Source organism: Ceratotherium simum, chromosome X (assembly GCF_057802395.1).
Source record: "Ceratotherium simum simum isolate JZ-2026a chromosome X, ASM5780239v1, whole genome shotgun sequence".
Lineage (NCBI taxonomy): Eukaryota > Metazoa > Chordata > Mammalia > Perissodactyla > Rhinocerotidae > Ceratotherium > Ceratotherium simum.
Genome location: NC_141940.1, coordinates 37361447 through 37505625, shown reverse-complemented (window position 1 = coordinate 37505625; position 144179 = coordinate 37361447). Strand labels below are relative to the sequence as shown.

General features: G+C 41.0%; 1 protein-coding gene across 10 annotated transcripts; it reads right to left on the bottom strand.

The window, feature by feature from the left end:
• Positions 1–26308: 26308 nt before the first annotated feature.
• Positions 26309–139710, bottom strand: CHRDL1 (chordin like 1). Of its 10 annotated transcripts, XM_087427111.1 has the most exons (13): positions 139614–139710; positions 139073–139168; positions 135354–135502; positions 111490–111602; positions 108781–108874; positions 70345–70490; positions 68781–68874; positions 51349–51416; positions 44445–44613; positions 40790–40999; positions 33653–33820; positions 30093–30182; positions 26309–26861 (listed from the first exon to the last, which is right to left on the bottom strand). In XM_087427111.1, the coding sequence occupies exons 3-13, from the start codon at positions 135448–135450 to the stop codon at positions 26731–26733; spliced, it is 1380 nt and encodes a 459-aa protein (XP_087283237.1). In that variant the 5' UTR covers positions 135451–135502; positions 139073–139168; positions 139614–139710; the 3' UTR covers positions 26309–26730. The 10 variants fall into 10 exon arrangements, with proteins under 10 accessions (XP_087283237.1, XP_087283230.1, XP_087283234.1 ...); XM_087427104.1 differs by lacking the exon at positions 139614–139710 and having other exon boundaries at positions 33653–33817; positions 139073–139470; XM_087427108.1 differs by lacking the exon at positions 139614–139710 and having other exon boundaries at positions 33653–33817; positions 40805–40999; positions 139073–139470.
• Positions 139711–144179: the final 4469 nt, after the last annotated feature.

The window sequence follows — 144179 nt, the reverse complement described above, 5'->3', positions numbered from 1 at the left end:
ATCACTGATACCTTCCTCTCCCTGACCCACCTCGGTCAATCTGTTACCAAGTCTGTAGATTCTATCTCCTAAATAATCTTTAAAAATATATTCACTCTGGGGCCGGCCCCATGGCTTAGCGGTTAAGTGCGTGAGCTCCGCTGCTGGCGGCCCGGGTTCGGATCCCGGGCGTGCACCGACGCACCGCTTCTCCGGCCATGCTGAGGCCGCCTCCCACATACAGCAACTAGAAGGATGTGCAGCTATGACACACAACTATCTACTGGGGCTTTGGGGGGAAAATAAATAAATAAATAAAAATTATAAAAAAATATACATATATATTCACTCTCTCCACCTCCACTGCCACCTCCCTAGTCCAATTCACAATCTTCTCTCATCTGGACTCCTGCAGTAGCTTCCTAAGTGATCTCCTTGCCTCCAGTCTTGCCTCTTTACAATCCATTCTCCTAAGAAGATCTAGAGCAATCTTTCTAAAATCAAGTTTGATCAGGATTCATCTGGGGTTTTTGTTCATTTTTGTTACTGTCGGCAGTAAAGCCTTTTTTTAAAAAATAAATATTTAAATAAATCTTAATATATATAACAGATAAAAGCATAAGTATCCTATTGAAGTGAAGGTCAGAGGCCTGGATTCCTGAATATATTGTGTCTCCTACCTTCCCTGAAGCACCAAAGGTTCTGTAGAGCAGGGGTGAACAACTACTAATCCTACACACTAAAGCTTCTCAGCATGGCCTAAGAAGTTCGTCATGATTACGCCTTCATTCACCTCTCTAGCTCCATCCCTGACTCCTGCTACTCTTCCCTTTTGTATTAGTTAGGTTAGGATAGGTTATGCTACAGTAACAAACGTACAAACAAACCCCAAATCTTAGTGGTATAAAATAACAAAAGTTTATTTCTCACTCAGGCCATTTGTCTATTGCAAGTCAGCAGGGACTCTGTTCCGCTTCATCTTTATTCTGGGACAAAGGCTGATGGAGTCTCCACCACCTGAAGCACTGCCTGTCACCATGGCAGAGGGAAGATAGACTGGTGGCTCGTACTCTGGAAATTAAATGCTCAGCCTGTAAATGACAGGCATCACTTCTGCTCACAGTTCATTGGGCATCCCTGGACACAGGGGGGGCCAGGAGGTGCTATCTTACCATGTACTCAGAACAATAGGATGGGAGGGAACTGGAATATTTGGCAATAAGCAGCAATGTTTGCCACACCTTCCTACCCTCATTTTAAGCCACAGTGAGCCATCTATAAGCTTTTATAATGTGCACAAGCTATTCTTTTTGACCCCCTCCCCCAATCTTTCTGGTAAGCTTCTACTTCATCTTCCAGTTTCATTTCAAGCAACATGCTTCTGAGGAACCTTCCTTCTGTCTCATCTGCTCCTGTTTCTCCCTTCCCAGACCAGGATAAGTGCCCCTCCATAGTGCTCTCCAACACTCTGTGCTTCCTTCCAGCATAAACCTTATCACGGTTGCTGAATACAATTTCTTATACAATGTGCCTCTTTACCCACAAGACTGTACATTGCCTGATGTCAGGGACTGTATCCCAAGTGCCTAGAGTGCTTTCTGGCACATTGTAGTTCTCAATAAAGGTGGAATGAATGAACGTTTAGCGCTTCATCTCCTTGGTCCTAAGCCTTTGCCCATTTGGCACACCAAGCTGCCTGGACCAGAGAAGGAGATTAAGCTGAAACCTGATCTCCACTGTGGGCTGAGAGGATCTGGAACAGGCACAGAAAGGGAGGGTATGGCATTTGAAACTTGAGCTTCATTTATGAGTTAATCTTGGGACACATACTTCCTTGGGTGTGTTAACTGGAGTTAATGAGGAAAAAATGGCTATTCAGACAGTTTCATGTTCACTAAGTGAAGAGTGCCATGGAATTCAGACTTCTTCCACGGGCTCTGTTAAGGAGTTTCTAACAGCCAAAAGATACATGATTTGGGAGGTATAGTTGACACTGATGTTCTGAACTCTTGTTGTTTTGTGTTTTAGAGTTTTCTTTGCAAATTGGACATTAGACATCCTGACAGTGCTTGCTATTAACTAGGAATATGGATGTGCAGCTCAGGGCATTTGTTTGGGAGTCTTTACTAGAACTTGATTTGTCTCTTTAGTAACAAAGAGCTCACCTCTAATGGCAGCACTTAAACAAAATGAAATCTACGAAGAAGTGCTCAAACTCATTAGTAATTAGAGAAATACAAGTTTAAGCAGCTCTCAGACTGGCAAAAATTAAAAAGCTGATAATGTGTTGATGAGAATATGGGATATAAGAACTCTTTATGTTCTACATAATGTAGACTGGTTCAGATATTCTGGAGAACAATTTGATACTACTCTATTAACTCAATGAATATTTATTGAGCATCATCCATGTATCAAGTGCCGTTCTAGGTCCTTGTGATATAAACAATAAACAAAGACAAAAATATGTTAAAATCTTATTATAATAATTATTTATTATAAGATAATAAAGATAAATTATTTAATTTATTAGATAGTTATCAGTGCTAAGCAGAGAAATTAAATCAGGAAAGGGGGATATGAAATGTTACATGGGTTGAAATTGAAGAAAGAATAGCCAAGGAAGGTCTTACTGGCTTGAGGGTCATATAACTAACTTAGACACATTAAATATACACGTATGCCATGACCTAACAATTCTGTTCCTGAGTATATATATATCTAGGAAAATCCCCACACAAGCCCATAGGGGGACATATATGAAGATGTTTGCATAAGTGTTATTTGTAGTGGTGGAAAGTTAGCAGAATCCTAGTGGCAAACCTTGACTAAAGAGTGGATAGGTAAAATATGGTGAATGCATTCCATGGAGTATTATGCAACAGTTGGAAGTAATAGATTAAATATACACACAGCAACATGGATTGATCTAAAAACATATAAAAGTAAGAAACAAAATTAGATATATAACATACTACCTTTTATGTAGATTAAGAATGTATGTACACAAAACTATATACAATTTGAAAGAACACAGTCAAACAAAAAAGCTACATGTTAAACATATTAGAATGGCCTTGGGGATGGGGAGAAAAAGTGGAATGAGAATGGGTTATAGGGTTAAAAAAATAAGATAAAATGAACCCAACCCAATATATGTGTTTAAAGAATCCAGATTTCTACAGCCAGAGAGTCAATTATCTCCAACACTCTGCAACTGTGCAGCCTTATCCAATTCACTTGATCATTTGAGCTTCAGTTTCCTCAGCTATATGGGGACAATATTTCCAGTCTTAGCTACCTTCCAAGGTTGCTGCAAGGCTCTAGTGTGCTAATGGACAGGAAAGGACTTGGACAAGTTTAAAGTGAAAACCCTTATCTAGTATAAGCAACAATTATTGTTGCACAGAGTGGGCCTTTGCTGTTTGCCTTCCAATCATGCAATTCCACTTTGTCTTTTCCCACCAATCCTGATTCCCATTTTGGGATACCTGTAGTTTTGAGGCAACTGACCCTATTCCAGGTGGAACACATGGCCTAGGATAAGCCAGTCACTCATTTCATCCCCTGGCCATAGTGACTGGTTTGGGGTGGGCATAACAACCCACGCTACTGAAACCAGACTGAATCTCAAGACTTTGGCTGGGCATACTGGAGAAAAGAGGCTTCCTCCTGTTTGACATGAATGGAGTAGTATGTGGCCCTGGAGGTAGCAGCCAAGTCCCTCTTTGGACAAAGAAGGAAGAATCCACCTGAGAATGGAGCCCTCATCAAGGAAGTGGGGCTCAGAAATGGCAGAGAGAAAGAGAATGAGAGACTGGGTGAGAAGAATAAAGCTCACCTGAAGCTAGGTTTGCCCTTGAACTATACAGTTACATTGGCCAATAAGTTCCCTTTTTGGAGGTTAAGACAATTTGGATTGTGTTTTCAGTGTTTTGCAATCAAAGATTCCTATCCTAAGTGATATATTGTGGCTGGTTTCTTACAAATGGACATGAAATCTCTTAAAATCCTGCAAAGCACTAAGCAAAATGAGTGGGTCCTAAGGTTGGATTGGTACTCATCTCTACACCAGATGGGAATGTTCCTCAGAAAGTGCCCTGAAATGGAATGTTAAGGTTTTCAGCAGTTCCATACTGCAAATGATGTCAACTGCTCCTACTTTGAATGAGAAAAAAAGATATCTGCTTTCATACATTTGTTTCCTGATCTATAATTGATAAGAGAAAGAATCCTGGAAATAAAAGTATTGCAGGTGTCTGATGAGTCCAATCCTTTAGCCACATGTGATGAAATGGAGACCTTGGTTTGTAAAGAATGCCCCTCCAGAAGATCATGGGCTTCAGAATTGAATGCCACAAGAAAGCACGAAGAGCCTCAGCCCACAATGTCCTCTGCTCAGGACAACTTCTTAGATTCCCAAGGCTGAGTCTGTGGAGCAATTGCTTTTGAAATGATACAGCAGCCAAAATGCTAACAAAGAGAGTTATATTCATCATCCAAACTGCTGCTTCCCTTCAGGGGCCTTGCCTTCTAGAGAGAATGCTTTAACACCCCAAGCCACTGGAAAGTGGGGGAAATTCCAGAAAGTACAAAGCCAGAGATGAGGAGCATCAAATTCTGCCCAAGTCTCTCTCTGACTTGTCCCTGTGCCATGCATGTGTGGGACAGATGCAAAACAGAGCTGGCAGTTTGAGTTAATTTACTGCCAACACAAAAATATCAATACTCTTCAGGGGAATATATCAGAATCTCAGAGCCTCTACAACCTAGCATTCAGAATGTTGAGGTTACAATACAAAACTGCTTGACATATGAAGAAACAGGAAAATGTGACCCAGTCTCAAGAAAAAAAGACAACAATGAAAACAAGCCAAGAGATGACCATGATGTTGGAAATAGTGGACAAGGATTATAAAACAGCTATTACAACTATGCTCAATTAAATGAGAAGAAGATGTGATTGCAATCCATGAAATGATACAAAATATCAGCAGAAAATAGATATTATAATTTTTAAAGAACAAAATGGAAATTCTAGAATCAAAAAATAAAACAAAATAAAAATTCACTGGATAGGCTTAATAGCAGAATGGAGATGACAGGGGAAAGAATCTGTGAAGTTGAAGATAGAGTAATAAGAATTATCTAATCTGAAGCAAAGAGAGAACTAAGATTTAAAAAACTCTACAGAGTTTTAGAGACTTGTAGAGCAATACCTAAAGGTCTAACATAAATGTAATTGGAGTCCTAGAAAAAGATAAGAGAATGGGGTAGAAAAAATAGTTGAAGATATAATGGCCAAAAATGTCCCAAATTTGGTGAAAAATTCAAGAAGTTCAGTGAACCCTAAGTAGGTAAATACAAAGGAAACCATGCATAGACACATCATAGTCATATTTCTGAAAATGAAAGATAAAATTTTGAGGTGGATAGGAAATGATGCCAAAGGGAAACAGTGATCTTCGAGGATGAAGGAAGAGCAACAGAAATGGTAAATATCTGGGTAAATATAATAGACTATCCTTCTCTTAAGTTTTTAAAATCTGTTATAATGGTTGAAAGCAAAAATCATAACACTGTCTGATGGAGATCCCAATGTATGTAAATGTAATATATATAATAATGGCTACAACATACAGGAGAGAGTGCATAGGGACCCATATGGTAAGGATTCTACATTCACTTGAAACGATAAACTATTAATTATAAAACTAAAGTTGGGAAAAGTCAAGGATGTATATGTTAATCCCTAGAGCAACCACTACGAATATAAAGAAATTTCTCTAAAATTCAATAGATAAATTAAAGTGGAATACTAAAAATATTTAAATGATACAAAAGAATGCAGCAGAGGATAAACAGAAGAATAAACATAAAAAAATAAAATTGTAGACCTAAATCCACACATATCAAGAATTATATTAAATGTAAATGGTCCAAAACATACTAAGCAAAAGACAGAAATTGTCAGAATACATAAAAACACAAGACTCAACTGTGATGGTTAATTTTATGTATCAACTTGACTGGCCTCAGGGTGCCCAGATGAAACATTATTTCTGGATGTGTCTGTGAGGGTGTTTCCACATGTAATTAGCATTCGAACAAGTGGACTCAGTAAAGTGCCCTTCCCAATGTGGGTGGGCATCATCCAATCTAGAGAAGGCCCAAATAAAACAAAAAGTGGAGGAAGGAAGAATTTGCCCCTTTTTTCCTGCCTCACTGCTTGAGCTGAAGCACCTTATCTCATTTTCTCTGGTCCTCAGACTGGGTTGTACATCACTGGCTGCTTTGATTCTCAGGCCTTTGAACACAGACTGAATTACACTACCAACTTTCCTGCATCTGCAAACAGCAGGTTTTGGGACTTCTCAGCCTCCATAATTACATGAGTCAACTCCTCATAATAAATAAATAAAAATAAATAAATAAATAAATAAATAAATAAAATATATCCTACAAGAAAGGTATATATCATAATGGTTCTGTTTCTCTGGAGAACCCTGGCTAATACAGATTTTGATACCAAGAGTGGTTCTAGAGAAACAGAATCTTAAAAATGAGTTTTCTGAATTTGTTCTGGAGTTCCTAGAATTGATCTCTAATATGATTAGATTTAAATATGCTAATGACTTTATTTCCAATAGTAAAGAGAGCACTGATACTCCATATCTGCATGGGATACCCCTAATCAATCACTTATAAGATGCAAGGAGCCAAGTGACTCTGAATATGGTATTATCAAATATTTTTGGAAAACTAACAAATATGTTGGTTGGTTGCTCCTAATATTGCTGGACAAAGTGGTGAGAGAAAAAGATAATTTCAGGGATTTGAATTCCCAGCTCAAGCACCACATAAATGACCTAACAGCTTCTATGTATGGCCTGAAGGATACCATTATCTCCTGTAGCCACAGGGCTGAAATTGCTGAAAATCACACACAGAACCTTATCCTGCAACTGGCTGAATTACAATTCAAGTTGAACTTCCAGCATCACAGGGTGTCTACTGTTAAAGTGAGGGCATTAATTAGGAAAGAATTAGATCCTATAAGTTGGGTTGGGGACATATGGCAAGACCCTGATGAAGCTGGAGATATTAAGCCCCTAAGTTACGATGATTCTTAAGAGGTCTCCCTATCCCAGTGGAAGTGGCCTCCCCATCCCCAACAGAAGTGGCATCCTCATCTCCACTGGTAGTGGCCTCTCTACCCACAGAATTATTGGCCTTTCCACCTCCATCTGAGGGGATTAACCCTGAATTGCATGAGGAAAGTGTAATGGCCTCCCTTGAGGCAGTTGCCATGTAAGACAATGCTGATTCTCCTTAGAGCCCACCTCCACCACCCCTTCTAGACCTATAATTAGACTCAAGTCATAGCAGGCTCCTAAAGGTGAGGTACAATGTGTGACCTATAATGAGATGCATTACACTCCAAAAGAACTACTTGAGCTTTCTAATTAATATACATAGAGACATATCTGAGGACCATGTGTGGGAATGGATTCTAAGAATGTGGGATAACGGTGGAAGAAACATAAGGTTAGGTCAGGCTGATTCTATTGATATGGGCTCACTAAGCAGAGATTTTGCATCTAATGTTGCAGCTTGGGGAGTTAGAAAGTGTTCTAACAGCTTGTTTGATTGGTCGGCTGAAACATGGACCAAAAGTTGGCCCACCATATGCAAATTGGAAATGCTGGACATGTCTTGGTTTAATGTAGAGAAACGGATTCAAAGACTTAGGGAGATTAGAATGTTAGAGTGGATTTGTCATTTAAGAACTACTCAATACCCTAGGAGAGTGCAGAAGACATACCTTTTACCAATACCGTGAGAAACAAATTTGTGGGGGAGCCCTGGTATTCCTGAAGAGCTCTGTGATCGTTATTCTCTGTAGACTAGATCTTACAGTGGGAATCACAGCCACTCAATTGGAAAGCCTAAATGCAATGGGAACAATTGGATCCCGGCGTGGCAGGGATCAAGTTGTAGCCCCCAAGCAACAAAGGCAAGGTGGGCATGTTTATGGACAACAGAGACAAAGCAGCAATCAGCATCGTCTGACTCATACAGACCTATGGTGTTGGCTGATGGATCACGGTGTTCCTAGAAGTGAAATAGATAGGAAGCCTACTAAATTCTTCTTTGATCTGTATAAGCAGAAATATAGGTCAAGTGAGCAAAAATCTAACCTGAATCATAAAAACAGAGTCACACCCTCTCAACCAATTCCCAGACTTGTGCCAGTTTATAGACCCAGAACCCTTTGAATGCACGGGTGGCTGGGTCCCCTTGAGTAAGGACCCCAGTACACTACTGAAAATTTATACTGCTAATCTTTCTCCCAGCCTTCCCCAATGGGGCCTATGGCCTTTTGGCAGGGTAACTGTACATTGGAGAAAAGGAAATAATCAGATGTTTCAGGGACTACTGTCTACTGGCTCTGAACTGACACTAATTCCAAGAGACCCAAAACATCACTGTGGCTCATCAGTGAGAGTAGGGTCTTATGAAGGTCAAATGATCAACGGAGTTTTAGCTGTGGTCCGACTCACAATGGTTCCAGTGGGTCCCTGAACCCATCTTTTGGTTATTTCCATAGTTCAGGATTGCATAATTGGAATGGATGTACTAAGCATCTGGAAGAATCTCTACATTGGTTCCCTGACTGGTGGAGTGAGGGCTATTATGGTGGGAAAGTTCAAGTGGAAGCCACTAGAACTGCCTATAGACAGTTTTAGAAAAATAGTAAATCAAAAGCAATCCCACATTCCTGGAGGAATTGCAGAGATCAGTGCCACCATCAAGGACTTGAAAGATGCAGGTGTTGATTCTCACCACATGCCCATTCAACTCTCCTATTTAGCTTATGCAGAGGACAGATGGATCTTGGAGAATGACAGTGGATTATCGTAAACTTAACCAGGTAGTGACTCCAAATGCACCTGCTGTACCAGATGTGGTTTCATTCCTTGAGTAAATCAACACATCCTCTGGTGCCTGGTATGCGGCTATTGACTAGCAAATGCCTTTTTCTCCATCCCTGTCAATAAAGCCCACCAAAGACTGTTTGCTCTCAGCTGGCAAATCCAGCAATACATCTTCATTGTCCTACCTCAGGGGTATATCCACTCTCCAGCCCTATGTCATAATGTAGTTTGCAGGGATCTTGATCAACTTTTCCTTCCATAAGATATCACATTGGTCTATTAAATTGACAACATTATGCTGATTGTACCTAATGAGCAAGAAGTAGTAACTACTCTAGCCTCATTGGTAAGACTTTTGCATGTCAGAGGGTGGGAAATAAGTTGACTAAAATTCAGGGCCTTCTACCGCAGTAAAATTTCTAGGGATTCAGAGGTGTGGGACATTTTGAGATATCCTTTCTAAGGTGAAGGATAAATTGTTGCACCTGGCCCCTCCTACAACCAAGAAAGAGACACAACGCCTAATGGGCCTCTTCAGATTTTCGAGGCAACATATTCTTCAGGTGGGTGTGTTACTCTGGCTCATTTACTGAGCGACCCAAAAAGCTGCTGGTTTTGAGTGGGGCCCTGGACAAGAGAAGGCTCTGCAACAGGTCCAGGCTGCTGTGAAAGCTGGCTGCCACTTGGGCCATATGATTCAGCAGATCCAATAGTGCTTGAAGTGTTGGTGGCAGATAGGGATGCTGCTTGCAACCTTCGGCAGGCCCCTATATGTGAATCACAATACAGCTCCTTAGGATTTTGAAGCAAAGCCCTACTATCCTGCAGATAACTATCCCTCTTTTGAGAAACAGCTCTTGGCCTGCCACTGGGCCTTAGCAGAGACTGAAAGCTTAACCATGGGCCATCAAGTTAACATGTGACCTGAGTTGCCCATCATGAACTGGGTGTTGTCTGACCCACCAAGCCATAAAGTTGGGTGTGCCCAGCAGCATTTCAAATGGAAGTGGTATAGATGTGATTGAGCCCAAACAGGCTCTGAAGACACAAGTTAAGTTACATGAAGAAGTGGCCCAAATGTCCATGGCCCTCACTGCTGTTACTCTGCCTTTTCTCTCCCAACCTGCACCTATGACCTATGATCAGGTGACAAAGGAAGAGAAACTTGAGCTTGGTTTATAGATGGCTCTGTATGATATGCAGACACCACCTGAAAGTGGACAGTTGTAGCACTACAGCCCCTCTCTGGGACATCCCTGAAGGACAATGATGAAAGAAAATCCTCTAAGTGGGTGGAACTTCTAGAAGTGTACCTGGTTGTTCACTTTTATTGGAAGGAGAAATGGCCAGATATGTGATTATATATCAATTCATGGACCGTGGCTGATGGTTTAGCTGGTTCGTCAGGAACTTGGAAGTGCCACAATCAGAAAATTGATGACAAAGAAATTTGGGGAAGAAGTATACGGATATATCACCCTAAATGGGTGAAAAACATGAAGATATTTGCGTCCCATGTGAATGCTCACCAATGAGTGACCTCAGCAGAGGAGGATTTTAATAATCAAGTGAATAGAATGACCCATTTTGTTGACACCAGTCAGCCTCTTTCTTCACCCACTTCTGTCATTGCCCATTCAGCTCACAAACAAAGTGGCCAAGGTAGCAGGGATGGAGGTTATGCATGGGCTCAGCAAGATAGACTTCTATTCACCAAGGCCAATTTGGCTATGTCCATCACTGAGTCCCCAAACTGCCAGCAGCAGAGAGGAACACTGAGCGCTTGATATGGCACCCCTCTCAGGGGTAATCAGCCAGCTACCTAGTGGCAGGTTGATTACATTGGACTGCTTCTATCATGGAAGGGGCAGCGTTTTGTTCCTACTGGAATAGACACTTACTCGGGATACAGATTTGCCTTCCCTGCATGCAACACTTCCACCAAAACTACCATTCCTGAACTTACAGAATACCTTATGCACCATCATGGTATTCCACACAGCATTGCTTGTGATCAAGGAACTCACTTCACAGCAAAAGAAGTGCAGTAATGGGTCCATGATCATGAAATTCACTGATCTTACCATGTTCTCCCCCATCCTGAAGCAGCTGGCTTGATAGAACAGTGGAATAGCCTTTTGTAGACTCAGTTACAGCACCAGCTAGGTAGTAATATCTTGCAGGTTTGTGGCAGGGTTCTCGAGAAGGCTGTACATGCTCTGAATCAGCATCCAACATACGGTGCTGTTTCTCCGATAGCCAGGAGTCACAGGTCTAGGAATCAAGGGGTAGAAATGGGAGTGGCACCACTCACTATTAATCCTAGTGACCCACTAGCAAAATTTTTGCTTCCTGTTCCCACAACTTTATGCTCTGCTGGCCTAGAGGACTTAGTTCCAGAGGGAGGAATGCTTCCACCAGGAGACACAACAACGATTCCATTGAACTGAAAGTTAAGACTGCTACCCCACCGCTTTGAGCTCCTCATGCCTCTGAATCAATAGGTGAAGAACAGAGTTATGGCGTTGACTGAGGTGATTGATCCTGACTACCAAGGGGAAATTGGACCACTATTCCACAGCGGAAGTAAGGAAGTATATGTCTGGAATATAGGAGATCCCTTAGGGAGTCTCTTAGTATCACCATGCCCTGTGATTAAGATCAATGGAAAACTACAACAATCCAACCCAGACAGGACTACTAATGGCCTAGACCCTTCAGGAATGAAGGTTTGGGTCACTCCATCATGTAACGAACCATGACCAGCTGAGGTGCTTGCTAAAGGCAAAGGGAATACAGAATGGGTAGTGGGAGAAGGTGGTTGTAAATACCAGCTAGGACCATGTGACCAGTTACAGAAATGAGGACTATAATTGTCATGAGTATTTCCTCTTTATATCAAGGAGAAGAGTTAACATTGCTCAAGGACTTTACCTCCTCTTCTGAGGAAGGAATTAGTGCATTTTTGGTTGTGTGTGAGATAGCTGTATTATGTATATCTAGCATCTAATTATCTATCTATCTATCTATCTATCTATCTATCATCTATCTAATCTATCCATATCCATATCCTACCGGTTCTGTTTCTCTGGAGAAGCCTGACTAATACATCAACTATGTACTATTTATATGAGACCCACTTTAAGAGGAAAGACACACATAAGTTAAAAATTCAAAGGATGTAAAGTGATACTCCATGAAAACACTAAACAAAAGAAAGTTGGAATAGCTATATTAATATCAGATAAAGTAGACTTCATAACGAGGAATATTATCAGAGATACTGAAAGACACTCCACAATTATAAAGGAGTCAATTCTCCCTGAACATATAACATTTTTAAGTGTGTACATATCTAACAACAGAGCTTCAAATATTTGAGCAAAAATTGATAGAAATAAGGAGAAAGAGATGAATCCATGATTATTGTTGGAGACTTCAACACTCCTCTCTCAGCAACTGATAGAACAAGTATATAGAAAATCAGTAAGGACACAGAATACCAGAATAACACTATCAACAACTTGACCTAATTCCCACTTAGAAAACACTTCACCCAATAACAGAAGAATACACATTCTTTTCAAGTGCATATGAAACATACACCAAGAGAAAGTACATTCTGGGCCACAAAAAAACCTTAAGAAATTTAAAAGAATAGAAATAATACAATGATCCTAACAGAATTAAACTAAAATTCAATATCAAATAACAAAGACACCTAGAAAATCTCCAAATATTTGGAAATGAAAGAATATACTTCTACATAACCCATGGGTCAAAGAGCAAGTCTCAAGGGAAATTTTAAAAAATATTCTGAACTGAAAAAACAAAAATAAAAATACAACATGACATAGTTGTGAGATGCCATTAAAGCAGTGTTCAGAGGGAAATTTATAGCAATTAATGCTTATATTAGAAATAGGTAAGATCTAAAATGAGTAACCTAACCTTCTACTTTAAGAAACTAGAAAAAGAAGAGCTTGCTTCCTTCAAAGCAAGCCGAAGAAGGGCATGATTAAAATAAGAGCAGAAATCAATGAAACTAAAAACAGAAAAGCAAGAGAAAATCAATGAATCCAAAAGCTGGTTTCTTGAAAAGTTCAATAAAATTGACAAACCTCTGGTCAGATTGACCAATACAGAAAGAGGTAAGATACAAATTATCAATATCAGTAATGAAAGAGGGGATATCACCACAAAACCCATAGGCATGAAAAAGAAAATAAAGGAATACCACAAAGAACTCTATGCTCATAATTCTGCAACTTAGACAAGAGGGACCTTGAAGAGTCCTATATGCATTAAGGAATTGACTATACAGTTAAGAGGGCATAGTCCAGGGTGGACAGAATTTATTAGAAAGGATAACTCTACTGAGGTGGCAACTATAAGTCCTTCTGCTATTGATATCTCACTGAAGGACTGACATTTTGCTAACCAGCAGATTGCATGTCAAATCTTTTTTATTGGTGAAACTAATGTCATATTATTACGATGAATGTTAGAAAAGGGCTCTTATTTATAAAATTAAAGGTATTCAATATATGTGGATTAGCTAAAATAAATTGAAGACACTCCCTATCTTTGCATGAACAGGGTATAAGAATCTGCCAAGGCTTTTACCCTATAGTCCATAGAATAACAGGAGTGACTTGATCCCAAATGGGTCCTGCGCTCAGCAATTAGTTTAGGAGGATTTCTGACTGCATGATGCCCACTACAGGTTATGTGCTCTATCTTTCATAAAGATGTGCTCAGCACACTTAAAAGGACAGAGATCTGGGACTTCATCAAGCTTATAGAACAAGTGTATGATGTGTTGTGCCTACTTTGCTAATGAATAATATCTGTATGAGGCAGAATTTTATCTAAGCCCTCGTTTTGATTACAATCTGTAGGGAGAGCGTAGGGGAGTAGCTAGTAGCTAGACCTCACTGTCTCAAACTTCTTTGCCTGCTATCATTATTTACCAAATAATAGCTGTGCATTACCAAGTGGACTTAAGTCAGTTTGCATCAGGTAGGTATTATGCTAAGCATTTTGTGCTCATTAACATTTATTTCTCAAAGCAGTGTCAGGAGACAGGAGCAAGTAATATGATCAAACAGTAAGATGAGGCTCAGAGAGATGAAATGACTTAGCCAAGGTCATATAGCAAGGACAAGGCCACAGGCTGTCTGATTTCAGTGCTGGTGTTTTAACCACTCTACTCCATGTCATTACCTGATGTTTTTCAACATCATCTGCTCAGAATATACAAAGTCAGACAGATATCAAAGAAGTCAGCCTTCTGTGGAGCTGAGGACAGCCTAAATTCACAGACCCTGCATATTGGAGGGATAAGGGGCTCAGCCATGGGGAGCTTAATATGGCAGCTGTGTTGACCTTGATACTCCTGGTGACACTTGTCATTGAGTCGTTTTTTTTTTTCAAGTAACACCTTGAGATATAATTCACATACCATAAAATTCATGCTTTTAAAGTGTACAATTAAGTGCTTTTTAGTATATTCACAGAGTTGTGCAGCTCTTCTCCATTAGCCCCATTCGGGGAAATGGACACTTTTGTATTTGTGACAGTAATCAAACTTTGATTAATGGCTTATTGTTTGGCTATCTCCACTCCCAATAGTCAAACCCTCAATGTTCCACCAGCTTCCTCCAGCTTTGATCTTCATGGAAGTCATTCAAATGAGCATTTAGGGTGGATCCCTGAAACCTGAGTATTTTTTCATTTTTCTTTTGTCAGCTATTAACTAGCCTTGCCCAGACCTCCTACGGAAAATACATCTGTGAGGTACATGGGAAAGGCTCCACCCTACCCTGCTGGCACAGAAGTGTCTTCAGTAGAAACTTTCAAAGAGATTAAACTTCCCGTTTCAATCATTTATTCTGGTTAAGATAGTTGTTCTTAATCTGAGGCCACAACCCTCAGGTTAACGAGGGAATTATCGTGAGGGATCTTCAAACCTGCCTGTGACCAAGGCGTTCCCTTTATTTTGAATAAATATACCTTACACATATATTTACTACTATTTCTCAAACATACATGGCTGCCATTGTGATTAATAAAGCACAAAACCTTTTAAATATGTGGCTGAATTCCTAGTAACTTTTTTCATTATATGTTTTCTCAATCAGCAGATACTACAAATACAACAATTATCATGCGATAAGCAGAGAAAGTTTTGATTGACAAAAGAAGTCATGTGGACTCAAAAAAGTTTAGAAACCATTGAGTTAAATAAAGACCCTTCTACATAGGATGCAAAATTTCACTCGGTAGGGCATCAACATAGCAGCAGTCATTAACACAATAATCTGAATTAATTGGATTGCTTCAGGGTAGGCCATTGAACAATTCCATACTAAAAGCAGAGTAGGGATCAGAAATGGCCCCAAGCACGTCTAGTGGGCTAGAAACATCAGCCTTTTGGGTGCCATGTCTGCTTGGGGAAACTGATTCTTTTTGTATTTGTGACAGTAGTCAAACATTGATGGATTATTGCTTGGCTGGTACCACTCCAAAGAGCCAAATCCCAACTGTTCCAGTGTTGGAAGAAGACACTCAAGGGTAAATAAGAGAGTGCTGAGCACCAGGGGTGGTGACTAAAAGGGAGAAAGGCGCTGCCAAAAACATGACCAGGACGAAATCTGCCCACTTCTTAGTTTGCTTGGAGGACCAGGAGATAGTAATGTCTACCCCAAAACTGTAGCAGACTACTTTCAACTTCCCTTCCTTTGGAGCTTCTCCCTTCCCTTTGTTCTTACCCACAATCTCCTTCCCCTATACTTGCTTGGAAACCTTCCCCGTCCCATCCAACCCAGAGTCCCACTTTCTATCCAAAGTCATTCAATCAGCTCGAATTGTCTTGTGTTTTTCTGGAGGGGTTCCCTCTCCAAAGCTGCCAGAATGTCTCAATATTCTTGGAGCTTGTCCTCAGTTTCCAAAACTCCAGGGCGTCCCATAGGCCGCAGCTTTGACTTCAAATGCACACTGACCTTTTCCTTTCAACCAAACACCCTCCTCCTTTCCCGTTGCATTGCATCAGAGCCTTCTCAAGCCTCTTGTCTTGCTCCAGGCATCCCCCTGCCTGCGGCTTGGGGTTAATATCTGGTCCTTTCCAATCCACCCCATGTGATTGTGTCTTTGTTTCAGATCCAGGACAGTAATTATACTCAGACTGGGTCTCCACTAGCCAAAGCAAAAGAGACATTTGAGGAAACAATTGGCCAGTCCCTGTAGAAGGGGGTTTTGAGTTGCCTGACAACCAGCTGATTGCCTCAATTCTCCTCTCTGCCTGACATGACCTCAGGGCCCATAAGTGACTACTTTCCTTGGCACTAACAAGGCAAGTGTACAATGACTTCAGTTGCTTGAGAAGAGGTGATATCCCAAGAGGTACTCCAGAGAGCTGATTTTCTTAGAATTGCAGAGGAAATGACTCCTGAGAACTGGGCTGAAAACTTGTGTCTGCTTCTCCAACTTCTGTCCGACTGCCACCTAGTGGCATGGCGGGGAGGGGGTGGAGGGTGGGAGTGGTCCACAGGGAGCAGTCAATAAGTAGGTGCATTCTCAGTAAAGAGTTTAAAAACAATAGAACTGACTAACAATTGGTCAGACTTATCACCATGCTCTGGCAATTCTAAACAATGTCAGTGATAAAATACTTCTCATTTTGGTCCACCACTGCCCCCACTGCAGCACCTAAGTGGTTCCCTCATCCCCTCTGGAGAGTCATACTTAAAGGTTGACTTTTCAGGTTCATATCCCTTCCTTCCATCAAAATTTCCTGGTTTTGTGTTCTATCCCCTTAGGGCTCTGCTCTCTACTTTCCTTGGTGGATTTTTTTTATAGGGGAGGACTTATCATGAGTACCCAGCTCTCCCTACCAGGAGCACCTACAGTGTAACAGGAGCCACTTGAAAAATCAATGCTTTAGTCCAATGCTTGTTCCAACTATTAAAGCAGTGAAACCCTGTTTTCAAACTAACTATGGTATGGAACACCAACTCCTAAGTCTTCTTTAATCCTCATCTTCAATGTCACTTCCTGAGGGAAATTTTCCTTGCCCCTTCATGATGAGGACAAGCCCCTATGACCTACACTCTCGTAGCACCTTGGACTTGCCCTTTCATACCACCCACCACACTTGGAATTACTTGTTCAGTGTCGGTATTCCCTGGTAGACTACAACCTCCGTGCAGGCAAATACCAGGCCTATTTTGTTTACCGTTGGGACCCCAGAACCAAGCACAGTACCTGGCTCTCTGTAGGTGTTCCATAAATGAATGAATGAATGGAAGTCGTTCAGTTACTACAGCCTACAATTAAATGAACATTGGAAATAGCCATGTCATATGTCACACAGTGAGCTTTTATTGAAATTATGGTCAACAAAAACCCCCAGATTGTTTTTCAGAACCAAAACAGTGGTCAACTAGGTTTTCCTACCTTGTAGTCATGTGATTGCGTTTTAAAACTAAATGCAGCGGCCACAATTCCCGGTTTCTAGTGGGTAAATTTATTCTTCCTCTCCTTGGCACTAAAATCAGGTTCTTGCTCTTACTAAGTACTGGCTGAAGTCCTGTGGGGACACCCTCTCTCCCTTTTTATACTAGGACCCCCAAAAGGCTCTGCTTTTTAGTTATCCCAGGTTGGCATTTCCTTCAAACCAGGCTCAGGTTCCACTTTCTGCCTGAAATAATCCAAGCCCAGACTGCTTTCCCCTTTCTTTGAACTGCTAAAGTTCAAGAATAAATGGTTCACCTAATTTAAAAGAAAATGGAGGGGCCAGCCCTGTGGCCTAGTGGTTAAGTTTGGTGGGCTCCACTTTGGTGGCCCAGATTCAGTTCCCAGGTGCAGACCTACACCACTCATCGGCAGCCATGCTGTGGCGGTGACCCACATAAAAATAGAGGAGCATTGGCATGGCTGTTAGCTCAGGGCCAATCTTCCTCAAGCAAAAGGAGGAAGATTGGCAACAGATGCTAGCTTAGGGCAAACCTGCCTCAGCACAAAAGAAGGGGGCTGGTCCTGTGGCTTAGCAGTTAAGTGCGCACACTCCACTACTGGCGGCCCAGGTTTGGATCCCGGGCGTGCACCAACACACGGCTTCTCCGGCCATGCTGAGGCCGCATCCCACATACAGCAACTAGAAGGAGGTGCAACTATGATGTACAACTATCTACTGGGGCTTTGGGGGATAAAAATAAATAAATAAATAATTTTTTTTAAAAAAAAGGAATTGACTGTGCACTTGTTATGTGTCAGTCACTATCATGAGCCTTTACATTATCTAAGTCTCACAACAACCCTATGAGGAAGGGATTATTCTTATCCAATTTTACAGATAAGGAAACTGAGATTAAGAGATGTAGGAAACAGGGAGAAGGGGAAAGAAATGTGAGTTGTTTGCATGTATTAACTCCCTGTTTTCTCCTGGTTTCCTGATGGGAGTGGACTCCTCACTAGGTTTGACCCCAAACTCATTTTATTATTAATTTTGGTGATTCTTTGAACAGAGGCAAACCTCTTGATCACAGGGCTGAAAATGGCTAAAGCCCTTCTGCAGTGTTCTCTTTTCCCCTGATTACCTCTTGATGAAGCTATCTGCCTACACAGATACATCCCTGAGTTTCAGAATTCCTCTCTGAGCCCCACTCCTAGGGCTAGCACAAGGCCACGGCCAGGTGAGTGCCAATGCACAGCCACACAGAGAGTTCTCAACACTGGTAGACAAGCAGCCCCTCCCTCCTCACCAGGGCCTTTGCTGCCACAGAAGCTGCTACTTCCCACTATAAACAAACCCAAACCTGGGCATTTTAGAGAAGTAGCAGGCTCAGAAGTGAAAGAAGGAGAAAGCTGGAAAAGCAGGAATGGCATTAATGCTGTTTACAAGGGGTGAAGGTAGGGACTGCAGATACTCAGGCAGGGAAAGTAGGTATGGCTTGCTTACTTGGGGCCGCCTACTTCCCCCACCCCCCACAATGTCAAACCACACCCCCCACACCCAACACACCCACACAACTCCCTCCTACTGTCTCCGTTGCCAAAAAGTTTTCCCTCACTCCAGCCCTCTGCCTGTAATTTCGTAATTGGGGAATTCATCTTGAGGGTAATAAAGAGTAATAAGGTCTTTACAAGTGAAAAGTATCTAAGAGTTAAGCAACTCTCATATACTTTACTAAATTTGCTTCCTTCCTAAGGTCCAGACAGCTGCTCCGAAGGGATTCGGGTTCTTTTTTTTTTTTTTTTTTTTTTTATTGCAGTAACATTGGTTTATAACATTGCAAAAATTTCAGGTGTACATCATTGTACTTCTATTTCTGCATGGACTACATCATGTTCACCACCAAAATACTAATTACAACCCATCACCACACACATGTACCGAATTATCCCTTTCACCCTCCACCCTCCCCCCTCCCCCCTTCCCCTCTGGTAACCACCAATCCAATCTCTGTCCCTATGTGTTTGTTTATTGTTGTTATTATCTACTACTTAATGAAGGAAATCATACGGTATTTGGCCTTCTCCCTCTGACTTATTTCACTTTGCATTATACCCTCAATGTCCATCCATGTTGTCACAAATGGCTGGATTTCGTCGTTTCTTATGGCTGAGTAGTATTCCATTGTGTATATATACCACAGCTTCTTTATCCATTCGTCCCTTGATGGGCACTTAGGTTGCTTCCAAGTCTTGGCTATTGTGAATAAGGCTGCAATGAACACAGGGGTGCATGTACCTTTGCAAATTGGTGTTTTCAAGTTCTTTGGATAAATACCCAACAGTGGAATAGCTGGATCATATGGTAGTTCTATCGTTGATTTTTGAGGAATCTCCATACTGTTTTCCATAGTGGCTGCACCAGTTTGCACTCCCACCAGCAGTGTATGAGAGTTCCCTTCTCTCCACATCCTCTCCAACACATGTTGTTTCCTGTCTTGTTAATTATAGCCATTCTGACAGGCGTGAGGTGATATCTCATTGTAGTTTTGATTTGCATTTCCCTGATAGTTAGTGATTTTGAACCCTTTTTCATGTGTCTGTTGGCCATCTGTATATCTTCTTTGGAGAAATGTCTGTTCAGGTCTTTTGCCCATTTTTTAATTGGGTTGGTAGTTTTTTTGTTGTTGAGATGCATGAGTTCTTTATATATTTTGGAGATTAAGCCCTTATCAGATGTATGGTTTGCAAATATCTTCTCCCAATTGTTAGGTTGTCTTTTCGTTTTGTTGATGGTTTCCTTTGCTGTGCAGAAGCTTTGTAGTTTGATGTAGTCCCATTTGTTTATTTTTTCTATTCTTTCTCTTGCCCGGTCAGATGTGGTGTTTGAAAAGATGTTGCTAAGACCGATGTCGAAGAGCGTACTGCCTATGTTTTCTTCTAGAACTTTCACAGTTTCAGGTCTTACATTCAAGTCTTTAATCCATTTGGAGTTAATTTTTGTGTATGGTGTAAGGTAAGGATCTACTTTCATTTTTTTGCATATGGCTATCCAGTTTTCCCAACACCATTTGTTGAAGAGACTTTCTTTTCCCCATTGTATGTTCTTGGCTCCTTTGTCAAAGATTAGCTGTCCATAGATGTGTGGGTTTATTTCTGGGCTTTCGATTCTATTCCATTGATCTGTGTGTCTGTTTTTGTGCCAGTACCATGCTGTTTTGGTTACGGGATTCGGGTTCTGATTGTTGAGTGAGGTGCAGAGACTGAGGTTTTTGGTGGAGCAAGGCAGGCCTGGGTCTGGGATAGCTGGATGCGAAGGGTGGAATGACAGCACTGGGGACCCATAGAGTGCGTGATAAAATGGAGAGAGGAGGCTGTTAAGTACAAACTTTGTCTCCTTTGAGATTTTGCCTAGAGCCTACTCCTCACCCCTCTCCCACCCATCCGACCCAGAAAAGTGAAAGGAAACTCCCTGCTCACTCCTCTCTCCTCACCACCTGCCCTTGCCTCTACCACCAAGCTTAAGCCCGTACTAATTAGTACTATATATAACTTGGCTCCATTCAGGGTTCAAGAGGCTTGTGTGGACTGGCCTGGGAATCTGAGCATCAAATGGAATGATGTTTCTATAAGAAAATGCATGCTGAATTCTAAATTTGTGGCCAATACTTCATTCCTAGATTGGGGACTACTTATACATGGAGACAACTCAGAACTCCTCTTGTCTACATTTACTTGAAGCCAGGCCTTGGGTCTCCTGTATGGTCCATTTTGTGAAGGTTCCACACACACCATGTTGAAGCCTAATGATTCACACACACACACACACACACACACACACACACACACACACACACACACATACGGATAGACAGAGATATAAGTATTGTAATATGTACTATAGCTATTCTAAATATTACATTATAATATAGATAGTATATGTAGAAATATAAATACTACTTATCCACAATATTGAAGTCTTAGCAAGAATTCTTCACAGTTGAGTGTTGCTCAATGACACAAATTCAGAGACATCTTGCTTTAAGCACACACACAAAAATCTATGTGTAAATCCAATATTGATCAGTTATTTTAAAAGACATCTTATGGCAAATCATTTTGCAAAGCAAACAAGCACTTTTTCATTTGTATTTGTTAACCCAGATTTTATTAGTTTTCCTTGGAGTGGGGTACAGAAAAAATATCCTGAAGGACTGCCTAGCCCCTGCATATTTAAGTAATCCCTGAACTACTGTCTTTCCCTACTGGAGAAAGACTCTCATCAGACTGACTACTCACTTGGCGAATATTTATTGACTGTCTGGAAGTGCTGGGCACTGGGTCCCTGCCCTTTTAGAGCTCTCCAGTCTAATCAGGGAGACTGAGGGTGAGCAAATACTTCACACTTTTACATATAATGGCATGTAAAAGGTGAATGCTCTCAAGGTCCTCATCTCTAAAACACGGTCAGTAATGGGACCTACCACATAAGGCTGTGGTGAGGATTAACTGAGAAAACACGCATGTCAATTGATTACTACAGTGACTGGCACAGGGTAAGTGCTTTGATTGTTATTTCCTAGGAACATGGGGGAGGGAACAACTAACTGTGAAAGAAGTGGACGAGGTCTGAGATGAGCAATGTGAGTTTTAAAAGATGTGTAGGTGTTCATTAAGGAGAGACATAAGAGGATGAACATTCCAGGCAAAGGAAGCTGTGTGCAAAAGCACAGAAGTACTAAGGACATGGTAAGGTCCAGGAGCATGGAGTTGGCGTGGTTGGGGGATACAGTACATAGAGAGAAAGGGAAAATGGTGGCAGACTAAGAGGGGAGGCAGGCAAGGCTCCACAGAGGAGGTGACATTTGAACTGGGTCTTAAAGGATGAGTAGGAGTTTGCCAGTCTAAGAAGAGGGAAGAATATTCTAGTGGTGGGAGGAGCATATACAAAAGCACAACGTTGTAAATACGTATGAGATATTTGGGAAACTCTGTGCTGTGGCTGGAGCTCTGCATTCAAGGACTCTTCTTGTCTCCTTGGAGGTTTCACAAGTGTCTGAGATTGTTTGGCAGACTGGTGGGGTGAGCCCCCTGAACTCAATTTCCACAAGGGATTTGGTGGGGAACGGAAGCAGTACATGTGCACCAAAGGGGAGAGGGATGAGGAGGACAGTCTCATGTCTGTCTTGGAGGCTTATAATCAGCACAGCCTCTGCATACTAGCGACTGAGCCCTAAGAAAAGCTGAAAGTGGAACCTGAAAGACTGGTTTCCACGAAAAACTCCAGGAGACTCTGGGGCGCAGGAAGACCATGCTTTGGTGCATATAATATGCACTCAAGAACTGTGTGTTAACTGGTTTAATGTAAGGTGGCACAACGGAACATTACAGGTGGGGAGGGAGGAGGGTATTCTCTCCACTTGTGCACAGATACAGTGCCACTGGGGAACATTGAGGATTCCGGAGCACCACCACTGTGGTAGCACTTCTAGGCCAGCAGAAGGAGCACCCCCCAGCAATACCACAGCTGGCAGAGGTGGCGACTGTCAGATTTGTGGTGATGGAGGCAGTGGATGGCCGTTTTTTCTACCAGTGTCTATCATAGAGGAGGGCCAAAGCAAGAAAAGAATAAAAGGGTGGGTAACATGTGGTAGCAGGCAGGACTTGTCCTTGTGCCCAAATGAGACGACCTTTGGGGCTTCCTGGGAATCACTGGGGGGTGGAGACTACAAAGAGGAAAAGATCCTGTAAGAGGCGATAACAGCAAAAGCCAATAAACACAGACTACATTTAGGAGACCAAAGCGATACTATTTGGTGAAATCTGCATGTGGGTGATCAGGGAAAGGTAAGAGTGCCGGATGGAGTCAAAGTGTCTGGTTTGAGTTATGTGTGGTTCTCCCAATGGAGGTGGAGTAATATTGGGATTTATAGCCCACCATTCGAGAAGAAAGTATGTTGGGTGTAAAGGGGGACCAAACTAACAGACATGAGGGGAAGTAGGTACAGCTAATTCACAGTAAGGGGTTGGCAATGAAAGGCCAAAATTCCGTCCCAGTGGTGGGTCAAGAATTGTGAGTTTCAAGGGCTCAGCATTGGGGCATGGCTTCTCATGAATCTCACTCAACAGGCTAACCCTCTTTTCCCCATTACCTTCAATCTTTTCCTTTCTATAGGATCCCTCTCTTCAGTATTCAGACATGGCCAAATATCTCTCATATTTAAGACAAAAACTTTCCTTTGACCTCATATCCTTCTCCAGCTACTTCCTTCACCTTTTCTCTCCACTCTCTCTAATTAAGCTTCTCCAAAGAGATGTCTCTAATTGCTGTCTCCAATTCCTCATCTCCCCACTCACTTCTGGCCTCTGCTTCTATCACTCCCCAACTTTTCACCACCAATGACTTCTGTGTTGCTAACACCAATGCATACTTTACTGTCCTTATATCATTCGACATTTCTGTTCTCTTGTATCAAGGCTTCTGTGATAGCACAAATCTAGCTGGTATTAGGGGTTTGAGGGAATTCAGTTTGGATCAACATATGTGACCAACTCTTACCCTGCTCCCTATACAAATCTGCCACTGAGCAGCATACGAAAATCGAGGCCCTCTTGAAACCCAAGTCATGGCCTTCTGTCCCCAATCTCTTAAATGTTTTGGCCTAAAGGGAAGCCAGAAGTCAATGGCCATTTTCAGTGCCATGCCATCCTTGAACATCCATGGTCATAATCGACCACATACTACGCACCAGACACTATTCTAATCACTTTACATGCATTGACTAAGTTAAACCTCACTGCAAGATTGCAAGCAAAAGGCAATAGTACCAGTATTATCCCCATTTTATAGTTGGGGAGACTGACAAACACAGCTGGTAAGTGCAGAGCTGGGATTAAAAACCCAGGTGGTCTGACTGCAAAGTTCCCATTCTTAACCACGATGGTCTAGTGCAAGAGGGGTGTCGAGCTGAGTGTGAAACAGCGAGGCCCACCCATCACCTGTCACCCAGTCCAAGGTCCGCATCGACCAGAGAGTCAATCACTCACGCAACATTACCACAGATGAGTTTTCAAAATTAACTTTTTTATTAATTTAAAAATCCAGAAATACGGTGACTACATAAATAAGTACCATATTTAGGCACACGTCCTATAAGGAGAGTGAAAGGGTAATACTGTTATGTTACTCTTACTTGTTTACTTGAGTTAACTATAAAATGGCTACAGCTGCTAAATGGTGCTTATGGTCTTTGTTGTTCCAAGTGTTTACGACACAAATAAATACACAAGAAGAACCACATCATCTATTCCTTGCTACTAACTCCAGGCAGCTTGGCCTCTTCTCCCTATGTCCTATTCCCTACATAACACCAAATGCTGGAGGGTTTCTCCGGCTCCTGTTTCACACAGCACCTTGTAAAGGTGTGTCCTAGTACCTGGGGGCAGGAGTCTATCTAGGGAAACTCTCTGGGTGTTCCCTTAAGGTTGAGCTTTCAGAGAACACCTGGGTGGGAAGGCTTTGGGGTGAGTCATCCAGAAGGGGAAATCACCTTTTGCTTCAGGATCCGGTTACTTATTTCCACACTATGGAAATACTGCCACCTCTGGGAGGGAGACAGCAGCTACTTAACACCCTTCCCCCCAATAATGCTCTGTAGCCTTTCAACCCTGGATGTGCTACCTCCCTTTCCCAAGGAAAATGTGTGTGAGGGGATGAGAGGCTTGTCCCATGAAGGGCCTGGCCACAGGGCTCCAGCGTTTCTTCTATGAGAACAGACTCCTTTATGCCAGGTTGCCATAAAGACTGGACCTTTTACATTTTTCCCTATTAGTGTCAAATACTCTAAGGAAAAAAATGTTCCTCTCACCTATGGTCATGGAGTGGGAAATATAGGAATTCTGGGTCCTTAATATTTCTAAATATTCACTAGAGTTCATTCATGTTCCTCAGAGGAGATAAATCTCGAAGGCAGGCTTGAGATCCTTGCTGTGGAAAATTTACAGCTTTCCCACAAAGATGATTTCTAAAGCCAGGCCTCAGAACGAATAATTTATGCTCTGGTATTGGGCTGCAAATAGACATTTTCAGAGAAGCCTTCTCTAGGATCCATGATTCAAATCCACGCTTGGTGGATGAGATGAGAATGGTAGGAAGGCTTAGGATAAATTTCTCTATCAGAATTCTCAGCTCCCCAATGAGCAATACTTCTCCTAACTGAAGAGCCAACATTCAGAAGCTTGTGAGGACTGAGCCCCTTTGCAAAGTAAAAATCAACTCCTGTGATTGGGGAAGAAGGGAAACTGCCCTTTTAAGGAGCTTCTTAGAATAACAGAATATAATTAATAAAATAATAATAGAATTTAATCATTTAACCTAAATTTTTGGACTAGAGAACTATGGCCTCAAGAAAATTAGTGAATATTGAGCTATTATTGGTGAGTTTTATTGACTTGAAAACACAAAGATGGCCTTGTTGACTTCTATCAACTCCTTCCTTCAACAATTATTTTGTCTTATATGGAGTCAGTTTCTGAAAATTTCACCCACTTCTAACTTCTTTATGGAGGCCCCATAGGTTCAGGAAGAAAAGAGAAGTGGTATCATTAGGGAAAAGTTATTTACCACTTCAAAGTGAATGCAGCCATGAAATGGTATTCTTATTCTTCACCCTGCCACTACAGTTAGTGACTTCAACAACCACACCAAGACTCCAGGGCAGAGCATTCTGCTCACAATTCCTTATTTATCCTCGTGGGTGCCAACAACCTCCAAGCTACCTGGAAGCCAGGCAAGGGAAAGAAGGGGAGAGTCGACACTAGCCTTGCCTCAGAATGAAGGCTATAGTTTAGTGCGTGTGTATGTGTGCGTGTGTGTGTGTGTGCGTGCGTGTGTGTGTGTGAGGATGGGGAGTTAATTTAAAAAAAAACACAACACATTCTAAAATTCAAAGAGTATAATTTCATACAAATATTTTCTCTGTACTACAGAACTCCTACTAAGCAATTCCCTTCTCTTTCTTTCATTGGAATAACTTTCTAGATAGAAACCCTGGGGTTTTGTTTACTCTTTAACCTGCAAAGAAATGTGCTTCTCCCAGAAACTAGAGCAGCGTTGTGGTGTTCTATCCCTCTTCCTCCCACAAATAATTCAAGACTCTTCTAGTCTCCTTGGAGGAGCTGTTTAAGGGCTGACACACCACTCCACATAAAGGAGCAAGTTATGCTGTGCATGGCGTGAATAATTAACTGCATTTGAGGTTGGGGTTTTAGGGCACTGTTGACTTAAGCAAAATAAGCCTGCAGTCCAGCTGCAGCTAGAGTTTTCTTGCTTTACCCTATACAATACTGTCTGTCTCGCCTAACAGTGGCCCTTTTCAGACCTTTCCAGGTACAAAACCTTGACCAAATCTTCGAGCTCTGTTCTGCACACACGACTTGAACACATCTGGCTGATCTGAGCTTCTCCTTCGGTGAAGATCTTCCACTGGCCTAAAAGGCAAACACACGGTGGCCCAGAGATGTTAGAGGAGAGCAGAGCAAATTAGGAGTATTACCAATATACCCCATCCTTACCCACTGACTCACGAACCCACCAGGAGAGCTGGAATACAAACGTCAGGTGGTTTCAGCAAAACAGCCCCCAAAACACTTTTCTGGGGACAGATATGGAAAATGGGCTGTGCAGCTTTCATTTCAATACACAGCAATTTGTAAGAATCCCAATAATAATACATAACTGCCTCCTCATGAGTAAAACCTAAATATTATTCTTGAAATTTTTAAGTATAGTTAGTACTTACAAAATGCTCCATTATCAGGTTGTTAGCTATTTAGGTGGCTAACTTGGTACCAGTTCAAATAAGGCACTTTGGAAAATAGTAGCTGGTGCATTACTGGGGCTTCGCTTATTTTGGGGGGCCCAAATGTTGGTCTGGGTTATTTGATTATTTACTGCTCTTTTCTCTATTCCTGCCACCCTTTGTTAAAAACTGCTCACCTCTGCTTTCTCCTATGCCCACGTGCTGCCCTCGCACCTTCTGTAGCCTCCCTCGATTCCTTCCTATGCTCCTTACAGAATTCCATTCTCACATTCCCCATGTGATCCCTTTCTACTCTGGGTAAACACGGCTGTATCTCTTCCATTCCCTGTCATCTCTGCTCGTGTCCCCTTCCATTCCCTGTTTCTCCTTTCCCTCCATGGAACTCTCCACACCTCCAACGTGTCCTTTCCCCACCCTGTCACGCTAATTGAGCAAACATTTTTGAGTGCACGCTCTGGGCAGAGCACTGGAAACCACCCTATGTCTCTGGACCATCCCTTTTCTAACTTTCCTGGTCCTTGAGTGGCAAGACCTTCCTTCTCCTACTATCATTTGGCCCTGTCAAATAAGTTCCACAACAAACTGCCCACCCTAGATACCCTCTTGAGCCTTTTTATTCCTGCTCTCCTGGTCTGGCAACCTGGAGAACTCCTAGTCCAAGGTCAGCAAGCTCCTCTTAATCCAGAACCTATTCTGAACTTCTTTTCTTTCCCTAGGTACATGAGAGAACATGACCCCCTTCCTTATGGACTCAATTTCTCTGCTCCTCTCTCCCTTGGATTCTTCACTTTTTCCTATTCTCTCTGCCTCGATGGGAAAGGAGAGAAGGGTTGGACAAGGAACCGACTTTTACCGAAGTCTTCCCGCGTGCCAGGATCTGACAGACACATTATAAAAAGGGGTCAGGCTTGTTCTTCTTTGACCTCAGGTGACCCTGAAAGATCATGTCATTACCCACTTCCTTCAGTTGCACACAGTTAGAGGCACACACCATCTACTTCCGTTACACACCCCAAATCCTAACTGTTATGGGCAGAGAGTTTGTTTAAATCATCTTTCACGTCCCTGGTGCCTAGCACAGTGCCTTGCTCACAGTACAAACAAAAACATGTTCTTTGAAATTAATTCTTAGTTTCAAAAGTTACATCATTGATCCTGAGATCCTAGACACTGCCTCTTTTATTCCTTATTCACATGTAAGGACTCCCAACTCCTCCATTTGAGTTCTCCTACTGTCCAGTTTATTGTCTATCAGTCTCCCGCAGAACAACTGACCTCATCAACCCTATTTCCAGCTGCTTGCTGGATAACTCTGCTCAGATGGCCCTTAAGCATCTTAATCTAAACATGTCCCAAGTGAAACTCATTTTTCTCACCAATACCCATTTATTCTCCAGAGTTTCCCATTGGTGAATGGTATTACTATTCACCCAGTCTATTAAGTTGTTAATATTGGAGTCATTCCAAACTCATTTCTCTCTTTGATATTCATCTTGATTCAACCTCAGAGATGTCCCTCATATCCCTCACAATGACCTCTCCTCCCCCGTTCTAACCAACTTAATAGAGTATAATAGCTTCCTAATTCAGCCTATCACCAGCTCCCTCACTAATAATCCACCTTTCACTCCACACAGCAAATACCTCTTTCTAAAAAATAGATCTTAATGCATCATTCAATTGATTAAAAATGTCCACTGGGGTCCTCTGATCTGGAGATCAAGTCCAACTTCTTAGCATGGTATATTGGGCTCTTCAGAATATGGCTTCATCAAAGTAGGTGCTTAATAAATCCATCTGACAGCTGAGAGACATGTTTCCAAAGCACCACTTGGATATCACTTCGCTGTTTGTAAGTTTGCAGCAACTACCAAGGCTACTTGCCTTATATCTGAACTTCTCTCTGGCTTCTTCCAGGCCCTCTGACTACTTCCTACCTCTAACTCTTCTCATCTTTCAGTGCACCCTATGTGGCCTTTGTAATTGTTCCTCACCCACACCCACCCACCCACTCACACCTACATTTCTTGTTTGCTCCTGTCTGAGTGTTCTCTTAGGCTGCACCCTCTCCCTGGACTGATTTCCTGACCTGTTGCCCAGGCACACCCTTCTCTTTCAAAACACACCTCCTCCCCGAAGCCTTCCCCGACTAAGCCCACCTGGCTCTCATCTCATCGTTCTTTGCAGATTACCCTGAGCACTTAGGTATTTAACTCCTCAGAACTATACTAATACATAGTGAAGGCATTTTCATGTTCTGTCTCGCCCATTAGAATTCCCTGTGGATAGAAATTCTGCGCCTTTTATTCCTTCAGAAGTGCTCCCACCCCCCAGTGCCTAGCAGTATCTTGTCCCTAGGCTCCATCTAGCGTAGAAAGTGGGAGAGCTGCAAGTATGCTTGAGTGCCTGAATGTTTTTAAAGTAACATGACCACCCAGGGGCAGTTCCAAAGAGTCAAACAGAACTTTGATACAACATGGGAATTGATATGCATTCATGTTCTCTCTGTCTCTCATCCCCACTACCAAAGGATATATCTTTCCAGATGCGAAGTCTCCACAAATGTACCAGACCTAGAATCTTGTAAGCTTTCTCCAACCCTCTTGAGACTCTGGGTTTAGCAGTTTCATTAAAGATATTCAGGAAACCTTGACCTGAGGTAGCTTATGCTCAGACTACATCTGGATTTGTATTTACCAGGTCCAAGCTTTTAAGTTCACATTCAGACACCCCATTCACTGCTAAGTCACCTGGACAAGAGATAGAACATCCTCTAATGTTGATATTGAGCATTGATAATGTTCACTGAGAACACAGAGGGACTTTATTTGGGGCTATGCTACATTGAAAACTAGATGCGTTTTCCAGGGAGGAGTAAAGAAAGAGAGGTACCACTTACTCAGGGTTGTCCTGGTTACCAGCTTGAAGTGATGGAGCTCCTCAAACATCCTCTTGGAGATCTTCTCAATATGAAAATGCTGGAGGATGCCTAGGGCCAAGCAAAAAGTGGGGCAGGTGGTCAGGTGCTCTCTATCTGAACCACCAACCCTTTTTTTCTGCTTGGGCTGAGCATATCATCTCATTACTGGGGCTTAGGAGTATTGAGCTGGACTGTATAATGTGCTTAACCAGGAACTTGGATGGCTCAAGGGTCATAATTGACTCCATTTGTCTCCTTGGCCCACCGGCCTCCCCCTGGTTCTCCAGAGGATGGAGATAAGGAGATAGTGCTGCTGACCACGGAACCCCCTCCTAAGGAAAGGCACATAGAATCAAGCATGGGTGCTGGTTGGAGCTTCTGCAGCCAAAGGCGGTATTAGAAATTCTGCCCTTGCCCCAAGTCTGGGTAGACTATGTCCCTGCCAAACCACTGGGCTGCCCTCCTGGCTAAGTAGTGAGAGCCAGCAATGGGATTGCAGGCAGGTTGTTTGTGTAAATGGAGAAGCCATCCCTGTTCTTGAACTCACCAAAAAGTATATTTTCCTTTGAGAAATGTTCACAGCTCCTTTAGCTTTCCCTTATAAAAAATGAGGAGACTTAAAATAACAGGGCTCCCATAGTCTCAACTTTGCCTGAATAGCTTTTATCAGAATAACACAAATAACTGAAAACTGCCTTGCAGTCAAGGAGCAACATGTTACCAGCCCACTTAATCCTCAAGAGGTCTACAGAGAGCAACATAAATGAAGTCTGGGTTTTTCTCTGCCCACCATGCACAGACCTTGATTACCCAGCACTGTGAACAAGAGGCTATTTAGACGCTACGCTAGTAAGTTGAAAAACACCCCCACACCTCTGTGGGGTGACAGATATGGGGCAATGAATAGTGGGCCCACTCCAAGGGAAGCTAACAGAAGAGCACTTAGTCCTAGGTGACCAGTTACAGAGGAGCTAGGGAGTTAGAGATGGAAAATCAATACTCCTAGGTATAGAGCAAAAATAAACATGGTAAGAAACATTTGTGTGTTCTAGCATATTTTTAAGGGGTGAGGAAGAGCTCATTCTTTCAAGAAAGAAAAATTGTTGTGAAAAGAGGGAGAAAAGGGCCGGCCCCGTGGCTTAGCGGTTAAGTGCTCGTGCTCCGCTGCTGGCGGCCCGGGTTCGGATCCCGGGCGCGCACTGACGCACTGCTTCTCCGGCCATGCTGAGGCCGCGTCCCACATACAGCAACTAGAAGGTTGTGCAACTATGACATACAACTATCTACTGGGGCTTTGGGGGAAAATAAATAAAGAAAGAAAAGAGGGAGAAAATAGTTCAAAAATATATGTTTCTCGAAGTACGGTCCAAGGGCCACCTGCATTAGAATCACCCGGCTATCTATTAAAAATGCAAATATTCAGAACCCGCCCAAGGCCTACTGAATTGGTATCTCTTGGATAAGGCCAGGTAGCTGCATTTCAAACCAGCTCCTTGCGTGGTGCTGAAACTCAAGTTTGAGCTCTCTTGAGCTTTTTGTGGGAGCCAGTAGAAAAGGAAGTGCCTTAGCATGCTCTTTGACATGGGTCTTAGCAGCATATTTTCAAATACCATGTCTGACCAGGCAAGGGAAACAATAGAAAAAATTAACAAATGGGACTACATCAAACTAAAAATGTAGTTTGATGTACAAACTACCAAAGAGCTTCTGCACTGCAAAGGAAACCATCAACAAAATGAAAAAGACAACCTAACAATTGGGAGAAGATATTTGCAAGCCATACATCTGATAAGGGGTTAATATCCAAAATATATAAAGAACTCATACATCTCAATAACAAAAAAACAAACCCAATTAAAAAATAGGCAAAAGATCTGAAAAGACATTTTTCCAAAGAAGATATACAGATGGCCATCAGGCACATGAAAAGATGTTCAACATCACTGATTATTAGGGAAATGCAAATCAAAACTACAATGAGATATCACCTCATGCCCATCAGAATGGCTATAATTAACAAGACAAGAAATAACAAGTGTTGGAGAGGATGTGGAGAGAAGGGAACTCTCATACACTGCTGGTGGGAGTGCAAACTGGTGCAGCCACTATGGAAAAAGAGTATGGAGATTCCTCAAAAATTAAGAATAGAACTACCATATGATCTAGCTATTCCACTGCTGGGTATTTATCCAAAGAACATGAATACACAAATGTGTCAAGATATATGCACCCCTATATTCACTGCGGCATTATTCACAATAGCCAAGACTTGGAAACAACCTAAGTGCCCATCAACAGATGAGTGGATAAAGAAGATGTGGTATATATACACAATGGAATACTACTCAGCTATAAAAGCAAGATGAAATCTTGTCATTTGCAACAACATGGACGGACCATGAGGGTATTATGCTAAGCGAAATAAGTCAGAGGGAGAAAGTCAAATACCATATGATCTCATTCATAAATAGAAGATAAAAGCAACAACAACAACAACTAAACACATAGATACAGAGATTAGATTGGTGGTTAGTTACCAGAGGGGAAGCAGGGAACGGGGAGGGCAAAAGGGGTGACTGGGCACGGGTGTATGGTGATGGATGGTAATTAGTCTTTGGGTGATGAACATGATGTAATCTACACAGAAATTGAAATATAATGATGTACACCTTAAATTTATGTAATGTTATAAACCGATGTTACCTCAATAAAAAAAAGAAACCTATTAATGACTAGACAAAAAAAAAAAAAGGATGTGCCTTATTTTCCAATTGAAATCTCACCTCTACACTTGGATTCCTAGAAAACTTGACCAGACTAGATCAACACTAGTCTGGTATCTATGGGATGGTTTGAAGAGCTGTAGGATCACAACGAACACAGTGTGCTTGCTATGGTAGTTAACGTGAGTAATCAGAAAACGAATTGGACCTTATGACTGGGATTATTCCTCCAGCAAGACCATAATCTTCTTGAGGACAGGGACAATGTTTTAAATTTGTCTCAACCCAGAGTACACAGCATGATTCGAGAGACTCAGCTTCCCATTGAATTAATGGATTTTCATGTTTGTTGAGCTTTGTACTGGAAAGAATGGTAGACTACAATTTGGTAGCTTGCAACCCTGTGCTCTAGAATCACCTGTGGAGCTTTAAGAAAAAACACTTATGCCCAGGCCCTGCTTCCGATGAATTCATTTGAATCACTAGGTGGGTAGGCCCGGGCATTTGGTATGTAAAAAAAACCTCTCCCAGATGATTCTGATATGCAGCCAGGGTTGAGAACCACTCCTCCAGCCTTTGGTGGTGTGAGAAACACAACAAACCACAAGGGTCAATACTTACTTTTTAGCCCAGGCCATAGTTCAGGTTAAAAGCCATAATAACAACTGTGTTCCTCATGTGTTAGCTTCTAAGCAATCAAGAAAACTTCTGACCCAAACAGAGGAACAGGTTGAAGCAAAATTAGGTGAGTCTTCCCCTCCTTCCCTGTGCCCTCCTTACAAAAAAAAAACAAGAAATTAATGTTGTCTTGCTCACCCTTTCGAATGGTCCAAACGTGGACCTCTACCTGAGGTGGTCTCTCAGTCTCCAGTGCTATTTTTCTGGTGGTCTCCCCATCCTCCATGAACACAGACTCATATACGGGCATTGTTTCTTCTCCACAAAAATAGCTTTTGTTGTCAACGCTTTGGCCTGGAAGTTCTTCTGGAATCAATAAGCAAGCAGAGTTTTGTCATGGTTTTCCAAAACTAGAAGCAAACTTCTGCATTTATGTATCTTATTGTTCATAACACCTCACTCTCATCAAAAGTGCACAATCGACAAGAACATGCTTACAGAGATAGAAATTCCACCCATTTCGTTGGCTCAACTTAGGCTGCTCCTATAACAGCCATCAAATCACAAAGGAGCACATGACCTTTCATTTAAGTCCATGTGATGAGAATTCATAGTTCTGCAGAACACTGGACCACAAACTAAACTGGATCCACCCACCACCACATAAGTGGACCTTCATGAGGAGGAAGAATGTGGCCAGGTACAAATCTCTTAGGCCCTTAAGGGAACATAGGGTTTTCTATGTTGGGTTAGGATCATGGTCTATCTAGCTCAGTGTTGCCAACAGAGACCCGGAGAATGGGCTGACGGAGGGTCTCTGTTAACTTCCCTGACATCACTTAGATATACTTAGAAAACATTTATAACTCATTTATGTGCATATACTTGCCTAAAGGATCCATCCAAATTGGCTTGACATTTCTGAATGCTCTTTGATTTGTTTGTAAGGGGAACGATAATATCAGATCAACACCAGTGCCAAAACCTAGACGTCAGATTAGTCATATGTATGCTATGCCAAATGAACGGTTGGGAGACACAAATAAATTGGTCAAATCCCTCAACTATGGATCATTTAAAATATAAACTGTTTGATTTTGCTGCCAGGCATAAAGGTACCAGACCCCCGATACTCTCCATTCCATTCCACCCTGCTCTTCCCTCAGCTCCCTACCAAAAAGAAGTTTCTCCTGGTTGGTTATTCATGAGTTAAATTTCTTCGCTGGCCTTGCAATCAGCACCCTCTTTAGCAGTGTATTTAAAGTGTACACTTGAATCAGGAACAACAAAGAGAAGCCGTGGACACCCAGAAAACTTTGAATATGTGCAGAAGCCATCTGTAAGAATACCTGATGAAACCACCGAGTGTTGAGTGTCTTGGATCTGTGACTCTAATTAGGGAGACTCACCGTTAGCCAATCAGATGCACTGGACCAGAGGTTGTAATCAAATTGCTACTGCATGTCTCTTGCTGACCTCACTGTAAGGACAAAACTGAAGTCTTCTCTTGATGATTCCCGGTTAGATTACTCAATTTGTAGATTATCCTAGAATCAAGCTTCCTTTCTCCTTTTGTCCTTCTTTTTAGTGATTTAATTACTCAGCAGGCCGGCCTTTTTTGGTGATATGTTAGGTAACTAAGGGATGTGTACTAGCACTTTTCAAAGGGGTGGGTGGGGAGGAGGTCACTGAGTGTACCTCTACGTATTTAATCATCACCTTTAGGATGAGAGCTGAGTTCATTTGTCAAATTTTCCTCACCAGCTTAACACTGGCTATGGCTGTAACAACCATATGAAATCCACGATGGCAGTGGAAGTACCTGTAACATCCTAAAAGTTCTCCCAGTGTCCTGAAGAGTCACCCTGCACCACCACCCTCTCCCTCGAAGAGCTTAATTTACTCACCAGAAGGGATCTACAAACGACAGAATCCATTAGTGACTCGACCCTGGCTGGCACTTGAAAATATTAAGAGTAAACAAAGTGTCTTTTGAACTACCTACTTGGCAACATCCTCCTCATCCCACACCCTCCACCTCAGGGTGCTCTCTGCTCACTCCATGTTCACTTACTTTCATTTCTTTCAGAGGAAGAATGCCATGCTTGAAGTCGTTTCTGGCCATTCCCACTTCCCACGAGAATGCTCCTGTCCTGAGCCCTCTAGAACTAAGAAACTGAGAAACCATTTCCTTACAGAAGTGGTGATGACTGATGAAGGAGATGTATTACCCCAGCTCAGGAAACTTTTAAGTCTTAACAGGGGATTTTTATGCTATAATCCAAAAGGAGTGTGTAATTATGGGAATTCCAGGTATTGCGGTGGTATGGTGGGGGTGAGAGGTGAGTTGGGGAACCTTCCAGAAGTGGAAGTCCTACACAACCCTGTAAGTGGCTACTGATATGCAAGGCAAAGCCAGCATCTACCAGAGCAAAGGCAAGAGAGAGAGGTGAGACTCATATCCTTTATTTTGGCCCTAGTTTGTTCCTGGAGGAGCCTGCAATCATTTGTTATAATGAAACTTTTGGCTGGATTATCAGTGAATTTTATTTATTTCTTTTCCCTTCTCAACATGAGTAACTAAATTTACTGTAACTGAATTTACTGTTCTTCTTTTCCCCATCAATCTTCTTCGCTCCTCATTCCTTTGTTCCTTTTCCTCTGTGTCATGTGTTATTTTCTAAGAGGCTGATGATGTCATGATCTTCCCATTTCTCACCCCTTCACATCGTTCAGGACTCTACCAACATATCACTTCTTCAGAGAAGCCTTCCCTGACCACTTTTTTTGTGTGTGTGTGAGGAAGATCAGCCCTGTGCTAACATCTGCCAATCCTCCTCTTTTTTTGCTGAGGAAGACTGGCCCTGGGCTAACATCCGTGCCCATCTTCCTCCACTTTATATGGGACGCCGCCACAGCATGGCTTGCCAAGCGGTGCTTCGGTGTGCGCCTGGGATCTGAACCGGCGAACCCCGGGCCGCCGCAGCGGAGCGCGCGCACTTAACCGCTTGCGCCACTGGGCCGGCCCCTCTGACCACTCTTTTGAAAGTGCCCTCCCCACCCTACCCCAATTCACTATCACCTGATCCTGCTTGTTTGATCTTCACAGTACTCATCACAGCCTAAAATTACCTTTTTGGTTTGTGTTGTCTTTCTTCTCCCACTAGAATGTAAGGACTATGCTTGGAAAGTAGCCTTTGTCTGTTTTGCTCATCTCTCTATTCTCAGTGCCTGTAACTGTGTCTTGCACACAGTAGGCACATAGTACATATTTCCAGATTGAATGCATGAATGAGTGCATGCCCCTTGATGCTCTGGAGTATCTGACTACGTAGAGCAGGTGCCCTGGCCTCTGTGGATAGTGACTCTTGTTAGGCAATGTGACCATCAAGAGTCATTCATTTTGCAGACACCCCTGTCTGGCTCACTGAGAGACAGGTACACAGAATGGAACAGAAACTCTTCTCCTTCCATGTTGCCCAATAAGTCCTCTATCTCCACAGACCTGAGCAGGGTGAGAAAGCAGCTCTTCCAGAGAAACAGATTTGGTCAATCAGACTCTTCGATATATTGCCCAAAATTGGGGTTCTGGAGGGCAGTTTTTTAAATAATAACTTTTATTATTTTTTCTAATTATAAAAGTAATATAAATTGTTGAAAATTTAGAAAATACAGGTAAACAAAAAGAAGAAAACAAGAATTACCCATAATTCAGTCACCCAAAGATAGCCACTGTTAACATTCTGCCATATGCCCTTCCAGTCTTTTTTTTTGTCTAAGTCTAAACACTTTCTTTTTTAACACAAGGAGTGGGATCATAATATACATATTGTTTTGTAGCTTGCTCTTTGTACTTAACACATATATTGGAAACATCTTTACGTGCAATTAAATCTTGGTCTACAATGGCTTTTACTGGATATATAACACGCCACAGTACAAATAGACCATAATGTATTTAACCAGTCCATATTGGTGGACTTTCAGATTTTTTTCAATTTTTCACTATTGTAAACAGCACGACAGCAAAAATCCTTGTTCGTATATTTTTGTATGTCTCTGATTACTTTCTTAAGATTCCTAGAAGTGGAACTGCTTACCCAAAAAGTATGAATGTAAAGGTTTTAATAAATATAGTCATGTGCCCCATAATGATGTTTCAGTCAATGACAGTGGTCCCAAAAGATTAGTACCTTCTAGCCTAGGTGTGTAGTAGGCTATACCACCTAGGTTTGTGTAACCACACTCTATGATGTTGGCACAATGACGAAACTGCCTAACAACGCATTTCTCAGACTCTGTCCCTGTCGTTAAGTGACACATGACCGTATTACCGACCTGAGAGGCCAATTATTTAAAAGGCAATGGCTGTTCTGTGTCCTGTTCTCACACCTTTTTGATTCGTTCACTTCTCATATGAATCACCTGCATCAATAAAATCCTAAGCACACAATGAAATGGGATTTTGTCTGAAGGTCTGAGATTCAAATTGGAATAATATATAGTGGGAGGATTTATCTTACCTGGAGTAGTTTAGGTAACTATTAGTTTTTGTCTGAAATTATCATGCTGTATTACTTATATGACTATAGGCTTTAGACTCTTGACCAAAGAGAAAATTGTGTTGGTGGAATTACTCCTAAGTGTCACTAAAAGTTTTGAGGATCCAGTGAGATCACAGACTTGGAAGTCACAAGAGGTCATTGTGGGTGGGTGGCCCCCCTGTCTATATCATCTTCAGAATGTGCTCTCTCCCCACCCCTAATGAGTACATTTCTTCATCAGTGTTAATGCCCCAATTCTCTACTCCAGATCAGAGAGCTCCCGTCCTGCCTATCCACACCCTGCCCCCTGTTTACTCTGGAAGATGAGGGTCTTAACATTAAGAAAGATTTTGTTCATTGATCATTTGGAAACAACTGCCCCCAAATAATTGATAGCATTTGTTTCCAAATGTCATTCCTCCCTCGACAGAGGAAAAGCAATTTAGCCCATTCCTGTTTGTATGCCCAACAAAAATAGGAATTACTTTTCAAGAAGGAGAGGGGAAAAAAGGCATTTTTAGACAACCCAAACTAAAAGAGTTTGCCACCAAGCTGACCTCCACTCACTTCAGAAAGAAGTAAAATGATCCCAGAAGAGGAAGATCTGAATACAAGAATGAATGATGAATAGACATAATGGTAAACATGTGGGTAAATCTAAAGAAAAATTGATGGTACAAAACAATAAAAAAAGAAAGATTTTGTTTGTGCCACAAATAAATGCTTCTCAAACTTTAATGTGCATTGGAATCAACTGGGGGATCTTGTTAAAACACATATTCTGATGCAGTAGGTCTGGGGTGGGACATGAGAGTCTGCATTTCTAGCTAGTTTTCAGGTGCTGCTGGTCCACAAACCACACTTTGAGTAGCAAGACCATAAATCACCCTGGGTCTACAGAAGTGGTTCCCAAACTTGTCTGCACATGAATATCACCTGGGGGTCTTTGAAAACTTCCACAGCCCAGGCCCACACCTCAAATCAATTAAATTATAATCTCTGGGGATAGGACACAAGTATTTTTTAGAAGCTCTCTGGGGGATTCCAATGTGCAGACAAGTTTGGGAACCATTGTCCTACATGAAGTTGCTCAAAAAATATACATTGATTAAGTTCATGTTTGCCTGCTACTCATGAGGAATTGCCTAAGTTGAAGGAATAAATGATTTATCTCTCTGCCTACATTTAAAAATGTTTGGTTTTTCATCTGTGTTTACAAAAATGCTTGCAGGTAGGCATATGATAAATTCATGTGCCTGGAAGTATTTAATTCATTCACTCCTAGAATGTTAGAACTGGAAAGGCCATAAGAAATCATCTCTTCTAACCCTCTCATTTTGCAGAGAAGGAAACTGAGACTCAGAGAGGTGAAGTGACACGTTCTAGGTCACACAGGAAAGCACTGGCAGAGCCAGAGCAAGAATGCTTGATTACCAGTCCCATACTCTGTCAACTCCAGTACTACAGACTATATTTTTATCTAGCTCATGTATTAAAACCACCATTTAAATAATTAGTGTCCCTTTTTTATCAGTTAATATTTTTTACTGGCCTGGAATGACAATGGGCTGGAAGTGACCTAGGTTCCAGGCCTTGATTTTATTATCCATTTGTGTGACTCTGGGCAAGTCATTCCACTTTATACACCTCTATTTTCTTATCTTTAATAGAGAACTAATAATATCATTATAGGATTTGAGTGTTGGAAGAGAGTTTGGAGGTCACTTGTTCCAAACTTTTCATCTTATAGATGAGGCTGATCAGGCCCCGAGTGGATTGCCACATTTCCAAGCTCACACAGCAACTTAGATTTGGACCAGAACCCATTCTCCTTCCACTCTACCTCACCTGTCTCTCGTCCTGTCTCAAAACACCAATTTGTAAAGGTACATGCACCCCTGTGTTCATTGCAGCGTTATTCACAATAGCCAAGACTTGGAAGCAACCTAAGTGCCCATCAAGGGACGAATGGATAAAGAAGATGTGGTATATATACACAGTGGAATACTACTCAGCCATAAGAAACGATGAAATCCAGCCATTTGTGACAACATGGATGGACATTGAGGGTATAATGCAAAGTGAAATAAGTCAGAGGGAGAAGGTCAAATACCATATGACCTCACTTATTAAGTAGTAGACAATAACAATGACAAACAAACACATAGGGACAGAGATTGGATTGGTGGTTACCAGAGGGGAAGGGGGGAGGGAGGAGGGTGAAAGGGGGTAATTCGGTACATGTGTGTGGTGATGGGTTGTAATTAGTATTTTGGTGGTGAACATGATGTAATCTATGCAGAAATAGAAGTATAATGATGTACACCTGAAATTTTTACAATGTTATAAACCAATGTTACTGCAATAAACAAAAAATTTAAAAAAAAAAAAAATCACTAAAGGTATAAAAAAGGGTAATAAATGTGATTGTACTTTGATGAGTTAAATAGTGATATAAATGAAAGGTGCTACTGTTCTTCCTACTAATCATTATAATCTAATTTATCTACTATTCAGAAAAGCAAAGTTTAAGTTTGGCACTTGGGGCCACATGGGGCCAAAGGTGTGGTAGATGCAAGCAAATCCCCGGTCTATTTCTGAGTAGTAAATTTCTTCCAAGCAACCATCTTATCAGCCCTTCAAGAGAGGAGAGAATGAAGTTCATTATTAGCAGAACTAGTATCAGTACAATGATATAGAAGGTTCATTATGTTTCTGATGTTCAAAGAACATTGAGAATGACTATGTGGGGATCTCACTCAACCAAAGGCAGGTCTTCCAACCAACGCACCTTTTGCCTTTTTACCTGGGCACACCTTGCAGCACTTTCCATCTATTTTTTGAGGATACTTGCAGGGGTATCGATTGGGGCAGTGGATTTTCTTACACTCTTGCTTGGTGACATTACAAGTGCACAGCACACACTCCACAATGCCAAATGCCCGGAGGTTCGGGTGCCAGGACTCGCCATGGGAATAGGTCTTTCCATTGGAAACACACACTGGAAGAGAACACAGGATGGGAAATTAAAGGCTTGGGAGCTGAAATGGGCCTCTGTGCTCAGAACCTAAGCCCTGAACCCCTTAAGACATCTAGGATCCTTTGTTCTTTTCATGGCCATAGAGATACGTTTACAGAGCAGTCTCTGTAACCAAAAAAAAAAACAGCTTGGGCCTTGTTATACCATCAGCAACTATTCAGGTTCTTCAGCAGCAGCCTCTGGATGCTTACATGTGCATGGCACATAGTAGGCAGTCAATAAATAGTTTTTAAAATAGACGAATGAATGAATGCATGGAAGCATACCTGTTCTGGGTATCTGATAAAGAATTTCTAGTAGAATGTAGTGTTAATACCTGCCATCCCATAGAGGACTTATATGTCCCAAGTGGATGTGCTTCTTGGCATAAAAATTTTCCAGAGAGATTTGCTGCTCAGGGAGGCTAGATACAAAAACTACTGCTCATTCCAAAGGGCCAATTTTTTTCCAGATCCTGAAGCAAATCCATTCAGAATATCAAATGCTATGAGAGTCTGATCCACCAACACAGATGGGTATAGAGCTTAATGGTGCTGGCCTACCCTTTGGCATGGGAAGGAAGGTGCTAAGACAAGATTGAGAGGGAAAGGTAAGTGGTGAAAGGTAGATTATGCCTCTAATCTTCAGGCAATGTCCTCTGTGCCCCACCTCACTGTGGCTGTAAAGATTGGGCTACAGTGAATCACTGCCTGCCCTACAGATATCCTTTGGTGGTCTCACATTTGTTGAGTGGGAAGTGAAGTCACTGGCTCCATGTTTTCTGAGGGGCCTTGCAAGGGCAAGCATCTGGGCTGTAGGCTGAGGGGCCTATGAAGGGAAGTGACCACAGGAACATCCTTCAATGCAAACCAACCAACACATATCTGGCTCCTACCGTAAGGCATGGAGCCAGGCTCCAGAATAAGAACTGCACAGGGCTGCGAATGGGGAGGTCTGAGAATGAGTTCTCCCTTTTTGAAAGTGCTGAGACATTCTGGAGATTTCAAGCCATGACTGGGACTGGGTGTGTTTCTCATTATTCCCATCACCTCATCATACCCGGGGAGACCTGTCAGCATCCCAATCAACAACATCTCTAGGGTGGGTTGTATCACTTAAGGCAGGGCTAGGGTGGGAGAAATAGGCCCACTTGGGGCGTTTCTAGGAATTGACTGATTTGGCTGCAAGACAATGGCTGCAGAAGGATGAATCATCAAATCCACTGGGTAACATTAGGAAATATGGATGATGTCAACTGCCTTTTCTTGTCCTTTGCAAGAGCTGCTAGAGTACTAGGCACTCTAACAGGTCAATCCATGTAAAGATTTCCAAGAACCTAAGAACCTAAACCAGAGAAGCTCCCAACTTGACAGTGAGATAGTATAGGGACTTGATATCTGAACTGTGAGGCTCAGGCCTATGGGTAGAATGAGATGACAAGACAGGCCAGATGTGTTGTTCTCTCTCCTGCCCTACCTCTTCTCTCTCCTCCCTAGATAGTGACACTCCCTTCTGGACAATGTGATCAAGTGGGTACATAGTCTGCCTCAAGAAAATTTAGGCTCAACTCAAGTTCAAAATAGTGGAGTCCCATTGCTTCTCCTCTTTGATTCTAACAAGGGGCCAAGTAGATGTATCTCAGAGAAGCACATCCTTAGCAGGAGAGTAAGGAGAAGGGGGAGACATGCTGAGGAGCAGGGCAGGCAGGACTCCTAGCATTATACAGCTAGGTTCCTTCTCCCTAAACATTTGGAATAAGGGAACAATCCAGACTGGGTGAGAGCCTACACTCTGAAGTGCAACAGGGTAAGGTCCATTTTCTAGAGGGAAATGCAGCCTTCTCCCCACCAACAACTTCTCAAGATGATTTTGAATCATCCAGCTGGGGCGTTGGGAGTTGGGGGTGGGGACAAGTGATTCTCCAGTGAACGATAATAGAAAGGTCAGGAGAGAACTGCTGTATCCAAACCAATGGGGGCAAATGAATAAACGTAAACCAGCTGGGCTTTTGTAGGACACGGAGAAAATCAAGAGATGAGCCACTGTCCTGGAAATAAAGAGGCCTATGGACATTATGGGATTTAGGATTTTCCAAGTCCATTTCCACACACGTTTTTTAAGGCTTTGAAATACTTTCAGAGCAAATGGAATCTATTGGAGGCAATTTAGGATTGAAAATCAAACTGCATCTTTACCTCACTCCTCCTCCTCGTTTCATAAATTCATATCAGAATGCTTTGGAATTCAAAAATAATAAATTTCAAATCAAACCCAGATCGATAGTAAATATTTCCAAGTCTTCTAATACATAACCATTTTTTATTAAGAGTTTTATTTTGAATGTTCTTCTTTTAAGCCTGTTAGTTTCAAAAGCAATTTAATTTTTTATCTGTAATCTGAAATTTACATCTAACTAGTAACAGATGTGATCAACTAGCTTTGGCTTGACTCGCTTTGTTGAGATTTATAGTAGGAGGCCTTTGTAACGGATTGTTTTTCACCCGTGTTATTCAATCATTTGGTTTAATAATTTATTACTTTTAACCCATTCATAGAACTGCCTTTGATTTGTTTTTCCTTTAAAGGAAACAAAACATGTTTGTGGTTTCATAAAAAGGAACCAGCTGAGCTCTTGCTCCAACGATCTGGTTGACACGATGCCTAAAAAAGTAAGAAGCAGTCAATTGTTTGAATTTCTCCTCCCCCCACCCCCACTACTGGAGGCTGGAGGCCAGAGAACTCTGCAGGAAGGACAGGGCCATGGACCTGTGTGGGTGCCTGCTGCAGCCAGCTGGTCGGCTGAGTGGGCTGCATGTTGGTGTTAACCTGATCAGTCCTCCTGGCACTCAGCCAGGACGTTTCTGGATTTCTAACTGGATTGCTCATTTCTAAGGACAATCTCACAGGAATTAGAATCTCTGAGAGTGGTCGGAATATGTATCTTTAAGAAGATCCCCAAGAGAATCTGGGGATCACTGAAGTGTGAGTATTGCTATTTCTAACATACATATAAGAGCTTCAGAAGCATAGCACTGAGTACCTTTGAATATTGGGTGCCCTATTGGAAAACAAACAACCTCTCATTCTGTTAAAGACCCAAGGAATTTTCCCAACGACTTTCTACCCCCAGAGGCAACTGAGAAAATGCTGGAAGCTGCATTAGGTTTACTGCTTTCTTGCCTTTTGTCCTAAATAAGGACAGATACACCTGAAATATAAGCTATGCTCTTTAGGCTGTATTTAGGGAAGTCCTAAGAGGCCCCTAGAGTCACTTGTCCATACCTATTTTGTAGACTTGATGGTGAGTGATCCACATGTGAATGTATGATATGCATGGTAGAAAGGGTCCTTTCCCAGCTCCAGCCCTCAGAAGACCAGGGCTGCTGAAGCCTTGCTGTGGAATCAGCAAAAGCGGCATGCCCCTTACCTTGTCCATGCTTGTGTTTGTTATTGATGACAATCTGCACGATGGTTCCCGATGCTTGCTGGGAATCCATAAGAGCTCCCCGGTGACTTCTGGCCCCAGGAAAGCGGGGCAGACCTCCAGCCTGTCGGCTCGGTGGAGAATCATAGTGAGAGCGGTGGTAAGAATGTCTCTGTAAAATGACAAGGACAAATTCAGCCCCCAAAATCCACCAATGAGAACGCAGAGATAGGCTCACATACATTAGAAGCCATTTGATGAATTTTAGTGATGAGCCCTTCCTAAGTGCATGTCCACCCACACCAAAAGAGAAATGGGGATGTGAGGTAAGAGCAGCACTGGCAACACGCTCAGATTTTTCTCTCTTCCTGTAGAAGATTGGACAGGATTCACAAACAAACTCCTGAGGGAGCAAAACAGCCAAAAAGGGTAGTAAAGTGTCTTTCCTGTTCCCAAGAATCTCACGTTCGGGTTTAAGAATTAAGGTACTAGCCTGTAACACAAGGCAGAATATGACACAGGCCACAGGAGAAGTATAAAGTGCTGTGCAAACTAGGATGAGAAAGAGAGCTTCTAGTTGGGGAGAGTTTGTGACCTGGGCTATGAAGGGTGAGTAGACTTTTTACAGGCAGAGTTTGTGAGGAATAGTCCAGGCAGAGATTTCCAAGTTAAGAAGGTGTAGCAGAGAACAGAGTCCATAAAAGGGAACAGTTGAAGGATAACATTCCAAAAGTGGGTTGGAGCCAGATCATGGAGGACTTAAAATGACAGGCTAAGGGGTGAGGACTTTATTTGGTAGGCAATAGAGGTAGGGTGTAGAAGCCTTTGAAGTATTTTTTTTTAAGGAGGGAAAAAGTCAGAACTGTGTTTCAAAGCAATGAACTCGGACAATGTGTAGGCTGAACTGGATAGGAAGAAGACACGAGAGTCAAGTATAGTCTAGATAAGATGTACTGAGACTGTAAACGCAGGCGATGGCATGAGATCACAGAGAAGGGCACAGATACCCTCGACATTTTACAGAGAGAACTGACTGTGTATGATAGTACTGGAATGTCAGCTCCACAGAGGTGAGGCCTTTGTCTTGTTCACTGCTATATCTCCAGCGCCTAGACCAGTGTCTAGCATTTAGAAGGTGCTTATCAAATCCTTGTTGAATGAATGAATGAAAGCTGTGATCCCTAATGAAAGCTTGGAGTCTTGTAATACAAATAATCGAATCATTGCTCTTTCAGCAAGGGTTCAAGACACATGATGAGCCCACTATTCTGCTACCCGCTGCTATCCCAGGAGCTAAGGTAGAGTGGGGGTAGAGGAGGATGGAATGAATGAAGAACAGAACCTCAAAGCTTAAAGCCAAGTAACATTATGTTTTAGGGGCAACTGTTAGGGGTAAAGGAGGGGGGGACCCATTAAAAAAACCTTTTGCAAGCAATTAAAAAGGAAGATCCTTATATTCAGTGATAGAAATAGCATGGAACAATGAGAAGGTAGTTATTGAGTCCCCTGACCCCACCATCCTATAAAACATTTATTATAGTTATTTTCCATAGACGCACATGTTGCCAACTTAGCTTTGGGCATTATTATTACTCTTTTGGTGGGGGAGAGGCATTGGTGGGGGAAGAGGAGAGCGAAGAGGAGCTGAGGTAAGAGAAAGAGAACATTATTCCCTATATCTAAGAAGAGCCCATGCTGGTGCACCACTATAAAAACTCACACAAATAAGAGTTTGAATCAATTTATCATGCACACAGACGGGATTCTCAGTGCAAATATTTTTCATTCCCACAGTGGCTCATATGTCTTTTTCTGCCATAATCACTCACATTCCACAAAGGCCATTACAGATTGTTCTGTCCTTTCTGGAGTTTGGCAAAGTTTTTGCCAAAGGAACACAGAGAGGACCGTTTGGCTGGTGGGTGTCCTACTGATGCTAAAAGGAAGGAGTTCAACAGGGCTAGAATTTGAGAGGGAAGGTTGCTGACCCAGGATAAGCTGCAAGTACAATAAGTTCTCTGATTCAAGAGGGTGAACAAAAATAAAAGGCTGTTCTTTGGTACAAGGGACTCAGACTCTGGACATAGGATAAGGGAAGAAAAATAATTCAGAAGCTCTGTGACAGACAGTAAGCCCCTAAGAACCTCATTTTATTTAGATGTTTTGTTTTACAGACAGAGCAACTGAGGCCAGGGAGGAGAGTGGTTTTATTCAGGGTGACAGTGAAGGTTGAGTTTTTGGAGATGGCATGAGGATGGGAATGGGGGGAAGGAGAAAGGAAGATGAACAGGAGGAGGAGGAGGAAGAAGAAGAGGAAGAGAAAGTAGGAGAGAACATGTCTGGTCCACAAACATTTGGCTAAAAGCTGCTCCGAAGGAAAGTTCTTTCAGATATAGAAGTCTGCTACAGTGTTGACAACCACACATGGCCACTTGTCTCTACCTCAGCTGCACACAGGATCACCTGAGGAGCTGTAAAAAGACTGATTCCTGAGTCCCACCCCAGGGATTCTGATGGAATTGGTCTGGGGTAAGGCCTGGACATCAGGATTTCTATACACTCCTCCAATGACTCTAATTTGAAGCCAAGGTTGAGAATCACTGACATAAAGGATCTTTTGTTTGGGCCTGGAGGTGGGGGTGGTGATGTGTGATTTTGGTTTAAGAGTAATGGCTCTTTTGGTATAATACCCTCAGGGTCCATCCATGTTGTTGCAAATGGCAAGATTTCATCTTTTTTATGGTTGAGTAGTATTCCATTATATATATATATATATATATATATACACACACACACACACATCTTCTTTATCAATAGGAAGTCAGACAAAGACAAATACTGTATGATTTCACTCGTGTGGAAGATAAACAAACACATAGATACAGAGAACAAATTACTGGTTACCAAAGGGGACGGGGTTGGGGGGAGGGCGAAAGGTGTAAAGGGGCACAGAGGTATGGTGACAGAAGGAAACCAGACTTTTGGTGGTGAACATGATGCAGTCTATACAGAAGCCAAAATATAATGATGTACACCTGAAATTTACACAATGTTATAAACCAATGCGACCTCAGTAAAAAAAAAAAAAAAAAAAAAAGGAAAGAAAAGAATAATGGCTCTTTTAGAGTTGCTCCCCTAAACAAATGAAAAAGGCTTACTAGGGGCCATTCTGACCTTGTAACTTATAGCAAAGGAGAAAAAGGCATTAACATCTTGGAGGTATAAGTGAAATGGGAGCTCATCTTCAAAACCAACTGTGAACAGGCTGCTTGAGAGAGCAGGTCAAAACTAGTTAGGTAGAAATGATCATAGAGCTATGCTTTATTTTATTCTCTGCAATATTTATTTTGGTATTATTTGATTTAGTGATGTGAAGGACTGACAAATATCTCAGGTTTCTGAGGTGGCTCTTACACAGCTCTTTTCTGGTGTTGGAAAATCCCCACCACTGTACAAAGTCCCCAGGAATTTCTTCCTTACTTGTTCTAAGGCTTAATATATAAGGGTTTTATTGGCAGAGACAGGAAAACATGAAAATTCACAAAAGGCCTTAAAAGTGCCTTCATGGTTGTGATCCTGTTTTATAGTTTTGCAAGAGGTTACCATCGGGGGAAACTGGGTAAACAGCACACACAATCTCGCTGCATTATCTCTTACAATTGCAAGTGAACCTACAGTTATTGCAAAATAAAAAGTTTAATTTAAGAAATTTCAATTAAAAAATTAAAAGTTTAATTTAAATTAAAAAGTTTAATTTAACAAAAAAATGTGTTCTACAACACACAGCCATGAGCACATTATATCGTAGTCACTGGTAACCTACAACTATATTTGTCTGGGAGACACTTAGGCCAGTTTCCTTCCCAAACCATTGTTCTGACAATGTGAATGAGACATGGATTTTTATCTGTTTCATATTGTTTCTATCCCCAATGCTTCCACTTTTCTAGTGGTAAATCTCTGAGTAATCTACTGGGGGAAAAAATCAGAGTTTGGCTGTTGTCCAAAACAAAATTATGCTTGCTTTCATGTTTTGGCTTTCAACCCTGCACCTACTTCTTCTCTCTCCCAACACAACACACACACACGCACACACATACACATGCACGCGCGCACACACACACCATAGTACTAGGACAAATTCATGTGAAATTAGGGTATGGAAATCAAACAGAAACCATTTCAGGTTTTTACAAAGGAGTCATAATTGAACCACTGGTTCTCTTGCCTGTGCACTTCACAAAACTTGGTAAACTGATGGTTTTCAGCTCACTTGGCAAAATAAACCAATCATCTGTGTTTCTGTTGAACTGAGGTTTTGATGGTTCCCTGTAAACAAGAACAGCCTACTTTTAAAGGAACAGTCTACTGAATAGGAAATGTGTTGTTAGGGCTGCCTTTTTTTCTCCCATGCAGAAAGCTGGGCCTACAAAAGATATTCGGAAGGGATTCTCCTACCTCCTAATTTTTGGCTGGTCAAGAGCAAACAAGTTTGAAGGCTTTCTCTCTGATTTGGAACAAATTCCTGTGCATTAACACTAATGAAAAGTCCCCCCCATCACCACATTTCAGTCCACCTTCCACATCCATTCAATCAACACATATTTACTGGGGGACTACTATGTGCCAGGTACATGCGTTTCCATTAGTACAGATGCTATTTATTATTCAAATCATATCCCACAATATCTACTCCTTTTAGAACAAAGGAAAATATTTATTTATAATAAAGTGGAACCATCTGGACATTTTGGTCTACCAGGCCCAAATGTTTGTTTCTAAAGATAGGTCTTGAACTCCTTTGAAAATCAATAACTATTTCAAGGCCCTGCATTCTGTACCTGACCTCTTTTGCTACAGGAAGTACTGGATTAAATCCAGCCCTATCACCAGCAGTTTAGGAAGAACAAGGAGGCTGAGAGACAAGGGATGGAGTTGGGGGCAGCATAAGACAAAGTCAAGAAGAAAGGCTAATTAATGGCATTACCAGCAAGACTGCTGAGGTGGCCACAGTGCTAAGTGTTGGGTGCTAAGGCACCCAGCTTAAGGAAGGCACACAGCCTAAGGTGATTAAGACCTAAATTTGTTTTAAAATGGCATCAGGTTGACAGCCACCAATTTAGCCACTCTCAACTTCCTACCACAATAGAAAATTGGGGCTGAGAAAAAGAGGAAATTCACAACACAGAAAATGGAGACTGACATCATCTCCTGTCAGGATTTGGAAGGAATCTCACTTATTATAAAGCAGATAGAGCTTGATGGAGAAAATCTTTTCTCAGGGTCTATATTAACCCCAAAACTGAGAAGCCCACTCTCTCTTGCAAGACTGCTGCTTTTTGAGATATCCAGAGTATTATTCTCTACTCCACCCACAATCCTTCTGCGCTCATTCAGAAACAGCAATGTCTAGAAAATAATACAACAAGAGAATAAAGAAAATATAAATCATTTCATGTCACTGCTGGGGGTATTGTCAAGCCGGGGCCAACGCAAGTCAGAGTGGCACATGTGATAACTGGGAAGCAGGGCCTAAACAACACTGCGATGTTTGTATTGGTCATTTTAGTACGTCCCCTATCAACACCTTCCTCACACCCTCACTATCCTCGGGCCTGCCCTATAATTCCCTAGACTCTTGCCTTATAGCCAACGCATGTTGAAAACTAATTCCTAAGGTGGTAGAAAATCATTTAAATGTTATTTATTACAAAACTAATTCATGTTCATGCAAAACATCAAATAATACAGAAGATATGAGGTAAAAAGTCAACGTCAACTTTCCTCCTGCCCACTTCCACCCCTCTGACATTACCACTCTTAACATGTTGGTATGTGACCTTCCAGATCTTTTCATATGCATTTACATACATGCACACACACAATTGTAAAATGAGGATATGATGGCATAAATTGTGTCCTGTACCTTGTTTTGTTTACATAACATATCCTGGAGATACCTCCACTTTACTATATTTCAACGTACTGCATTTTTTTTAACACCTGCACGGTGTCCCATAGTTTGGGTGTATTTAACCAAGCTCCTACTGATAGACATTTAGGTCGTCTCCATTTGTTTTGCTCGTATGAAAATAACGCTGCATTGAATGCCCCTGAGCAGTCTTTTTGTACAAGGGTGTGATAAATGCCCATTTATGTGCAATGAATGCCTTTGTACATTTTGTATACTTTTATTAAGTCCTTTAATATGATGGATTCTTTGCACTGGAACACCTCCTTTTCAGATTTTAAGAAGTGTGAAGTGTTTCTATACTTAGACATAAATTTGTTAGAGAGGATTCTATTTTGTTAATTACTTCAAAATACAAAGGAACAAGAGATGCTATTACCACATGTAGAGAGATGCCTACTCATAAAGCTTATTCTGAAATTAGTGCTGAGAATGGAAATGAGAAGATGTTGCAGGTTGAGGAAGGAGAATCTGGCCTGCTACCTTTCCTCTCTTCAAGCTGTATGACTAAGAGCTAAGGCTTAGGGGAGGGTTTATGTCCAAAGCACCTCTGCCAAAGGGGTGGGCTGGCCTACCTTAAAATCTCACAGAAGGTCCTCACTGTTGAGGATAGGGGTAGTGATCTGCTTTCCTTACAGAAGACAAAGATTTGGCGAGTCATCCTGAAAGGGTACCAACTTCTGATCTAGATGAAGGGTTCCTAAGGGCTAAGGCTTCTTTGTGTTCAGGTCCTGGCCTGCTTACCAATTACACAGTGCATTTAAATGGTTATATGTTGGTATGATGGTAACGGCCATTCAAATTTCTGAGGAAAGGGAAGAAAAAGGGTATTAAAAATGGGCCCTTTTATGGAGTTGCTGGGATAGTAGCCATGGAGAGAGGAAAGTTTGGCCTGATGCTGTGGAGCGTTGAATTATTTGAGCTATTCACACTTACTGCTTCTCTGTTGGCAGGCTGCCGAAAGATATCACCATCAGAATGTTCCCAGGACAATTCTCCTTCCCCTGTTTATTAAAAAGAAATAAAGAAAGAATCATCCATACATAGAAGGAAAAAATATCACCCTTGTGACCCCATAACATTTTTGGTTCTATGATCTCAAAGTTCTCCAGACGTTTTAAAAGCTGTTGTGGCAGTCCTTCAAAAAGCAACACTGACAGATTTCTCTTTGGGTGTGCCTCATTTTTCAAAACAACTCCAAAGAAAGTTGCCACTTTCTAAAATAGACCGTCTAGCAACATTACCCATAATTTGGAAAATAAAAAGGAAAATAATCACTTTATACTTTAATATAGCCATCATTGTCACTTTTGCTTATTTTATTCCAGTAACAGTTAAGTATTTTGGAGACATATTTAACTTGTGTTTAAACTATCCTTAAAAAATGAGAGTTCTGAGGACTTGGTCTGTCATGATTTGTTAAATTCACCACTTTGTCTCTGAGAAGTTATGACCTGATCTGAAAGTTAAGGTAAAACTTGCTATGATTGTAGGGTTTACATAACCAATATCCAAGATGTGCTTCTCTGTTTTTGCCTAAGACATCTTTCTCTAGGTCTATATGTCCACTCTTTCAACAGTGCAACTCTATCATTGCTATCTTCCAGAGTAATTGTTTTTAGGAGGAAGATTATACTTTTAGCCTGGAGAGCAACAAACACGCAACAGTTATGGATACTCCTCAGCTGATTAAGGATCAAAAACAAGAGGATAATTTCCAAGAATATTACCTTGTATTATCTAGGACCAAGCAAGCTGATGAGAAGAGCTTGGTCTTAGAGATGTTTGCACCACTCTAAATGAGTACTATTTGTGTGTGGGTATGGGTGTATGGATATGTGTGTGTGTGAATAAGTGTGTATACACACACACACACACACACACACACATCTGCCTGAGGATAAACCCAGTATAGATTCAATCATACATTTCATGGGATAATAAGGAATACAAAAACGTATAAGCATTAAGAATTTTCTATTTTAATTCATCTCTGAAACTTTCAAAATCTAAGTCTAAATAGTAACATGTTACTGGTTCAACCATGTGGTAGTACTGTTAGGGAAAATTACATAATATCATTGAATTTTATGGTTTTGAAAAGACCTTAAAATTAGTTTGATAGCAATATTATCATTAGGCAGTGACATATAACAAAGTATGGCTTTAACCCTTCATGATTCAAAGATCATCTTATGGAAAAAAAATATGAATTTTGAAGATTTAACTCTGGTTGCTAGGTTAATCTTCCTAAAATACCACTTTATTGTATAATTGTATCATTCTCTAATCAAAATTCTCAGTGGGATCCCATCCAAGACTCTCTATAATTAGCTCCCACCTCATCTTTACTGAGCATCTACCTCCTACCCAACTATCTCAGCTACTATACAACTGGAACCCTTTGACCTCCTTGCTCTTCGTTTAACACGTGGCTCCCATTCTTGCTTCCATGTTTTTGCTCATCTTATTCTTCTTGTGAAATTACCTGCCCACCTCCCACACCCCAGAGCTCCCCTATGCCTATGAAAAACATTAAGTTTTTCCTCCTTTACAAAGTCTTCCTCAAGCACCCTTACATATTTCTGATCTCCTAAAGGACTTAGCATCCTGTAGCCTTAGAGATGTATAGAACTTCAAGCATAACTTTGTCCAACTGCTCCGTTTAACAGATGGAGAAACCAAGGTTCAAAGAGGGTGATTAGCCATTCACAGTCACATAATGAGTTGATGAGAGTTAACACCCAAAACACCAGATTTCCTGGCTCCCAAATAAAAGTGTCCATTCTACAAGGGCAAGGTTTATTATTTGCGTTATTCATGCCTGTATCATCATCATCTATAACAGTGCCGGGTACACAGTAGTAACTTAATAAATACTTGTCAAATGATAGAATTGGGAGGCCTTCTCTGACCACCTAGCTAAAATTTAACCCCCCTCTGATATTTCTTATCCTTCTTTTCTTTTTCTTCTTAGCACTTATCACTATCTTACATTTTATGTATTTTATTCATCATCTATTTTCTCTCACTAGAATTCTACTATGAGAACAAGGATTTTTGTCTATCATGTTCACTGATGTAACTCCAGCACCTAGAATAGTGCTGGGCACATAGATAGTACTCATTCAATTTTGTTGAATGAATGAATACTAAAACATTGTACAATATTTTTGGCTGTTAAATGTTTCCTAAGCTTGCCTTGCCTCCCTGAAGAGACTGTAAATCCCTTGAAACCAGAGACCATGTCTTAAGACGCCCCTCTGTATTGACTAGATCATTGGTTCTCAAAGTGTGGTGTCTGGAGCAGAAGCATCAGCGTTACCTGGGAACTTGTTAAAAATGCAAAATTTCGGACCCCACCCCAGACCTACTAAGTCAGAAACTCCGGGGTGAGGGGTCAGTGATCTGAGTTTTGACAAGCCATCCTGGGGATTCTGACGTGTGCAGGAGTTTGAGAATAACTGGGCTGGAGCACTTTAGCATATTCCTGGGTACACATCAGGTGCTCAGTATATGTACTGAATTGAACTGCTGTCAAAAGTACAGAATTAAGTGATTGGCCGATAGTATACTTGCCTCTTCCTGGTTATTCCATGTCTGAGTAAAGATGGTAGACAAAGACTACAAGTAGACTATGTGGAAACCTGAATGACCCTGTAAGAGTGAAGATGATTTCACTTTTGTTTATGTCTAGAAAATAATGCCCAAAAGTCCGGTAACATGCACTGAATGTTTCTTGGGTGGAGAGCCTGATACTAAGGCAGGAGGAGCAGAGAAACTAGGCTGTGCCCTTGCCCTCAAGACATTTATAACCTGTTTAGAGGTGACAAGAAATCAATATAGGAAATAGACTAAAAACACACAAACAGTGTAACAACTGGAAATACAAATGGAATGTATGTGCTTAGGAGATACTGAATAGGTGGAGTGAGCAGCCAGACGTAGTCATGGAAAGATTCCCAAAAGAACTATTAAGTCACGTTTTTAGAAGTAGATACTGCAGGGTATAAACAGACAGTCATGTGAGCAGAGGGTATCTCAATTGAAGGGAATGGCATTTGCAAAGGACCAGAGCTGGAGACAGCAAGCAAAGTGTGGCTTGACTAGAAACTTCAGATATGAAACAAGAGAAATGGGGCTGATGGAGAGAGGGAGAGGGAGAGGGAGGGTAAAGAAGGGAGGAAGAGAAGGGGACTGGTTGTTGAGGTAAATAAGGGTGGTAAATGACTGTTGCATGGACTTCAAAAAGAGACTGCAGAATTCACAATTTGATCCTGTTACCAGTTTTTACGTAGAGGTTCCTATGGTAAAAGTGATATTCGTGGAAGCTTATCCTTTCAATGGAGTGTTGACTAGTTGGGGAGCAACTAGAATCTGGAAGGCTGACTAGGAGGCTGTTGTAGTAATATGTGATAGACCATCAAAATCTATAAAATAATGGAGAAGAAGGGGCAAATCAGACTACTTCAGATAAAAAGGAAATGATAAAACGCTGATGGACGATTTGATAATAGAGGAGTAAGGAAAAGGAGAAAACAGTATAGAATGACTCTGGGTTGCAAATCTCGAGAGCTGGGGAATGATACTGCCCCTGACAGCGGCTGAGTGGTGATGAAGTTGGATTTACTTGTTCCATTTTACCTGGCAGTGGTGGGTCTAAGCCACGTCCTGAGAGAAATGAAAATATGGGACCAGAGAGATTTGAAATCAGAAAAGATTCACCAGCAAAAGGCAAAACAAAATGTAAAAGCTATAGGATGTGGCTTCAAGCCTAATCTAAGTAGCCAAAAAATAACAAATTACAAAAGAAAAATGATAGAATAGCTGTCTTCATCAAATGTTCTTTTTAAATGTAGATTTAATGACTGGTATTGACATGAAAGGTTTATTCAGCATGGCCTTCTGAGAAGTTCAATTTATTACATTTAGACCCTAGAGCTGCAAAGGGCTTTTAAATAGTGTCTTTAAATACTTATAGTCCAGTCAGAATCTCGAAGCAATATAGAAGCATATAATCCCTGTTAAATGAGCACAGACAAGATGGCAATATGACGAGGCAAGTCAGTATCAAGCATGGAAACAGACTATTAATCTCCCAGTAACAAGTTGAGATAAATGTGTCACAACCACCTAAGCATTTGCAGACAGTCATGTGTACCTAAATTTGAACTATTTCACTTTATTAAAAACTACTGGAGCTATTACTTCTGTATATATATTCTCAAGTAGGAACTACTAGTATTTTGTTGCCTTTGAGCTTTCAAAGTCATCAAAATGGCATTCTCTAAACTTGAATGTTCTATAAGTAGCTGCTAAATGTTTTAACATTTTAGTTATCCATATAATTTGAGCCATAGTTAAACTGGAATTATCTTCTTAAATGTTCACATTTTGTATGGCTGTAAGTGGTCCTTTAGGCCTGGGCAAGGTCTGTCTGGACAGCTAAAAATTGGTTTGCCCATTTACAATCTTAGATATTATATCTTAGATATAACTTAGATGTATATAAGACACAAAATATGTAAAAGAAATAAGTAGGCACCAGTAACCTAAAAAACCTGTTTCTTTGCTTTCTTTCCCCAGATTCACTGGACAAAGTATCTTGAGAGGGAGCCTTTTTTCAGCCAAGGCTTTTTTTTAAAAAAAAAAAAACAACAACAGCGATTCTAATGGAGACAGATGGATTTTAGTTAATTCCGAGAAGCAACAAGATGTAATTTTAACCAATTTTTAAAACCAAAATGAAAAACAACTCTGGTGTACTGTATGTCAAACAATATTCATTTAACCTTAAAAGCCACATGTCTTGTTTATTCAAACCTCAATTATACTCTGAGTGGTACCCTATGGAGCTGGAATGGCTTGGCTTTCTGGTAATGGGAGAAATGGAGAACAAGTATTTGAAAAACGGTCAAGAGCTAGGCTAAAATTCAGATTGTTTATAACTCCCATTGCTTCTATTAATCTCTGGTTGGCTTGAGCAGGTCACAGAAGTAAACCCTGTCCTCTCAAAAGGACTAAATGTACAATGAGATTATGAGATACCCATGAAGATAAGCCTCAGACAGCAAAACTACGCCAGCATGTGGCCACTTGTGAACCACACACAACATCATAAATAGGGTGCCCATAGGTCTTGATTTATCTAGGACAACCCAGTTTTATGCCTCTTTCTCTGGCAGGCAGAATTATTAAGATTGCCCCTCTCACTTTCAAAAGTGTCTCGGTTTGGATGATAAATTATATGGTCCCTCTAATCATAAGGCAAATAGAAATTAAATGAATCCTCGAGACGGGGAAGTGATCTCTGTGACAAGGGAAAGTGATCTCTGTATTTTCAGAAGAACAAGTTGCAATCAGCAGAATCAGGGGAAATAGCTAAAAGTCTTTTGAATGAAAATGTGAGAGGGCAGAGAGGAAGAAAATGATCGTGAAATCTCCACCTACTACATGCCAGGTTCCGCGGCTGGGCTACTTTATAGCCAGTACTTAACACCCAAGCTGCAGAAGAAAGAGGGAAAGGGAGCAGATGACTCTGGGGGGCCTATGCCAAACATCTAATTCTACACATTCTCTTCAGAGGGAGCAAGCATGCTGAAATCGGAGGGCAACTTTGAAGAACACTGGTATAAGGATTCTCCATTGGTAGACATCTGAGCTCCCAATAATGATATGTAGTACTGTAAGAGGTCCCCCAGTATCTTGTGAAGTGGATAGTCATTTTTTTAAAGAATACTTGATTGTCAAATAAAGCACTTTATTGTTTGGGCTGTCAATACAAGCTCAGCACTTCAAACAAAATATCTGCTTGAGAAATACTAAGTCATAGACAAGGAGGAATTCATGCCAACAGCAGCAAGCCAAATCTGAAGAGGAGTACAAAAGCATTTATCCAGAGAAATCAGAAATATGTACTTTTTAAAAAGTGCATTGTGAGAGTGCATACGTTTGCAGGAGGGAATCATGGGAGAGGGAATTAAAAAAACTATTAGCTAGATGGTGCCCACGACCCATACTCTGCTCTTTCAATGGAGACATAGCTAAACAGATCCAAGTTTATGGTTAGCAACGGGCTCTTTGCATCTCAGAGTAGTCCCAGTGAATCTGCTGGAAGTGTTATCATATCTGGCCCCTGGGAACAGAGGCGTCACATAGTCTGTTCCTCCCAGTAGCCTCAAAGTTAACAGAGTCCCCAAAGTTGCTTCACTTCCCCAAGTTGAGAAGTTCACTTCCCCTTAGTAGTAATGGCTAAGAGAACAGCCCAGAGTCAGACTGCCTGGGTCCACATCCTGGTTCTGTCCCTTCTTACCTGTGTGACTTTGGGCAAGTAAATGAACCTCTCTGTGCCTCAGTTTTCTTATTACTAAAATGTAGACAATAATACCTACCCCATAGGGTTGTGAGGATGAAATGAACAAGTATATGCAAAGAGCTTAGAACAGTGCCTGGCACACTGCAAGTGTTATGAAGTGTTAGCTGTTGTTCCCTCTCCCTCTTCTCCTATCCTTTCCCTCCACTTCTTCCTCCTCCTCAAGAGTAGCTTACACATGGGGAAGGCCCAACTTAAGGGACTCGCACAATTGTGCTAGGTATTTAACAAAGGAAAGGATCTGGATTAAACAAACAAATGAAGCCTAGCAGAAAGAAAATGTATGCCTACACATAGAAAGAGAATCATTTTATTTCTAAATCATTACATTTCTAAAGCCAGAATCCTAGAGATACAAAAAAAAAAGTGGCTGCAAAGATTTCTTCAGCTCATTCCTTCTGCAATGGCTTAGATTCTTTCGTAGTTATGCTAGTCCTCTCCTTATTTTCATCTTTTTAGAGGAGGAGTTGGCATTTTATTTAAACTCCTTTTTCTCTCTTGGCTTAAAATAAGGTTTAAGAGGACAGATATCTGCTTCACTGGGAGGCAGTGCAATTTACATAGTCATAAAGTGGAGTGGTAAAAATCCAAGTACCCAAATAAAGTTGAGTCCTGTGCTACCACATCCATAAACAGAAAATAACAAGCAGGACGGAGAAGGGAAACTCAATGATCTACTGATGTTTACTGCCTATACATCTGGGAATGAAAAGCAGTCAGCTTTTTCTTTCCATGACCATCACTTTGGCTTCCTGGCCCTATCCAAAGAGAATTGGACTACTTGGTGACAGTAGGGGATGTGGGTCTGGTTTAACAGCCAAAGCCAAGGGAAAAGTAGATGTAGTCATTCCAGCAATTTGCTTGAATCAACGGATAATTATAACAACTGTCCACTTTGCCGGGGCTATAGAGACCTGGGCTTTATAAGTTCTTACAGTTGTAGTGCAGGTAATACAGTAGCCCCCACTTATCCACAAGGAATATGTTCCAAGACCCCCAAAGGATGCCTGAAACTGTGAACAGTACCAAACCCTATATATACTATGTTTTTTCCTATACATACGTACCTATGATAAAGTTTAATTTGTAAATTAGGCACAGTAAGAGATTAACAACAATAACTATGGTCATGTGTTACTTTTTTTGTTTTTTTTGAGGAAGATCAGCCCTGAGCTAACATCCATACCAATCCTCCTCTTTTTGCTGAGGAAGACCGGCCCTGAGCTAACATCTATGGCCAATCCTCCTTTTTTTTTTTTTCCCCAAAGCCCCAGTAGGTAGTTGTATGTTATAGTTCCACATCCTGCTAGTTGCTATATGTGGGACGCCGCCTCAGCATGGCCCAACAAGCAGTGGGTCAGGGCACGCCCAGGATCTGAACCCGGGCCGCCAGTAGGGGAGCACACGCACTTACCTGCTAAACCACGGGGCCAGCCCCTAGTCATGTGTTACTTAATGACAGGGATACGTTCTCAGAAATGTGTCGTTAGGAGATTTTGTCATTGTGTGAGCACCACAGAGTGTACCTACACAAACCTAGATGGTAGAGCCTACTACACACATAGGCTATGTGGTACTAATCTTATGGGACCACCATCATATATGCAGTCTGTCGTTGACCAAAACTTCATTATGCAGCACGTGACTATAATAATAAAGTTGGCTTTGGGGCCATTATTAAGTAAAATAAGGGTTACTTGAACACAAGCACTATGACACCAAGACAGTCGATCTGATAACCGAGATGGCTACTAAGTGACTAACAGGCGGGTAGTGTATACAGTGTGGACACCCTGGACAAAGGGATGATTCATGTCCCATGCAGGACAGAGTGGGACGGTGCAAGGTTTCATCACGCTCCTGAGAATGGCACGCAATTTAAAACTTATGAATTATTTCTTGAATTTTCCATTTAATATTTTTGGATCACGGTTGACCACAGATAACTGAAACTGCAGAAAGTGGAACCGTGGATAAGGGGGTACTACTATATTCAAATATGATTCCTCTGCTTGACATCACTCTTCTTTCTCATGTTTCTTTTTCCTCTGTTTATACTGTCACTCAACAAAGATTAATTTCTATAAATGTTGAGATCTAAGCTCATGAAGACTATTCTAATGAGAGTAGTGGGCATATCCAGTGGTGTGTTTCTAGGCAGTCATGGCACCCCTTGAAGTACTTAGAAGGACAAGGCTGAAGGAAGAGTGGCTTTAACCACTCGTGAAAAAATAATTGCTTTGAAATGCTTCATTGGGAATGCCTTATTTTTATTGTAGAACCAGACTCATGTACACATGAAAAACCCTCCACCCCCACAACAGGATGGGGCATTATTGACCTTGACAGGATATCCCAGATGGCCAATTAGGAATCATCGTTATTAATTTGTTAAGCTCAGTATGAAAGTCAATGCTGTCTCATCCACTGTCTGAAAGAGTTTCCATCTAAGAAACATTCTAAACATAAAAGACATGCCAAGAAGGAACATGATGACCTCAGAGGGGTGGGAGTCCTGGGACAGTCAGCAAGCATGTGGAGATGAATTTTGAGTACAAGGGATGGAGAGAGAACAAAAACCACCTGGAAAGTTTCCATGGAAGAAGAAAGCTTCCAGTTGGGATTTAGAAGAAGAGGAGAGGTAGGCAAGGATAGAAAATCCCTAAGATGGTCCCACATTCAAGAACATCAATGATTCACTTTTGCAAAGGGATTACTAATGGTGGTCAGACTTCTGTAGCTATGAAAAGATCAGAGTGTTTCAACACATTTTGAAGTTTAGGTGAGAGCATACCAACTCAAAAATTATTGAGTTAATTTTTACTTTTTTAAGTAGTGTTTCTCATTAACAATGATTCCTTTCTATCATTATGACCAGGAGATGGTAGTATTTCTGCAGAAAATGTGGGCAAAAACAACTCTAGACTGACATGTGAGGATCTATATTTGGAGTTGCTGTTATTTTCTCCAGTTTTCTTGGATTTTGAAAAATTTGATAGATTTTTATGATATTAAAAAAGTGAAATATCTCAAACACTGTTTCCCTCGAGATCGCTGCATTCCAGCTGAGATGTTGTCTGAGGTGTAATTTTTTGGAAAGAGAAATTGAAAGTCTTAGGTAAAAGGGCAGTTTTCTTGATCACTGACAAATTGCTTTTAAACAGTTGCTTCCAGTTTCAGTTACTTTGAAGGAGTTAGCAGAAATATCTTGATTTTATAAAAAGAGATTCAATTTTCTCCTTGGGCTCACTGGAGATGTGTTGGATAAATGAGCTTGAGTTGAGTAAGCTGTGAGTTCAATCATTTCTCCTGTCTCCCTAGCCAGGACCGCACTGGGAGCGCTGTCAAAAGCTTTTCGTAACTGTGGCTCTCTTTCTTTTTAATAAATTCATCACAAGATACATGCTTAATATCATGCTAGCGGAAACAAAGGAAGAAGAAGATTGTCCTTTCTTTATAGAACTTCCTAGTTGAGGAGCCAAGACCCAAGAAATAATGAACAATACAAAAAAATATTTTTAAATGCTGAACTCTATTAACCAGACTAAGCCCTGACAGTGGTCAAAGAAGATCAGTGAGGAGGACTAGAGCAATCAGGCAAGACTATCTAGAAGATGTGCGACTTCAGCTGGGCTCTTGAAAGATGGGTAGGACTCTAATCAGTAGAAGAGTGGAGGAAAGCTATTCCAAGCTTATGGGGAGTAACAGTCAAGAGAGGCACATCACAGGGGTGAAGATGCGAAGGAACACAGCATATTAAAGGACAGAGAACAGCCAGCCTAGAGAAGAAGGTGGGTGTGTCGGTGTCAGAGAAATGAGGATGGGTAGTAGGTTAAGGAAGGGTCAGACTGTTTTACAGAGGGCCTTTAAAAACAAGCTGAAGAACTGAAATTGGATAATATGGTAAGGCATGGTAGTCACTCACCAATGTAATCAAATAGTTCCTTAAGAAGAAAAGCCTAAACTAGACTATTGTGCAGCATGTATAATGCAGGAAGGACAGTACAGACACTCCTACAGCATGGGGTGACTGGTTTCATGGTGACTTCAGAAATCAGGGATCCTGGGAGGATAGAGCTGCCACCAGTTATCTCCCTAACTTTTGAGTCAATCGTTCCTGTGCGTCTCCCTGGGGTGCAGAGAGTGAAGAGGAATGTGGTGTGAGTTGAGGCTGGAGAGACAGTCCTAGGAGTCTTCCTTTACCTCCCCAACTAGGTCGACCCCTCTAAATTATTGCCTTTTATAACACCTTTCCTTTGTAGCATGTGGCACAACTGTGATTTTCTATTTACTTGTGTCATTACTTGATAAATGTCTGTCTTCCCCACTAAATTCTGCAAGGGCAGCTTCCACGTCTGGTTTGTTCACTATTACATCCCTAGCGCCAGCAGAGTGCCAGGTGCTTAGTGGCTGCTCGACAAATGTTTGCTGAATGAAAGAAGGTAGATATTTACACTTGGGCCTCTTTGAGCCTAGAAAGAAAGAAGGGTAGAATGAGGTTGTTCCCTTGTGGTTGGGAGTAGGTAGGTTGAGGCCTTGATGGGGAAAGATGGGCAGTGTAGTTACTCCCTTAGGATTATCTGCCTATGCCAATGTTCCATGCATGTCCTCTCTCTCCCTTTATTCCCCTGCATTAGGAGAGGCCCTTGTCACACTCCTATGAATGGCTCCCACCAGGTAGTGTAAGAACTTGGGACTCTATAGCCAGACTGACAAGGTTCAAATTCTAGCTCTGCCACTTACTACCATGTATCCCTGGGAAAATCACTTAACTTCTCTGCCTCAGTTTCCTCATCTGCAAAAAGGGGATAATAATTGTTCCTCCTTTGTTGTGAGGATCAAATGAGCTATTACACATATAAGCGCTTGGACCACTGCCTGGCACATAGTAAGTGCTACATATGTACACCATCTACCAAATGCAGGCCTGGCTCTCGATACAGCTGATAGCCTACCCCAAATACCTCTCCCTTGTCTAGAGTCCAAGTACATAGTCTTCCCCTTTGCTTTGGCAAGATAGGCAGGAGACAGGAAGCAGAAATGATAAAGGGTGGAGGGAAGCTGGGTGTGGGTTTGGGTTTGAGGCCTGACTGCCCAGAACGTGGCAGTTGTACAATCTCTGAAGAGATTTTTTCTCTTGATAAAGTTTCCCTTAAGGTTCCAGTGGCTGTTTGAGCTACACTTCCAGTCCAGATGATGTTTGCTGAAGCGCCAGCAATGACACGCACCCTGCCAACACTCTCTTGACGGTCTTGGCCTCAAAGACATGTCTAAACAACTGAGGCGGGGCCTGAGATTCAATCCACGGCTAAGATTGCTGTCTGACCGAGGAAGAAAGGCACACATCAGTGTTCGGTGACAGTGCAGAGAGCCTGTTTCAATGCGGCCCTTTATATTAAGGTTTGCAAGTTCAGCACTCAAAAGGTTGTTTCTTCTGCAGTATTTTGCCTGCAATTAGGGTGGCCAGCATAGGGAAGAAGCGTGTCTGGGTTCCCTGCTGTATGAGTAATATGCTTACACAAAGTATACCCTTGTAAAAACAACATTTCAACAGAAAAAAAAATAACTAGGTGCTTCAAAAATTAGAACTTCAAAGCAGATTCACTCACATTATATACAACTGAAAGATGTAAAGAAATTAAAGGCAGAGACAAAAAAGCATCAATTTTACAAAAGTTTAGGATTTAGTCCTTATAGGGGAAGATGAAAGAGAATGGTTTATTTAGGCTGGAGAAGAGATGGCAAAAAAATAACTTAATGAACTGTCAAGTATGTGAAGGCACAATACATGATCAGTAATAGCTGGCTTTTATCTGTTGCTTCTGAGGACATAATAAAAGAAAATAAATTTAAGTTGTGACAAGAGAACTGTTGAGAAGATGGTTAGTCCTAGGATCTGTTACCACAAGAAGGACTAGAAATTAGGTTTTGTATACGGAGGTTCTATATATGGAGATTACGTAAATCAAAAGGCAAGACTATCTGGGGCCGGCCCTGTGGCACAAGCGGTTAAGTGCACACGCTCCGCTGCGGCGGCCCGGGGTTTGCCGGTTCAGATCCCAGGCGCGCACCGACGCACCGCTTATTAGGCAATGCTGTGGCGGCGTCCCATATAAACTAGAGGAAGATGGGCACGGATGTTAGCCCAGGGCCAGTCTTCCTCAGCAAAAAAGAGGAGGATTGGCATTGGATGTTAGCTCAGGGCTGGTCTTCCTCACAAAAAAAAAAAAGCAAGACTATCAAAGATAGAAGAGAAGGTGCAAGTCTACTTAACCCCAGAGTAACAAACATAGTAATTATTATATCAAATATAATAATTATCACTTATTAAGCAATAACTCTGTACTAGACCTTCTCTTAGCACTCTATGTCATCACAGTTAATTTTTACAACCTTTCCATGGGTGGTAGATCTCATAATCCCCATTTTTTTTTCCTGAGGAAGAGTCACCCTGAGCTAACATCCATCGGAATCCTCCTCTTTTTTTGTTTGAGGAAGATTAGCCCAGAGCTAACATCCATGCCAGTCTTCCTCTATTTTGTATGTGGGTCACTGCCACAGCATGGCTGATGGGTGGTATAAGTCCACGCCTGGGATGTGAACCCGGGCCACCAAAGCAGAGTCCACTGAACTTAACCACTATGCCATGGCGCCAGTCCCTCAAAATCCCCATTTTTACAGCTGATAAAACTGAGGTTCTCAGTGGTTAAGTAGCTTGCCCAAGGTAACATCGTTAGTAGGTGAGAGCTCTGCCATGTCAAATCTATGTCCTTGTGGCTTCAGAGCCTATGTCCTTTGCACTATATTGCCTCTTGGATACAGTAATACATCTTTTTTGCAGTTTCCTTTCTTCTATTAATTATTCTTCACTTTTGACTTCACATACCCTTTTCCCCAAACAAAATAATCTCAGCCTAAATATTGGATTATAGCAACTAGGTGGCTATATTAGCAACCACATGTGCACCTCTGCTCAGTATGGACTCTCTTCCCTTTGGAGCAGATTCAAATTAAGTTAGGGCAAAGGTGGGAAAGGAAGTAAGGAACAAAATACCCATGTTTTCTGGCTGAAATGTAACAGCTGTACTGAGGTACAGAAATCCATACACTGTAAGAAACAGGTATGGAAAGATCTAGGGCCTACTGAAGCATAAATGAAATTTGGCCACAAGTAAATCCGTATTGACTTATGAGGGCTGGTACAAAACGCATATCAAAAGGGATAAGCATATACTGATACTCAGAATAAAGTCACTTCTTTGAAAAAAATTAATTATAGCGTCCTAAAGTAGGATGGGGGAGAAAAAACTACATGGGAATCAGAAATGACACCAGGTAACCCATTGACTATGAACCGATGTATTGTCAGTACCATCTACCACAGGCAATCAGTGATTCAAAGGAAGAAAATACAACAACAACATTTTAGTAGTATCTAATCCAAACCATGACTAACTTTCTGGCAATATTTCCAAGCTAGTGTGCAATATTCAAAGCGCACTTACTCTGTGCCTAGTGCAGTGGGGGGAAAAGGATGAACCAGAAATAGTTTCTGCCTTAAGGAGCTTATACCTTGGTAGGGATGATAAGACATGAGCACAAATAGTAAAAGACAAACCGTGATAAGGTGATAAATGCTACTGGAAAAGCACAGATTAAGTGCTGAGGGGTCCTAGAGAGGAAGAAAGTTTACTCCTAACTCACAGGATTAAAAGAACACTTCATAGAAGAGGTGGCATTTAGACTGGCTTTTGAAGGATAAGCAAGATTTAGGGGTGGAGAAATTACGGATGGAGGTGGAAAGGCAGAGAACAGAAAAAGGCCTTCCAGCTAGTATTTATCAAAACATGACCTGATAACTACCCGTGTTTGAATCTGAGGAGGCTGCATTTGAGCTACGTCTTGAGGAACTGGCAGGATTTCCACAGGCAAAGATGGAGGGGAACGATATTTCAGAGACAGGCAAAATTCCCTTCTCCCTACCCTTACGGTACATGTGCAGATGCTACCTAGGCAGCTGTTTGCCTCCTCTTCCTCCCAGTTCCTTATCATGAAACAGCTGCCGCTCATTCACCCCAAAGTTGGTTGCCATACGGTTGGAATTAGATGCTCTGACCAATCAGAGACTGACATTGGTTACTTTTCTATTGGCTTCCTCAGGTTTCAGACTTTTAATAGGCTCAATTTAAGTGCAATAAACTCAGATGTGAAACCATCCTTTCAGGCCACCCTCAGTCGTCTACATGGTCTTAGGAATGGATTCTCAAAGCAACAGTCTATGGACCACCTGCATCAGAATGGACGATGGGGCTTGTCTAAATGCACGTCCTGGGATCCCACCCCAAGTCCACCAAATCAGAATCTCTGCAGCTGTGATCCAGGGATCAGAATTTCAACAAGTTCTTCAGGTGATTCTGAAGCACTCTAAAGTTCGAGAAATATTATGGGGCAGAGGAGAGAGCAAAGGTACAAATGTGAGAGCACAGGAACAATGTGAAGGGAACCTGAGGTACATGAATGGAAAAATGTGGGCCTATAAAGGTAAGTTGAGGCTAGGGCATGGAAGGCCTTCACGCCAGAGTCAGGGAGTTGACATGTATTTTACTGGCAACAGGGAGCCATCCCTTTCAATGGCGGAGTGAAATGGTTAAGAGCATGGAGTCTGGAACCAAACCGTCAGGATTGAAATCTTACCTCCTTGACTCACTAGCTACATGACCTCAGACAAGGTTCTTAACCTCTCTCTGCCTCAGTTTCATCATCCATAAAATGGGGATAATAATTGTAATCACCACACAGGGTTGTCATGGGATTAAATGAGTTCATATCTACCAAGTGTTTAGAACTGTGACTGGCATATAGTAAGTACAATATGTCAGCATAAAGACTTTTGAGTAGGGGTGTAGCATGGTTAAGGCTATCTTTTTGGAAGATTAAGCTGGCAGTAATGTATAAAAGTCAACTGCCCATCCCCTACCAGCAAATCCTGTAATTTTTTCGTCTAACTCAGTGGTTCTCAACCTTGGCTGCACATTGGGATCGCCTCCCTCACCTTCCCACCCCTGGTCTGCACATAAATTTACCAAGGTAATTCCAATATGCACCCATGGTTGAGAACCAATGCTCTAAATATATTTCAAATTTGTCTGTTTTTCATTATTGAGTCCTCACCATATGCAAGACACCGTGCTAGGTCCTTTTCCTGTATTATCTCCTTTAAACTCACAACCATTTGGAGGTAGGTGCTAATATTATCCTCACTTTAAAAAGCGTTAGAAAGGTTGAATACATTGCTTATGATCATCCAGCTAGAAAGTAGCAGGCCTGGTATTAGATCCGAGGCAGCCGAGCTCCAGAGGCTCCAGTTTGAACCACTACTCTGCACTGTGTCCCCAGACCAGACACTCACCCTCTCACGCTAGAGAGACTACTATACTCACCTTCCTCCAGGTCTCTCCACTTGCCTTACCGCCTCCCTCCATCTAGTCTGGACACAACAGCCAGCGCGATCTTTTACGACATCAACTGGATCATGTCATGCCCCTGTGCACAACCTTCTACTGCCTTCCCAATGCACTTAAAAACTGAATCCAAACTCCTTCCCATGGCCTTGAAGTTCCTGCATGGTCTAACTCCTGTTCACCTCCCCAGCTTCATCTCATGCCAGTTTTGACCACAATCACTATATTCCAGCCACACTGATCCTTAGATTTCTTGAATACTGTAAACTCTTCCCAGCCTGAGGCCTTTGAACTTTCTTTTCTTTCTGCCTGGAATGCTCTTCCCCCAGGATCTTTGCATGGATAGCTCCTTTTCATCTTTCAAGTCCTAGCTTAAATGTCATCTCACAGAGGTCTTCCCAACCAGTCAAGCTAAATGCTTTCACCTCTTATTTTCTATCTCAGTCTTTTATTTCCTTCATAGTACGTACATTGTTTACATTTAGATATTTGTTTACTTGTTTGTTTATTATTTGTCTTCTCTGGTAGAATGTGAGTTCCACAAGAGCAAAGAACATATCTTGGCTGCTATGTATGCCATATATGGTTGTATACATTGTGTACTACACAAGAGTGCCACAGCTCAGGGAGTGCATTCACAAGGATTTTCTGACAAATGGCAGTGAAGTATCTTAAGTAAAGGGATCGTTTTTGTAATTCACATAAAGATGCCATATAGTCTAGCAGTGCCCTCTATGTCTACTATATTTACCAATATGTATCCAACTTCTAGCACAGTGCCAAACGTATAGCAGCTGCTCAAAAAATATGTTGATTGGATGGAAAGAAACAAGACAAAATTAGGATACTGCCAGAGGGAAAGCAAGGAAAGGGAGTGATATAGAAGACTTGTTGATAGATTTGGTAATTTGAGAAGAAGGAATAAAGGAGAAATTAAAGGTAACTATGTTGATCTTAGGAACCTAGAGAAAAAAAAAATGGTGCCATTATCAAAGAAATGGAATCTAAAGAAGAAAAAACTGGCTTGAGAAGATGACAATTCCATTTTGGATATAATCTGAGAAGACGATGCCTTCCATTTCGCTTTTACTGAGTTTGCCACCGTCTTACTGTGGGATTTCAAAAAATGCACCTAAATTTGCCCTTAAGTCTTCAAAGTGTTCACATCAACACTTTGCAAGGCCCATTCTTCCTTTTAAGGCCCTGCATGGAAATGGCCTGTGTTTTACAATACAATAACCTGCGGGCAAGCTAGAAGGGATTAAGGAAGGAGAGATAAAGATACTCACTTTCACGTTAGATGACTCCCACCCCTTTTCCCCTGCCGCTCTCCAGAGCAGCTTCTTTCAGGTAGTGGCCCTTAAAATCAGTGCTTTTATTTTTTTTTTCCCTTTTATGAATGAGAGCACTGCTAAAAACTAAGGATACCATAGAAAATTCCCTTTCCCTAGAACCCTGGACAGGTATTTTCCACTCTTCTAAGTCCTGCTACTCAGGATGGCAGCATCCCGGGTCTTGGGATATGGGACACCTACCTCTGCACACCCGGCAGCAGGAATCCGGAACCGAGACTGGGAATGCACAGGTTAACTTGGGGCAAGTCTTGAGACCACAGTACACGTTTCCCTCCTGCCAAGGAGAAACAGAATTAAGGTCATAAGGATCTGGGATAAGTGTAATACTGTCCCAGGGTTCAGTACCTGGGATGAGTAGGTGCTCAAAACATGGCACGTCCTTGCCCACTGCTCTCCCCCAGTCAGTTCTAGGTACTTCCTAAATTTTATTATGTGTTGTTTTTTTCTATTTACTATTTCTCCATGTCAGGGACTAAGTCACAGAAGAGTTGGTAATCCTAGTTGGGCATCCTGGTCTAAGATGGTACAAAGTAGTCAGTGTGAGGGCTGCCATGGGCCTCCAAACCACCAAATATCGTCTTGCTCCTCTCTTCTCTGTTCATTGCATCCCTTGGTCCCCATCACACCCCAGCTGGATGTTGGGGGAAATGAGGATTTGTGTGGTAGCCACTTTTTATAACACTAACTAGAATCTCCCTTCCAAACCAAGGAGACAAGCTCACTGGGGTAATCCAAAATTATACAAAATGATCTGCACTGACAGTTCAATTCAGCACAAGGCAAAGAGGAGGGTTCAATTTACTTGCTGTTATGTCTGTCTTTGCATAATCTCCATTCTCTAAAATTCTATGTTCCCAACATTATTCCTTAAACCTTGTTCTTAGTTCTTAGAAGCATACTATTCTGGGGCTAGAACGGTTCCTGAAAGGTCATTAGGAAGGTAAAGCCACAACCAAATTCTCCCAAACTACTGAGATACTATATTTTTTACTAAAAATCCCTAAGGGAAGAGAGTCTATAACTTCCCTTGGCAGTCCAGCATTAATGCCCCTTACAGGCAGAAAATTTGTTTCTACATATAACTTCATTCCCTCACACTTCAGTTTAAACACTCATTTTACTCCATTTTCTCGTTCTATTTATTGCAGTCTCTGGACTGCACAATTAGATGAAGATATAATCCGTATACTTTATTTCTGAAGTATACACAGTTCTTTTGACAAGTAATGTCACAGGAGTAATCATGTTTTGTCAAGAGAGTTCTCACTGCAGGGCACCAGGAATGAACTGGTTAGTAGAATACTTCAGAGATGGGAACCAAGAGATACTCTATTTTCTTGCAAATTGGTTGAGTGACCCTACATGGTGCCAGTAACTTTTCCACCAGTGACCCTAGATGGTGCCAGTAGCATTCCCAAGGCTTCAAATAATTGAATCCTTCAGATGAAGGCTTTGGTGGTATAACTACTGTGAAAAGGAGTGCAGATCAAGACCACCAACTTATCTTTGCCCATTTAAGCTGTCTGGAAGTTTTAAGACTGAAATACAACTGGATCTGACCTCTTCAACACAGTTGTTCAGGGTTGATAAAGAGTCTAGATTGGCAGGGAGGCTTATGATTTAGATGCAATTCATGTTCCATTCAAACACTCTACAGTTTAGGCTCAGACTAAAGGTATAAGTACAGAGGGAGTTCTCTTATTTGGGTAGGGACTAGAAGAGACATTAAGATGCGGGGTCTTACCGAACAGCTACACTGGGTGCATTGATTGGGTTGCCGGTTCTGAAATAGCCCTTCAGCCATGAACAGCTCACCATGTTGGTAAGTGGTTCCGTTGTACTCACATGACTTGCTGGTCACCTTATTGTTTGCTGGGGGTAAGGAGTCTTCTGGGACAGGGTGGAGAAAAATCATACCGAATATTGGCATCGTTTCAAATCATTCACGTCATTCAAAGAATTTCAAATCCCAACAGCAGATGGGGCTGTACCACACAGACGGAATTAAAAGATAGTCCCTAAATCAGTGGCTGATGATTTTAGGTAATATTAAAGCAGCCAGACAAGAATAGCAGCTGACATGACCATCCATGCATTCTTTCAGTTCAGCATTTATTAAGCACCTACTATGTGCCAGGCACTGTGATAGGCACTAGAAGGGATCAGAGAAGAAGGACAAGGCCTCTGCCTTGGTGGAGCTAACAGTCCTAGACAAACAAGGTATTAACTTGCCTCGAAGGAGGGAGACCTTTTAGAAGAGGAACCGTCTATTATAACTATGCTGGTAACTTGACCCCTCCCATGTTTTATATCACTTGGTGTGTGCTTATACGCTTGTTCCAGCCTCTGGGGTTCTGGAGTCTTTGCTTATTTTTAATCCCTCCACCAAGACTGCTCCCTCCCTCCCACTCTTTTCCACCTATTGAAGTCCTATCTGATTTTGAAGGCTCAGAAAAAGTCCCTTTCCCTCCACGAAGCATTCCTAATAGCTGCAGCCCTCAATCTGCACCTCTCAAGGTATCTGATGTCTGAAGCACAAAATTCACAACTGAATATTATTGTAACTCATATTTGTCGATTATAGTCCCTAGCCAACAATTTACCAAGAGATTTCTCATACATTATTACAATGAAGCCTCATAAAAACACTGTGAATTAAGTAAGGTAGATTCTTATCTTCATTTTTCATTTGAGAATAACAAGTACCTGAGTTTGAATGACTTATCTGAAGTCACAAGGGTAGTGAATGATGAAAAAAGGAGTTGAAATCTGGTCTCCTGACTCTAAATTCTATCTTCTTTCTATCAACCTATGTATATATGTGTATGTATTGCTTTTTGAGGACTGGGAATCTGCCTTACATGTCTCTTTTCTCCATGGAGTCTAGCACAGGGTTGCCATGTAGCAAAAAGTCAATGCATTTGGTGAGTAGAATCTAAGTGAATGGTCTCAAGAAGACTTCTCACTGGTCTTCCTTAAAGTGAATGCTGCACACATATACACACACACACACATACCCCCACCCCAAACAACAATGAGCAAGTCCCCAGATTAAACTAATCATCGACATACAAATTAACAATAGATACAAGTAGAGCTTGGCAAGTGCCTACTGTGGGACAGTGGAAGAAGAGAATTCAGAGGAGTTGTGTGTTTCATTAGAGGGAAGGCTTAGGGAGTTAGACCATCCTTTCTTTCCCATCAGTCAAACCTATAATGAAAATGAGTCCAATTTATGGTGGGTAAATTATACCTCAATACAACTGCTTTAGAAAAACAGAATAAAATTATTCTCAGGATATAGGAAAAAATAATAAAGGCTAATAATAATAATATCCATTATGATCATCATCAAACAATAGCTAACATTTATAGAACTCTAAATAATATGCCATGCACAATGCTGAGTGATTTTCCACACATTATCTTATGGTCTCTTACTAATTCTGATGTAGATGTTATGATTATACCCATTTTGCTGATGAGGAAACTAAGTCTTAAGAAATTAACTTGCCCAAGGTCACACAACTTGGAAATGGTAGCACCAGGATCTGAACTGATGTCTGACTGATTCTAGAATCTTCCCTCCTACCTAATATCAAGGAGGATGCCAATCACTGCAAACCTCTAACAAGGAAGGGACCAGTTAATTTAAAACCAAAAATCAACAGAGTATGAAGGCTATGTTGTCTCTCTAGAGTATTCTGGCCTAAAATATCCAGAAAACTGATATTGCACTTTCTTTGGCTTCAGTGATTTGGGTAACTAACTCAGTTCTACACTTTGCTATATAAGTTGATCTAGCTTCAATTTATGAGTAACTCACTCACCATTTATTAACGACCCCTTACAGGATACAAAAGAAGTTCCTTAATTTTGCCTTAAAAAGAAGAAGCCTTAGCTCCTAGAAAGAGTTTAACTCGTACTAATTGACTCTTTGGTCTGGGCTATGAGTCCCTGCTCCTGCCCCCAAGCACACACAACCAGACAGCTGCAGCTGGTAGACATGAGGGAAACCCATTGGAGAAAGGTCAGGAGCAGGGCCATTTGCCCCCTGGGCTCTAATTATACCAAATCTCAGTATTTTGTGGTGAAGAAAAACTAGGATGACCTACAAAATAATATTTGCCATGACTCTTACAGGAGCTGGCAGATCTTTGGAATACCAAAAGAAAAAAAAAAACAGTTGGAATTATTTTGCCTCAAAAGAATGTGGATTGATTTTTGAATTGGGCCCTCCACCAAGGGTTCAATGGTGAGGCAATTGCAGGGCGAGGTTTTCTAGTGGAAACTTGACCTTGAGAGTCTTTCTTACAATAATCTTCAGAGGAACCTGGCAGGGGAATCTACTAATCTACTCAACAGGAGATGGAGAGAAAACAAAAGACAGGAAGACAAAACAGAATCAAAGAAAAAGAAACCAATTATGGTCATGCTTAATACTAGTTTTATGCAATAAAATTACCTTAACATCTTCACATTTATTTTTATTTCATTCTTCTAACATCCCTAATTGGTGTGTGTGTGGTGGGGAGAATTATGTAAATGAAGCTACTGATACCCCAAAAGACTTTGCCCATTTCACACAGCTATTTAATCAGAGAGCCAACTTGGAAATATAGTTTTCCTGCCTTGAAGTTTGTGTTCTTTTCACAGAGTGAGTGTTAAAACTGGGGGGCAGAAAGGAAATGAAATCAGTACCTTGAAGAGAAATCTGTGCTCCCATGTTCATTGCAGCATTATTCACAATAGCCAAATACGGAAACAATCTAAGTGTCCATCAATGGATGACTGGATAAAGAAATTGTGGTGTAGATACATGATTGGAATATTAGTCAGCCATAAAAAGAGATCCTGCCATATGCAACAAGATGGATGAACCTGGAGGATATTATGCTAAGTGAAATAAGCCAGACACAGAAAGAAAAAAACAGCATGATTTCACTTATACATGGAATCTAAAAAAGTTGAATACATAGAAGCAGAGAGTAGAACTGTGGTTACCAGGGGCAGGGAGGTGAGGGAAATGAGATACTGGCCAACGGGTACAAAGCTGCAGTTATGTAGGATGAGTAAGTCTACAGATCTAAAGTACAGCATGGAGACTATAGTTAATAACACTGTACTGAATACTGGAAATTTGCTAAGAGAGTAGATTTCAGGTGCTCTCATCACACAAAAAATAGTAACTATGTGAGGAGATAAGTTAATTAGCTTGACTGTAGTAATCATTTCAATATGTGTATATACATATATATATCAAATCAGCATGTCGTATATCTTAAATATTTACAATTTTTATTAAAAAAAAAAAGAAAAGAAATTTAAAAAACCCTGGGGGTCAGGATCACTGAGTCATATCCCAGCTCAGGTAATGACTCCCCATAAACTTACACAAGCCTTTGGGCCTCGATTTTTCTATCTAAGAATGGGACATGGGACTCAAATCTTCCCTTGCATCTTTAGAGGGCCAATGCAAGGAACCACAGAAGCAAGGAAAGCCACCTCATACTCTACCCTCTCCCTTCCCAGATTTTTGAAGGTGGCTGGGCTTCTAACCAACTATCCTTGGAACACATTCAGTGTTCCTGGCCAAAAACTAGCAGAAAATCAGCCCAAAGCAAAGCTAGCTTCAGGGCCCCTCAGGGGAATGCAAGAACAGAAATGACCAGGCTGCACGGCTTCTAGCCTCCACCATCTCCCCTGATTCCAGTCAAATCCCACACAGCACTCTGAGGAGGAGTGGAGGAAGGACACTGTGGTAAGCAGACCAGCACTAAGCCATCTGACTACAGTTGTGCAGGGAAAGAAACTGTTTCTTCTCCCGTGGTGAAGGATGGTCTTATATGCAAACAGAACTATGATTTCTGGGGTCCTCAGAAAACACTCCCTTATCCTATATATCTCTTACCTCCTTTTCTCTGACTGGTGCCTAAAATGTCATCATTAGAAGTCCATTCCTTTGGGGTAAATGGTTGCCTTTTTGCAATCAGATTTTATAATCCCAAAACTTCTGTGAGTAGCTACACATTGTTACTAACATGTTAAGGTGAATAACTTTGCCACAGGCTTTTTTTTCTCCTTCAGAGAAGCTGGCAAATTCTACCAACAAGTCTGTGGTCCTATTCCACTTCCTTTGGTTCACCGTTTTCTCCCCTCCAGGTACTACCCTTCTTCCCACCCTCTAGAACCCAAAGTCCTCATGCTGGTTGCTCTCTTCTCCACTCTCCCTACCCTCAAATTTCCATTTTCTTAGTGGAGCAGTTCTTGGCTAGTCCGAAAGGTCGCTTGTATGTCAGGAGACACTCAGCTCCCAGTGATTATGAGAAAAATGCAAACCTCTCCAGAGCTCCCCGGGATCGGTTGCTAATCTCCTCAACTCCAAGCCATCCCTTCTTTTGCCATTGCTACTGTTACTTGGGTTCCTACTTTACTTTTGATGGCTGAGCCTGATCCTAATGTTTCCAGTCTGGTTCTCCGTCATTCTACTGCTGTAGTCTCAGCACATTCGTTGCCCACTTTGGAGGTTGTGGTGGAGAGGATATAAGGAGATGAAGGGAAAAGCCTTGAAAGAAGAGGTTATGTTCCATTTAATTACCTTGAGAGAGACAGACAGACAGACACACCCAATAAAACAGTATAGTCCAAAAGGCTCGACCCCAGGTCCCAGAAACACGAGGACAGAACAGCAAAAGGACTAGGAAATGAAGCTCTGTGTTGGGTGCTGTTTGTACGCAGTGTTTTTCGGCTCTGGATCTCAGTGATACAAGTGAAAAGAACTGAGCCTGGTCTCTGGGGTCTGCAAACTTTAGGTACAAATCTCAGCTTTAGCCTGTCTTTGCTCTGTGACCTTGGGAAGGCTACCTAATCTCTTTGTACCTCGGTTTCCTCATCTTCAAAATGAGTATGCCATTTACCTTACATGGCTATGAGGTTTAGAAATAAGTAATTTTAAAAAGCCCAAAAGGGCCGGCTCCGTGGCTTAGCGGTTAAGTGCGCGCGCTCTGATGCTGGCGGCCCGGGTTCGGATCCCGGGCGCGCCCCAAGGCACCACTTCTCCGCCCAGCGCGAGGCCGAGTCCCACGTACAGCAACTAGAAGGATGTGAACCTGTGACGTACAACTATCTGCTGGGGCTTTGGGGGGAAAAAAATGAATAAATAAAATCTTTAAAAAGCCCAAAAGTATATGGTACATAACAAAGTTCACAATAAATGGTAAATGGTGTTGTTCTAGAAAGAAGGCACATAGGAGAAAGCTATAAACTCAAAGAACATGAAGGGATTTTCCTTGTTTCCATGGATAACTGGACAATTAATTAAAAGGCATTTGCTTTGTGCTTATGTGTATGGTAGGTGCTGCTTGATAAAGACAGTTAAGGCACTGTTTCTCTCTTGTTTCCTTTTTTACTTAACAAAGACTTATGGAAGTCTTTGACTACACCTGGCACTAATAGGCCCTTGACTATACCTTGACAATAGCTGGTACCATGCTAGGTTACAGCTACAAAGGTAAATAAGACATGTCCTGGACTTCAAGGAGAATCCTGCTCTACTTGGAGAGCTGGCGGGGCTGGCACAGTTGGACAGTTGGAGGGGCTGGCACAAGAAGTTGTTAAATGATAACATATTTAAATCACATATGAAGGTTAAGAATGGAAGAGAGGTCAAATTATCACAAATTGCCCAACTGTGTCAAGCAGTAACGAGTACCAACTGCACCACTAAGATTAAGGTTAGAAACTAGAAAGTATTCTTAGCTGAAAGAGTTATTAGAACTGAAATCACAGACCAACCAGTCATGTAGGGCAGCCACTTTTAAACTGTGTTCCACGCTGCCTTGGGATTCGTTGTAAGTGTCAGAGGGACATGAGGAAGAAAACCTCCTCCTCACTTCCACTTCAACAGAACAGCTCCAATTTTATTGGTGTATGTGTTTTTACAATTTTTATGACTTCATTCTAAGAAAGGGCTTTGCTGCTAAAAGACACTGTAAAACCACTGACAGAGAAGCTCTTCAGAGATTTGCTACTTTGGATTAAAATCCTATTTTCCCTAATATATAAAGAGCTCCTAAAAATTGATAAGAAAAAGCCTAATAACCCAAGAGTAAAAAATGGGCAAAAAATATAAACAGAGAGTTGAGAGAACTACAAATGGCTCTTAGACATTTAAGAAAATATGCTCAACCTCATTTGTAAGAGAAATGTAAATAAAAACTGTACCGAGATACCATTTTTCTTAGCAGATATGCAAAAATCCAAAAGTTTGGTTAATACACTCTCTTGGCAAGCTTGTGAGAATTGATACAAACACTATGGAGGGCAATTCAGCAATATCTATCACTTTAAAAATATATGTATTTTTGTTTTTTTAAAATTGGTTTGTTTTGTTTTTTGCTGAGGAAGATTAGCCCTGGGCTAACATCTGTGCCAGTCTTCCTCTACTTTATATGTGGGTCGCCACCACAGCATGGCTGATGAATGGTGTAGGTCCGTGCCTGGGATCCAAATCCAAAAACCCAGGCCGCTGAAGCAGAACACACCAAACTTACCCAGTACGCCATGGGGTCACCCCAAATATATATGTATTTTTGACACAGCAATCTTACTTTTTAAGAATTCATTTTACACATACACTTGCACATGTGTGAAACATATGAAAGTTATTCATTGCAGCACTGTTTGTAATGGCTAAAGATTGGGAACAACTTCTATGTCCATCTATAGATATCTGGTTAAATATGTGATGGCTCACAAATACAATGAAATATTATGGAGTTGTATAAAAGAATGAATAACCTCTTTATGCACCAATACAGAAAGATATAGTACTAAAATGAAGAAAATCAGAACGTGCAAAATGATATGCATAGCATGCTACCTTTTATGGAAAAGAGAATATATCTTTAAAAGAGTATATATTCATATTTGCTTATATTTTCATAAAGAAAATCTAGAAAGATACATAAGAAAGTACGAAAAGTTACAGGGGAAACTATGTCTTGGGGGGAAGGTAAGAATCGGATGGATGTGGGACAGCAGTGAATTAGACATTTACTGCATACCTTTATATATATAAGCATATATAATCATATATATATACATACATACACATATGCACTTATATTCTTGAATGATACAAATTTCTCACTGAAAAACTAAATTTTGGGGCCAGCCTGGTGGTGTAGTGGTTAAGTTCACGCACTCCACTTTGGTGGCCCGGTGTCTGCAGGTTCAGATCTTGGCCTCGGACATACGCACTGCTCATCAAGCCATGCTGTGGTGGCATCCCATATACAAAATAGAGGAAGATGGGCACAGATGTTAGCTCAGAGCTAATATTCCTCAGCAAAAAGAGGAGGGTTGGCAATGAATGTTTGCTCAGAGCCAGTCTTCATCACAAAAAAAAACAAAAAAACTAAATTTGAAGAGTTGATGTTTGAAAAAAGTTCTACTTCAAATCCAGTGGCTAGCCTAGGTGATCATTTTGAGATCCTACCAACCACAGAAAATCAATCCTGCAAAGCTGGTCATAGAAGCCCAGCTCTATTCCTCCTAGTGGGACAGATCCTAGCTAGGACTCTATGCTCCTAGTGTGACTACAGGGAGATGTTTTCTCTCCTACTGACACTATTCAGCACCTTTGTCGGGGGACAGTGGGGACTGTTACATTGCTTTCTTAAACAAATTCTTTTAAAGTGTGTAAATTTAGGCTGGCTTTTAGGCCTTGGCCCAGATGGAAAGAAAGTAGACAAATAAGGGTGCTAGTGGGAAACCACCTGTGGTCCTCTGAGGAGCCCTGCTATAGTGGAGGGAGTGGCAGTTGGGCAGTGCATCTTGGTCAGGCCAGGTCAGAGCATACAGCAAGGATGTGACACATCTTGCAGAATGAATGTATCCAAAACAGTGAGTGTTTACGGTTCCCTTCCAAAAAGGAACAGTGCTCACCCTCTGAGGCCATGTGGGTTCAGATGAGTTTTCCTTTGGGACACTCACTGAAATCAAAGGTCCTGCTTCAAATGGGTCCATCAGCGAAACTGGTGATGCCTACCATTTAGATTTCTTCCTTTCAGTGCTCCAACCACTATCACTTCCTTTTGCCCTGGGCCTCTCAAAGTGATGACTTAGCTAGATCTGCTTTCCTTGGGCAAAGACTTATGATTTCCAGATCTTTCCCAAACTCCCCTCCTCCATAAAATCTTAACTCTTCTGTGGCCCATCACATTAAGGTCTTGCTAGGGGGGCTTAGCAGTCTTCTCGTTAACAAATTGATACGAAGGTACCAATGGAAGGCAGTGTTTGAAAATAGGTTCTTCTTCTAGAAAATTAAATTATAACATGGGCTTTTGATGCTTTATCCCTAATAAGGCTGTACAGCATAGGGCAAGGAATCTGACATTTTCCAGAACTTAGCACTCACATAGGGGAGCTGACTGAAACTATAGCCTCCAAGATCTGTCTACTGAGAGGAAAGGCCTTATTTCAGCATGTCCAAATTGGGTCCAAATTCCAGCTCCACTGCTAATTAGTTACCACTTATTAGCTGAGTGAATCACTTAATATTTCTGAGCCTCAGTTCCCCCATCTATAAAATGGGGCTGATAATAGTACATTCCTCATGGGTTGTTTTAAGGATCAAACGAGATAACACACATAATGTGCTCGGCATGGTACCAGGCATATTAATATTTAATTTATTTAAATGCATATTTAATTTAATTTAAATAAATTTAATTTAATGTATATTGATATTTAGTTTATTTAAATGCATAATTAATGAATTAACATGCATATTAATCCTCAATAAATGGTGTTATTGTTATAGCACTATTAGCTATATACAATAGGGTTTCTGGAAGGCAGAAAGCAAGCTGGTAAAGGAAGAGATGTGGGGCAGCCCAGTCCTTATAGTGCCTGCTACAGACTGAATGTTGATGCCCCCCTCCCAAATTCATATGTTGAAAACCTAAACCAAATGTGATGGTACTTTGAGGTGGGGCCTTTGGGAGGTTATTAGGTAACGATTGCAAAACCCTCATGAATGGGATTAGTGCCCTTATCAGAAGAGACAGGAGGGAGACGATCTCTGCTCTCAACATGTGAGAACACAGCATGAAGTGGCCCTCTACAAGCCATGAAGTGGTCACTCATCAGACACTAGATCTGCTGGCACCTTGATCTTGGACTTCCTAGCCTCCGGAACTGTGATAAATAAATGTTTGTTTTAAGCCACTCAGTCTATGGTATTTTTGTTATAGCAGCCTAAACTGGCTAAGAAAACTGTCTTTCACTGCCCTGTAGAACTTCTCAAAAATTGCCAGATTCTGAGTGAAAACTAGGGTCATTTCTGAGCCATCATGTTCACTAAGAATCCTTTTATGCCTCAGCTCTCAGCTGACACCATCTGCTCTAGCCTCCATCTCAGTGGGGAGCCCACCAGGTGTGATTTCTTTAGCCAAAGAGCTGAGTTCTGGCCAGAGCCATTTACCAAACCCACAATCTCTGAATTTCCTGAGGGCCCCAGACAGGCAGATTTATGGGTCAGAAGGGTCACGAGTGTATTTGTGATTATGAGCAGTCCTAAAAGACAAAGAAGAAAAAACTGAACGCAGCCAATTCTCCCACTGCATTTTAGCCATTATTTCCAGGCTCCCCTCCTGCTGCATGTTTTCCAGAGCTACTAAACAAAAGTAATTGTTTACTGGTTTGAGTTTTATCTTTGTTTTGGGTCAGTATCTAAGCTGCTCTTCGGAAAGTATTTCATATTTTTTTTCAGTTTAGAATGCCTCCACTTCCCCCTTCACCCATTTTCCTTCCCCACACCCTTCATGGCCCAGCTCTAATCTCACCTCTTCAAGGAAGCCTTGTTTAACTACTTCTGCACTCAAAGTCTCTTTGGGGCAAGTGAAAACAACTGGTAGAGCAGACTGCTCCTGCTATGGTAGAGATTCCAAAAGTGGCAAGTTTGCTCTGTCCCTAAACTCTCTTCCTCTCTGCTCTGCCAGTGCCTGACATGGCCCCAGGTTCAAGCATTAGTTAAAGATGGGCCTTGCCTTTCCCAGAGTTTAATAAGTTCATAATAATGAGTACCAAAGATTGGAACAGTCCCCCAATAAAGAGCAAGGCCTTGGGAGGGGGGACAAAAAAAGCACAGTGAGATACCACTTTGCACCCACTAGGACAGCTATAATAAAAAAGACAATAATAACAAGTGTTGGTGAGGATGTGGAGAAAATAGAACCTTGATATACTGCTAGTGGGAATGTAAAAATGTAAAATGGTACAGCTGCTTTGGAAAACAGTTTGGCAATTCCTCAAAAAGTTAAACATAGAGTTACCATATGAACCAGTAATTCCACTCTTAGACATATACCCAAGAGAACTGAAGGCAGGGACTCAAACAGACACTTGTACACGAATGTTCATAACAGCATTATTTACAATAGTCAAAAGGTAGAAATAATCCAGTGTCCATTAATGGATGAATGGATAAACAAAATGTGGTATGTCCATACAATGGAATACAATTCAGTTATAATGGATGAACCTTGAAAATATTATGCTAAGTGAAGGAAGCCAGATACAAAAGGTCACATATTGTACAATTCCATATTTATGAAATATCCACAATAGGCAAATCCATAGAGACAGAAAGTAGATCAGGAGGAGCGGGGTAGAGAGGAAAATGGCGAGTGACTGCTAGTGGGTATGGAGCTAGCTTCTTTTCGGAGTGATGAAAATATTCTGGAATTCGACAGTGGTGACGGTAGCAATATCTTGTAAATATACTAAAACTAAATTAACTGTATTCCTTAAAAGGACAAATAGTATGTGAATTATATCTCAATAAAGCTGTTACCAAAAAAAACTAAACTGCTAAACATCCTATAATGCAGACACAAGGGCCAAGTATCAGAGTGCGGCAGGCCTGGACAAAGTGAAGGTGCTGTATACCCTCGTGACAGGCAGGCAGGTAAAGAAGGGAAAGGTAAATGAAAAAGAAAGGGAAAACCACAAAAGGGTGGAGGGGATCAATCCCAAGTGATAATTTTGTCCAGTGCTCCCTGGCCACGCCATTGGGTACCCACCTTGGGAGATGTGGAGGGTCTGCCAGACAGCTGAGCTAAAGGAGAGGACTGATGGGGGAGAATTTTCCTGCTTGGCATCTTCAAGGAGACTCTGTGTGGGCCCACACCTTCAGCAAGACTAGTAGCTTCTCTACTCCCACTCCCCGCCCAACCCCCAATCGGGTCCCAGGCCAGGAAATTCTTGCAGGAGATTCAGCAGATCACTCTGCAGCTTAACAAGACAGACACAACACTGTCCCAACCGAGAAGACGCCGAGTGAGAGGAAACAGTTATCTGCCAGTCCAGCTGGAGAGAAGAGAGTGGAAGAGGGCGCTGAAAGCTCACACCCCGGTGTAATCCCAGTTCTTCCCCTCCTCATCCAGAACCCATCTGTGGGCTGTTTTTCATCCCTCTTCCGTTCATGTTTCAGCTGCTGTCAGTCACTAGCTGACCCTGCCTGAATATGCCGTCTTGTCAGACAGATGCTGAGAAGGATGGCTTGAGGAGAGGATGTGTGCAAGAGGAGAGCATGGCTCTATGAAGCAAGGGGCACTAGCAGACTGGGCACTGGATCTGGGGGGGAAGGGAAGCATATGTATTCTTGGCTAGGTTGTGCCATTGACTGGCTGTGTGATGGGACTGCTGTCATTTTGCATCTCTGGACCTCAGTTTCTAAAGAACTTTCTGCATTTGCGAGTATGTGCACGTTTGTTGGGGGTAATCACTTCACTTGCTTCTACTTCACAGGGACATACAAAGAACAAAGAGGATTATATTTTTTGAAAAGGCTCAGGGAGGAAAAAAGCTATCTGCCACAAAGGCAATTGATTATGATTATCTCCAGCTTACCAAGTACATTCCATCTGAAGGCAAAAAGAGATTTAGAATTGAGTCTGCTCCAGTGGTCTGGTGTCCAGAGCTCACTACATCCCATAAAGGTTCTGCCAATTCAGAAAAGGCCCCTCAGCTTGTGATTCACTGCCTTTCAGGTAGCAATTCTAGCCTTGCAGTGTCAGTCACCTGCCCGTGGGCAAGCACCAGAGCTGAAGCCCTGCGTATGGAACAGCATCAGAGCATAGCCCAGCCAGGGTAATGAAGTGCATCTCAAAGATGCAGCCCCTTGGCTAAAGAACACTCTACTTCAGACCAGCTGGATCCTGCCCCCACAATGTTCCTTGCCAGCTCTGCCCTGACTCATGCTAGACGCAACCACCCCCACAGACTACCCTTTGCTTATTCATATCCTACCCAGCCCTCACCATCCATCAAATACACTCTGATTTCTTGCAGCAACTCTAATGGTCTGTCTGTCTGTATCCTACAGTCTAGCACCTGATAACAGGTGTACTGCTTGCTAAGTGATCACTAAGTGCAACGGAGGCAGGGCTTATGTCTTGACTCCTCTATCTCCTCCCGGCTCCAGCACTGGAATGGAGGAACAAACATTCAAATAGTGATATATGCTTGAATGCTGAGAGTCTATTATTAATTTTAAGATATAAATGTGTATATCCAAGGGTGAAGTGGTTCTTGATTTAAGTCTTAGAGAACTGGAGAGAAATTAAGTATGACTTTTGAAAGTGATTCTGAAGTGACTTACAGAAATTTGAGTGTATGAGACTACATGCATTTTTCTGGGAAGAGAGTCAGTGGGTTCTATCAGATTCTCAAAGTATTCCATGACCCAAAAGAGGTGCCCCCACTTTAATACAAAGCAAGGGGCCTGTGGGTTTCACCTCAGCAGCAGCGGATCTCTGCAGGCAACTCGGTCCAGTTTCTAGGGCTCTAGGGTTATGCATGCTCATTTTCAGCTTTCTGTGTGTTGAGAGCATGTACTGGTGAAAGCTTCCCATAATCCAATCTTTAGAGGGAACTTCTACGTTCTTTCCTGTCAAAATGTCTTCTTCCACTTTACTGAACAGCTTTATCATCAGCTCCATTATTCAGCTCATGGACCATTCCAATCTCATTACATAAGCCTCCCAGAGTTTCCCATGTATATCTCCAAGTGGAAACTGGAAATGGCCTTCTCTCTTGACAGATGAAAATGAGGATCAGAGCTGCCAAAGGGACACCATTATTTAGTGTCAAAGCAAGGATTCAAACTTAGGTCTCTTGAGTTTTACCTAGAGCCACAAAACATGAGGGATACAGAAGCCCACTAAAATCGAGTCCAACAATCGAGGAAGAAGATAAAACACAAATCCCTCTATTTTCAGGGGCCAACTGCCAAATCTCAGGTCTTCATCTGAACTTAGATTATGTAGCCTAACAAAGAGAACCTTTTCTGCAGTGGATCTGATAGGTTTGTCTTATTCCTTTGCTACCATACTATGGGTTTTTAAAATTTCTAATTACCCAACGGTATAATAAATGGACTTGTAATTGAAATGAAAATATTAAAGCAACTATTCCACATGTCACTAATTGTTAATGACAGGTTTTGTTGTAACATGTGTCACTCACTGCCTTCTTTTTCTCCCTAAATAAATTAAGAATGATTTCTACTATTACTTGCTTAGTTCTAATGCTTTGGGAACCAGGCTTTTTTTCTGAAGGTCAATGACCCTTTGAAATGGACAAATTAGTCACTACCCTCAAGCAGCATTTACAGAAACAATGCGAGGCATCTGGCCGAGACAGTGCGGAGTGCAGTCAAGCATTCCTTTGTATTGCCTACACCAGCATTTCCCAAGTCCACTCTGCAGAGCACTACTAGTCCACAAGACGCTCTGTGAAAACAAAATTCTGTGCTTCAAATAAAGTTGGGAAAAGATCCATACCCTATGCCCACAATAGCCCTTTCAGCATGTTAAAGGATCATAGAAGTCCCATAGTAAAGAAACCTGCTTAACTACAACCCAGCATTTTCTCTGACTGACTTGACTGAACCACCAGACTTTTTTTTCATCTATGTAACAGCTATGAACATCCCAGGAACATGCTTTGAGAAGTGCTGCCCTGCACCACATCTAACAACTAGATGTTTTGAGCATATGAATATTTGCCATCTCATAGACACTATAAACCACCGAATTCAAGACCCTGCTCCCACCTGCAGTCACTCAACCTTCAGCTAAAACCTAACATGTTTCTCCTAGGTAGCTGCAGAGCATCTCCTGTATCTTTTCCTTTCTTTCTTTCTTTCTTTCATTAGCAAGCTCTGTACACCAAGAGAAAATGCCCCCTGTGAAATACTTTATAGCGCTATTAACTTAAACCATACAGTTTGGCACTTGCAACAACAACCCAATGACATCAGGCACTGGGGATACAAAGAAGTCAAGCCCAGGAGTTTGGATTTTTTCTGTATATGATGAGAAGCCAGTGAAGCGACTTCAGCAGTGAAGTTATTTGACAAGATTTACATTTCTGAAAGACTGTTCTGGGATGACTGGACGAGAGACTGTGAGGTTGGAGGTAGGACTTGTCAGGAGGCTAGTGAAAAAGCCTACGGCTATCACATTACATACTAAAGGAAGAAAAGAGGCATTCAGTACTTGAGGATTAATTGAGAAAACTTATCCCCAAACACGCTTTTTGTTGTGTTTGGAAAAGTGTTAGCAGCAGGCTTCAGAAAGTGGTCCCTGGAGGCCACTGGCAGAGGCTGCAGGGAAGGCGGTGGCAGATGAAGGCTCCAGGCTGCTGGAGCAGTCAGAGAGCTGTTAGGAAAAGGCCGTCCACCTCTTCCTGGAGACCAAAGGAGGCAGCTCATCTGCCATGTCACAGAATTACTAGAGGAAAAGCGAAAGTATCATGTTTCTCCTCCTAGGAAATCCTTTAAGAACTGAAGCCAAACTCCCTGCTGAGCAAAGAGTAACATAGGTAAAAGGATACAATACAAAGAGTGGAAAGGAAGTGTTAGAGAATTGAGATTCAAAAGAACTCCACCACCGATTGCCATGGGATGGTGACTATTCCTCAGGAAATGGAGGTGTGAATAGTAAAGAAATGTCAAAGATTAATGCAAATTTCTAGTTTGAAACTGGGACTCTTCGTTTGGCAGCCAGATGCTCAAACAATGGCCACTCTCCTCATTTTAGAGTAAAGTTACTAGGGGGAAAGGAGATTGTAGAGGTCAGAGAGTAAGCAAGTAAATAAGGTTTGTTACCATCTTTGGATTTACCAAGTCTGGAAATGCAGTATGAGGTTCAGTCATTGCTTTGGACTAGTAATCCTCAAAAGGGGACCTCTTAATTCTAAGAGGACCATGGCATCTGGTGGGAGCAGTTTCAAGCTCCACACATCAGCCCATCCCTGATTGGGAATCACTGAGCCTAATGAGAGACATCACTGATGGCAGTGTGGCATATGTAGACACTTTCAAGGCAGAAAAGAATTTGACAGCCACAGTTCCAATAATTACATGGATAGCATCAGTAACATTTGCGCTTACACTGAGCAGGCTCTGTGCTCAGCACTGTATGTTCATGTTCATTGCCATGGGATGGTGACTATTCCTCAGGAAATGGAGTTGTGTTTAACAGAATTAGTTCTGTTCTCCCTACAGCCACCCTATGAGGTAGATATTATTATTATCCCCTTTTATAGATGAGGAAACTAAGATTAGGAAGTAGTCAAACTGGAACTGGAACCAAGGTCTGTGGTCCCAGAAGTGGAGCTATATACTATACTGCTCTTGAGATCTAGGCATCATTTGAAACCACAGCTAGGGTAAAATAGCCACCCACACAAAATCTTTTCTGTCACTTTAATTGCTTTTCCTAAGTTCTCACTGTTGCCTCTGAAAAGGAAACCACTTTCTCTCTCACACACACAGGCACATAGAAGGTCTAAAAAAATATAAGGTAGCTTATCAAAAGGAAGTACTTGACTACCTCACCTCGTATTAGCCTCAAATGGTTAGGGAAAGTGGCGGGAGGCAGGCTATATACTTGGGTTGTGCCTTCTTGAGAGTGGTAGAAAGGGGGAATGTTTAAAAACTTTAGATTACCTTATTATTAGTTACTGGGCCAATGAAATAATCTTGGAACAGAACAATTCCCTCTAGAGAACCTGAAAATGGCATTGGATGGCCAGCTCCTCTTCTCAGAGACCAACCCTCTACTCAAAGGGTGGCATGGGACCAGCAGCATTAGTGTCACCTGAGAGCTAGTTAGAAAGTAGTAAATAATAACAACAATAAACAAACACATAGGGACAGAGATTGGATTGGTGGTTACCAGAGGGGAAGGGGGGAGGGAGGAGGGTGAAAGGGATAATACAGTACATGTGTGTGGTGATGGGTTGTAACTAGTATTTTGGTGGTGAACATGATGTAATCTATGCAGAAATAGAAGTACAATGATGTACACCTGAAATTTTTACAATGTTATAAACCAATGTTACTGCAATAAACAAAAAATTAAAAAAAAAAAAAAAAGAAATGCAGAATCGCAGGCCCCCGCCCAGAACTAGTGAATCAGCATCCGCATTTCAACAAATTCCCAGGGATTCATGTGGACATTCAAGTTTGAGAGGCACTGCTTTAGGTCTTCTGGTTCTAGAGCTCATTTTATTCAGAACCTTCAATAATGCCCTAGAAATGAGTCAGCTGCTCAAAGGTTAATGAGTATTGAGAAGGCTTTTTACTCCCAGTTCCGGATGTATATATGCAGTGTTTGTTCCACACTGCCTCAATCTATGGCCCACGGGGCTGGAAATGCAGGCAATCTTAGAACTGTGTTTCCGGCCACCCATAACCTTTGTCTCCAACTCCCATCTCTACAAGAAATGGCAAAGTACATATAATTAAAGACCAGCATCCTGGGGAAGTGAGGGTATCTATGCAAAATCACAAATACTTTAGGACTATAGCAGTGGTTTTCAACCGAGGGCAATTTTTTCCCCCAGGGGACATTTGGCAACGTCTAGAGACATTTTTGGTTGTCATGAGTTGGGGAGGGTGCTACTGGTGTCTAGTGGGGAGAGGCCAGGGAAGCTGCTAAACATTCTCAAGGCACAGGACAGCGCCTGACCACAAAGAAATATCTGGCCCCAAAGCAGTTAAGAAACCCTGGACTAGAGGAAATAATAAATACAAACGATCGGATTCCCAAATATTCAATACACAGCTAGGGAGAAAGGGAACCTAAATGTGTTTTCTCCATTCTGACCAACAGCTATGGGTTGGACACGAAAGCTCTAGCTGCCCTTGAAGGAGTGGTGTACTCCTTTGGCTTAAAGAGTTGAGCCTTTCTTTGACCTAAAGTTCTTCTCTAAAACTACACCATGTAAAACCAACTGCTCAGGAAGTCACGATACATGCAGAAAATCTTTTTCACAAATACCAATTTTCAAACCTAGCATTAAATAAAACAAGAAAAAAACATACCCTCATTTTTTCCTTTCTGCAACAGGCATATACCATGAAGTAATTAAAACAGAAAAAACTTGAACCAAGAAGTAGCTACAAGAAATACCAACCAATAGACTTAACATAATTATTACCTTATGTGAGCATTAAAGAATTCTGAATACCCTAGTAGCCAAGGCAAAAAGGGAAAGAAGATTAGTTGTATAGTTCCCCTTTTAATGGCTCTCTTTTAGTTCCCAAGAGTGATTTATGAACAGTTTAGGATTCAGAATGAGTTGCCCAGGGTCACTGACCATCATTTCACTGAATGTCAACTCTTTCACTTTCCTGCCCCTAGGACACACATCTCAAGCCTCTGAACCAGCAAGAATATAATTGCTCTTACCTATGGGTCCAGAGGTCATGTGAAGCACAAAGCAAAATGTGAGGTTTGGGGGAATTACATTTATCTTTATTTATAATACAAGTTCTCTGTATGCCCCATGAGTGTCAAACATTTCAATATTGTTCTCTAAATGTCCCATGAGTGTCAAATATTTCAACATTGAGAGGTTGTTGGTGAAGACTTCTGTTTAAGACTCAGCAATTTAAGCCCTTCCTAAAAAAAATCACCTTTGCTTAAGACAAGTACACAGCAGTGCTGTGTGCTCATCAAACCCACTTTCCCCCCATCCTCTACCCCCGCCCTCAACTAACTGCGTGAGCATTCAGCTACACTACACTTTACAGTCTCATTGCAGTGAGGTGGCGCTATGTGGATAAATTCTAGTCAGTGGAATGCGGTGAGAAATAACATACAGGTCTTTGAAGCCTTACCTGCAAAATCTCCTGCGCAACTCCCCTCTCCTTCTTTTCCCTAGACTGAGGGCTACATGCAGAGGATCTAGTGGAGGACTCTGAGGTCCTAGAGGAGGGAGAGACCACTATGGTGAAAGGGGCCTAAGACCCTGAATGACTGCATGGAACAGAGCCCTCCCTCCTCACAGCCCCCACCCCCACACTGTGTTTAGCCACTGAAATGTTGGGATTGTTAGAGCAATTGGCTTATCCTGTCTAATTCTTGTGTCGTTACAAGTATACTCCTTCCTCTAAAATCATCGGCCAGAAGTTTCACGTTAGCCCATAATACTGCATTAATATCACCTGCACTTTCTACGATTCACTTTCCACCTCCTTCTTTCATCTGGCAACTGCTCCCCAGAGCACTAAGGGCGGAAACTGCCTAGAGTCAATATGCTTAGAACTTCCTCTCTGATTCAAATTCCCACTAAAAGCAAACCAAAGGAAAATAAAACCCAGAGGCATGGGAGGTCCAACTGTTCTCAGGCCTGCTGCCCAATGGCAATCAATCCTCGGATCCAACAGCATGTAGGATCTGGCTCAAAGGCCTAACATCATGTTCATGGCCGGTCTACACAGCACTCTAAGGAATGACTACTATCCCAATGCTGTTCCTAAGCTATTCCCCCATGTGCCAATGTCAATGACCAGCAGGGCTGAGGAAAGCCAGGCAGGGTTGGGCAAAAGAGACAATTAGGCCAGATAACCTAACGGCTAAGCAAGGAAGGACACGAAGAAGAAACCCGGAAAGGAGTTCCTGGAGTGTGTGGTAGTCATTAGGGCTATTCATCAATATTCCAATTCTATTCCTGCCAGGCATATAGTAGCATTGCACTTCTCTGTCCCTTGGAAGTCAAAGCATGGCCATGTGACTTGCTCTGGCCAATGACATATAAGCAGAAGTAATCTCTGTCACTTCTGGGCAGAAGTCTTGAAGAACCAGGGCACAATTTGCTACATTCCCTTCCCATGCCACTGGAACTAAATTCCAGATGGCAAGGCTCTGTCAGCCAAGGTCCCCGGATGAGAATGACAGGTGCTAAACTGAGATGGACATGCATTGTGAGTAGGGAATAAACCTTGGTTGGTTTAAGCTGCTGAGATTTGTAGGTTGTGACTGCATCATAATTTAGCCTATTCTAATTGTTATAGGGTATCCAACATTCATAGTCAAAATGGGAAAGATGAAAAATATTCCGATTTTTACATCTCTTCCCCAAAAGAATTGAGGGTAAGAGTGGTCCCGTCCCCAAAGTGATACTCGTAGGCACTCTTAACAGCTTAAAATTAGGTCTCCCCTACTAATTGGACTTAGCCCATTGTGTCTATAACAGGGGTCGTGGGCCAGATCTGACCTGTAATTTGTTTTTGTAAATCAAGTTTAACTGGAACCCAACCATGCCCATTCATTTCCATATTGTTTATGGTTGCTTTCACACTATAATGGAAGAGTCGTTGCAACAGACACTGTATGGCTTGCAAAGCCTCAAATATTTACTATCTGACCCTTTACAGAAAAAAAAATTTCTGACCCCTGGTCTAGAAGAAGCCAAATGAAAACAGACCCATGGAGTATCTGTGAAAGAAATCCAACATGCACTGCCACTCAGAGTAAAGAGTACATACTCTTGGTAGCTATGCAGCCCAAGAGCATACACAAATCAAGAGGTGGTACTGGCAGGATTTTAATTAGTGTTTCAGGCCTTTTAGGACATAGAGAGGAAAAGGGAGCCCTGATACAAATGACTCCCAATAAGCACATCTCTAAAGCTCTGTTCTTTACCGCCCCCTCTCCCCCAGTATCAGGATGGGGACAGGATCTGAACAAAGGATATACACAGTATATGTCAGGATCAGTGAACCTGACAGTCCTCAGGATGACTCAGTGGAAAGTTGCTTAAGCGCTTGCTCAAAATGATTCACTGCCTGGAGATTCCATGGCAAATGAGATTCTTAGGCTAAACTGGGCGGTACTGTTTGTCCACCTCCCTGAACTCAGCACAGGGCAAGCAGGCAGGCCCTAAGCGAGGCAGCAGGCTCTTGGAGGGTCTGAAGAGGGTCTCAGCCTGCTGGACATAGCCTCTGCTGTGGCCACTGGTTGCCCTCTGGGGGTGGGGGTGTATATGGCGTGGCTGGAATGCTAGGAATTCTGGGCTGGCTTAGCAGGCACTCCAATTGGCTTGGTGCTATACATGCTCCAAAGACTTTCTCCAGTGTCCTTGGCATCCAATGACTATACTTGGGCCCAAGATTTTTAGGGCTGGGCGGGTCCCTGGACGCCTTCTATCTCAGTACCGGCTCGCTCCTTCTTTAGGTGGTACCAGCAAACGAGCTGGACATTCCACTGCAGATGGGGTGCAAGCCATTTGCTCCTTTGCCTTGGCCTGGCTCTTGGCAGGGCTGCCTGGAGGAGTCAGCTCCTTGGCTAAAATTCAGCCTTTGGTGGCTGTTAACACGTTTTGCTTCAATTAAGCCATTGCTGAGTTACTGTTGGTTGGCCCCCAGTTGGGGGCAAAGGCCTGGGGTGGGAAATAGAGAGAGGAGAAGGGAGATGACAGCATACTGTACTTGGACCTATGAGTTGAATTGTAGTCCCTTTTAGCAGTGGATTCTGAAGTTAGTGTGGACTGGGTGTTTTCTCTCAATTTCTAAGTGACCAGTAAGATATGGCCCCCAAGTCCTAGTTGTGGTACTTTTAGTTCTAGGCGACTGTGTTTTGCCAGAGAAAAAGTGGATAAGGGAAGGAGTCATGCCTGATGTTCCTGGTTACCATCAAGTCTACAGAATTCAAAGTGCAGATGAGGCCTGGAGCACAAAGCGCTACAGCATTTTCATCAGCCTGCCAGGCAGCTTCCCAAGGTTCCCTAGTCTATTCCCAAACACCCGCACAGGCCATGGCCACATCCGCAGAGCAGAGGCACCGTCTTCCTGGGATGAGACAGCATGAGCTCTGGCTGACTCAAACGCAGTGAGTGAGACTGAAACAGATTTTCTCGGAAAATGTAACATAATAGAGAATAGATAACAGGAAAGCCTTAGAGAATTAATTCATTCCACAAACATTTGTCCAGAGCCTACATTGTGCCTTGGTACATGAGGAAACAAAGATACTTGGGTTCCAAATTATTTTCAAATATCAGGGGATTAATCTCAGTTATAAGCAGTGAAGAGAGTGGGAAGGAAGAGGATATTTACTCTTTTGAAACTTATCTGCAAGGGAGATGTGGCAGAAGCACGGTCCAGGAGGCAGGGAGACCTGGGTTCCAGGCTCAGCTAATTATAATGAGCACTGTGGCTTCAGGTAAATTAGAGTCTTTCTCAGTCTCCCCATTTGTCATATGTGAGGTGAAGGAACTGGATAAAAAATCTCTTCAAGATACAATTTTCTGTGGTTGTAGAACATATGATTCCTGCCTTCAAGAAGTTTATCATCAGTTGCAAGACACTAAACAGATGGATGGAAGGTACAAAATTAAATTCACTGCAGCAGAAAAGTATCCAGTGAATGGTATCCACTATAGTAGCTACTAGTCACATGTGTCTAGTTACATTTAAACTAATTGATATTAAATAAAATTTAAAATGCAGTTCCCCAGTCACACCAGTCACATTTCAAGTGCCCACCAGCCACATGTGCCAGTGGCTGCCATACTGGACAGCGCAGATATAGAATAAACATTTCCATCACTGCAAAATGTTCTATTCGACATCACTGGTAGGGAGAACATGCACCAAAGATGTTCCGAGAACACAGACATTCCGCTCCATGCCTCCTAGACTTGGGCTCTTTGTAGCTGTTCACCTGTGACCAATGTTGACCTTCCCAGATGGTGAGGCTCTGCTGCAGCCACCCTTACTGCCTTGCTCAAGGAGCTTAGCCACTTTCCATTTCCTCCACTGACTCTGCTCCTCTGATCTTCCCCCAGGGCCTTTGGGAAAGCCAGAGCCATCCAGTCCTCTCATGAAAAATTCCCTTTTAAACAGACCTATGAATAATCCAGATAATCCAGCAATTCATGCATCTTTTAGAGCTCCCTGGGCTATCTGCCCAAGAGTTACGGTATGCAAAGTCCAACAAAGACCACTTTGATTGATCAGTCAGCATTGTATTTAGTAGCTGGGAGAAGCGAACATGGCCAGGACTGAGAAGAAAGTCCTTACATGCTCCCTCCACAGCACTATTAATAACATGAAAAAAAATTATCCGATTTAATCCCAAAGACTGATTTCAAATCAAAACAAAACAAATAAAGGAAAGCAAAACAAAAGAACAGCAAGACAGGCACAAGGGCTCCCCAGGGTTCCTCTAGCTCGTGGGATGGGTGTGGGTGTGAGTGTGTGACAGTGCATGTGAGAGTGAGTGTGGTGGAGTGTGTGTTTGTGAGGGTCACGTGTGTGTGAGTGGGGACAGTGAGGGGTAGGCAGACTTGGAGGCTTTTGGGGTGAGGACTAAGCAAACGTGCTCTGACTCAGAGGAGGACTCTCCCTTTCTCTCCGTGGGGTGAGGAGAATTTAACTTTTGTCAAACAACCTCATACCCAATTCCTCTAAAGGGGGGCAGGGAGGACAGTGTCATAACACAGAGAGTGTTAATAGCTGCTATTTTAACAATCTAAACTCACTGCCCCAGGGCGCCAGGAGAAACTAAACAGTCTTACTGCAAAGGGTGCAATTTTAAAAAATCAAATAAATAGCTGAAGGCACGCTCACACTGAACTTGTGCCCAACTCAGTGTCAATCAACAAGTTTCCATTGAATGCTGGACAAGCCAACCCCTCCTCCAAAGAGAACACAGAAAACATTGTAAGTTCAGTTTGGGGGCAGCTGGATGATCTTATGTATCCTGTCCTTCCCAGTTTTGTTTTTTTTTCCCCCTTTTTGCTCCTTCGTTCTCAGGCTAAGACTTTTGTTTCCTCACCCAGCCCCTCCCAAGTTAATTTCTTTCTAATGCATCTCTCTGGCTCTGGCCCTAAGTGTTGTGGTTCTTCTTTTTTGTGTTCCCACACATGAGGACAGAACTGCTGACCTGGGCCTCAAGGCAGGTTTGTACTGCCTGTGAAACAACAGCTTCCCACCTGCCCAATGTGCTCCGAGTGGAGATGGAGAAAGTAAACCCAAATGTACACAAACTAATGCTACATCTCAATGCTACACTTGAGAGAATTTACATTTTGATAAGCCACATGCTAAAAAATTATACTGTCCCAGCGTTAGGATGTGGCCTACGCACATATTCAAACTAGCCAGACATAGCCACTAAATCTTAGCATAAAATCCTCATCTCCATCCTGGCCAGCATGTTCCCACTTCCCCAGACTGAACTCTGGCCCTGTATTCTAAAATAATAAAAAAGAGCTTGCATTTATTGAGGGCGTACTATGGGCCAGGGATGGTGCTAAACCCGTTACATGTATTAATTCATTTAATCCTCACAACAGTCCTTTGAGGTAGGAACTATTGTTATCCCCTCACATAGTCACTCACACACACACACACTCTCACCCACTCAGACATGAGCGTACCTCATGTATGCTCACACGAGCAGTGTGTAAACTGATCTAAGCCCCTCTGTGCTGTCTCCTCAGCACTCAGTTCTTCAAAGTCCCCTCCCCAAAGTCTCTCCACTGACACCTAGAATTCTATCCATAAGGAATTCTTTTAGTTAAGCATTCACCTTTCTGTTGATAAAGAGTGAAACCCCCTGGAAGGGGTAAGCCAGCCTCATTCCCATCAGGTGTCAGCTTCTATGCGAGAGCCGAGTGGCTGGAGAGAGGTGAGGATGTGGGGGACCAACAGAGAGGAAAATGGGTGCAAAAAGATGTCTGGGAGCATGAAAGACAAATTTCACCTACTCCCTATTTGCAGTAGGCTGGCTCTACAAAATAATGTCTAACCATAGGAAGTATGAGGTCCTTTGAGACTGGGCCTCCATCAACCTGACCTTTCGAGCCTCCTCCCACCAGCACGGACCACACCTACTCCAGTCTCAGTCCCACACATGCCTTTGCACGTGCCCTCTCTCCTCCCCCTCCTCCATCTGGCAAAGTCCCATTTGTCTGTCGGAACCCAGCTCAGATGTTGACTCTTCTCTGAGGAGTCTGGCTCCTGGCTCTTGTAGAGTGTCTCTCTCTCTCTCCCCTCTCTGCCTGCCCAGCCCCTGTCCACATCTTTACCAAAATACTCATCACATTATGTTTTAATGATGTCATTATGCCTGTCTCCTCCACTAGACTGTGAGCAACTTGAGGCAAGGACTCTGAAACCTCAGCACCATACATCGGACCTGACCAAAGCTTGTACCCAGTAAAAGTTTGTGAAATGAACGAATGAGTAAGTGAGTGAATGCATGAATGAGTAGACTGCAGCATCAATTTCTGGTTGGGAGGAGATTCCCTTCCCTGGGCTTCTCTGGGTAAGGCTGCTGTCCAGTGTTTCTCAGTAAGGTCGCCACCGGAATTTGGGGTGGGACACTTCTTCACTGCATTGTGTTCCTACTCACTGTGGAACATTTAACATCCCTGGTTCCTGCCCACTAAATACCAAGGACATTCCCCAATCACTGTGATAATCACAACAGTTCCCCAACATTTCCAAAGCCTTGGGAGATGGGGGGGATTGATCCTCCTGGGATGGGAAGCAGCATGACACCAATGGCTCTTTTCCCTGAGGCTGGTGGTCTGAGAGGCGCCCTGCAGTAGGGTCATGCTGTGCTCCTGCATGAGGTGCTGGAAGACAGGCTCCAGCCAGAACATGAATTTGGAAGAAAGTAGAGACTCAAGCAGTGCTGGCCTGCTAACAGGAATTATGGCAACCTAATCAACACACAACAGTACAGAGCAAAGAATCCTGCTCAACGTTTTTATGATTCGATGCAGGGGAAGGGGTCAGGCTTAGCAAAAAAAAAAAAAAAATCGTCATCAAGCTTTCAAGGCATCCCAGAGATTGTTACCTTGTCCCTGAGTGCATTCTCAGCATTACCCCATGTTTCTGCTAAGGGCTCACTCTGCTTTGAGAACATCAGCATTACTGAGCAGCACACTCACTCAGGGCACTTCTGAAAGTTTGATCAGAAGCAAACAGAAAGGAAAGGCAGAGGTGATGCCATTTACTTCATGCCTTCTGCCTGACACTCACTAAACTTGTCACTTGTTTCCTTTAGACCTCCCACAACTTTTCCCTGAGGCTGGAGCCATACGGTCAGTGCCTGGTTACACGGCTGCTGGCATTGGGATCTATAGGAACAAGAAGTGAAATGCCAGCGTTTCAGGCTTTGCCCACATTCTCTCTTCATGATTTCATGATGCAAACTGAAGATTCGAGATTTAAATTCCTTCTTTCCCCTGCTGTATACCGCCTTGCTGATGTATACCTCTTTATACTTTTCAAAGCAATTTCCCACATCAACTTTGTTTTCACTGTCAGTACAAACTTTAGGAAAAGGTAGGAATTATCACTCATTTTACGAGTTGAGAAAACAGGCACTAAGAGGCTAGCCAGCTCTGTGGAAGTCCCACAGTGAATTGGGAGGAAAGCAGGGTCAAACCCCATATCTTTTCTGACCCTGTGCCTTCCTCTCCCCCATAATAGCACTCACCTGCGGGGAGGGAATGCCTATCCCATAGGACCAAAGCTCTCTCTCCTTCCCAAATGTGGTCCTGATTCTGGAAGCCAAATGGGCTCTCCGGTCAGTGATATAGACCTGAAGCCAGAAGGCTTCATCCAGATGCCAACATACTGGTACACTCTGCAGCCTGGAGGCTGGAAGTCAAAGCCCCAAATGCCCCCAAATGCCTTCTTCCTAATTCCAAGGGTATACCTGGAGGACAGAGAGCACATCCTTCTCTAGGCTTTGGTACTGCTCCGCTTTGTGCAAAAACAAACAAACAAACAACCCCCCCAAACTCGACCAAACCAATCCAAACACCAAGAAGACCAAAATAACGTAAACAACTAAAAAAAATAACAGCCCCCAAATAACCATATGCACATACACAATCCTATGCTTGATTGTAACATTTAAAGGTCCTCTGGTCACCTTTTGCCTCCAATCATAACCATCCAAAACAAATGAAAATGTAGGGTCATTTAAAAATACACTATGCTGGAAAATATAATTTACATACCTAAAACATAAATGTACAGTCAAATTCATGATTATAAAGCAACACCCCTGTAACTACCATGCAGGTCAAGAAAGAGAGCACTGCCAACACCCCAGAAGGCACCGTCCCGCCCCACTGGAGGTAACCACAATCCTGACTTTTAGGACAATTATTGCCTTGCTTTTCATTACAGTTTTATCACATTTGTGCACCTCCCTAAATAATATAGTTTAGTTTTGCCCGTTTTGAACTTCCTATTGATTGAATTGCATTGTATACATTTGTGTGTTAATGTGTGTCTTGCTTTTACTCAGTGTGAAGCTTGAGCTGTAATATATTGACTTTTAAAAGACCTCTCCTCCTCTTACTCATGCCTGGAAGTACTTTCTTGTACCTATCTTTTTCATGCTGCAGCTCATTTCTGTCCACTCTCCCCCTTTGGAGATGGAAGGGGAAAGCTGATCAGCATCCTCTAAGTCCCATTTATCTTTCTGAAGATCGGTGAAGTCCCTTCAGTCTTTCTTTCACCAGGCTCAGTAATTACACTTTTCCTTCAACATTGCCTCATAGGTTTGATACTCTGACCCTTTAATAATCTCTCTAATAAAACTATATTGAATGGCTCCAGACATGATTTCCCTCAGAAAGCAAACTCAGAGGAGGCTCTTTGGGAAATGTACTTCTCCAGATAAAGGAAAACAGGGACAGAGTTCTACCTCTATGGATCTCTCTAAAAGATGACAAAACCTGCCGGTAATAATCTCATGCCGGATGGTGCTCTCTGAAACCCCATGGGAAACGTTAATAAGGAATACGCCTGTCTTTCAAAACCCAGCATTTCACACAGTCATTACTGCTAGTTACTGCTTTTCATGGCTGTCACTGTTCAAGACAGCATGGTCTCTGGAGTCTTCCTCACCCTATGAAAAATGTGCTTTGAAAACCAACATTCGCTAGATTTTTCTAAGACTCCTTAGTTGTCTCCTGACTTCATTTTCTCATCTCTAGCACTAGCCGCTTCTCAAATTTTTTTCCATTCTCCCTCCCATTTAAAAAAGAAAGAGATGTTACAAAATAGATGAATCTTGAAAACACTGTGCTAAGTAAAATAAGCCAGTCATAAAAGGACAAACATCATATGATTCCACTTACATGAGGTACCTAGAATAGTCAAATTCCTAGAGACAGAATGTAGAATGATGGTTGTCAGGGGCTGGGGGTGGGGGAAATGCAGAGTTGTTTAATGGGGACAGAGTTTCAGTTTGGGAAGATGAAAAAATTCCCGAGATGGATGGTGGTAACGGTTGCACAATAACGTAAATGTACTAAATGCCACAAAACTGTACACTTAAAAGGGTTAAAATAGTAAATTTTATGTTATGCATATTTTACTGCAATAAAAATTTAAAAAAAATAAAAAGAGATTAAAAAAAAAGAGAAGAAAGGAGGGAGGCAGAGAGGGAGGGAAGAGAGAGGAAGAGAAACAAAGAAACAAAGCAAGGAAGAAAGAATGCCAAATTTCCCTGCCCCTCTACCTCAACCCCCATTTCCCTCCTAATAAAATACTGAAGGAATACACCATATAAAAGGTATGATGGTGAGTGTGGACTCCGATTTGGCCCTAGATCCCTGAAGGCATGATCTTGTGAATGTGGAAAAATCAAAGCTGCACAAATTTGCTAAAGAAAAGCAAACACAGCTTGCAGGGACACTTCCCTTATCTTTATGTTTTAAAAGTAACCTCTACTCCCAAGTTTGATGTCTTTCCCTTTCTCTCCAATTAAAAAAAAATCCAACCAACCTCTTCCTTCCCCTCCTGCAGACAAGATATAGTACATATACTTCATAGCCTCTCTCCAATTCAAGGAGTACAACTAAAAAAAAACAAAAACAAACAAACAAAAAAAACTGTCTCAGCAGCCACACATCTATTGCTGAACCACTTCCCACTCTCTGGGTCTTAGCGCATATGTGGCAAAGACAAAAGACAACACATCAAGACGTTTATAAAATACACTACTTTGATGGCCAAAAATGGAGTCCTGTGAGGAGGTGGATTTTGGAACAGATTTCAATAACTGACACCCTAACTCTGGCAGTTTCTAAAATCACTTTTAGGGAATAGCTGACGTTGTAAGAACCTAAATACAAAAATCAGATGAAAATCATTCTAATAAAGACTGTTATTTATCTTAGTGGCTGCAAATAATCTGGTAAACCTTTTGGGTTATAGGCATTTTGAATCCAAAACCCTGAAGTGAAACCTTTTGGCTCTAGGCAACAGATAGCAAGGCTATTTGGTTACTTCTGGAACATATTGGTTTTAAATTCACAACCCCAAACTGAAAAACTTGAGAGCTGGCAACTCATCCTAGAAATCACTGTGTCCTCTGCCACGAATAAAGAACTTATCCTTGATATTACAGAGAGACTTGGTGCTCCATGGGACTGGGGGGAAGGCAAAGCCTGACTCTCTGGGCTCCTTATTCAACACCTCCATAATTCTTCCAGGTACCCAGGCTTGTAGCCTCGGGATCTCCCCCCAACCACCCACTCACCCACACACTCTCTACCATCAAATTCGGCTTTCTAGATCCTGTGTGCACATTAAATTAAAAGTGATTAATAAGAGTTACCATTTTCAAAGATAGATGAATGTATCAGAAATCAAAGCCTAAATTCACAAGATAAAGCTGTAATAATGATAACATTTCAGGTATCAGGCAACTTAGCAGAGAAGTGGGGTGGGGGAGGAGGAGGCTGACACAATGCTAGCTGAACAGGTCTAGGAATCACAGGTCACGGGAAATCAAGGTAATAATCTCTTGCTCTACTTACTCTGAAAGCAGGCTCTGGTTTAAGGGTCAGCCCTGCAACTAGGAAGAAAGCTCACTAAAGGACATTTTAGTAATTCTTTCCTTAAAATACCCTAGATGTGACTCTTATTTCAAACTAAGTTGAAAACAGACTAAGCTGAAAACACTGATTTTATTTCAAACTATGTTGATTGCTTTTCCCTTTGAGAGTTTCATTTGTTTATCAGCAGAAATTCCTGGGCTAATTCCGAGAAATGCCATTCATTTCTCGCCAACAACAAGTCACGGACAATGGGAGGGGTAGAGGCTGGAGCTCCCTACAGAGGGTCCTTTTTCTGGACATGACAGCCAGGGGCTCTGAATATGGAAGATGGCAGAAGAGAAAGGCTATGGGTGGGAGCTCTGGGAAAGCAGGGAGGCGGGCCAGATGGAACAATGAGCTCACGTTACTGCAGAGTTGGTCCTGGGGAAGTGCCACACAGTCGAATTATGTTTCCGGGGAGCCTATGCTCCCCATTATCAGAGAAACAATGTTGTCCTGCTGTCCCCAAGCCCTCTGCAGATGCACAGGGCCCTCTAACCCAAGATCACACCCAGGACTGCTCTCTGTAGGCAGTGCTCTTGACCTATTTTATCAAGATCTCCCCTGGGTCCTATTACTACAGTATAGTCCCCAGTCCAACTGTATCAGAATTCATTGGGGTGCTTGTTTAAAACACAGAATATCCACTGCTGCCCAACCGAATGAGAATTTTTAGTGTAGGCCCTGGGAATCTGCATTTTATCAAATCCCCTAAGGTGATTCTTCAGCACACGATAGTTTGAGTAACACTAGTTTGGGGTTTTGTTCTAAAATGGCCTGCTACACTATGAATTTCTCCAAATTAAGATACTGTATATACCAATAGCTTATTGCTCTAACACAAATAAGTTCTGGAAACTAAACGGCATCATCCAACACTTTCTAAAACATGTATTAAATAACACTAATCCTGCAAAGTGCTCTACAAAAGACAGGGCCTATGGCTGAATGAGTTTGGAAAATACTGCATCCCATACACTTTTTTATAGATTCATAATGCATATTAATATATTAAAGGCTCTGAGAAGTCCTGCATTAAAAGAAACCTGTTTAGCTTTCTCTATTCCAGAAACTCTCACGTTTATTTGACCATATAAATGTTTTCCATAGTAAATCCTATTATCATCCCATAAAATTGTGTTCCTTGCAACAAACTTTGGGAAACACTGCCTTAACCCAGAAAAGTGATTATAATGGTAGAGGTTTCTTAAATATAGAAAGCAAATAGAAGATTTATTTGGGACAAATGGAGCTTCTCAGTATCCTTCAATGAAGTGCTACCTTCTTCACCTTTGTGTGGGGCCAGCTTTGGTTAATGTTCATTGAAAGAAATAGAAGAGTTCTGCTCTACCATGATGGAAAGCCATAGTTTCCCTAAAAGTTTTGTTCTTATATGACATAAGGGCTTCTAGCATGTTAACAGGAAATCACATTCTTTTTAAAAACCAACTAAATCACCACAGTTTGCTAGAGACAAAGAACACCTCACCTGGCAGGAGGCAAGTTGGGTGCTACTTCCCTGCAAGTTTTAACCCTTCATACTCTGCACGGTGTTCAAGGACCAAGTGTATGAGGAAAATAATGGAAATGAAGCATGGAAGACAGCGAAAGGGGTGTAAGATGTAAGACAGCAGACAGTGTAGACATGGAGGGTCTAGTGATCAACAGTGAACATCTCTGGTTACCTCTCAGCAATCAGTATAAGAACACCAACAATGATAAAAAAGTAAAATCTCTGCTATGCAGAGACCATCATTCCAGAATCCTCAAGCTTTTGGATAGCTCTGGACCCAAAAAGAGGTTTCTTTTGTTTTGTTTTGTTTTAATACACTAATCTTTATCAGGCAAAGAAATGGCCCCCAGTTGATCATCTTGCACACTATAGCTACTGTAGTCACCTTACCAAAGCAAAATAATATGCTAATTGGCTGTTACTGTTTAAAGAATTGACCTTTTTCAATAAAATCCAAGAGGCAAGTGAATACAGAATTCAGAAAAGAACAAAAGAAGAGAAGAGAGAGCAATGAAGATCAGACATGGATGATGGCAACAGCAGGAATCAGCAGCAACCATGAGGATGGCAAGCAGCAGATACTCAAAGAGATGAACCAAAAGAAGATAGGGTAGCTTTAAAATTTGAAAGCGATTCCTCGATAGGTTAAACATAGAATTACCATATGACTCAGAAATTCCACTCCAGGTATATACCCAAAATAATTGAAAACACATGCCACACAAAAACTTGTACATGAATGTTCATAAAAGCACTATTCACAATAGCCAAAAGGTGGAAACAATCCAAATGTCCATCAACTGATGAATGGATAACAAAATGTGGTCTAGCCATACAAGAGAATATTATTCAGCCATAAAAAGGAATGAAGTACTGATACAAGCTACAACATGGATAAATCTTGAAAACATTATGCTGAGTGAAAGAAGCCAGCCACAAAAGGCCACATACTGTATGATTCCATTTATATGAAACACCCAGAATAGACAAATCCATAGAAACAGAGAGCAGACGAGTGGTTGCCAAGGGCTGGCGAGGGGAGAAGTTAATGGGGAGTGACTGTTTAAGGGGCACAGGGTTTCCTTTTGGGGTGGTGAAAAATTTCAGGAACTAGGTTAGTGGTGATGATTGCACAACACTGTGAATGTTCTTAATGCCACTAAATTGTACACTTTAAAAACAAATTTTATGTTATGTGTACTTTACTACAATAAAACATAAAAAAATCCCCCCTGAACTTCTTCCCTAAAAAAAAAAAAAAAAAACTGGAGGGAGCAAAACAGGCCAGTCTGCTTGATTACTGTTAACACTAGAAGTCATAAATAGAACCAGAGCCCCTTTTTACATAAATGTATGGGATAGGAGGCAAGAGAAACACAATGTGCAGATAGCTCAGTGATTACAGACCAAAAGACAGGTTCAGAGCGGTCCAGCGACTTGCAACCCTCACTCTACACCGTCAAAGGCCAAATGCCATATATCTACCTCATCTTCTATAGTCTGTTTCTGCTAGAGTATAGATTTGTGTAATCCAAACTTGTTCATATGCGAGTGCTAAATAAGAGAACGATGTTGGTATAAAATAGAAATTGCATTGGTTCATACCTGATTTTTCCCAGCAAATTAACATTTTGCACCATCAAGTGACAGCAGCTGAATGCCAAGTACAATAACACAACTGAAATCAGCAAACCATGAAGGAATACAGTACTCTATCCTATTCCCATTCACCCCACATTCTTCCTCTTGGCTCAGTTTGGCCATATGCTCTGTCTTATAAGTGCTTATTACATGATTCTCTCTCTGATCTTTGTGTATTTTTCTCTTGTCTCTATAACTCAGCAGCCTCAACCCTTCCTTATAACCACTTCCTTCAAGCTAATGTCACCATTTTAAAAGGTGGTAAAGTCTATACTTACTGCAATATTCTTGTATTTATTAGAAATCTAAGATGCCTTTTTAAATCATGCTACTATCTTATTAGTATAGTCCTTTTGTTAGTACTCTGGTTATAAATTTTCATAAGTTTCCAGTTGTTTTCTCCAATCCTGTTTTGTCCTTAAGTCCTGTTATTTTTCTGTGTACAGTTTTGCAGAATGTGAGAATTTTCAGAAATGCATACATTGCATTATGGTAGAAATGCCTGTATTCACTAGCTAGCTCACAACACAACTACTGTCCAGAGAGAAATGGCATAGGGCCTCCAGGTTCTTCTTACAGGAACACAGACTATAGTGCGTCACTGAAAAGGTCGTTTCCTTAACCTACCTTGAATTTAAAAGGCTGGGGTGAGGGGTGCCTCTGTTGGAAAACCACACTATCACTGTCCCTAATAAAACCATATGATAGAACTAAACTTTTTCACACCTAGCCAAAAGGGAACACTGTGGATTAGGTCTCTGGTAACAGATCAAATCAGATATTTTGGCAATTGTATAACAGCTCTTTAATGACCCAAGAATGCTAGAATATCTCCAAGAGAAGCCCAATTTATTAATCCTGAATAGCAAATTCATTAAGAATGGCCATTAAAAAAAACTGTTAGATAATATTGTGATTTAGGTTCCTGGTCACTATAAAAGTCTTCTTTTGATGATAAAATTATACATTTTATAGAACAAAAGAAAAGAAGTCATATTCTTTCTCTCTCCTCCCCCCTTTTACCACTCCACTTCCCCAAAAGAGAAGATATGGAATTTCATTTCTAGAAATCTCACATTAACAGGGAATACAGAGAGTCCTGCTTAGAGACTGGGGTGCATTTAATGACCTTTCTGACTTCTGTGCAGTCTTGACTTTTCCATCAAGAATGTTCTAGCCTCCAGGTAGCACCAGCCCTCTTTGGGTCCAGTAGAGCCCTGTGGTATGTGACCAAGACTTGACCTCTGCCATAAAGACTAGGGGAAGTGCTGATGAAAAAATTTTCATTTGCTCTTCATGGGAATCAGTATAGATTTCTCTCTGGTAATTCTGGAAAAGCAGTCTGCATACTCTGATTTCCACGGTTTAGCAGGAGCTGCAGGAGAAAACCTAAAATGCAGATGGGAACCCTGGAAACTTCGGAGGTAGGGAGTTTAGAAAGCAAGAGCCATGGGAAACACAGAAACAAACAGGGAGGCGATGGATCCTCTGTCTCCTCAAATGGAACGTGTGCTCCAGGCATGGCCTGCAGGCCCCTCCCACCGAGTCCATCACTATCCAGGTGAATGTTCCCCAAAGTCAATACTGCTATAGGGTAGTATGCAAGCCAAAATCTTGGGTATATGGTTTCCTTGTTTGTTTTCTCTTTTTGATACAGAGCTTGTTCATCATCTTGGCTTTAAATCTTCTATTTTTAAGCGAGGACATTTTCATCACAGTTCCTTCCATTGGGTTAAGACAGAAAATTAGAGCCCCTTCCTTTGACCAAGACTTCCTGTGGCCCTAAAGGCATGAGTTTCCTCATACCTTATAATCACCGGGGTGGAAGGAATACAGAGGAGTCATCACAGTCATTGCCCTGTCTCAAAGCAGAACTGTGCCAACTCTATCTCAGGTGGGTGGCTACTTTTTTATTTCCAGAAATACGCAGTAAAGAGACCAAAATTATCCTTAGGGATTTATTCTAGAATTTACCAACCAATGTGTCCCAAAGGTCATCCTTTTATCAAACTCATTCTTCTCTGGTATGGTTTAAACCCATTTACCGTTGTTTTACCTTCAATAGAAAGAAAGAATAGCTGGTTTGCAATTTGGTTCAATACAACAGAGAGAGTAATTGAGAAAACTCCCTGCCCTTTTCCAATCAAAGAAGAGTGAGAGATGAAAAGTAAAATTAACAATAAATAAATAAATATGGGGCCGACCCTGTGGTGTAGCAGTTAAGTGCACGTGCTCTGCTGCTGGCAGCCTGGGTTTGGATCCCAGGCATGCACCGAGGCACTGCTTGTCAAGCCATGCTGTGGCGGCGTCCCATATAAAGTGGAGGAAGATAAGCACAGATGTTAGCCCAGGGCCAGTCTTCCTCAGAAAAAAGAGGAGAATTGGCATGGATGTTAGCTCAGGGCTGATCTTCCTCACAAACAAACAAAAGATAAATAAATAAATAAATAAATAAATAAATAAAACTTTAAAACTGCAAAATCATGCTCAGGAAAAAAAGAGGCTCTTTGTGGAATAAAACATAGAAGGAAAGTATAGCAATAAATGGGGGCCAAAGCCATATGGTACACTGGCAGCTGGGACTGGATACAGACAGTTGGGGCCAGACAGCTGAGCAAGAACTATGGCCTGCAAGTGGCTTCCTGTGTACAGCTGGAGACTAGAGTCACACTGCTCACATGTAAACAGGGGCTGACATTGCTCTGCCCACCCAAGCTGGTTCCCTCAAATGGACTGATTGCCCAAGGTAGGCAGCTGCAGCTGATGTCCCAGTGCAACATCATTATCAGGGACTAGCATTGCACAAGAAAGCAGAGGCAGAAATAAGACCATCCAGGCATGAGGGACCCCAAGCTAAGAGAGTAATATATGACCTGGTTTACAGCTAAGCCAACTACAAGGCCTGAAATAACCATCCCACCAGGAAGGAAGGGCTTATGCAAGAGAAAACCTCCATATATGACGAGCTTTTAGACAAAAATTTTAAAAAACAAGGTGAAATTCAGAACTAACAAAAGCTGTCAAGAAATCCAACAAAAGTGAGAATTCACACCTGAAAAAGATATAGATATTTGAACAATCTGAAATGGATTATAAATATTTAAATACCTTAAAGAAATAAAGAAGGGAATAAGATGCCAAGGACAATAACAAGAGTTTATAAAACAGCAACATGCAGAAATTTTAAAATATAATTCAAAAACTTGGGGGGAAATATAGTTATTGAAAATAACACAACAAACAAAACCCAACAGATGGCCTAGATAGTAGGCATGAAAAGGCTGGAGAAAGAATTCATGAACTGGAGGACAGAACTGAAGTAATATATCATTATGGGGAGAACATGAGGATGGAAAAAATAAAGGAGACATTAAGAGACACAGAGGATAAATTAAATGAGCTGCAATAACATACACCAAAGACAACTCTGAGAATGAGAAAAAAGATAGAAGGGGAAGAAGTAATTTTCACAAAAACAATGACTAAAAATCGAAGAGAAATTTGAGTCCTTTGGCTGAGCAGGATAAATAAAAATAAATCACGCATCTACACACCTTGTTGTGTACATCAAAGAAAAAGAGAAAATCTTAAAAGCTAGAAGACGAAAACAGCTTACCTACAAAAGAACTACAATCAAACAGCAGACTTCTTATCCACAAAGGAAGTCAACAAACCATTTATTAATATCTTCAAAGTGCTGAGGGAAAATAAACATGCACCTATAATTTTATACCCAGCCAAATTATCATTCAAGAATGAGGGCAAAATAAAGACATTTTTGCATATAAGGATTAGGGAACTTTAGTACCACTACCCAAAGAAAGAACTGTTAAGTTATAGTTAACAAGAAGCAAAATGAACTCACGAGGAAGTGACCTGCAAGAACTAGAAGGAAGAGAAAATGAACAGCCAGTTTCTACACTCCATAAAATGGGCTTTTAAGTCTTCAAGACAATGTGTTTATTTCTTTCAATTTTCTCTTTTGGGATTTATGACCTCAATCTTTTTAATACTTTCTTTTTCTCTCAAAGTAACTGCTAGCTTATACCTTCCCTTTTTCTCAATACCTGCTTCTAGTTATGCAGCTGGGGTGAATGACAGCCATACTCCACTCTGTGCTTTTCCACCCTATGCTCTGTGTCTGAGTCACGCCTCAACCTCCTTCCTAGGGAAGAATAGTCACTACATAGCAGTTTAGATAAATTCCTATGACATTAGACCACCTTTGGAGGCTTCTGGAAAAAAAGCTTTTATAAGGCTACTTGACAAGCAACCTGGCAGATTAAAAACAAAAAAACTCTCCAGACTAGCTTCTTTATCAGAAACTGCTCCCTTCTACCAGAACTCCCCCCATACCACACCCTTGCAATCCAGTTTAAGTAGAAGAAGCAAACGACACATATGAAAATAGTAAGCCTAATAGGGATTGATTCCAAAAACCAAATTTTAGGTTCATCATATGCTGAGTCAGTCTCTTACATCTTGAAGCATATATTATCATCACCGCTACTCAGAATGATAGACCCGTGACATGGCGTGATCTTTTGCAATCTGGGAAAGAATCCCGTTTTCACCAGAGTGTATTTACTGCTGCAGGAAAGATACTTTATAAAGGTGGTGACAAAAAGCATTTGGGGGTTTCTTCTCCATTAAACAAAAACTCCATTCCTGTAACATTTCAGTTAACTGAGTTTTCACTGAATCTCATTCCTAGCTTCATTCCTACCATTTCTGCCCTGACACTTTTGGTGTCTCTCGTGTTCATTCTGGAGGTTCCTTATTACTTAAGAAAGCACCATTTATTACCTAAACTAGTGGTTCTTCATGTCTTTAGGATCATATACACCCCCTTTAGGAACACCAATAAAGCCACGGCTCCTCTTTAAAGGAATTTATATGTACACATAGTTACACTAAAATGTGAGAACAATTTTAAAGGGTTCACTGACCCCATATAGCTCACCTACAGGCCCTAACTCAAGAACCTCCATCCTAGAGGGAAACAGAATCAACTTACAGGACTACAAGGCTTCTACTGCCCAGATCCCAAGACTGTCACTTAGCTTTTCCTAGGACAGCTGTCAGGCCCACAGGCATTCTCTGAATCACCCCATGCTTGCACGCCTCTCGTGTGGGAGCCAGGCCTCAGGCAGACGTGAACAAAGTGTCATTGACAGAGCCCCTGCCTCAGACAAACACCCTAGCCGCAAACCATGAAAACAGATGTCCTAACAGCCTTGTGAAAAAGTCTCTGCCTGCCTCCCCTTAGAGTCGCTCTTAACAATGTGTACATAATAACTCTGCAGTCTGGAGGAGGTGACCATTCAGCAGGCAGGCAGCTTTATACTGTCATAAACCTCGCTTGTTCAGCCCCTTTGATTTATGAACAGCCCCTCATCATTTAGAAGCTATGCTTGGATGCAACTCCAGCACTAATTGCATAGGACACGTGCCGCCATGCTACAACTCCCCTGGTGCCTGCTGCCCACAGCAAGAAGAGGCTGTTTATGGCAGAAAATCTCTGGGCCACAATTCCCTTCCCCCACTTGACATCCACGTTCAAATGATTAAAAGCCCAATGAAAATCTGTTACTTGGTATCCAGTAACTTATTAGAGCCTAGAATGTGCCCCTCTTGGGCTATAAACAGTATTTAGGGGCCAGTATGGGCTGTCTAAAAGAGTCCTATTGTTATTTCTGTCTGGGAGTTTCCCTTCCGGGGAATTAGGGAGATGGAGTGGGTTGGGTGGAAGAGGGAGGAAGGAGAATCACAGCTGGGAAAGAAAGAAGTGAACTGGTTCACCTGGGCAGTGAGGGCAGCACAGATGAGGAATATGCACGGGAGACAGGCAATGAAGGCTTGGACATCTGACTCGGCTGCAAAGCACATTCCCGTTCTGAAAGAGAGGAGGTAATAAGAAAAAAATAAATGTCTTTCAAAGGTCACTGGGATCATGCCAGTTTGGGAAATAGTCATGCAGGGACTCACCCAGACAGTGAATAATGCATTCCCTAGAAACTGAATGAAATCAGCATTTTCTTTTCTTTTCTCATCACTGGCACCTCCACTGGGTTCGTTGATAGCTTATTGGCATATTTTTCTAAGGCTTGGATCACTACTGCTCCAGTTTTCAAAGCCTTCCACTAATTGTGGGAGGCTTCTCCTGGCCTGGGTCTGTGGTATTTCTACCATTCCCCAGTTCTAGCTGCACATCTTTTGCAAGAGCCTCGTCTGATTTCATAATCACCTGCCCAATGCCATGGAAGGGAAGGAATAATAAATGATGGGTCCCCTGAGCTGCTACCCACCACTGGGCAAGGAAATATCCCTAGCACATGGATCGTGGATTCCGTATGCCTCTGCCTTGGTCGAGTAGGCTGAGTGCCTCCTCTCCTCATTTCCTTTTTCAGTCAAAAATTTTTAAAGAACAAGCTAGAGTTTGAAATTGAACTGATTAGCTAGCATGCCTGGGTGGGGCAACTGGGTCTCTGTCTGACTTACAATTATAAGATCCCTAGCTCTGAAAGCTCTTAACCATTGCTAAAACAAAGGAAGACTTTGGAAATCAATTTTGCATTAATATTTTCCATCCATAATTCATTTGAAGCAAGGGTTACTTGTATCTGTCAGGCTCTTGTTGGGGAAGAGGGTGATGAAGAGGATGGAGAAAGAGAAGATGCCTAGCACTTAAGCTGTTGGCATTGGGATCATATTAACATTTTCACTGCCCTGCAGATGGAAAAGCCTCAGCCCCCAAGGGTTAGCTGTCCATTTCCAATGTGTTGGGTCAAGAATATGACACAATCATGCCATACCAGGCAGTTAATAAGTCCCCAGACGCTCTATTTAATACCCTCCCTGGCCATTTAAAGAAGCAGGCTTCTTTTATCCAAATCTGAATCACCCTCCCACAAACCTTTTTCTTTTCTCATGTACCTTCTAGGATAAATTTTTGGAGTGTTGCATTTGGAAACACCACAGAGCCTCCTTATGTGTCACACACCTCAGAGCCAGGTGGTATCATCCTGAAGTGAGATCACTAAAGCTTATCAGAAACCACTCCTCCTGGCTGAGGTCTAAACTGATTCCCCATTAATGCTTTATACTGAATTCTGTTCTACAGTTAACAGATTAATAAAAATAATGATAACCATAATGATAGTGATGATGGTGATGACAACAGCAGTTAACATTTCTTGAATGTTGACTGCGACCGAGCACTGTTTCAAGAGACTGAAATGGATTAGTGAAATAGGTAAATATCACTAATCCATTTTAAAGAAGAAGCTGAAAGAATCTCAGAGAGGTTAGGTAACTCGTCCAACATAACATGGCTGATAGGTGGCAGAGCCAGGGATGGAAACTTGGTCTGTCTTGATGCTAGAGGCGTGCAGCCTCTTAATACCACTTGATGTTGCCTGAAGGTTAGGTTTCCACATGCTCAAAATTCTGAAAGCCCAATTTTCTGCTCAAAAGGCAAAATAATCAGGCTTGCAAGTGACTGCTCCTGTTCTACCTGGGTACTAGCAAGGAGTTTCAGTTCTTCCATGGAGTCTGAAGTGAGAGGTCGGTCTTGAAAATTTTCTGTATGTTCATAATTCTCAATTCTCAAGGCCTAGTACAAGGCCTTTCTCCCCAATTGGCCTAGTGGAGTGGTTCTCCACCAGGGGTCATTTTGCTCCCCGAGTAACTTTGGCCATGTCTGGAGACGTTTTTGGTTGTCACAACTACGGTTGGTGCTACTGGCGTCTAGTGGGTAGAGGCCAGGGATGTTGCTAAACATCCTACAATGCATAGGACAGACCCCACAACAAGGAACTATCTGTCCCCAAATGTCAATAGTGCAGAGGTTGAGAAACCCTGGCCTAGTATATGATGGTAGAGGCTTGTTCAGAAAGATGGACCATAGCTGTGGTCCTGGGTCAAGGTCACGGAAAGAAGATGGGACTACCTGCTTTGTCTGTTACAAAGATGGCATTTAAATCAGCCTCTCTGATGACTAGACAGGAACCAAGGCCAAGCCAAAAGAACTCTAATCTTCACCAGGTAAGGGCCACGGTTTCACAACCTCAATCCAAATTACAGCTATTAGCTGTGACAACATATAATACACTCTCCCAATAAACCAGTGTATAATCTGTCCTAACCTCTTCTCTAAAGGCCAGCCTTGAAAATGGTTTTCAAAACCAATTTTGTCTTACAATCCAGGCATTATGTTGAGCTTTTTCCCCCACTCCCACTAACAAGCTATTCTGCCTTCTACCACCATGCCCTATATTATTTAGCTAAGAGACCATAAGTACCTGTCCATAGCAAATACTCAGAGATCCCATAAAAAATCAGCCAAAAGGCAACAGACAAAAAAGATAGGAGATGTGTACTTTTCCTTGCGATCTGCTTCTTTACTTCTTTATGCTTTTGACACCCATGTTCCCTGGCCATCTGGGTACTGAAAGCACCTCTGCATGCTGAGGAGCAAGCTGAGAAATCATATGCCATGAGGGATTGTACCTCTGAGCAGATGCAGTTCACGCAGTAAACCAACCCATAAGGTTCCAGGTAAGGATGCCACCTCTCACCCACTCTGTACTTCTTGTCTTGAAACACACAGTATGTCTCTGAATCTGTGAGGAAGGAGATGGAAAATATGCCTGTTAGAAAACATGGACCAAGTCACAACATCCAAAGGCAATCATAGGTTCCATCCATTTTAGTGTACATCAAGGGAAGAGGCATAGGGAATATTTATAGAACCCCTACTATAGGCTCAGTGTTTTACATGCTTTGCTTATTTGATCCTACGATGACCGAGTAAAGTAGGCACTACTATCAGTCTCATTTTATATATGAGGGAAATCAAGGGTCATATAACCAGTAAGTAACTGACATGAGACTCAAACCCAAGTTTGCCTGACAGTGAAGCCAAAATCTTGACTATCACTCTGTTATAATGGTAAGATAAGGGAGCAAGTCATGTGTCCTTTTGGAAAAGGTTGTGTTCTCTTGCTTTGGAAATGCAAGCTAATGTCTGAAATGCTGATCTATCAGAACATTCTCAGAGATGTCTTGTGGTGGTATAGGAGTGATGGGCTAAACACATTGTATTAGGTCCCTATAAATGGCTTTGCCCACACAGGCTAACATAATTCAATCATTAAACAAATATTTGGGCACTTACTCTGTCAGGCACTATGCTAAGTTCTGGGGATAAAACAGTGAGCAAAAATACACACACTCCTTGTTCTCATTCAACTTACAGGCTTCTTCTTGTGTAAACAACTCCCAATTAACTCAAAAGTAACATCTCCTTCCTCTTTGCTAAAATAGAAACTTCGATAGTGACAGCTTATTTTGTACCATAGTTACTTGAGCATATATACTATGTTACCTGTCTTAATTTATATGTCTTATTTCCTCAAAGATCCTCAAAAGTAGGCAACATTTATTCTTTACTCTCTATCTATTACATGGCCTAGCATGCTGTGGTCAATAAATTTAAGATATTGACAAATGACTAGTAAATGAATTTCCAAATCATGCGGTTTGTCTTCTGATCCCATCCTCTTCTATCTCCTGCTTCCCATAATACAAGGTCAAAATAAACCAAGACTCCTCTTGTAGCAAACACATTCATTTCCCTCACGCTCTCCAGTAGACATTTCCCTGATGATCAAAATTGAAAGAATAAAGAAGAGGTAGATAAGCAAGAAACTGGGAGAAGATATTTTCAAAAAATAAAGTATTAGTATAAATAAAGTATTAGTATCTGGAACATTTTTTATTCACTCAAATCAATAAGTAAAGGATCAACCAATCCAATAGAAAAATGATCTAAGGACATGAACAGCAATTTAGAGAAGAAATGGGAACAGGCAATAAACATGAAAAGATGTTCAACCTCACTGGTAATCAGAGATTCAAATTAAAACTACACTGCGATAATTGTCTCAAATCTCTTACTGCTTCAAAGACCCTCAATGATTCTTTCCAACTACTCACACGAAAAATTCCAATTTACTTTTCAAATATTTATTTCCAACTTATTCAGAATGATGAACTGGGAGTCAGAAAATCTAGGTTTGAGTCTTAACTAGCTCTAGCTGTGTAGCAGTGAGCAAGTCATTTGAACTCTGTCAATCTCAGTTTTCAACATCTGTGAAATATGGATTATATGTCTGTCAAGCAAACGTTGGAGGATTAAATGAAGCTCTTTGTAAATTATAAAGTGCTACAAAATGTAGAGTATTATTTTATATTAATTGATTATTTTCTAATTAGAAAAGTAATGCATACTCAATGTAGAAAATTGGAAAACATTCACAAATACACAAAAAGAACAAAATAAGAACATAAACATATACAGAGGAAAGAAACACTACACACAATTCCAGCACAACAAGACAATCACATTTAATATGCTGGTAACTTATAAATAGCCTGTGGGTTGAAGAAAAAAATCAAAAGGGAAATTAGAAAGTATTTCATACTAAAGGAAAAGAAAACACAGCATATCAAAATCAGTGGGATTCAGCTAAAGAAGTACATAGAGGGAAATTTATATCACTAAATATCTATATCAGAAAAGGAGATAAGTCTCAAATCAACACCTTAAGAAACTAGAAAAAGCAGAGCAAAATAAACCAAAAGCAAACATAAGGAAGGAATAATAAACAACAGAAATCAGTGAAATTGAACACAGAAAATCAACAGAAAAAAATCAATGAGACCAAAACCCGATTCTTTAAGATCAATAAAACTGATAAACTTCTAGCAAGACTAACAAAGATAAAAAGAGAGAAGATGCATATTATCAATATTAAGGACAAAGAGAATACTTCATTATAGATCCTGCAGATATTAAAATGATAAAAAGGGAATATTATGAATGAATTTACGCCACTTAATTTAACAACTCAGATGAAATGGATGAATTATTTGAAAGACACAAATTACCAAAGTTTACTCAGGAAGAGATAGATAAACTGAATAGTTCTATATCTTTTAAAGAAATTGAATTTATAGTTAAAAAGTTTCTCAGAAAGAAAACTCCAGGGCCAGACGGCTTCACTGGAGAATTCTATCAAACATTTCAGAAAAATGAAGAGGAAGGAGGGCTTCCTAACTGAATCTTTGATGTAAGCATTCCATTAACACCAAAACCAGACAAAGACATTACAAGAACAATACCCTACAGACCAATATCCCTCATGAATGTAGATACAAATATTCTCAATGAAATTTTAGCAAATTAAATCCAACAATATACAAAAAGGATAATACTTTATGAGCAAGTGGGATTATCTGGGAAATTCAAGGCTAACTCACAATTCAGTCAATGTAATTCACCATATCAACAAACTGGAGAAGAAAACACAATGTAATCATTGCAATAGATGCAGAAAAAGCATTTGACAAAATTCTACATCCATTCATGACAGAAACTCTCAGCAAACTATGAAGAGGCCTTCCTCAACCTGATAAAGGGCATCTACAAAAAACCTACAGCTAAGATCATGCTTACTGGCAAAAGACTGCAGGCCTTCTTCCTAAGACTGGGAATTATGCAAGGATGCCTACTCCACCACTCTTGGAGATCCTAGCCAGTGAAATCAGGTAAGCAAAAATGTAAAATGGGTACATGTTGGAAAACAAAAAATAAAACTGTTTCTATTTCTAGATGATATGATACCTACATAGGAAAATCCTCAAGAGTCTATTAAAAAGTTACTACAAACAGTAAGAATTTGGCACTATGGCAGGATATAAGGCCAATACGCAAAAACTAATCACATTTATACATTCTATAATGCACAATTAGAAATTGAAATTTGAAAAAGTACCATTTGCAACAGCTCCCAACAAACATGGAAACACTGGGGTATAATTGTAACAAAATACGTGCAAGATCTGCACTCAGAAAATTACAAAACACACTGATGAAACAAATCAAAGATGGCCTATAAAAATGGAGAGAGATACCTTGTTTGTGGATTGGGAAACATAGTATTGTTAGGATGTCAATTCTCCCCAAAATGATTTATAGATTCAATGCAATCCAAATCCAAATACTAGCAGGATATGTTGTAAACATTAATAATCTAATTAATTTAATAGAATTCAAAAACGTATACGGAAGAGCAAAGGAAGTAGAACAGCCAAAATAATTTTGAAAAAGAAAGCTGCTGAAGGATATACACTACGTCATTTCGGCACAATGTAAAACTATAGTTTTCAAGACAGTGTGGTGTTGGCAAAAGGTTAGACAAAAATAGCAATAGAATAGAATAGAATAAGAATAAGAATTCTTATTCCTTAAGAATAAGGAAACAAACAACCCAATCTAAAAAATGGGAATACAATTTGAATAGACACTTCACCAAAGAAGATATACAGATAGCAAACATATCATTAGTTATCAGCAAAATGCAAATTGAAACCATAATGAGATATCACTACCTACCTATTAGAATGGCTAAACTCAAAAAAACCTGACAATATTAAGTGCTGATGAAGATGTGAGGCAACTGGACCTTTCCTCATACATTGCTGGTGGAAATGCCACTCTGGAAAACAACTCAGCAGTTTATAAAGTTAAACATACACTTACTATACAACCCAGCAATCCCACTCCTAGGTATTTTCCTGAGTGAAATAAAAATGTATGTTCAAAGAAAAACCTGTACATAAATGTTTAAACTGGCCTTATTCATAGTCAGCAAAACCTGGAAGTACCTCATATCTTTCAACTGATGAACTTATAAACATCCAAACAATGGAATATTAGCAATAAAAAGAAATGAAAGACTGATACACACAAACACGGATGAATCTCAAAGGCATTATGCTAAATGAAAAAAGTCAGACTCAAAGTCTATATACCGTATAATTCCAATTATCTTCATTCTGGAAAAGGCAAAACTATAGGGACAGAAAACAGATCAGTAGTTGCCAAAGACTGGAGTGGGGGAAGGACTTTACTACAAAGGGGTACAGAGCAAATTTTGGGGGTGATGGAGCTACTTTATATCTTGATTATGGTGGTGCCTACACAACAATGTATTTGTCAAAACTCACAAAACTGTACTCTAAAAAGGGTGAACTTTAAAATTTTAATTATTATTAATTTTTTAATTGAGATATAATTGACATACAACGTATTAGTTTTAGGTGTATAGTCATGTGCCACATAATGACGTTTCTGTCAATGACGGACCACATATATGACGGTGTTATACGATTAGTACCATCTAGCCTAGGTATGTAGTAGGCTATACCACCTAGGTTTGTGTAAGCACACTTTGTATCACATAATGATGAAATTGCCTAATGATGCATTTTTCAGAATGTATCCCTGTCATTCAGCGATGCATGACTGTACTAAAAAGGGTGAATTTTGCTGCATGTAAAATATACCTTAATAAAAAAGAAATATATAGAGGAAAGAAAAATCTCACATAATTCCACCACCACAAGATAACCACGTTTAACATTCTGCTAATGTCCTTCCAGTCTTTTCCTTTCTTTCTTTTAATTAATAGACTTTATTTCTTTATTCTTTTTATTTAGTTATTTATTTTGTGTGTGTGTGTGTTTGGAAGATCAGCCCTGAGCTAACATCATGCCAATCTTCCTCTTTTTTTGCTGAGGAAGACTGGCCCTGAGCTAACATCCGTGCCCATCTTCCTTCACTTTATGTGGGACGCGGCCCCAGCATGGCCTCACAAGCGGTGCGTTGGTGCACACCCGGGATCCGAACCCGGGCTACCAGCAGCGGAGCGCACGCACTTAACCACTACGCCACAGGGCCAGCCCCTAGACTTTATTTCTTAAAACAATTTCAGGTTTACAAAATAAATGAGCAGAAAGTACAGAGAATTCTCACATATTCCCTCTTCACCCCACTCTGACTTTCCCGTTATTAACATCTTGCATTAATGTGGTACGTTTGTTACAATAATGAATCAAATATCGATATATTAATATTAACTAAAGTAAACAGTTTACATGAGTGTTCACTCTGTTTTGTGTAATTCTATGTGTTATGACAAATATATAATGACATATATCCACCATTATAGTATCATAGTTTCACTGCCCCAAATATAGCCTGTACTCTGCCTATTCATCCCAAACTCCTGAAAACCACTGACTTTTTACTGTCTCTATAGTTTTGTCTTTTCCAAGATGTCATATAGTTGGAATCATAGGATATGCAGTCTTTTTAGACTGGCCTCTTTCTTTTCTTAAATATGCATTTAAGATTCTTCCATGCCTTTTGACGGCTTGATAGCTCATTTATTTTATTATTGAATAATATTCCATTGTATGGATGTATAGCTTGTTTATCAGTTCACCTACTGAAAGACATCTTGGTTGCTTCCAATATTTGGAAATTGTGAAGAAAGCTACTATAAACACTTGTGTGCAGGTTTTTGGACATAAGCTTTCAACTCATTTGTGTAATACCTAGGAGTACGGTTGCAGGATCGTATAGTAAGGCTATGTTCAGCTTTGTAAGAAACTGCCAAACTGTCTTCCAAAGTGACTGTACCATTTTCCATCCTCGCCAGCAGTGAATGAGAGTTTCTGTTGCTCCAAATCCTCACCAGTATTTGGCGTTGCCTGAATTTGGGGCATTAGCCATTCTAATAGGTGTGTAGTGGTGTCTCATTTGTTGTTTTAATTTGCAATTCCCTACTGACATATGATGTAGAGCATCTTTTCATATACTTATTTGCCATCTGTACATCTTCTTTGGTAAGGTGTCTGTTTAGCTCTCTTGTCCATTTATTAATTGGGTTGTTCATTTTCTTGTTGTTGAGATTTACGAGCTCTTTGTATATTTTGGAAACAAGTTCTCTATCAGATATATGTTTTGCAAATATTTTCCCTCAGTCAGTGGCTTGTCTTTTTACTCTCTTAACAGTGTCTTTTGCAGAGCAGAATATTTTACTTTTAATGAAATCCAATTTATCAATTTTTTCTTTCACGGAGCATGTTTTTTGGTGTTGTATCTAAAAACTTATTACCAAACCCAAGGTCACTTAGATTTTCTCCTATGTTATCTTCTAGAAGTTTTATACTTTTGCATTTTACTTTTAGGTCTTTGATCTATTTTGAGTTATTTTTGTGAAAGGTTTAAGGTCAGTGTCTACATTCATTTTTCCACATGTGGATGTCTAGATGTTCCAGCAGCATTTGTTGAAAAGATTATCCTTTTTCCAATGAATTGTCTTTGCTCTTTTTGTCCAAGATCAGTTGACTCTATCTGTGTGAGTCTATTTCTGGGCTCTCTATTCTGTTCCACTGATCCACTTGCCTATTCTTTCAACACCACCACACTGTCTCGACGACTGTACCTTTATAGCAAGTCTTGATGTTGGGTCGTGTTTTTTTGCTGTTCTTCAATATTGCGTTGGTAATTCTGGGTCTTTTGCCTTTTCATATAAACTTTAGAATCACTTTGTTGATTTCCAGAAAGTAAATTACTGGGATTTTGATTGATATCATACTGAATCTACAGATCAAGTTGGAAAGAACTGATATCTTAACAATACTGGGTCTTTCTATCCACGAACATGGAATATCTTCCTTCTATTTATTTGATTTCTTTCCTAAGAGTTTTGTAGTTTTCCTCACATAGATCTTGTATTAATTTTGCTAGATTTCTACCTAAGTATTTCGAGAGTTTTTTTGGTGCTAATGTAAATGGCATTGTGTTTTTAATTACAAATTCCAATTGTTCATTGCTGGCATATAGGAAAGCAATTGACCTTTATATATTGATCTTTGCTTCAACCTTGCTATAATCGTTTATTAATTCCAGGAGGGTTTTTTTCAATTGATTCTTTGGGGTTTTTCACATAGATAATCATGTCATCTATGAACAAAGGTAGTTTTAGTTCTTCCTTCCAAATCTGTATACCTCTTATTTCCATTTTCCATCTCATTGTATTAGCTAGGACTTCAAGTACAATGTTGAACTGGAGCAGTGAGAGGGGACATCACTGCCTCATTTCTGATCTTAGGGGAAAAGCATTTAGTGTCTCTTCATTAAGTATGATGATAACTAGAGATTTTTTGTAGATATTCTTTATGAAGTTGAAGAAATTCCCCCTCTATTCCTAGTTTGATGGATAGTGTTGGCTTTTGTCAAATACTCTTTCTGTATCTATTGATATGATCATGAGATTTTTCTTTTTTAGCCTGTCAATGTGATGGACTACATTAACTTATTTTTGAACGTTAAAACAGCCTTGCATACCTAGAATAAATCCCATTCGGTTGTGGATTTTTCCTATATTGTAGGATTCAATTTGCTATTATTTTGTTGAGAATTTTTGCATAAGAGATATTTATATGTAGTTTTCCTTTCTTGTAATGTCTTTTTCTGGTTTTGGTATTAGGGTAATGTTGGCCTCATAGAATGAGTTAGGGAATGTTCCTTCTGCTTCTATCTTCTGAAGCAGATTGTAGAGTACTGGTGTTATTTCTTCCTTAAATGTTTGGTATAATTCACCAGTTCATCATCTGGGCCTGGTGCTTTCTGTTTAGGAAGGTTAATAATCGCTGATTCAATTTCTTTAATAGATATACGCCTATTTTGACTGTCTATTTCTTCTTGTGTGAGTTTTGGTAGGTTTTATCTTCCAAGGTACTGGTCCATTTTTTCTAAGTTATAAAATTTGTAGACATAGAGTTGTTCATAATATTTCTTTATTATCCTTTTGATGTCCATGGGATCAGTAGTGATGGCCTTTCTTTCATTTTAGATATTAGCAATTTGTATCTTCTTTTTATCTTAGTTAACCTGGCTAGAGGTTTACTATTTTATTGATCTTATCAAAGAACCAGCTTTTGGTTTCATTGATTTTTCTTTATCATTTTCCTCATTACACTTTCACTGATTTCTGCTTTAATTTTTAAAAATTTATTTTCCTCTGCTTACTTTGGATTTGACTTGCTCTTCTTTTCCTAGCTTCCTAAGGTGATGCTTAGATTGTGGACATTAGATTTTTCTTTTCTAATATAAATTTCCCCTAAGCACAGCTTTCATTACATCCTATGGATTTTGATAAGCTATATTTCTATTTTAATATAATTCAAAATACTTTTAAATTTCTCTTGAGATTTCTTTGACCTATGTGCTATTTAGAGGTGTATTGTTTAATCTTTAAATATTTTGAGATTTTACAGCTATCTTTCTGTTATTGATTTCTAGTTTAATTCCAGTGTGTTCTGAGAGCATACTTTGTATAATTTCCATTCTTTTAAATTTGTTAAAGTGTGTTTTATGACCCATGAATGTGGTCTATCTTGGTGAATCTTCAATGTGAGCTCAAAAAGAATGTGTACTCTGTTGTTGGATGAAATATTCTATAGATGTCAATTAGATCTGGTTGATTGATGGTGCTGTTTAGTTTAATTATATCCTTACTGATTTTCTGCCTGCTGGATCTGTTAATTACTAATCGAAGACTATAGAAGTCTCCAACCATAATAGTGGATTTGTCTGTTTTTGCTTGCATTTCTATCAGTTTTTACCTCACATATTTTGATGTTCTGTTAGGTACAATCACATAATTTTCCTTGCTCTGAAGTCTTCTTTGTCTGAAATTAATATAGCTACTCCTGGTTTCTTTTGATTAGTGTTAGCATGCTATATCTTTCTCTATCCCTTTACCTTTTTTGTGTGTGTTTGTGAGGAAGATCAGCCCTGAGCTAACATCCATGCTAATCCTCCTCTTTTTGCTGAGGAAGACCAGCCCTGAGCTAACATCTATTGCCAATCCTCCTCCTTTTTTCCCCCAAAGCTCCAGTAGATAGTTGTATGTCACGTTGCACATCCTTCTAGTTGCTGTATGTGGGACGCAGCCTCAGCATGGCCGGAGAAGCAGCGCGGTGGTGCGCGCCCGGGATCCGAACCCAGGCCACCAGTAGCGGAGCGCGCGCACTTAACCGCTAAGCCACGGGGCCGGCCCTACCCCGTTACTTTTAATCCATATGTATCTTTGTATTTAAAGTGGGTTTCTTATAGACAACATATAGTTGGATCTTGTTTTGTCTTCTTTATCCACTCTGAAATTCTCTGTCTTTTAACTGGGGTATATAGACCATTCACATTTAAACTGATTATTGATACAATTGGATTAATATTGAACATATTTGTAATTATTTTCTACTCACTGACCTTTATTTTGTGTGTGTGTGTTCCATTGTTTTTCTGCCCTTTCTGGCTTTAATTAAGCATTTTCTATTATTCCATTTTCTTTCTTCTCTTAGCATTATCAATTATAATTATTTTTAAAACAATTTTTGTGGTAGCCCAAGAGTTTGCAATATACATTTACAACTAATCAAAGTCCATGTTCAAACAACACTATACCACTTCACACATAGTGTAGGTATCTTATAGCAGAGTATTCCACATTCCTCTCTCCCATCCTTTATAAGATTGTTGTCATTCATTTCACTTTTTCAAAAGCTATAATCACTCAATACATTGTTGCTCTTATTATTTTGAACAAACTTTTTATCTGTTAGATCAATTAAGAATAAGAAAAATAAAGATTTTATTTTACCTTCATTTATTCCTTCTCTAATTCTCTTCATTTCTTTATGTAGATATGAGTTTCTGACCTATCTCATTTTCCTTTTTTCTGAAGAATTTCTTTGAACATGTCTTGCAAGGCAGATCTATTGGTGACACATTCCTTCAATTTTTGTTTGTATGAGAAAAATCTATTTCTCATTTACTTTTGAAGCAGAATTCTGCTGGATACAGAATTCTAGGTTGGTGAGGTTTTTCTTTCAACAATGTAAGTATTTCACTCCACTCTCTTCCTGCTTGCATGGTTTCTGAAGAGAAATCAGGTGTAATTCTTACCCTTGTTCCTCTATAGGTAATGTGTTTTTCCTCTGGCTTCTTTCAAGATGGTCTCTTTGACTTTGATTTTCTATAGTTTGAATATGTTATGCGTAGGTGTAGATTTCTTCATATTTATCCTGCTTTGCTTTTGTTCTCTGAGCTTCCTGGTTCTGTGCTTTGGCGTCTGTCATTGATTTTGGAAAATCCTCAGCCATTATTACTTCAAATATTTCTTTTGTTCCTTCCTTTCTTCTCCTTCTGGTATTTCTGTTATGCACATGTTAAACATTTTGCAATTTTTCCACAGTTCTTGGATATTCTGTTGCATTTTTCTTCATTTTTTTCCTCTTTATTTCAGTTTGGGAAGTTTCTATTGGCATATCTTTAGCTCACTGATTCTTCCCTTGATCATGTCCAGTCTACTGATGAGCCCATCAAAGGCATTCTTCATTTCTGTTACGGTGTTTTTGATTTCTCACATTTCCTTTTGATTCTTTCTTAGAGTTTCCATCTCACTGTTTACATTACCCATATATTCTTGCATATTGTCCACTTTTTTCATTAGCATCCTTAGCATGTTAGTCATAGTAATTTTAAATCCCTGGTCTGATAATTCCAAAATATCTGCCATATCTGAGTCTGGTTCTGATGCTTGACTTGTCTCTTCAGACTGGGTTCTTTGCCTTTTAGCATGCCTTGTAATTTTTTGTTCAAAGTCAAACATGATGCATTGGGTAAAAGGAATTAAGGTAAATAGGCCTTTAGTGTGAAGTTTTATGTAAATCTAGCTAGGAATTAGGTTAATTTTACTGTTTTTTGTAGCTGGGGTGTCAGATGCTAAAATCTTTTCTAATATCCTTGTTTATTTCCACCCTGTTGTTTTTGGGTTTCCCTATATACTCTTTCTTAAATAGTATCTGAGGCTTGCAGTTCTTTCAGCTGTAATCTCCTGTTATTATATAGGGGCCCTACTGATGTGGTGGTAAACTGTGGGGAGAGGAGAAGCATTCAATAATTGTATGATTAGCTCTCAGTCTTTTAGTGAGCCTGTGTCCCTCAGCTACGACCTTCAAAAATTCTAATTAGTGGGGCCAGCCCGGTGGTGTAGCAGTTAAGTGCAGGCGCTCTGCTTTGGCGGCCCGCGGTTCACAGGTTCAGACCCCGGGTGCGCACCAACCCATAGCCTGTCAAGCCATGCTGTGGCGGCGTCCCATATAAAGTAGAGGAAGATGGGCACAGATGTTAGCCCAGGGCCAATCTTCCTCAGCAAAAAGAGGGGGATTGGCAACAGATGTTAGCTCAGGGCTGATCTTCTTCACAAAAAAATAAATAAATAAAAATAAATTTTAAAAAATTCTAATTAGCTTTGCTCCCTCCCACCAGTATAGGTAAGACAGGAAAGCTAGTGGAATTGGATATTTCTCTTCTCCCAGGCGGGTTAGGCTCTGATAAAAATGCCAATAAGTTAGGCTCTGGTAAAATCATTTCCCTTGAGGGCAAGCCTTAGTTAAAGAGAACAGAAAGCTCTGGGCTTATTTCAGAATGGTTACTTTTTCCCTCCCCTGCCTGAAGCAGGAAGGAATTTTTCTCCAATCTTTACTTTGAGAACCTGGTGGGGTTCCTAGAGATAAAACTCACAAAAAACTCACAAAAAGGAGTTTTTATCTCTCAAGCTAGTACATGCTTCTTCTCCAGCAATTAGCAAATTACCCTTTAAGTTCTCCTACCAGGATCCAGCAGTGGTGACTCTGTATTCATCTATCTTTCCAGTTTTCAGAGTAAAAAGCACAGGGTTGTTTGCCCTGTGACCTCAATTTTCTGATAGATTTAAGAGGAGTTCTTCATTTTTCAGTTACTTCAGCTTTTTTCTTGTGACGATGGGAGTGACAACTTCTATGCTCACTACATGTCAGACAAGAAACTAGAAGCTCTTTCTAGTCTTTTTTCTAGGCATTGTGTGTAAAAAGGTTTTATTACAAAATTAACAGCATACAGTACATACATTTTGTAAACTACATTCTAAAATTAACATATCATGAACATGTTTATGCCATTAAATATCTCCCCATACCTCATGCCTAGTGTCATGATTCTATACCAACACAGTTGAACCATAATTTATTAATCAATCCCCTCTTTGAGTATATTGGTTGCTTCTTCTTCTTTCTTTTAAAAAAATCCATGATAAGTATCCTTGTATATATAAACCTCTGTATGCAACTCTGGTTATTTTCTTAATATAAATTCTTAGCAGTAGATTTATTGGGTCAAAGGTTTTGAATGCTTTCAAATTCTTGGTCTATATTGTCAAATTGCCTTCCAGAAAAGCTACACTAATTTACCTTCCCATTAGCAGTGGGTGAGAATGCCTAACACTGAATATTTTAATTGTTTAAAACTTTGCCAATTAGGCGGGGGAAAATGGAACCAATATTTCTTTCTTTCTTTAACAGGAAGGTTGACTATGTACCCATTTTTAATAACTATTTTTATTTCCCCTTTTATGACATTACCATTATTGTTATCATTGTTAAATTAACCTATATTTCTAGGCTAAGAGTAGATGCTCAAAACCATGTATTAATTGAACGAACTCAGGAAATCAAAATTACTTTTTAGGTAGAACTCTTATGTTTTTCAGCTAAGTCTTAGAAATATAATTTTCTGGGTATATACATAAATTAGACTTCTGCTCCATGATATTCTAGAATGGAGTAGGAAATATTTTAATAATCCCAGCATCTTTAATTGATGGTAGATGATCATGAATTTCCCAAGACAAACATCTAAATGAGGCAGCCTTTGCTACCTTCCACATGTTGGTGAGAGGAGAGTGATTTTCTCTACAAGTTTGTAATCTTACTGATAAACACCTAAGTGATTTGTATTTCACATATACAACTTATCTAGACATTTCAGAAGGAATCTGAAATTCTTAGAAGCAAATCTATGAAGGGGGCTATTAACATGGCATAAACATTAGGCTAGCATAAACAGTCCTGCTTGTATGAATCTGAAGCCACTAATACTTGAATGGAGGTAAGCTAGAAGTTACTTTGTCAGTTTAAATCCACACTACAAAGTAAGATGGAACCTTGTGTATTATGCATTTGATTCTGGATTATTTTGGTTGCTTGGATTAGCTCCTCAGAGACTGATATCAGATCTACATGGTTAAAATATGAAACTGGGGGCCGACCCGGTGGTGCAAGCAGTTAAGTGCACGTGCTCTGCTGCGGCGGCCCAGGGTTCGCAGGTTCGGATCCCGGGCACGCACCAACGCACTGCTTGGTAAATCACGCTGTGGCGGCATCCCATATAAAGTAGAGGAAGATGGGCATGGATGTTAGCTCAGGGCCACTCTTCCTCAAGAAAAAAAGCAGAGGATTGGCATTGGATGTTAGCTCAGGGCTAGTCCTCCTCACACACACACAAAAATATGAAACTGGATGAGCTTTCACTATTAGCTATGTGATGTGCATAGTTGGGTGATTTACCCCTTTCTTACTTGATTAAAAAGAAACGGGATAATAAAAGATAAATACCTCTGAAAGACTAAGCAAGCAGTAAAATAAGACAAGCTATCAAAATCTGAGTTTCAAAATTTACATATTTTTAAAACTCACATCCAAATTGTTAAAGGTTCTAACTTGCAGGAAAGTCTGTTTCCAAAGGACCAGTATATACTGATGCCACATGGAGGGTATTCTTTATATATCACTTTTAAGCCAGTTGCTATCTCTTCTCTGAAATATCTTTAAGACAGGTTATTTCACAGACACTACTAAATGGATCCTTTCAATACATCTGAGCTCACCATTATTCATGAAAACCAGATAATCCAAATAACTTGTAGTAGCCAATAGCTTCCATTTCTCCCAAATTCAGCCTCTTAAAGAGTACTGTTAGACAAAGTGTGAAAATTGAGTGATCTGAGTTTTCCTGCTCCAAATTTGGCTCAAAGGCTAAGATGTAGATGATAAGTGTAAAAAGCAGCCAGGAACCAGGTCCTGAAAACCATGGAGCCAAATGAGAATGGTGGTAACAATAACAACTAGTAATATTTGTTGAGCACTTCCTATGAGCCAAGCTCTGTTCTAAGGGTTTTACATATATGAATTCACTAAATTCTCATAATAACCCAAAAGGTAGATACCATTATTAGCCCTATTTTACAGATGAGGAATCTGAGGCACAGGGAGGTTTGGTAACTTGCCTAAGTTGACATGACTAGTCAAGGTATGGAGCTGGGATTCAAACCTAAACAGTCTGGCTTCAGAACTAAGGACTGCAACCACTACAGAATTCTGCTTCTCTTGCTACATAGTTGTAAGGTACAGGTCACCCACTTTTAGAACTTGGAAAATGAAGGGCTTCCACACATTCTTGCCTAACATTTTCTCAAATCACCCTTCCACTCTATTTTTGATACACAGCTTTGATCACCTTTTAAAGAATCAGGTGTTGTCTGTAGTGAAGTCAAGACATACTCAGACTATATAAAATGGTACAGCTGGCAGACTTTATTTTGCATTTTTCTCCTTCTATCGCATTGATAAAGCATAAAGTATAAAATAGTACTCATGCTGTCAAGGGGTTTTAAATCTAGTTGGGAAGATATATTACCCCAGCTAAAAGCTGTTTTTCATTCCCTTTAAACCTAACAGCACTTTCCTCATAATAGTCACATGGCATTTATCCCATATTACGGTACCAGTGTCTTGTAAACTATGCTTCTTGAGGATGAAAATATCTTACTCAAACACTAACTTCTGATAGAAATCTGACCCTAAATGCAAACATAATGGTCTTTCATCAAGTATATTGGTCCTATTATCTCAGCAATATGGGATTTGGCCAATTATGCCCCAGACAGAAATCTACAAACTCCTGGAAGGAGCAAATTCAGGAACTGGAGGCAGACAAGAAGATGAACAGTAATGCCATTGGTGCTATTAAACAATGCTTCTGCAATTACTGACACTGATTATTTTTCAAGTACATAACAAAAGTAAACACTATAATCTTTAAGACATGTTTTACCATGGTTGTCCAAGATTGAGTGGTTATCACAATTATAGCTGATTTTTCCATGAGTCTGCTGAACAATTATCAATTTTCAGAAACTATGATAAAGTCAATTTCAGCACATGCTTATAAGTCTGAACTTTTAAAAAGTTTTTGGCATCACCCAGGAGAGAATTAATGAGTTACACGGCATAATCGACGACACCTAAAGTCCCAGTATGTCATCTTGGACAAGAAGCACAAGTGAACTGATTTTATTGAAAGAACGATGCTTCAACTTCTAGGAGATACAGGCAAGAAAAGTAAGTTTATCGCTTGCCGGTAACTGAGAGATACCAGCTGGAGAATGCATGACTTTCCACTAACTAATGGCATCTGTGAGTGGAACTTGGTCCCAAAGGAATTCCAACTAACATTTGAGATGGACTTTCAACCTGCATCATCGTAGCTATTTTTCAAATGGTTCAGCTGGCCCTAATTAGAAGTGGCAATTCCTGCTACTTTAGGGGCCCCTGTTAATAGGAACAATGATGACAAAAAGTAAACAACAGAGATGTGCCACTATGCCATCGACGTTTTGCTCAATCATTACTGTCTAGCACTCGGGATGAGGTCAAAAGGTCAATAGTTTCACCACCAGTCTAAAAGCAAGAAAGCATTCCCATGAACTGTTTTTGATAAGAGCTATTATTGTAGACACATCATCATGTAAGTATCACAATAATATTTATTTTATTATAACACATACAGTCCTTGGAAAGGGAGAGATGAATCTTTGCTGTTCATTATATGAGTGGACAAATCAAGTAAACAAATTCCTTTTTAACTATTTATTTTTTTAAAAGGCCACTATAATAGTGAAGAAACAATTAAAAGCATAAGTACTTCTCTCATTTATCAAACTTGAAGCAGAATGGAAGAAGGGCAAGATATAGCAGTTATAGGGGGAAAAAAGTCTCCTATTTCTCTGGTAATTGGTTTTCTAGAATTGAAGTTTCTGGCAGATTTCCTCAGGGCTTTAAGACTTCACTTTCAGGCTGTGGAAGCCAGTGAAAAAGGAAAGCTACGAGGAAGCCAAATTCTTCATCCTGTGCATACAGCTTATTCCTCTTTATCCAGGAGTTAATTATCTTATTTCTACTTGTTGGATCATTTGCCCAAAATTAACTCAACTTATTATATATTAAGTGGCCTATGCACAGCATAGCCCTCCCGCTACCTGCCTTGTGGCTATTTCACTTTTCTACTAGCAGGTGGGCAAACTCACTGAGAAGAAAAGGGGCCATATTTCAAAGAGATCTGACAGTCGAGCAAGGCGACATCATTAGCTAAGATGAGAACTGGAGATTTTCCATGAAATTTCAATTCATTGTGCCCTTCTATCTTCCATTAGCAATGATAACTGGGAGTTGATGGTATTCTCATTAGTCTTTACTATGAGGCCATGGGGAGATCCTTTTACAGAAAGGCTGCTCAGGTGGTGAAACCTGACCCGAATATTTTTCTGACTAAAATCATCTCTTACATGTCATTTGGCATAGGACTTTGGGCAAAAATCTAGGCTCTTGTTTGAGAAAACAAATTGTTCTTCCTATCAGCACCTCGGCTGCACAAGTCTCTGCTTAAAGGAGATTCACTTTCTGTTTAGTCAAGAATTCAAGTTGTGCTCCTGAACTTTTCACAACAGAATCAACTTGGCATGCCCTGAAACTGGTATCTAAAGCATCCAGCTTTCACTTCAGACAACATGGTACATATCTCCCCTACAGGTGCATTTTAGACAATCAATTGTGAATTGACATAATAAACCAAATTGGTTACAAGACAGTGCTTCATTTTTGTAAAATGATATGTATATATAGCTAAGCATATTAAAAAAGACTAGAAGTCTATATATACCAATTAACAATGGTTATTCTTACATGTTGAGATTAGCAGTGACTTTTGTTCCTTATATTTTTATGTATCTTATGATGTTTAACAATGAGCATCTATTTTAAAATCAGAAAAATGTTAATATAAAGCTTGATTAAGGTATCTCATAATGGATAATCTAGTCTCTAGACATATTAAACATCCATTTGTTCAAGATTTGCATGTTACAGACTTCAATTAACTTAGATCATCCATAGGTCAAGTACCTGGACCATATTTCCTTAGCACTTATAGAAAGACCTTTATTGAGCTATAATTTAATACTTGCCCTCTTCCTTTACAGAGGGTCAATAAAGAAAGGCCAAGCAGACCATTCTTCTCTCTTCTCTGAAACCAAGGTTACACATGGTGTCCTTGTACCACCCACAAGGTGCTTATTCAAACATCCATGATCAATACTGTTTGAGTGGGTGGGAAGTGGGAAATAAATCTCTGTAAATGAAACTATAATTTTCTCTTGCCAACACACTCAAAATTTCTCTTTTTATCCTTTCAGGAAACATAAGCCAAACTTAGAGTGCAAATATTATAATGTACCAAACGAGGTATTAAAAACATCTACTCTTTATACTTTCTTCAGATGGCCTCTATTTTGTTTCATCTTTAAAAATGTTATCTTGCAACTATTCTTTCATATATAACCTGTATCTAATCTTTTTAGAAGCAGTCAAGCTATAAATCTTAAATGAATAAAATACTCTTTACAATGACCTTGTGACAATGATAAAAGTCCAGGTGTGCTCCACATACCTAAAGCCAGAGTCTTGGTTTCCCTCGTCCCACTTCACAAGCCCCTATTCTAGCATCCTTTAGTTTGCTGTCCAGAAAGCAAGAATTTTTCTCAGTTTATAAATGGAGAATCTTTAGTTCAAAGAGCATGAATGACTCAACCAATACCACACAGCAAGCAAGAGAACTGACCAGAAACCAGGTCTCCTGACTTAAAGTACGCTCCTCTTTCCATTAGACTATGAGGACATTCCAATCTTACTGAGAAGTCAGGGAAATCTAAGAAACATGAACATAAAGGCACATATTTTTAACCTTCCTCACAAATTTCCTTTGGCTTAGTTTATTTAGGTTCATGAATAACTTTAGTCCTAGTCTCTGTCTTTTAACTCTCAAATAGTATACTGTCTCTCTTAGGAATTCTGGTTACGAAGTTCTTTATTCATTCACTTGGATCATCTCTTGTGTTAAGTGGCTGCCATGTGCAAAGGACTGGGATTCTATTCAAGAAAATGAACTGGCTTCCTCAGAGAACTGCTAGCGGCAAGCTGGTGTAGTGAACAGAACACTGAATTTGGAGACCTGGGTTTTACTTCTGGCCCTGGCTTGGATTTGCTGTCTGTCCTTGCACAAAGTCACTTGACCTTATTGGGTTTCAAGTTTCTCATCTAAAAATTAAGGGGATAATATCATTTGGCTTGCAAGAGAGTTACTCTAATAGCTACCACTTATTAAAAGCTAATTATGTGCCAGCCACTGTTGCAAAGCACTTGGTATACACAATTTCATCTATTCTTCAAATGGCCATGTTGATGGTCATCATGCTATCATTTCCCCCATTGTAGTGATAAGAAAACTAAAGCTGGAGAGGTTAAGTAATATTCTCAGGGTATGTGAGAAAGTCATGGAGCTGTGGTTTGGATCTAAGCTGACTCTGGAGCCTCCACACCCAACGCCACTGCCCCCCCCCCCCAACATAAAAAATAATTAAGAAAGTACTCTGAAAAACATTAAGCTATCTAATGTTAAAGTATTCTTCCTTTATTCTACTTCCACATACTTAAATTTCTAAGATGTGACTACGTCTACTCTTTCGCTTGCTTCATTCTATTGTCAAATAGTCACCTCAAATATCCAAGTGAAAATCTGGAGGAGGAAAACTCAAGTCTTTCTGGTTGGCTTTCACAATAGAGAGGCTCTGGGTGGGCTCCATAAGGCCATGCTTCACATGTCTCAAATTTTCTAAGTATCTACTTCCATCTCTTCCATCTTTTGGTGACTTGCCCTTCCTGAGAAGGTCAGAGGCCCATTTTCAGTCAAAAATGAATGTTGGATGCTTTTCTCTTGAGGAAAAAAATGAGTGAGAATCTAGTCTCTTGGAAGATCCAGCTAACTCATCTTATAAAGCAGGAATGGACTCTATGAAATACACGAACAATTGCTCTCCCCAGAACCTTTGCCAGACTTGGTACAGTCGGGTCCATTCAAGATACATAATTGAATATTCCTAACGACTCAATTCTTCTACCTCACTTTGATCAATAGTTCATTACCAAAGTTAGATCTGCCAAAAGAGGCAAACTCTTCAACCCATTTGTCTCATATTTGCATGAATATTATGCACTGAATGTTACGCTCCTTTGAACTTCAAAAGAGCTTCCTGGCCTCTTTGACTACAACTTTACCAACAGAGCATAATGGAGTTACAGAAAGACCGTTTCCCAGCTAAAGAACTCAAACTTTGCTGATTCTGGACAGTAACAAACTTTTATATAAGCCACAAATGGCTCATTCATCCATTGCAATGCACCATCAGTATTTCCTGGGTTCCTGACCCTGTCTTCCCTCCTGTCAGAGTGACGTGACTATGGCTAATTAGTTACTAGCAAGTGGCAGCACCCACCTCTACCTTTTCTTATGAAAACTGCTTTCCACAAATAAAGCATTTTTCCCAGACCTCTTTGGATTCTACATCAACTGAGCATCTTTGACCATAACGACACACTCCCTAATTCCACTCTGAAGCCCAAAAGAGGAGAGCAAACAGGCTACAGAGCACCCTCCTTGACCTAGAAGCTTACATTCAAATCAGCCAGTGAAAGATCAAAAAATTTTGGCTTCCTTGGGTAAAATGGTATCAGGCAGCAAGTTTTCTCAGTTTTTTTTAAACTCTTTTTCCACGTCCCTCCTCTAGAACTGGACAGTTAAAATATGGGAAATTAGATGTCCTTCTACTTTAAAGGATGTTTCCCCTGCTGTAAAAGTAATACTTAACAATGGCGGAAACTTTGGAATGAAGAGAAGAAAGCCCAAAGACGAACAAAAATAACAGTCATGAAGTTACCACTCAGAGATTAAAAAAAAAAAAATAGTTCCCTATTACACACCATACATGAATATAAATTTCAGATGGAATAGAGAATTATGGGTAAAACTCCAAATTATGGAAGCTGTAGAAATAATATAAGAATATGGAATGGGAAAGACCTTTCTAGGAATAAGAAGAAATCCAGAAGCCATAAAGGAAATGAATGACAGAGCTGACTACACAAATATTTAAAACTTCTGTATGGGAAAATACAACTTAAAGTTTAAAGCAAATAGCAGACTGGGAAAATAGTATTTGAAATACAAGAGGATAATAACAACATTTGAAATAACAAAACGTTAATAAATAAGCTTTTACAAATCCATAAGACAAGCAAGCCAACTGAAAAATAGGCAATTCACTGAAGAAAGACAATTGGATTACAAAATAATTGAAAAAATGCTCCAGTAATAGGAAAATATCACAGCAAAACTGAAATATGATTTCTCCTATTAAATTGGCTTTAAAATACAAAGATTAATAATACTTCTGGTGAAGGAATTAGAAATGGACACTCATACATAGATGGTGGGAGTATAAATTGGTACAACTTTTTTGAAAGACAATTTGACAGTACTTACCAAGATTAAAACTGAACATACACTTTGACCTAACAATTCCTCACAAATACTTGCCTAAGTACCTAAAGGTGTTCATTAATACCTTACTTTTTTTGTGTGTGTGTGAGGAAGATCAGCCCTGAGCTAACATCCATGCTAATCCTCCTCTTTTTGCTGAGGAAGACCGGCTCTGAGCTAACATCTATTGCCAATCCTCCTCCTTTTTTTTTTCCCCAAAGCTCCAGTAGATAGTTGTATGCCATAGTTGCACATCCTTCCAGTTGCTGTATGTGGGACGCGGCCTCAGCATGGCCGGAGAAGCGGTGCATCGGTGCAGGCCCGGGATCCGAACCCAGGCCACCAGTAGCAGAGCACGCACACTTAACCGCTAAGCCACGCGGCCGGCCCAATACCTTACTTTTAATAGTAAAAACCGAAAAAAAACCTAAATAGCTACAAATAGGGACTTGTTAAACAAACCATGGAACACTTATACAACTCGCAACTATGCAAGCATTAGAAAGAATATGGTGCTGTTACATTGCAATGTTCTGACATGGAAGGATGTCCTAGACACGTCGCTGAATAAAAGCAAGTTGCAGAAAAAAATATATAATATCCCATTTTTGTAAAAGAAAAAACCCTATAGATATGTATGTATCTTTTTATAGCACAGAGCAAAGAGTTTGGAAGAACACATAGCAAACTATTAGTAATGGTTACCCCTGGGGAGTGGGATGGGAGTGGGGACATACATGTTCTTTATAAAGCTCATAGTAGAAATTTTAAAATGTTAATATAAGCATTTTCTGGGGCTATTGAATTTTCAATAAGCAGTGTTTTTAATGGTAGCATGATGGTACATTACATGGATCATTTATGTAACCATTCCCCAATGGATTGACATTTCCACTGCTTCTGATTCTCACTGTTAGAGCTGCAATATAAATCTCTGTGCATGCATTGTGTGTGTGTGTGTGCGTGTGTGTGTGTGTGTGTGTATAAAGGCACCATACATAGGGCATATGCTTTGAGATTTGCCCTTTAGTGGAGATAATTTTGCAGTCTTCAAGACAGCTTGGGCGTGGCCACAGAGAATGGTGCTGAGTGGCCCATTCAGAGAATGACCATGACCTTAGCCTCATTATCTGACTATAACCCTGAAACACTAGACCAGAACTGGTGCCCTAGGCCATCTGTTACATAATCATTTTGACACCAACTGAACATCAAAAGGGCTTAGGACAAATTCATAGGTAGTAGGAAACGTTAGAAAGTGATAGTTTTGGGTCTGTAAACAGTTTTTAAGTCATATTTTTTTTTGGTTTGTCAATTAAACTCTAAGTTGCATGGACAATATTCCTCAATTCTTCATAAATGTGGAAGGCTTCCCAGAAGAGATGGCCTTCTAAGAGTTGCAAGCTTCCCCCATGATGCCATCAGTAATATGCCATAAAGGAAGTTTCCTCCTAAGAGAGGAAGGATTTTAAGCCTAGCTGATTGTGAGCTGAGCTGGGAATGCATGGACAACTTTTCTGTTACATCCACTTAAATCAAGGAGGATTTCTGGAAGAGGAGGGCTCTGAGATGGACTATATATTCAAGTGGAAGGAGAAGGAGGTCCTTTGAGGAAAACATTGGGAGAGGCTGATTCAAGCTTCTTTGCTGATACTGGGCCCTGCTAAACTTCCTCTTGTGTCCCAATCATACTAGATATCACCCCAGATCACTCATGCTTAAAAGCCTAATCAAAAGCACTATTTCTCTGAGGAGGAAGACTAAGGTTACTATGAAAATCATACTGGGACAGAAACACACGTAATGACGGAATAGGTTTGGCATTGTTCTCCCTGTCAGCAAGCCTCATGCCTGATATATTTAACTTACGCTGATAAAGGAGATAAATGTTTAAGTGATGGGCTTCAGATGCTGCTTCAGCTCCTACGAAGAATATTCTCACAGTTCCTTCTCATGAATAAGTTCAGTGGAGCAGAGAATGCCCCTCTTGGACCAGTTCCACTTTGTGTTTCTTTTGATGCAGCCAAAAAGGGGAACTAGAGCTACGGCTTTTTCTTCAAATTTAGAGCGAGTGTCCACCTCAGAGGTGGCTGCAAGTGGCCCAAAGAAGGTGAGGCTCATACTGTGTGTGAAGGCAGCAGACAGCTCCTAACAAGAGCAGAGATGTCAATGGTTACTCATAAATCTCCCAAATGTCACAGCAAGGAGGTTAATTATCTCCCTTTCTTGCCACTCTGCTTTCTCCAATGTGTTAGCCCATCACACGGATCGCTGACTTTCTAGAAATATTCCCTGGCTTTGTGGGTACGTTCCTTTCAATAAATGGCATCCAATTTGCTCATGGTCCCTGGAATCTCAATTTCCTCAAAGGATTTTTCATCTGAATCCAGTTCATGTGAAGGTTTTTTCCTTCTTCGTTTTTCGGCATAAGGGAATAGGCAGAGCCTGCTTTACTTTTTCTTTTTTTTTTCCTTTTCTGTGTTATTCTTTTTCATAAACTGAAAACCTTTGCTGAAGAGTCTGAAATTTGGGAAAAAATCCAGCTCATCTGTCAGATATTTCTAGAGTTACGTAAAATGGAATGAGATTTGTACAGTTTAGAACAGGAAAAGGAAAATAGGCTAATGTGTCATGTGTTCTATGAGATGAAAACTATATGATAATCAGAAAAACAGCCCCAAATTTAGTTGGCCCGATTCAAAGCCCTCATTCTTTTATCAACTCATGCATAAACCAGTAACATTCACTTTCTTCCCTTAGAATAATGGCATGGCCACATTTGGGCTAAATCACAATCCTGACAGATTATAACCACATTTTCAAAGAAATTACAAGAAAGTATCTTGTTTATTAAACTCAAAACACTTACGTTTTTCTTGTTCTGTTTTGCTTCCTTCTAGGAAAAGAAAGAACAGCAACAAGGAAAAGATGTATTTCATGCCTCCCATTTTCCACTTTTTTCTCATTCTGGCCACTGCAAAAGGCAACTCAAAACTTTCAGGGCCCAGTATACTCAAGCTGTTGGGAAGAAAGCAGAAAAAAAGACTTAAAACAGATCCTCTGTTACTGATGGAGATCACTGATGCTTAGGCTTGTAACTTGCTAGGAAAAAAAAACGCTGGAGAATTTACATAAGTGCAAGCATTGTTTTCCTGCATAAGAAAGAGAACTTGCCTCTCCTGTCTTGCAAAGATCATGAGGGAAAATTCAAGCGGATGAACGTGCATTCCTATCCAACGCTAAGGCTAAATCCTTACAGGCAAGTCACAGGAAAATAAAAATAAATTTTGAAATCCTCCTTTCTAAGGGAATTAAAGTTGATTTCTCAAGAGATTTTCTTTGGGAGAAAAGGGAGACTGGGGTTTGCAAAACAGCTACTTTGGCAAACAAGATAAAAATAATAGGCATGAGACCCAAACAATTTCTGAAATGAAAGTTAACTAATCTTAGCTCCAAGACTACTGTTATTATTAATCTTTCAGGGACGAGGCACAAATTGATCAATGTTTCTCCTGTGTCTTCTATGAGAGCTATACGGATCTTCAGTTTGGCTACTTATGTTAGAAAAGAGAGATGTAATTAGCAAATGGCTGCAATTAAACACCCAATGGTTCAGACATATTCCTCTCACATGAAGTCCATTGTGAAATGGAAATTTAAAACTGGCCATTTTTAAGGGAAATCAGGAAAATTTAAATAGGTAACATATTCACGTTGCATCACTATGCAAAAGACCATCAAAGCAAATTCAACTCTTAAAAATATGAGACTTGCATTTCCAGTCTCAGGGGTGGAAATCTTAATCTTTTTCATTTTAGAACACAGCAAGTTTGCTTTAGCTCATATCCAGTCAAGGGTCACTTCCATAGACTTTAGAATTTGCAAAGCTCTTCCAATGGGTGATTTGAAAATATTTAAATATTCGAGAAACACCACATTTCAATCTGGGGTTAACTCTGGATGGGAACTGAGCTCATTGATCTTTTCAGAGGGTCCAACCTAAACGTGGAGTACAAATAGCTGAAAGGAATGCAAGGTCACCATTCTGGAGAATTTAATTGTCTTTGGACCATGATGTGGATGATACAGCTCTGACTTTAAAAGCTAGGAAGTTGTCCGGATAATTTGAAATCCATTGTTTCAAATTATGAATATGTAACCGAAGAAGAACTTATCATAGAGAATAATTTGTGCTATCAACCAGGATGTGCAGCACTCGTCTGCCTTCTCTACCTCCTCCCTGCTCCTTAAACAAGGACTAAATTCTCCTAGGACATGTTCCTAGCCTTCCAAAGGCCTGGGTTCTGACGTCTTGGTCCCCTCTGTGACCTTGTAGTCCACCTTTAATCACTCAGAACATCACTGTCCTCTGCGAGCTACCAGGTCCCTTGAAGCAAATCATTTCCATGAACAGTTTAACACAGCTACCCACCCTAGCAAGGTTCTTCCGAGCCTACTTTAATCAGCTTATCCCCCAAGCCTCCAAATGAGAAAGATTTTTTAATCGCTGAAATCCAATCTATCACAATCACGTACGGATCTCAGGGGGTACTTCCGAAACCACAGTTTTCGGGTCTCCCCATGCAAGAACCAACAGGGTTGTTTTTCCTGTACAATGGTTGGGTGATTTGGTGAACAGTAGCATTGCTTCATAACTGGCAAGCTGGCAAGAAAACGGCTTCTAGAATTTTTTTGTTTTGCTTTTCTTGGGTCCCAAATAATGTTATGAGCAAATAAAAGAGTTGGTGACGAGAGAGCAATTAATCTCTTTTGGCGTTCCTGTCATCTGTGTGGCCTCCCAGGCTGTGATGGAGAACATCAGAAAACGAATCACTTTATAAATATTCACTTTTGATTTACAAGATAGTGAAGTCCTGCCTTTGTATTCTGAGCAGAAATATAAACTGAGAAGAGTTCCCTCCCCAGGTCTCCTCACTGTTCCATTTCTCTTTATCCCTTTAACTTTTTCTTTTGGGGAAAGGAGGTGGTTCAAGACATTTGTTGGGACTGCAGCAATAAACACAAGCAAGCATTGCTCAGCAAACATGCCGACTCTTATACTTGCAAAGAGCCAAACTGTCCTTAATTTTTCAAATTATACTTTGACCCAGTTAACTGGAGTTATTTCTGCATTAACTCTCTGCCTGCTTCACACAGGCTGTTGTGCCACTGAACATGGCTCTTTTACAGGTTATTTAGAAATGTAGCCATTGACATGTTTCGGTCTGATCCAGGCCCCAACAAGAAAGCCACAAAGAAAACAAAACCCTGCAACTAACACTGGGGTGGGGAGGAGGAGGAGTGGACTTTACAAGAGAACAAGAAACACCTCAGAACCTAAAGAAATGTATCCATCAAGGTGCCTCCATGAAACAAGCATTCACATTGTTCATTTGCATGAAGCAAAGAGACCCAGGGCTCCTTGCCCAGCTGTAACTGCAAGGCAATCTGGGCCATCAAGTGTCAGGAGTCCGCCTTTCTCAGAAGAGGGTTCCTGGGTAGAACACATCCAGAGACCTTCCCAAAGGAAGGCTAGGGGATGAGCACATGTCAGCCAGTTCTTCACGCCCCAGAGTGTCTCTTTAATCCTCCCTAGAGGCTTGACTGACCTTGTAATCTCACATTCACTATCATCTGTGGGACAGCCCCCAGGGTAGCAATTCTTTCTGACAAACAATAAGACGACACTGGAGTCTCAGGCCCCTGTCCACCAGCTAAAATCCTCTCCCCACTCTATAACCCAAAAAGAAAAGCTCAGTTCACTGGTGGTGGGCTACCACCAAAAAATGGCAGTTCTAGCCCAGGGTGTGTCTTGTCACAGTCGATGCCTTCATTACTGCTTATGATTGACAAACAATGCCTTGCATTTCACTTGCAAAACACCTTGCTATCTATCATTTCATTTTATTCCCCAAAACAACTCCACCTTCAAAACGGGCACCCTGGAGCCCAGAGAATTCAATTGCCTATTCTCACAGAGTTAGTGGCAGGGCTGGCAGGGACTAGAAGGCAGGCTTTCCAGGCCCTAAGCTCTGGCAATACTGCATTGCTTCCCGAGCCTAGCGTCTCAAACTCTGACCCCAGTGGTCTGGGCCTGAAAATGAGGCAGATGTCCAGAGGATAGAGGACCCCCCCACTCCCCGCCCTGCTTCATTAACTTCAGCACGTATTAATCACCCACTGGTCCAGAGCACTTCAGCAAGCGAGAAAAAAGGCTCAGGACACACGCGATAACTAAGGGGGCTGCAGAACCCGTTAGGTAGCTACCCAAGTGACCTCCCCAAAGCGCCAGAGCATGGAGATATGCAGGCCGACCGGGGAGTGGTGAGTGGTGAGTTCGAATCCAGAGCCCCCAACTTGCCTCAGTCCAGCGCCCTGGGCCCCACCTCCAGCCCGGCCGCTAGCAACTAAACCCGAAAGCGAGTTGGGGTGGCAGGTCCGGAGAGCGAGTTGGGGTGGCAGGTCGGGGAAGTTCGAGGTGCTCTGGGGGAACTTCCAGGGGAGGCTCCGGCCAACAGAAGATACCCCACCTGTGCAAAGGCTGGAAAAGAAGGTAGCGGAAGCGGCCACCGGGCACTGCTCACTGACCTGGCCACTGGCCTCCTCCGTCTTCCAAGCGTGCACGGGCTCCGAGCTCCCCGGGGCGCTCCTCCGAGGTCTGGGGCTCGCAGGTTGTGGCGAGAGCTAGAGTGCGCGCGAGGGGGGAGGGGGGACTCAGAAGTGGGTGGGAGGAAAAACATCACCGCCCTCACACCACGAGGGAGCAGCGGCTCGCTCGGCTCCCGGGGGGCAGAGCCAAGGCGCGGGCGCGGCGGCCCGGGGCCACCTGCCCGCCCGCCGCCCGCTCCCCACTTGGCCCGAGAGCCCGGCCGCTCGGCGCAGGCGGGAAGTCCACAAGCACGCAGCCGCTGCAAGCCCGCACCCCCTATCCGCCCCGGCACAACGGCTTTATTCCTGCTCCCCCGGCCCGAAAGTTAAGAAATCGGGAGAAAGTGTGAGGCTCAGCCGGCGACATTCCCATCACGCAGCGCCCCCACTGCACCCCCCTCCTCTGGCTAAGCGAGCGTTGGGGTCTTAAAGGGACCGCACGTCTCCTCCAGCCCCTCCTCCCCCTCTGCGCTGGATGTACCTAGGAGCTCCCCACCGCTTGCGCCCGCTCTGAAGACCCCGGCTACCCTGCGACTTCCTTGCCTGGATGGCCACAACCCCTCTCCTCAGACACAACGGCCTTTCTGGGTGCACCTGGTCTGGTGCCGAGCTGGTGCACGGGAGGCAGCATGAGCTGGCCTCGCAAATTATGCCCTAGCAAGCTGCTTATCATTTTGGGGCGTTTCCCAAATCCACACTGCAGCTAGTAAAGTGACAAAGCTTTGGTGTCCTTAAAGGCAGAGTGGAGATTGGAGATGCGTGTGTGTGCGGAGGGAGAGAGAACGACTTAGAAATCTGCTTTCTCTCACAAAGAGGGCTCCCAAGCCCCATGGAAAGGGCCTCTACTAACCGTTAAGAGTCTTAAAGAAAACTTAGAGTGGCCCACCGTAGTCGCCAGTGTTCTAGCAGTCCCTATGATTCTGAGTTGGGCCAAGAGCCCAGCCTTGAAATCGCAATCACAGTGCTCATGCTTTGGTGAGCCTGAGACAGACTAGTCCAAATTTGTATTTATTCGATGAGCGATAGTTACAAAGAATTATCAGAATTCTCTAAGGGCCTGTGCTGCCTTGACAGACAGTGTCCATTTATATTTTAAGCCCCTAACTTCGGAAGAGAGCTGCAGGGAACTGGATAATATTGATATTCCTAACATCTGTATTCCACTTTATGGCCTACAGAGTACTTTTCGTATACATCATCATTGCTTTTTAAACCCTCACAACAAACTGTGAACTGTCTGTGGCCTGAAGTGTCAGAGTTGGTGGGAATCTTCCGGACTATTTAGCTCAACCTCTTCATGTCACACAAGAGATAAACTGATGGGGGGAGTGTTGTATCCAAGGTCACACAGCTAGTAAATGATAGATTTGAGATTCCAATTCAGATTTCCTGACTTCCAACCCTCTACTCTCTAGTTGTTATCTCCAGTCTATAGATGAGGAAGTTGATACTCAGGGAAATTGTGGCTTGCCAAAAACCACATATCAGGAACAGAGAACAAAGGAAAATTAAAACAAGAATAATTGTCCCTGGAAGTTCCCTCCTTTTTCTTTCTTCAGAAGTGTTAATATCATCCAACTAGCCCTTGCATTGCTGGAGATGTTTATTTCACTGTTAACAAAGGAAAGGGGGCCCTTTCTGAAATGTTGCCTTCAGGGCCCAAAATGTCTAGCTCCATCCTGCTGCTTGGGTAGCCATACATTGCCACATGCATTCAATTTGTGCTGTAGTATATTAGTTTGAACTTGCTGATTTGTTGCCTTATAACTGTTCTCATGCCATTTAATGCACTGATTTTTGTCTCACTAGATTGTGAGTTATTCAAGAACAAGGACTGGTTCAATTTCCTTTGTCTCTGTACACCCCAACCCCCATCATCACTCCCAATGTGCTTAGAAAGTGTTCAGGAAAATGGGTTTCAGGGAGCAGCCTGGGACAAACAAGGATCCTAGCATTTAAAATCAATAGACTCACTGAGATTTAAAAGCTCGTCTATTTGGCTACAACCCCTCACTCCGTAATAAACCATCTGCATAATAAAGCATTCCAAAACCTACTGGCTTAAAGGCCTAGAACAACTTATTATGATCCAATGGCTCTTTTCAACTGGGCAGTTTTTGCTCAGGATCTCATACACTTGGCAAATGTATAAGGGGCCTGCTGGAATTCTCTGAAAGATTCTTCATTAGTGTAAATACTGGTGGTCCTGGTATTAGTTCTAGTCTTATTTCTGAATTGGGAATTCAAATTTGGGTGAGTCTTAACCTAGGCTTCCTACCAAGTCTTATTCAAACTAAACTGATAATTATCTCCATGCCTTATTTTTCTCTATTTATTAAGTGGCGATTAGAGCATAGATCATCTCATACACATTTATAAAAAAAACCTTTTTATTTAGAGATAATTGTAGATTTACATGCAGTTGTAAGAAATAATTCAGAGGGATCCCGAATACCCTACACCCCCAATGGTAACATCATACATAACTATAGTACAATATCACAAATAGAAAACTGACATCAGTACAATCCATTCACCTTATTTCGATTTCACCACTTTTGCATGCACCCATTTGCCTGTGTGTATAGTTCTATGAAATTTTATCACATGTGTGGGTTCATGTGACCACCACCACAGTCAAGATACTGAACAGTGCCAACACCACAAGGATCCCTAGTGTTACTCTTTTATAATCACACTCACTTTTCCCTCCCTCTTCCTATTCCCTGGCAACCACAAAACTGTTCTCCATCTCTATAATTTGGTCATTTAAGAATATTACATGGAATCATACAGTATGTAACCTTTTGAGCTTTTTTCACTCAACATAATTCTCTGGAGATCCGTTCAAATTGTTCCAGCTAGCAAGAGTTTGTTCCTTTTATTGCTGAGTAGTATTCCATGGTATGGATGTGTCACAGCTTATTTTACCATTCATCTATTGCAGGGCATCTAGGTTGATTCCAGATTTTGGCAGTTACAAACAATGCTGCTATGAACATTTGTCTATGGATTTTGCATGAACATGAGTTTTCATTTCCCTGGGATAAATGCCCAACAGTGCAGTTCCTGGTTTGTATGGTAAGTGCAGGTTTAGTTTTGTAAGGACTGCCATATGCTTTTTCAGAGTGGCTGTAGTATTTATATTCCCACCAGCAATGCATGAGAGATCCAGTTTCTCTACATCCTTGTCAGCATTTATTGTTGTCATTATTTTTAATTTTAGTCATTCTGATAGGTGTATAGTGTGGTTTTAATTTGCATTTCCCTAATGCCTAGTGATATCTCCCATGTTTTCGTGGATTTATTTGACATCTGTCTATCCTCTCCAGTGAAATGTCTCTTCATGCATTTTTGTAAATTTTCTAATTGGATTATTTTCTTACAGTTGAATTTTGAGTGTTCTTTATATATTCTAGATACTAGTCCTTTGTTGCATATGTGGTTTGCAAATGTTTTCTCTGAGACTATAGTTTCTTTTTATTCTCTTCTTGTGGGCTTTCATAGAACCAAAGTTTTTAATTTTGATGAGGTCCAATTTATTAATTTTTCCTCTTATGAGTCATGTTTTGATGTTAAATCTAAGAACTCTTTGACTAGCCCTAGATCCCAAACATTTTCTCCTGTTTTTGTTCTAAAAGTGCTATATTTTTAAGTTTTACATTTAAATCTCTGATCCATTTTGAGTTAATTTTATATATAAGGTGTGAGGTTTAGGTCAAGATTCACTTTTTTGCCTATGGATGTCCAATTGCTCCAGCATCTTCTGTTGAAAAATCTATCTTTCTTCCACTGAATTGCTTTTACACCTTAGTCAAACATTAGTTGGGCATATTTGTATGGGTCTAGTTCTGGTTTCTCTATTCTGTTCCACTGATCTATGTGCATATCCCTCCATCAACAACACATAGTCTTGATTATTCTAGTCATATAGAGGCCTTATATCAAGTAGAATGGTTCCTCCCACTTTATTCTTCTTTTCCTATTGTTTTAGCTATTCTAACTTTCTGTATAAAGTTTAGAATAAGCTTGTCTATGTCTATAAAAAAACATGCTCATATTTGGCTAGGAATTGCATTAAACCTATAGATCAATTTGAGAAGAATTGACAACTTTAATGTACTGAGTCTTTTGAATCCAAAACACAGTGTGTGTCTCCATATATTTGTCTTCTTTGATTTCATTCATCTGTGTTTTGTAGTTTCCAGCATATAGACCCTGTACGTGTTTTGTTAGTTTCATACCTGTGTATTTTATTTTATTTGGAGCAATTGTAAATGTTTTTGTGTTTTTAATTTCAGTTTCCAGTGTTCATTGCTAGTATACATTAATGCAATTGATTGTTGTGTGTTGAGCTTGTATACTGTGTGTTGCAGAACTCATACTCATTTTATTTATTCATTTATTTTTTCCAGCTTTATTAAGATATAATTGACATATAATGTTGTGTAAGTTTAAGGTGTGCAACATGATGATTTGATATGTGTATACATTGTGAAATGATTGCCACAATAAGGTTAGTTAACATCCATCACCACCAGAACATTTAAGATCTACTCTCTTAGCAACTTTCAAGTATATAATAGAGTATTGTTAACTATATTCACCATGCTGTACATTAGATCCCCAGAACTTGCTCATCTTATAACTGAAAGTTTGCACCCTTTGACCAACATGTCCCCATTTCCCTCACCCCCCAGCACACCATTGCCATTGAAAACGCAAGATTTGGTTTATAGAAAATTTCAGGAACATATTTATTTTAAAAATCAAGGTAAACTCATCATAGTGTGCAGGATTATAGTAAATATCTAAAAGATGAAGGGGGGTGCATTCCTTGATCCAAAATTGTAGTGTGCCCACAATTACCATGAATGAGTCAAATGAGCAGAGCATAAAATACACCCGCTTCTGATTGAAGATTTGTTTCACATAGTTTAACTACATTTTTGAGCAGTCCTACAAAGTTGTGGAACACTTGTTAACCAGGGATGTCATAAAAACAAACTGGGGATATAATACATCTAAGTGTTATACTGTGCGTGGA

What these genes read in the sequence shown, in the direction of transcription:
- CHRDL1 (XM_004440487.3), bottom strand. Translation starts at nt 139,224, where the DNA reads ATGTTTTTCCTCCCACCCACTTCTGAGTCCCCCCTCCCCCCTCGCGCG. An exon ending in CAAAACAGAACAAGAAAAAC is followed by an intron (nt 111,603 to 135,353) that starts GTAAGTGTTTTG and finishes CCTTCCTCACAG; the next exon opens with ATTCAGAGACATACTGTGTG. An exon ending in CGTTTGGACCATTCGAAAGG is followed by an intron (nt 30,183 to 33,652) that starts GTGAGCAAGACA and finishes GCTTGGCCCTAG; the next exon opens with GCATCCTCCAGCATTTTCAT.